Consider the following 144,179-nt stretch of genomic DNA (forward strand, 5'->3'; position numbering starts at 1 on the left):
ATTCCCAATGATATCATATAAGAAACATCAATATGTTTTCCCCTAATGAGCCATTCCTAATGACATCATATCAGAAACATCAATATGTTTTCCCCTAATGAGCCATTCCCAATGATATCATATAAGAAACATCAATATGTTTTCCCCTAATGAGCCATTCCCAATGATATCATATAAGAAACATGTTTGGGTCTGACTGCTCTATAACACACTACCTATATGTAGGAAACAATAGGAAATATGTGTTATAGTTCTCATGCAAAATTCTCATAAAATATAATTGGGAATTTCTCTGATAATATGGAAGACTTTGTGGCTATTTCATGGACTTCTCCACTTTCATATCTATCTTAACCCTGTTTTAACTGGGGGGGGGGGACAAATTGACCCCCCTGCAAATTTTGTCACTACTCCCCTGCCACCATGTGAAATTTTTTGACCACATCTGCTTACTTTCAAGTCTTGTGCATCTTTTGAGACCAAATTTGCAATGGTCCGGTAGGTAGTCCAAAATTACGCAACATTTTGTAAGTGCACATCAGACCCAAAATGTACAAAGTCAATGTAAATTGAATTTTTCAACAAAAATCATAAATGTATGATTATTTTTTACTTTTGTTGGTGTAAATGGATCTATTTTATATTATTCATGATCGCAAAAGGGTCCCCGACAAACTTCAACAGAAGAAAACAATAAAAAAATAAAGATTTAAAAAAACAAAGAAATAACAATTTAAAAAACAATAAAATACATGAGAATTAATCATATTTTGGCAATTGTTTTTGTAGATATTACGTAGCAAAGGAAAAAATTTATACTCTCACCAAAAGTTAGCATTCTACTAGCTATATAAAGTGACTTAAAGGAAAAAGCATATACAAATATTTAGGGCCAATTTTATACACTTTATTCGCCTATAAACAGTCTTGTAGTTTACATCTGGGTCTACGCGGGTGCAAATTTTCGCGGCGATCACGCAATCAACGGCCAAGATCTGAAATAGCCCAGTTAAAATAGAGTTAAGAGAAATGAATAACAATGTGAACTTCTAAGAGCACTCTAAATATGGAGGTCTTGATTCACACAAGAGTAAAACAGACTTTACTTTAAAAATCACTCTAAAGACACTGTAAATAATATAAACTGAATATTCAAAATGCATCTAAAAAATTGTATAACTCGGAGATATGAAGTACATGATTAATAATACATTCAATGTGAATAATATTTCATAGTTTTTCTTAACAATAAGAAATGAGCAAGTTGATAATTCACTTCAAAGCAATTTCTTTATGTAATATACATGTACATGTAACTGGAAGAATTGTTTCATATTTGTTCATAGAAAACAAGGATTATTGAAAACCAGATTCTATTCCACAACGATCAACAGCAATTAGGCCTAGCAATCAGGTTTATGCTTAGCTTTGGTTTATAATTTAGTGGTCTATTCCTGTATCATTTGACAATCATGGTCCCAATAATATGATATAATATTTTTCTCTTATGTACACTACATGCATGAATATTGAATAAATTCTCTAGACCCAATATTATAGGCAATATTTAACACCTACACCTTTACCCAGGGTGTGAATCCATTCAACACGGACAAATATAAAGCACATAGCCTCATTATAGCGATAGACAGTTAAGTGTAGAATTGTTACACAGCTTGATTAACACTAAATCTCTACACATAACTTTACATCAACTATTGTGTTAATCCCTTGAATACTGATTTGTGTAAAGCCCATAATCCTTGATACACAATGAGTGAGTTGCAGTAGTAAGTGGGTTAAGATCCATGTTTGATGATATCTTCCTCCAATGCAAGTACTATACAAACCCTGCTTGGGATGTACACCTGAAAAAACAAAAGAAAAATGACAAAAAGTTCAAGTCTGCTGTGACCTTTATCATTTTACATAAAATATGTTAGCATAGTTCTTCTTCAGACTAGTGCTCTAATCAAGTAAGAATCACCTTATGTACACAGACCATGTAATAAACATTTATTTAGGTGGCAACATTTTTTTTCTTCAACTTTATTCGATTTTCTTTTTTGTACCACACATAACCTTTTTTTAATTCTTTAAATCAGACCACAATTTTTGGACTTTTTATTGTATTTTCAAGTCTTACCTCAAAGAAAGAAAACCTACACATTAAGTTTGACCTACACTGGGATTTGAACCCGTAACTTTGTAATTGTAAGAACAAGGATAACACCATGATTTCATTATGATCCAATCATTGTAAATTACTCTATAGCTTTACAATATGTTTTTGTGATAGGGGGGGTGGGGTTCTTATTATTTGGCAACCAGTCAATTGAACTATTTTTGCCATGAATATTTGATGGAATAAACTTGAGTTTGAAAGGAAAGATACCTGTAGTGAGTGTCTTCTTCCAGCGTAACCATCAGTTGAGGTAAAGTGTACAGCAGAAGGGTCAAGTCTATTGTGACCTCCAAACTCTGAGCTATCAGAATTCAATACCATCTTGTATCTACACATAACATGTCAAGGTCAATGGTCGCATCTAGTATGTGTGTATGTTTATGCCACTTTAACCATATTCATTTGCAACACTGTTTTAAAAAAAAATTAATCAATTTGGTACTAGTTGCTTCATAAACAATTATAAAGATAACACAAATGATACAAAATAGATGTAGAAAAATCCTTTAACGGTTGAACCCCCTTCCCCTTCATGCAAATAAAACTAAAATTATGGAAAATACCAAAAATCTCTCCATGTCAATGCTACAGATAAATCACTCTACATTTTAGACGATTTGAGTCTTCAGAGCAAATGGAAGACTTGTCTCTACCCTACATATCATTAGCTGTCATCCAAACCGGTCGTATCACAAATATGACGGTGTAAAACCATTTCAGAGAAAATCAACTTCAAAGTTTACTGTCATTTTCACACTTAGTTCCCCTACCTTAGAACAAATTCATTGCTAGAAAATACATGGTTGGAAAGACCAAGACAATTGCTTGACATTGGTATCTTTATTTTTACTCAAATATCGCAAAACAGCTACAGGCTTGCAATTTCGGTTTAAGCGGCTTAGATTTTACCTGTACAAAAATGCCTAACCCTAGAACAACAAACGTGCGCGCGGTCAGTCAAAACGTTGTATCGCTTTTTATCCCTTTTCACATGAAGATATGACGGTTTGACTGACTGGCATTTGCATAGTAAGTGCACACAGCTGTTGTTTGCTTTGCTACAGTACACGTTTTGTATGGGATATGCATATTATATCAACAATTTGCATGGCATCGACGTGACAATCCCCACATATCTCACAAACTGCAATAAATGGCTGCCTAGAAATTTACTTATCAATAGAATAAAAATTATCTGTGTGGAAAAAACACTATTTTTACCGTTTCTGCAATCACCATGTGTATATTAAGATTTTTTGGGGAAAAAGATTTTTTCTTAAATCACGGTTATACAAATAACAATACAAACTACTTGAAAAAGGAGTATGGGTACCTCTGGTAAAATGACTGCAATTTTAAAAAAAATTTGAAAACTTTAATCTTTATCATCATTGATATGAATTATTCAAACTTGCACCAAACTGCTTACACATGATTTTCTAATCCTCTTTCATAACACCTTTCCAGTTTGAGGAAGATGGCTACATAGCAATAGTATCATAATATATACTAAGGTAATGAATGCTAAGGATACTTTCCAGGTAGATCTACACCAACCCTGTAGTCAGGTAAACTCTTAGAGCAATGAAAATTGAAGATAAATAGCAATCGAGATCGTTCAAAGACAATTACTTTATCATCTTCATGCTTCCAGCTCACATAGGCCTGTAATAAACAGAAAACTAAATCAGTGACTCACTTCTTACACTTAACAAAAGAAAATTTTCATGAAAACAATGCTATCATATCATATTTGTCGAGGGGGGGGGTCATATTGGCCCCCCCCCCCTCCATTTAGATTAGAGTTAAGACCTGCCTTTTCCATTCCTAATTTTATGTATGATGTGTTTAAGGAACTTATGTTGAATATAGAAACAGTCCAATAGGCAGTTCGTTAAACGTATTTACAACAGACATTTATTAGTTGAGATGCAACAACGATCACTACTGCGTCATCTTGACAGCAGCCATAACTTTCTCCATGCAAGTGGTCACGTGTAATAACAAAGTATAGTCTACGCTTGCAGACATTTATCAGTTATCACCACATTTAATTGATTTTTTTTCCTCTTTAGTTAATAGCTCACATAATTTCTTTACTAGATAAGATTGCAATGAGTCAGGTCCACTATACTGACTGAAGTGTAAAGTCAGTAAACTAGCTGAACTTATTACCAGCTGAGTTACTAACCTGTGGACTAGCTAACAAATTAAAACTGTTAATAACATATTAAGTTGCATATTAAGTGGCATAAGTTACTAAGCTGTGGACTAGCTCACCAATTAAAACTGTTAACTTATTGACTGGCTGAAGTTACTAACCTGTGGACTAGCTAACCAATTAAAACTGTTAATAACTTATTAACTGGCTAAAGTTACTAACCTGTGGACTAGCTAACCAATTAAACTTGTCATCAAGATGATTCATAGCTCTGTCAAAGCTATTAAGAAACCTGTATCTGAGTAGATCATCATCAATTAGATTCCATTGTCTTCTAGCGTAGTGATAACTATTATTATTACCTGGTCGAGGGAAATCAAGCCATTCAGGATGACCAAACTCATTGCCTGAAAAAAAAAGAACAATAAAAGTTTAAAACATTATACTAGGGGTCCATTGCATATTGTCATCCAATGGCAACTACCATGGCAACAATGCTCAACATCCAATCAAAATCAAGGATTCCATAAAAGTTACGTTTGGATGGCAAAGGTACCATGCAACTGGCCCCTGGGAAACTTTAGCAAAGGACTCAGGGCTAATTCTCTCCAAAGACCTGAGCCCATGATATATGGCTGGTAAGCTCAAAAAGTAGTAATAGAAAGGAGATTTTTATGTTTAAATTTTGCCGCATTTAACAGTACGTTCCAGAAAAAAATGGAAATCAAGGTTTTCAATTTATTTTTCTTAATGCGGTTTAATGACCATAAAGTTTGTTTATTCTTCTTCATTGCAGTACCTAGGATGAATATATGAATTGATGTGTAAGAAGGATTTGATATTTCAATTACATTATCAAGATCACAGAAGAGTACATCACGGCTTAAAGGTAAATGCCAGTTTTGGTAACGATATCAAAATAAGTTTGTAAAGAATCCAATGAAATGACCACCAAAGTGTCTGTTTGTATAAATAAGAAATATGTGCCAAAGGATTCTGGAAGAAATTGTGTAATTGCTGAGAAATTAGCAAATAAGCACAGGATTCGGGTCAAGCGTCGGGCACGACATTCAAAGCAATAATAATACACTGTCCCACGTGCGCTTATCTGTTTTGGTGATCTTCAGTGTGAATATTTTTCAGCGTAGATTTCAAGAGTTCACAAAGTTCAGTTTATGTGACTGTACCAGATCAGACAATTAAGCCTGGTTTTACAGACTTTCTCATGAAATCAGTGTTTACTGCAACTACTGGCATTTCTCTTTAATAGAATTTCTTTATTGTGTTCTTTGGAATGTTTCTCTATTGTAAATGAATATGAATGCAAATTTTGGTTGACAGAGATTCATAAATCTGGAAATGTAAAAACACAGTTCTTGTAAAGCGCCCATCACATTATGATATAACGTCCCTATGAGCTTCCAAAGGACTTAAATATCATTACCCCAGTTTTAGAATTTGATGGAATTTTTACTGTTAAGCTTGATTAATTATTCTTTTACATTCAAACTGCATTGATACCATGGTAATGACACCGGTCAAAAGAGCAGTAAGGAATTTGATTTGCCTGAATGACTACCAACACTGTCAAGCAGGATGGACAATTGGAAATACAGATGCAGAAAATAGGGACATCGTATATTTCTTTTATTATTATAGTACAGACAGTTTTTTTTCAAGAATGAGGACACAGTAATTGTAGTGGTCCACTCTTCAGCAAAACTGGGGACTGTCCCAAAAATATAAAACTAAAGCAGACCTACCCATGAAGTTAAGCCACGCCTCTCCTCCTAGAGCATGTGTAATAAGTCTTATACATTTATGAAGCGCCATGCCACGGTCAATCACGTCTGTCTGAGGCGACATGACAGACATGTTTGTATACATCTCTTTATCCATCAACCAGAATGCTATCGTCTTATCACCAACAAGAGCTTGATCATGACTCTCAGCATAAGCTATTGTTCGTTCACCATGGCGACGGTTGATCAATGTCCACACAATATCACCTACATTCCAGTCTTCATCTTTGCTTTCTTTCAGAAGCTGAAAAAAAATGAAAAATAGATTTACATAACTTGACTGAAAATGCATTTTCAGCACCCAAGCAAATACAAGATCATTTTCAAAACATTCAAGAACTGTTCTTATTTCTAGAAATGCTCTTATTTCTTGCAGGATCTGAAAAGAAAAGATAAACTAGTAATCCTTCACTGGCTCATTTTTACCACCTACCCAAACTACCCATTTTCCAAAGTGTTTTTACAATTTTCAAGAAATGTTTTAAAGTGAATTTTTTTCATGTTGTGGAAATGTAACAAAACATTTTCAAATATTCTAAAAATGTCTGAAAGATATAATTTCTTAAAGAATCTTAATAAAAAAAAGATGAAATTAATCATCCTGTTGTGGTTTATTATTAGCACCCACTACATTGGTGATTTAAACAGAAACTCTCTTAGTGACTTTGGGGTCACATGACTTACCTTAATCCATTTATCTGGTCACATGACTTACCTTAATCCATTTATCTGGTATAGCCATGGCTAATCTGAAATCAAAACCATTACCTCCTTCTTCAACCGGTCGACATAGCGCTGGCATTCCAGACACTTCCTATAAACAATCGATACAACTTTATATCAAACATGGTTTCTGGTCATCAATATGAATGCTTACATTAATTTAATTCATCTACCAAAAGGCAGCTTTAATTTTGCTATTGATTTTAATAACACACCATAATGAAATACCATTCCAACAGAGCAATGTGTTTTATACAAAAATAAAAAAAAATATTCTCTATCACAAATTACTGCTTGGCTTTTTGTACACTAAACATTGTGTCTAATACTTTTTGTTCTGTAAAGAATACAAGCTGTAACTCACTGAAGTCAGACAGAGAACTTTTTTCTTTATAAAGAGAAATTTGAGTGCAGCAAGCAAACCTTTGGCATTGGAACAGACAATTTTTCCATTTTAGGTATTGAATATTCAAGTATCATTCCATTTTAGAATCTCTTTTTAGACAAGAAATTCCATCTCTTTTGGGGATTTATTCATAAATTTCTCACATTTGTCTACCATCCCCATCACAAACGTTAGTTAGCTGTGAAAAAAGTCATCGAGAGCATCATTCAGATTGTCTAAATTAAAGTTGTTCTCAATATCAATGAATCAGGCCCTCAAAATCCACGAGGAAACAATTACTACACTAAAGAAAATTGGTAGAAGAAATATTGTCAAAAAAAATATCTAAAAAAACTAACCTCAGCTATTGTGACGATGCCAGGGTAGTACTTATGGAGCATGTGATTTGCTAAGGTGAGATAGGTCAATGCTTCAGTGTCCACAGCAAGACCAAAATAATCACTGTAATCACCACTGAAACCAGTACCTATACACAGAGAGATGGGTGGGGAGATTGAGGGATGAAAAGGCATTTTTGCCAAAGAGAATATTTCTAACTTTCTCTGACCTACGTATCACATAATTTTCAGGAAAAAAATGCAGTATTTTTATTTCGAATAAGTTAAACCCTAACCAGACCGGGCTTTTTTTGGTCGCTAGAAAAAACAGAGGAGGGTTGAATCACCCTCCCCCCTTGAGATCTCGGTTGCCGTAAAAAATTGGCATGACGATAGAGTGGGATGTAATGTACAAGGCTGTACGATTAATTTTTCCTCAAAATTTGATATATTTTTTTTAATGAATTAATGTTAATTTATGCATAAATCATAGTTTCTGACCTATTTGTGTAAATATTCTGAATACCATTGCCAACAATTACAAATTTAAAAAAATCCTGCTTTGAAAATGAATTTATGTATTTTATTGTTTTATGAATTTCTTAATTCGCGACATACAGGTATAGCATCCCAGAGCCTCATGACTTTTCACTACTTGTATGACTTGTAAACAGACGGTCGTGTTTTCGAATCCTACCATGCTATAGCGTCCTTTGGCAAGGCGTTAATCCACACTTTGCCACTCTCGACCCAGGTGCTAAATGGGTACCCAGTAAGATTCAACAGATATTGTATGTTTGATTTTGTCAATGCCATGAGGTTGCGAAGAATGCAAGGAATGCTCCCCAGGGAGTGGAAATTGTGCACTTTTCGTGCGAGATTAAATGAATCCAATGACCGGGGTAATAATATGCTGGAACTTTTATTATTATTACGAGACAATGTCATGCCGAAAATTGCTCATTTTTATACATGTACTTTCTTTGTTTATCGACGTCAAATTTATATTTATTTTTACTTACCGATTCCATGGTGATGATAGATCATTGAACTCACACCATCAAATCTAAAACCATCAAAATTAAACTGCTCAACCCACCAACGAAGGTTAGAGAGGAGGAATCTCAGTACTTCCCAGCTATATGAAAGAAATCAGCAATATCACACAGCGATTAGAATAATATGCAAGAAATCAACAATATTACAAAAGCGATTAAAATAATATCATAATACTAAGGAATATTGGGAACTTTGGCAATGATCCGAATTTGGTCAAACATGTGCTTTATGATTTTTTATCTCATTAGTCTGACAGACTTGCACAATGAAGAGATTGTTAGATGTACATAATTAAAGCCCACCCCAATAATAAGTTTATTTGAATAATAGGAGAAAATCTAACAAGCAAAACACTGAAAATTTTAATCAAAATTTGATTTAAAATAAGAAAGTTATGACATTTTGAAGTAAATGATGGAGCACCCAAAATATATTTTGATACTTACTTGTTATAATCAAAGAGTCTACTATCCCATAACATATGACGTCCTCTAGTCCCAGAATGAAAGTAACAGCTATCAGTACCATCAAAGTTATTCAGACCATCTAATACGTTATTAGCAGCATGACTATGAACAACATCTAAGAATACATAGATTCCCATACCATGGGCGGTATCAACCAATCGTTTCAAACCCTCTGGGTTACCATAGCGACTGTGAGAGATAAAAAATAAGTAAACTTAACATTATAAAAGTCTTACATAAAATGATCCTTATCTGTGACATGTGATATAAGGATTTAAAAAAAAAAAAAAAAAAACAAATCAAATTCCTGCAGAAACTTTCAAGATATCTGTGACTGCTAAATCATCAATTGAAATATCATATTAATTATCTTTGTTTACAGTAAGTAAAAAAATCCAGATGATGATAGATGGAATTCAATGTCACATGATGTAGAACTTTATATGACCAATCAGTATGAGGTATTGTATTTACAGTAATACAATCTATTGTAATTGTTTTTTTAACTTGACAAACAAGGCAAAAAATGTTTTCATTGCTAACAAAAAGACATGGATGCATTCTGTGAAGAACAATTGACAAGCAAACCAAAAAGAGTCATAATCCTACCACCAAACTTAAAGTCACCCAATGTAAAGAAATAGAAAAATGTACAAACCTTGAAGGAGCAAAGAAGCTAGTAACTTGATAACCAAAGCTAGCATAAAAAGCATGTTCCATAACGGCCATCAATTGAATAGCATTGTAACCTGTAAAACAAAATAATTCATAAAATTGACAACCTGTATTTTTATTTTCATTATTGTGCAATAATTACTTCCAAGGTTTATGTAGCTGAAATAGAGGTTAAAAAAGAATACAAATTTGCAAACTTTTATGGAAAAAAAAGAGATTTTGAGGTTTCAAAATGAAATGCACCTAAGTTTGTTTTTTTCAAGAAGCACATTTGAAAGAGCATTGAAATTGTACCCTCTCCAATAAGGGCAAATTCTTCTAATCTTAATCAACTTTATCATGCCATAGAACAAATTAGTGAAATGATCACATCTTCCCAAGTATATACCTTGACTTTTAATCCTTGGTAGAACATTATCAGTGAAATGATCACACCTTCCCTAGTATATACCTTGACTTTGAATCCTTGGTAGAACATTATCAGTGAAATGATCACACCTTCCCTAGTATATACCTTGACTTTTAATCCTAGGTAGAACATCATCAGTGAAATGATCACACCTTCCCTAGTATATACCTTGACTTTTAATCCTTGGTAGAACATTATCAGTGAAATGATCATATGACGACACCTTCCCTTCCCACGATGAGATACCGACATGAGCTTCATAGATTCTTAGACCCTGACCGGTCCATTTAGGTTTAGGGTTCTTTGTATGATAGACCTGGTCCTGAGGTGGATCCCAGAATACACTCTGGTACAAGAACGTCTGTGGGTCCTGGACTGCATAACTAGCCCAGGCTAGGTTCCGGTCCACAATCTCACCAGACTTTGTTTTGATTCCAAGCTATAGAGGAAATACAAAATTAATAGTAATGAAAAATCTAATGCGTTTTGATATTAACAGTTGATATAAGGCTACAGATGAACCTCTTCCAGTGAAATATTCCCTCTACCAGACTGATAATAATAACATGAGTAGAAATATTTCCTATAAATAATATTCTTAATGTAATTTTCATTTATTTTATTTATTCATTGATTCTTTTCTACATTTACAAAATTTTCATGAATAATGTCACTGTTAAAGGTCAAGTCCACCTCAGAAAATGTTGATTTTAATCAATAGAGAAAAATCAGACAAGCACAATGCTGAAAATTTCATCAAAATTGGATGTAAAATAAGAAAGTTATGACATTTCAAAGTTTCGCTTATTTTCAACAAAATAGTTATATGAACGAGCCAGTTACATCCAAATGAGAGAGTCGATGATGTCACTCACTCACTCTTTCTTTTGTTTTTTATTGTTTGAATTATACAATATTTCAATTTTTACAAATTTGACGATTAGGACCTCCTTGCCTGAAGCACAAAATGTTAAAATAATGGAATTCCACATGTTCAGGGAGGAATGAAACTTCATTTCACATGACAATGACGAGAAAATCAAAATATTTCATATTTCAAACAAGAAAAAACAAAAGAAATAGTAAGTGAGTGACATCATCAACTCTCTCATTTGGATGTACATGTAACTGGCTCGTTCATATAACTGTTTTTGTGAAATGAAGCGAAACTTTAAAATGTCATAACTTTCTTATTTTACATCCGATTTTGATGAAATTTTCAGTGTTATGCTTGTTTAATTTTTCTCTTTTTGTTCAAATCAAGTTTTTGTTGAGGTGGACTTGTCCTTTAATAATAATAATACATTTGATATCAAAGTGACTTTGTGAGTAAATGTTGACGATGGTGGGGAATGCTGAGAAGTAGAGCTTGTTGAGATAAATCTGTTTAGCTAAGATCCTCATTGGACCTTGGAGTAAAACTGAAACAATGGATACATCCAATCAATTTATCAACAATGGGTAACTGTATACTACCTTTTACACTAATCAAATGTTCGCCAGATGTTGATTAATGATTTAAGACATTTGATGATCAAAAGTACATGGTTAAAATCTTTTATTTTGAAATTATCATATTTAAAAAATATTTAATTCTAACTAAGAATAATTTTGTGTTCACATGATAGATTTCTATCACCATTCATTCTCTTACCTTGACAATTGTGTTATGAGGTATAGGAGATGAACCATCAGGTTTAATGGGTAGAGTTATTTCCCATTTACCAAAACCAGTGTTCTTAAGAGGATACTCAGTACTGGACCAACCATCTATCAAGGAAAATGAAAATTAGAATCCGATGATTAATATGCTAAACTTGCTCCCTCTTTCTCTTCTCTTTCCTCTTCAAATACAATTTTTGATCTTTTATTCCCTCCAATGAGTTCTATTTTTTTTTCTTTTCCCTCCTCCTTCTTCTCCTTATCTTTCCTCCCTCCTCTTCCCCTCCTCCTCATCCTTCTTCCTCTTCTATTTCTACTTAATAAACTACTATTTCCAAGAGACATACAATCATATATAATTCAATCAACTACTCACTGAATTCTCCTTTAAGATACACAGCTTCAGCTCCTGGTGCCCATTCCCTACATCTAACTCCTCCATCCTCCATTCTATGAAGGCCATGTGTCTTATAGCCAGCTGTGAATTCATCTAAACCACCTTCATTCTGCTCTATTGAAGCCAAGATCTGCTCAAAACAGCCATACCTGCAATAAGAATTAGGTAGTATAACAGCAGTACTTAGTGAAATGAGCTAAAAAATTTAGAGGAACCAGACATGATGCATGGGGCACAATTTCTAAAAAGCTACAAGTGAGCAAACTTGTTGACCTTTTTGAAAAAATATAGTTTTATGATAGATTTTGACATTTAAGTCTCATAAAATTATATACTGCATCCTTTTCCCTTTACTTTTTTCTCCAGCTTTTCTTGGTCGTGAAAATTTGAGGGTCCATACCCTCCCAAGTCCCCCATCTGGGCCCTTTTGAGCATTTTTGGGGAGAAAGAAATTGCCCCGAGCCCCCGTGGAATTCTTTTCCCTGACGCCAGTGTATAGCAGGAAGATAAAGTTTTAAATGATTAGGGTAGACTACCTACAGCACGTGTCATAATTTACTCATGTTCACTATACCTCTTTATCATTTCTGTTTCATATGACACTGATTTTCAACATTTGCATTTTAATGGCAATTTATACATTTGATTTTGCAATGATTCAATGACTATAGGCCTATACACTTGTTGCGGTCCAATGATAATAGCAATATTTAAACCAGGGCTCGACACTAGCGGCTTTCCGATGGTCCCAGACCGGTAAAAATCGCTGTCGGGCCAGTTGATTTTCAGAAATTGGAAGATTTACTGGTCCGACATGACCAGTAAAAAATATCATTGTCGGGCCAGTAATTTTTCCAAAAATAGCAAGATTTAAGGGTCCGACATTACCAGTAATAAAAACCATTGTTGGGCCAATAACTTTTCCAGAAATGGTCAAATTCACAGCAAACCATTTCCCCCGTGAAATTCTGGCATTCACACACAGAATACACACAGAATGAATCACACGTGTTACTAGAGTACTATACAGCATGCATACAGTGTACATGTAGTCTGCCACACAAACCACATGGTAAATTCTCCATTGGCCGCACGAACGAAGCCTGGCTAAACTCTGGCAGAAATCTCTCACATAACTGTCAAAATCCAAGGTTCATACTCATGAAAGGCTCCTATAATGTCCATATTTCCTAAAAATTGGAGCAACTCTGTCATTAGTAAGCAGTAAAAGGAGAAATTTTCACTTCTGTTTTGGTTCAAACAGATCGGGTTTCGGGTGATATCGTCTGAATACATAATAGCCCCACATATGCATTTATGTGTGTGTTGATACACTAATGGTATCTGACTTTCTTTCGTAGCTATTTTAAAGTAGACAACCAAAGAATCAAAAGTATCTTATAATGACTTTTTTTGGTCATCATTGTAAAGGGGAAGTATCACTAATCAGATATATAACTTCACCTTTTAAAATAGTGATTAGAGTTTGCAGAAATCAGCTCTCAAAAATGACTTATTTTCATGGCATATTTTTGCCTTCGTCCGTCCTCTGGCGAGCTCCAGCTGAGTGACGTCACACCATGAGCAGTGAGCAGCTGAGCTGACAGCAGCCCATTGAAGACGATCTTTCCAATCAGCGTTTTTTGCTCTTAGAATAGTTTATTCCTCTCAAGATTGGTCTTATTACATAGATAAAAGTTTGAATTTTCTGAACAGTAAAATGAAATGCACATTTAACATATTTTGGTAACCGATATTTAGCTTAGAAAAAAATATTTGTTTTCAAGAAATATACGTGAATAAACAAAGCATATTTTCACTTAGAAGTCATGCTTGCACCACATTGATATTATTACCAATATAAAGCATAGACATTCGTCTTCACAACTGAATAAAAATTATGAAATTTAATTACGTAGCAAGTTCAGGAACCACAAAAAACACGGCAATATATGATCGCGAAATGATTGGAATTGCACTTGGATTGCCGAAGCATTACGAGGCAACTGCAGCGAACGCACTTTGTTCATATATCGTTATGAACACGGTCCATATAAAGACGTAGTCTGTGGACAAATCTGTACGCACGAAGTTTTTTTTATAAGTGCGGGGATCCTGGTTCGAAACTCTTTGATTTTTTTTGGTTCTGGATTTTTTTTTAATTATGTTCCTTCCCCATTCCTATCAGCTCTTTTTTCTCTTTTTATTTTCATGTGAGATTCTATTCAGTCCTGTATTTATTAAATCTTACTTCTTAATTGCTGCTTTTGATTTTCAAGTTCTTGATTAGATTCTCTACTTATATTATTTGGGCAGCGACTCACTCACTGACTGGAGTGGAGCAACACAATGACGACTGCAGTGGACAAAATTGGTCTTTACAGTCCACAATTCAATAAAAACGGGCAAAGGAACACAGTTCTGAATCACGTTTGGTCTGAAGTTGTCGAAAACAGAAATTGAATATCACATTACATGAAGAAAACGGTAAATTCGGAAGATATTGAACAGGTCAGTAAGGTGATTCAGTGCATGATGCACAGAGAGATGATGAGCACGTCGATTGTGTGACGTCATAATTCTCGACCGTTTTCGGCTGCGTGATTGTCGGTCTGGGGGGCTGAGAAGGGTGTCTAATAATTTCATTTCTTGCATTTCCACGACATCTATAAGACTTTTTAGTGACATATTTGTGTATAAAAAGACAATACCTTTCCATCCATATATAATTTGTCTATAATCATCACTTTCGTGAAATTTTCTTTGTGTGTCTCCTTTAAATGAGAAAAGAAACTGATAAATTATTTATAATAGTTTTAGCTTTCTTCCTATCTTTCTTTCCTTCTTATAAATCTTTCTTTGTTTCTTCCCTCGATTTTTTTTGTTACTGTCTTTCTTTTTTAATTTCCCTTGTTTTCTTTAATTCATTTTTTCTTTCTATCCTTTTATAAAATATTTTCTCTATATTTCCTTTTTCTCTCTCTTTCTTTCTGATATTTACTTTCTTTAGTTTTTGAGTCCATCCATCCTATATTCATCTCTTCTCTTCTTCCTTCCTTCTTTTTACCCCTTTCTTCATTCTTTGTTACTTTCTTTGTTTCTTCCATCCATCATTTATTTACCCTTTCTCTTTTTATTTCTTTTCTCAGCCCTTTCTTTCTTACATTCGTTCCTTTCTTCTATCTGTCTTGTTCTTTCCTTTTCCCCTTTATTAATTATGTCATTTTACCTTTCCTTTCTTTTTTTTTGACTGCTTGCTTCCTTTCTCTCCTTTATTTTTTCATTCCTTCCTTTCTTTGTCTCTCGGTCTTTCTTTTTTTTCTTCCTTTCATCTATTCTTTTACCTTTTCTTTTTTTTATAATTGCTTGCTTCTTCCCTTCCTTCCTTTATTTCATTCCTTCTATCTATCATTTTACCTTTCCTTCATTTCTTCCTTAATTCCTTCCTTCTTTCACTCCTTCCTTTCTTTTGTCCATCTTTCCATCTCTCCTTTTACCCTTTCTTTTTTATTGCTTCTTTCTTTCCTTTACTACTTTCTGGATTTGTTCTTTCTTTCTATATTGCTTGCTTCATTTCCTTCCTTAATTTCTTTTTTTCTTTTCTTTCTTTCTTTCTTTCTTATATTTGTTCCTTCTTTATTCCTTTCTTTCCTTCTTTAGTTCTTACTTTTTTTTCTTCCTTCACATCTATCCTTTCTTTACCTTTTTTTTCTTCCTTCCTTTCTTTTATTCTTTCTTTCTTTCTTTTCCTTCCTTCCTTTCTTTCTTTTCCCTCCTTCCTTCCTTCCTTCCTTTCTTTCTTTCTTTCTTTCTTCGTATCTGTCTTTCTTCGTTTCTGTCTTGCTTTCTTTTTGTCCTTCATTTTCCTTCATTTTTTTTTTTGGGGGGGGGGGTAACGAAAGGCTAGAAAAATAAACTTGCGCCTTTTCTTAATGTTTTCTTTATTTTTTGGGACCAGTAGATTTTAGGTTCGGACCAGTAAAAATTTGAAAAACTGGGTATCTACTGGTCCGACATGAATAGGTTGGACCAGTAGAAAAAATGGGTTAGTGTGGAGCCCTGTCTAAACACATAGTACCTATGCGCCAGAGCCCAGGCAGGTTGGTCTACCATTTTCCCAATTGATATAATTTTACATTAAGTTCTTGCCATATACATGTACTTCAGGTTCTTCAATCAAATCTTTATACCATGAATGGATAAAGAAGAACACTGATTTGTATGCTCAAGCTGCAATAGAAAATCATGAAGAACGATCGACAAACCAGACAAAGGCTCTTTGAAATCAAAATCATTTATTATGCTGATTATATTAATAAGTAGACTATTTTATTAACACCGTTTGTTTCATCACAAGGAGGAATTAAGAAGTAATCGAGGAGGGTTAGGAAGCCTCCATCATTACGAGTCCTATGGCCTTTTTGTCATCCATTGCACGATTTTGGTACGAGATAGTGGGGGGGGGGCACTTGACCACAAAAAGTGGTAGGTATGTGCCCCAGGAGAGACAAAAAAACAGGGGCTTTGGAACTACAAATGTTCATGAAAACAGGGATCCTTGGAACGGTTCTTCTTCATGTGAGTCCATATGCATCCCTAAGAATCGGGCAGACGTGCATGCAGCTAGCCCGGGGCATGGACGCCGGATGCGCTCGCGATGAGGCGATGGTCGGACGGGCTCTGCAGGCCGCTTTTAAAACAAATGCCGCTCATCGTAGCGGATCAATGTGGCGAAAAGTCGTAACAAAAAAGCTTTGGAATGGATTTCTCGATAAGAAGAAAATGCTATGCTTTGGAACGGATTTCTTTCTTCTTTTTCTTAACAAGATAAAAATGCTATAACTTGGAACAGAAATTTGACTGTAAAAATGGGGGTCCTCTCCATGGCACATACCCCTATGCAATATATACTGAGTGCCCCCCCCCCTCCGGTTACCACATCACCAGTGATCTCATAGAGTTACTTCATGGAGTTACTTCAAGACCCTTCTCCCGTCTTGCAAGGCTGTCCATGGTTAAGCTCCAGGATATGTGACTTCCCTAATAAAACATTGTTTTATTTCAGCAGATGTATAGTAAATAGCTTAATTGGATGAGCCTGCGCCTACAGTGTATGAATGTTTTCAACAGAAATATGGCTTATTATCACCTATACAAGGCATTTTAGCAGAAAAATAAATGTCATATTTTGCTTGCTACTTTCAATCCGATACAAACTAGGTAAACATTTGCCATGTTGCCCTCCCGGGATTTGCCCATAGGAATAGTGTACAAAACAGAGGGCACTGAAAATGGCGATAAGCATCCATGTCAATGATTTCAGAAGCATGTTTGGAGGCTCATAAATCCAAAACTAAATTAGCTTAGAACCAAATATTATGCACATTTATGGACTTTCAGATACTCAACAGAATTACAAAAAATTGACCCAAGAGTATGTGTCGTTTTCCTGTAGGGCGCCCTCAAAGTTGGATTTTTTTCAAAAGATGCCAAGTTCAAGGTCACGAATCACCTCCCGTCCCATCGAGGAGGGGGACCAATTTCTGTGTTTTGATAGACATCCACCCATATTTTCAAGTGTTACTTGAGAAATTTTGCTACCGGAATGTTTACGGGCTGATTTGCGCATTCCAAAATGGTCGTAAATACCCCAAAATTGATGTTAATGACACATACATACATGCTTTTTAACACTTTTCAAATTGGGATAACTCAAAGATGAAGAGCCCAAAGACATTGCTATCTTCTGTGATGATAGTCTGTAATTAGTATTAAAAGGATATATCTTCAGAAATAGTTTTTATTGTTGGTAATGACCTTGAAAACACACCTAAAATTCAATAAAAACAGTAAATTGGCTAATTTTCCAGAATCATATGGCATTCAAATGGTATTTACATTGACTTTCAAATGGGTGTCATTTCAATACAAAGGGTAAGCTTAAAGATAAATTCCAGTTTTGGTAACGATCTCAAAATGACTTTTTAAAGAATCTAATGTAATGACCACCCAAGTGTCTGTTTGTATTAATAAAAAATATGTGCCAAAGGATTCTGGAAGAAATTGTGTAATTGCTGAGAAATAAGCAAAATAAGCGCGGATTCGGTCACTTCCGTCAGGTCTTTATTCCAGCAATAATAATACAGCGTCCCACGTGTGCCTATCTGTGTTGGTGCTCTTCAGTGTGAACGTTTTTCAGCGTAGCTTTCAAGATTTCACAAAGTTCAGTTTACGTAACTGTACCAGATCTAGATCCTGGATGATATTCTGACAATTAAGCCTGGTTTTACAGACTTTGTCATGAAATCAGTGTTATCTGCAACAACTGGCATTTCTCTTTAAGCCAAAACTTGGAAGACATGTCCAACTTTTGGTCTACTTTGAGCAACATGAAATATTTGAACTCAAAACCATATCATTTGACCTTGAAATTATTCCAAATATAGCTATTTGTTGCTTCATAAGTAGCATATTCAAATCGCGTGTACATTGTACTTTGCAACACAACACATTTCAAAATGGATTTTCTCATAGAGTGAATACCTGATCAGGCTGATATTTGCAGTATAAGTAGTCTGTGATGGGTTCTTGGAGGATCTACAGATTAAGTGCCTATTCTATCATGACAATGACCTTGAAAATACAGCTGAAAATCATTTGGTGCGAGTTTAAAGAAAATCAAAGAGGGTCGGGTGACAAATTGTCTGAAAATAGGTTGATTTGACGTGGATTGAACCATATTGCCCTCGTATAAAGACTCGGGCCAATATGGTTCGGTTGAGGGCAACATATTTGATGTTTCCCTCAAGGCCAGTCAATATTATGTAAATATAATGCATTGGATCATCAATACGGCAAACATCAATTTGGCTCCCCCATGGTCAAACACCAATTTGACACCCCCCCCCCTCCTTCAAACATCAATTCAACGCCCCTCATCAGGTCACACATAAGTACGGCACCCCCGCCAAACATCAATTCGACACTGCCCCCCCCAAAAAAAAAATTGGAGCCCCCTAGGCAGCTAGGTCGAACATCAATTTGGCACTCCCAGGTTGATTGCATCAAATTGGCACACCTGATGTTTTATAAATATATTTCCTTTTTTTCCTCTCCTTTTCCCCTCTTCTCTCCCTTTTCTGTCTTTCTTTCCCTTTACATTTTAAGAATTTAAGTTTAAAATCAATAATCTTCTCCATTCTCTCCTTATTTTTTCCTTTCCTTTCTCCCCTTTCCCAAGGGCCAAGCTTTCTTTCTCTTCTTTTTTCTCCCTGTAAATTAAAATTCAATTCTCTCTTTCTTTCCCAGTTTCCCCCTTTTCTTGTTCCTCTGATTCTTTTCTTCCTCCCCCCCCCTTAACACTTTCGCCTACCGGGCGCGGGCTGGGGTGCTGGGCCCCGCCCCTTCCCAGAATATATGTACATGCATGAATTGAATGCCATGCCTGATGACATTTTGCACACCCAATTAACTCAACACAAAATCAAAATCATCACCAACATTCTGACAAGACATGGGTGCGGAATGCAGTGCATATGATATGGTACAGTGAGGTGCTGTGTTATCTGGCCAGTCTACTAGTATCTAACTTCTTAGGCTAAGCCTAAGGCTTGCCGACGCGATGGTCGGACCGGAGGATGGCGCTGGCCTGGGGGAGTCGAGGTCTCGCTCGGTAAACACACTAAGCTCACTGGGTTAGCTCGGCCCGCGCCCGGTTGCTGCACCCGTGGCTCGTACGACATGTACGGTACGACTACGACTAGTACGAGTTTTGCAGCAACCAGTACCACGGTTAGTCTCCAAAAATTCAGAATTCTATGACATAAGAAGGCCTAAGCTCGAAGATTTAACTGATTGGTGGCAAGTTACATACCTCCTTCTTAACTCTCTCTGGTGACTTGATAAATAAGGATCTAATTCGAGTAATTTTTCAAGTTTCGGTATGACTACGTCGTCAGCTTTCACGAGCATGCCATTCACAGCCATTTTGCCAAGTGAAAACGCCCTCTAGCGACTAGCTCCGTAATTTAGCTCTGTAGCTTTTCCGAATTAAAGGCGATGGGAAGTTTTTTTTGTAAAAATAATACTACCAGAAAAATTGCCGAAGGCTTGAGAAATATAAATCAAAGTATAAAAAAGTTATTAGAATTTCAATTATTCGATTTTAGACGTCGTATGCTAGCAGCATTCATACATAGCGAATGGTAATTTATCAATGAAATGTAATTTTCTCAGAAAATACAAAAATAGACAAATCATGAAAAGAAAACAAAAATAAGTAATCAGGAACAATTATTTTCTTTGTATCAAAAAACTAAAATTCATGTTTTGTAAGGGTATTGAAGTAAATTCCAGCTAGGTTGCCACCTTAGCAACATTGGGCTGGTTTTTTTAAGGACAAGTCCACATATGCGCGGCGGAAGTCAAAAAATTTAAGAGGGGTCCACCAGGGTTGGACATGAGGTAAAAAAAATTGACAAGCAAAAAAATATGGGGGAACAGGACCCTTTTTAATAAAATGAAAAAAATCCAACAAGTATAACAGTGAAAATTTCATCAAAAGTGGATGTAAAATAAGATAGTTATGACAGATTTAAATTTCGCTAATAATTTCTCAAAAAAGCTATTTATATGCACATCCTGGTATATATTATGCAATTGATCAGACTGATGACATCAAAGGCGTAACTACGGGGGGGCATGGGGGCACGTGCCCCCCCCCCCATCGGCTGGCAAAAAACGGGGAAAAGGAGAAAAAGAGGGAGAAAGGAAGAGAAACGTAGTGGGAAAGAAAAAATTATTGTCCATTTATAATGCTATATATTATGTATATGTTATATTATTATATTACACAAGAAACATTTTTCATAACTATATGAAACATTATTTTGCTCAGGTCCTATGTCTTCATTTTTTCTGGTGCTCGCATAGAATGTTTACTAGATAAATAATTCTGTTGTACTAAAACCTCCCGTTTTCACGTCAATATACACCAAAAATATTTCCTCGCAATTTGATTTATTGATTTTTTGTAATGACATACAGCTGTATGCTTCTTTTTCATAACCCGCTTCATAACAACTTAAAGTGATTGCCCCATTTTAAGGCCTTAGTATAAAACATTTCCTGTCCGTGCTTACGTTCGCATTAGTGGATTGGTGAGATGTCTGCTCTTCATAAATTCCTAAAATCAGTCCTTAAAGTGTGTATTTTTCTGATCTGAATACCAAAATTTTCAGCTCGCGCTTCGCGCTCACATCATTTGGTTAGTGAAATGCATGCGGTCTTAGTGAATTCTTACAAACAAGCCTTAGAATGCCTCTCCTCAGGTCTGGTTTTCCTAAATGCTCTCGCTTCGCGCTCGCAGTATTTGATAAGTGAGATGCGTATACAATCATGATTACAATGACTTCAAAACGTGCTTCATGTGTTTAGATGTAATTCTAACAAAATCAGCAAGCTCTTGGCACTCGCATTAGATGACTACGGTGAGATATGTATACTCTTCAACAGGGGCGGATCCAGCCTTCGCCAATAGGGGGGGCCCGGAATTTTTTTTCAGCCATATTTTCCCCGATCGGCCACTCGAATATGATATCTGCCGGGATTTTTGGTTTCTTTAAAGGGGTAGTCCTATTAGTCACTTCTTTGCTTTATTCTTATGAATAAACATAAATATATAATACCATAATCATTATTTATATAATGCGAGCGCGAAGCGCGAGCTATTTTTTTTGGGGGAATCTTATGTACTTTTTTCTAAAAGTTTTGAACATTCTGGGCAATCCTGAAAAAAGATAAGTATGCAAGTGAATAATTATTACGAACGTGAAGCGCGAGCAGAAATGAACTGATGGAAAAGGTACTGTTAAGGACTTGCTTGCAGTTAGCCATGAAGATGTTACATATTTTTAAAAATCAAATAATGCGAGCGCGAAGCGCGAGCTGAAATTTTTTGACATGTTTACCTAAGGAATGGAAATTCTAAGCACTTTTGTAACTTAACATAATAGGTATATAACTAAACGATTGGTGCGAGCGCGAAGCGTGAGCAAAAAATTTCGTGATTTAGACCTACTGAACGAGACACTCTATTCAAGTTTTGTAAATCATGAAAAGGATGAGGAAGTGGGGATCTTCCTTACATTAATAATGCGAGCGCAGAGCGCGAGCGGAAAATTTTTATATACGTTTTGAGCTGATCGAAAAGTATTTGTTATGGACTGCTTGAACTTAACCATGAAGACGTTACATTTTATTTCAACATTCAAATATTGCGAGCGCGAAGCGCGAGCTGAAAATTTTTGACATTTCTACCTGAATAATGGAAATTTTAAGCACTTTTTGTAATCGTGGAAAGGATAAGACAAAAACTTAACATTATTGATGCGAGCGCGAAGCGCGAGCGGAAAAATTCTGGACACTCTATTCATGTTTTGTAAATCATGAAAAGGTTAAGCTATTGGAAATTTTCACACATTAATAATGCGAGCACAAAGCGCGAGCAGACAATTTTTTTATATTGTTATCTGAAACTGGATAATTATTTGAATGGAGAACAAGCTGCGTATCTGAATAAACGTGTGTTTGAGATATCGACCTAGAATTTGGGTACTCTAAATACCTTTTTTTACCATGAAAATCAATAAAGCGAGCGCAAAGCGCGAGCTAAAAATATATGATATTCAGATCTGAAAAGGGGTCACTTTAAGCTCTGTATTGCAAGCACTTTGTGGAAAAATTGTGAGGTGAAAAAGGATAATAGTTAAAACAGAGCTGATATTTTTAATTATTGTTACTTTGAGTTTTGACATAGGACCGGGATATTCTATAAGGACATTATGTCATCATAAGAAAATGATGACTATCTTCCTATTTCTCTTCCTAAGCATGAGAGCGCAAAATCTATTAATATTATGGCCTGAAAACTGGACATTTAAAGCACTTTTGTAATTATGCATAAGATGCATGAGTTTAAAATCTATCAATGCGAGCGCAAATCGCTAGCAGAAATTTATGATTAATTGTCATCAAATGGTGATTTTAAGTAGTTTGTTTTAGAATTAATATTGAGATATACATTACTCACTAATCAAAATGCAAGCGTGCAGCGCTAGCTGATACGTTTTGACAATCTGATCTAAATAGGGATATTTTGAGAACTTCATGGAATACAGGAAAATAATAGGTAACTGACAAATCAAATTTTGTGAGCGCGCAGCGCAAGCAGAAATTGGTAATATTCAGACCGTAAAACAGAAATTTTTACACTTTAAAAAAATCAATTTGTAAATAAAACAAAATAATGAAAGTTCAATTTCCCAGCTGAAATATGTTTTGTATATTGACTTCAGAATTTGATATTTTAAGGTCCATATTGAGCAAGATATCACCTAAAAGGCAATGCGAGCGCAAAGCGCGAGCGAAAATTTTATATCCCGACATGAAAGATTAAAAAAAAATTAATTTCCAAGTCTTCCCCTTATCTTATTTTATTCACTCATCTTCCTCGTCTTATGCTTGCCTTCCTTCTTTTCTCCTCTCTTTTCCCTTTTCTTTTTTCCTTTCTTTTCCCCTTTTTTTTCTTTTTTTTTGCTCCGCCAATAGGGGGGGCCCGGGCCCCTCGGGCCCCCCCCTGGATCCGCCTATGCTTCAAAAATTCCTAAAAACAGTCCTTAAAATGTCCATGTTTGGGGTCAATATATACACAAATATCAGCTCGCCTTATGCGCTCGCATCATTTGGTTAGCGAAATACGCATGGTCTTCATTAATTCCAACAAAGAAACAAGCCTCAAAATGCTGGTCTGAATTTCCTAAATTTTTAACTAGCACTCGCAATAATTGATTAGTGAGATGCGTATGTTAATCATGATTACAATGACTTCAAGACATGTACTTAGATGTAATTTTAACCAAATCAGCATGCAACGCACGACACTAGTATTACATGACTATGGTGAGATATTTATACTCTTAATGGATTCCTAAAATATAGTCCTTAAAATGTCCCTGTTTGATTCATAACAAAAATGGCCGATCGAGACGGGGGTAGAAGGAGAGAACTTTTCGTTTTTTTTAGGTTCCAGTTTGTGCCCAGATGTCAGGAAACTGCCACTCGTTAGACCTTCATCCATGAGTGAGATAAATATTCGTTTAATGGCACTGCATGTCCGTAAAATGTCTATTTTAGGTCAGTTTACCTGGCAACTGAGCGCGCTTCGCGCGCTCACTAAGTGACTCGACATTTTTGCTGGTGCCCCCAATGCCGTGACCCGCGGTACGCCACTGGATGACATCATCAACTCACTATTTATTTTGTAGTTTATTATATGAAATATTCGAATTTCCCCTTCATTTTCATGTGAAAGAAAGTTTAATTCCTCTCTGAACATGTAGAATTACCATTTTAAAAACATTTCATGATTCAGCCAAGTTAGTCCCTATATTGTCTAATTTGTAAAAATTGAAATATTGTATATTTAAAACAATAAAAAACAAAAATAGTGAGTGAGGGACATCATCGACTCTCTCATTTGCATATCACTGACTTGTTCATATAACTATTTTGTGAAAAATAAACGAAACTTTAAAATATCATAACTTTCTTATTTTACATGCAATTTTGATGACATTTTCAGCATTATACTTGTTGGATTTTTTCTGTTGATTAAAATAAAAATAAAATTCTGGGGTGGGCTTGACCTTTAATTAGCCTAATTACCGCCTAATTAGCACTTCTGACCGTGGCCCCTGCAAGGGGGGGGGGACACTTTAAAGACTCTATGAACAAGATGGGTATCCAACTAAATAAGTTGTGAGATCGCGTACGAGCTTAACATGAGCATACACCAGGATGCATAAAACAAATAATGAAATCTTGAATTACCAGAAGAAAATTTTGTTGACTTGAAAACTGGATTTTCAAGCCCCGTTTGAACAGATGAGAAAAAAGAAAGGGAAAAAGGAAGTGTAAGAGGAGGAAGACGAGTGAATAAGATGAGATAAAGCTTTAGAAAATAATACTATAAAAATCTTTCATGTGACACTAGGCCCCTACATGAAATTTTCGCTCGCATTGCCTTTTAGGTGGTACATATCTTGCTTAATATGGAGCTTAAAATATCAAATTTTGAATTCAATATACAAAACGTATTTCAGCTCGGAAATCGCGCTTTCATTATTTTGTTTGATTCACAAATTGATTTTTTAAAAGTGTTCTGTAAAATCTATGTTTTGTGGTCTGAATATTAACATTTTCTGCTCGCACTGTGCGCTCACAAAATTTGATTTGTCATGTACTTATTAATTTCCTGTATTCCATAAAGTTCAAAATATCACTATCGACTATATTTTCTTTATTTCCAAGGGGGGTTCCACACTTTAAAAGTTTTGCATTTTAGTGGACCCCCTCATTTCCATCTATGGTTAATATTATACTGTTTGTTCGTCTGTAAAATTCTACTTGATTTGTTCTTTACATTACTTTGTATTTTGTTTTGAATGGAAATGGGAAAAAAACATCTCAATATTATTTCTATAACAAACTGAAAATTCCCATTTTCATGAGAGTTTATAAAAAAAATTGCTTGCGATTTGTGCTCGCATTGCCTGTTAGAAATATATTCATGCATCTTATTCATATTAACAAGAGTGCATTAAATGTCCAGCTTTCAGGCCATAACATCAACAGATATCTGGCTCTCATTAGGCTTATATGAATAAGATATTGATTGAGTAATCAAATTGTCCTTTTTTTTGAGAATGGAATATCGACAAGTTTCATTTCGCGCTTAGGAAAAGAAATAGGAAGATAGTCATCATTTTCATATGATGGCATAATGTACTTAGAATGTCCCGGTCATATGTCAAAACCCCGGGGGGGGGGGGGGCACTCGACCAAAAAAGTGGTGGGGGTGTGCCGCGGGCGAGACAAAAAACGGGGACCTTGGAGCGGGCTTATTGTAAAAAGGAGGGTCCTCGGAACGGGCTTTGGAACTACTAATGTTTGTGAAAACGGGGGTCCTTGGAACGGATCGCCAGTGCGTATGCATATCCTCTGGAACGGTGTATGATGCAGCTAGCCGCCGGTGCGCTCGCGCAGAGGCAATGGTCGGACAGCGCCCCCCCCCCGGGTCAAAACTCAAAGTAATAATAATGAAACATAATTTATTTTCTATTTTTTAACTGTGATCCATATATCCACCTCACAATATTCCTACAAAGTGTTTTAAATACATAGCTTAATTGACTCTTTTCCAGATCGGAATATCAAATATTTTAAGATCGTGCTTCGCGCTCGCTTTATTGATTTTCAAAACAAAAAGGTATTTAGAATGCCCAGATTCTGGGTCAAAATCTGAAACATACACTCGCATGTTCAGATACGCAGCTCGTTCTATATTTATCCAGTTTCAGATCACAATATCAAAATTATTCTGCTCACGCTTTGCGCTTGCATTATAGGAAGTTTATTACTCGTCATTTTCATGATTTAAAAAAAAATGAATAGAGTGTCCCACTTTGGGTGTAAATCACGATTTTTTTTCCGCTCGCACTTCTCGCTCGCATCAGTTTTTTTTAGTTATATACTTATCCTTTTTTCACGATTGGAAAAAGCGTGCTTAGAATTTCAATTCTTCCGATAGAAATGTCAAAATTTTCAGCTCGTGCTTCGCGCTTGCATTATTTGATTTTTGAAATATTTAACAACTGCAAGCAGCCGTTAACAGATCATTTTTATCAGATCAACACGTATATAAAAATATTGCTCGCGCTTCGCGCTCGCGGTAATTATTTAGTTGGATACACATATCGTTTAGGATCACAAACATGACCCAGGATGTATAAATTTTAGGATAAAATACCTGAAATAAGAAAAATTAGCTCGCGTTTCGCGCTCGAACTATTTAAATAAGGTAAAAAAAAAATCATATTCGAGTGGCCGATCGGGGAAAATATGGCTGAACCCCCCCCCCTCCCTCCCCCAATTGGCGAAGTCTGGATCTGCGAGCGCGAAGCCACGAACGAAATTTTGAATTTTATATGATTACCTGAGGGATTTCTGTTAGTGACTAATATTGTTAAGAGGTAACAATGACAGGATGAGCAAATTTTCAATACCCGGTACTTGAAAATTGAAAAAAAATGCTGTTTGGAGTAAATTAGAGCGTAATAGGATGTTTTAACAACATTTATGATACTTTTTTTTTCTTAATTTTTTAAAATTTCTGGGGGCAAGGGGAGGGGGTGGTCACCTTTTTTTCTAGCAATCAATTTAATTCGAATTCTATACAGTATGTTCATCCATTATAAATTACGTCTGAGATTCAATTTTTTTAAAGGAAATCTTTCCTATATATGTTGCGAATCGTTTAGCAGTGAATATTTCAAGTTGATTTTGTGAATTAACATGGTCTACTCTCTAGAGTCTAGGGGGTTGACTTTTTTATTTCAACTTAAATGGAAGGAAAATATGTCTGTCCTCTAGGACTTGAGCTATAATGTTAATCAATATTTATTTATTTGTTCTTTCATTTGTAGCACCAAAAGCGATTTATCTGTCACTGCACTGGCGTAAATCCGTGTTGATGGGGGGGGGGGGGGTGACTGAAATATTTTGGCATATTTTTTGCAATCATGTCTTTAGATATGCAAGAAATTGTCCGCAGTGGCGTACATGGGGGGGGGGCACCAGCAAAATTGTTGAATCACTGAGTGAGCACGCTCGGTTGCCAGTTATACTGACCTAATAGAGATAGTTTAAGGACAATGTCATTAAACGGATATGTATCTCACTTATCAAATGATGCGACCGCGAAGCGCGAGTTGAAATGTATTTATATTCAATACCTAAAAAGGGACATTATAATCAAATTTGTGTAATCATGAAAGGTACCTGCCTCGCTAAACAATGCGAGAGCGAAGAGCGAGCTGAAGTTTTCGTATATTTTGACCCTAAACAGTGAGATTTTAAGGAATATATTTTAGGAATCCATTAAGAGTATGCATATCTCACCATAATCATTTAATGCGAGTGTCAAGCGCTTGCTGATTTTAATAGAATTACATCTGAACACATGAAAACTTTTTGTAGTCATTGCAATCATGATTATCATACGCATCTCACTATTCAAATATTGTAAGCGCGAGCTGAAAATTTAGATAATTCAGACCTGAAGTGGGGCATTCTAAGGTTTCTTTGTAGGAATTAACTAGGACCATACGTATTTCATTAACTAAATGATGCGAGCGCGAAGCGCGAGCTGAAAATTGTTGATATTCAGATCAGAAGAAGAGACATTTTAAGGACTGATTTTAGGAATTCATGAAGAGCAGACATATCTCACCAATCTCACTAATGCGAACGTAAGCACGGAAAGGAAATGTTTCATAATTATATACGAAGACCTAACATGGGGCAATCACTTTTTGTGTCATGAAAAAGAAGCATATGTCGCTACAGAAAACAATGATAACTCAAGTGCTAGGAAATATATTTGGCTTATATTGACTTGAAAACCGGATGTTTTAGTTTAACAGGATTATATATCTCGTTAAACAGACAATGCGAGCACCAAGAACAATGAAGACTAGGCCCTTGGCAAATTATGTTTCACAAAGTTAATATAAAAATGTTTATGTAACATAACATAATTATAATATAACATTATAATGAATACTATTTTCTTCTTTCCCACTACGTTTCACTTCCCTTCTTCCTCTTTTCTCCTTTTCCCCGTTGTTTTTTTTGTCAGTCGATGGGGGGGGGGGGCACTTGCCCCCCATGCCCCCCCCCATAGTTACGCCACCGTATGGCAAATACCCCTCCAATATTATCATCTTTCTGATGGTGTGGTTTTATTAGAGATTACATTAAAAATATTTTGACATTCCATCTTAATCCTTTCCCAAAGACCCCAACATTGATGAATTGGAAGAAACGGGGGTTTCTCTTCAATGTTATGATAAGGACATAAGTATTTCGTTTGGAAATGGTGAACTGGCTCTTTATTTGCATTTTATGATTCAATAATACTGTTTTATTTGTTAAGCGGTATTTTAGGAAGAATTTTCACTAATAAAACAATTATCTCTTGTGATTTTTTTTCATTTCTTTCGTAAAAAGTGGGGGGGAGGAGGTGGTTGTACAGGCCATCCCCACTCCTCGAAAAATGGGGAGGGGGGGTATATCCCCCTCACCCCCCCCCCCCCTTGGTTTACACCAGTGTGTCACTGTAATCATGGACTTAAAAGTTGGTAGGTGCATGCTGTAATTTCGTCAAAATTTATGTTCAGACACGAATTCCGAAGTCTTTTAGGTGGGACTGGAATACATGGCAGGGATGGGTAATTTCATTTCAAGTTATCAATAATATGTGCCAACTATTTGTCCAACTCTGATAATCGTGTTATTTAATTGTTTTTAATTTACTATTATACAGTGCGTTTCAGAAAAAAGGGAATTCAAATCTAGAAAGCCGATATTCGGATCATTAATTATTTTGCAAGCGTATGAAAGAAACTCATCAGCTTTTCATTGATACCCTATTTGTAGGCCTACCATATGCGCCACGCATGACCGAATTAATTGATGTTGAGGACAACAGGTGCATGTACCGTACCACTTTTTCCAAGTTTTTGGTAAAGTTATGGGAATGTGTGCTTGTAGAATAAAATGTTTTTCAAAGCAATTTTTTTAATGAAGGGTCAAGACATTCCTCTGAAATGAGGATTGAAAGGTGTCTTATTCACCCACATCTTAAACATGAGCTCCTCTCCCTTGCACACAAAATCAGTAGCAAAATAGCTCGTCTCGATCACCATTGCCAGATCATTGCGCAAGTTGAAGCATCCATCTCGTGTCGAATTCTGCCCTGCAAATCATCAAAATCTTGGGAGTATGTTCCGGGGGCCACTTCCATTCACGAGTGGATACCATGCGCGACCATGGGGTCTCGAAAAGCACCCTAAACACGTAATTTCCATATTCTGAAATGCACCCCTTAACAAGTATTGGCGTGTGAAACCCTACCCTTAACAAGTATTGGAAACAAACGATACTCGTGGCAAATATTCCCTGAAATGAACCCCTAAACAAGTACAGGAATGTTTTATTGTTACGGGTCCTTCGGTCGTCGGCTTTACCTTATTTGGTTTAGTACGACCCCACCTTCTACACCTCGCGCAAATCGGACTCTAAACACGAAGTGTTGGGGCAAAAATGACATCCTTTATAAAACATTTTAATTTTGTTTTATCATCCCCGCAAATTCGACCCTAAACACGTAATTTTCCTAGCGAAATATTTTTTCATTATTTTTGTGTTTTTGACACCCTTATCACGTTACGTACGTAACGTGCCCTATCGTGAAAAAGACATCCTTTTTACATGTTTTTTTGGTCGCGCATGGTATCCACTCGTCAATGTAAGTGGCCCCTCCGGGGAGTTTTTAAGGGTCCTAAAAACTGATTTCTTATATTCACAATTAGGGCATAAGGTCTGGGGATGATATTGGCGGCCATTCTACGACATGGTTGAGGGCAACAACTTGATGTCAGAGTTAATATTCTGACTCTTTCGCGACTGTGATGTTGGAACGATGGGCAGGAGCGCTGTCCTGAATCCACCAAAGATGCAGGTACACTCCCGAACTTTTCTCTTTTTGGTTCAGCTGTGGTACGACCCCGGGGTAAGATCTTCTCGTAGATCATTTGTAAGTACATTCGCCCATTATTTCCTCTCCTTGGAGGAAAATGGTCCAATCTAAAGATTTTTGCCAACTCAGGCATTGATGAAAGTATTTGCATCAGCATCTGCCCTTGCATCAAGTTTTCAAAAACTAGGAAAAATGTGGGGAAATGTGGTATCTGCACTTGTTGTCTTTATAAACATCAAATTAATTAAGTCATGCTTCCTAGTACAGATATGGTATCAATGGAAAACTATTGGTTTTTCTTTCACATCCATGCAGTATAATTTTACAAAATTAAGTATGATTCGAATAATAGCCCTCTAGATTTTGATTTCCTTTTCTGAAACGCACATTTTGCCCACACTTGCGAAATATTGGCGTAGCTAGATTATGTGAAAAAAACTAAAATTATAAGAGCGCCATCTTGCGGTACGGTACGGTAGAAGCATATCAGTTCTAACAAGTGGTCTGCGCCGTTGGTCTGCGCTAGCTAGCTGGCAAGTCGTTGCAAGGAAACGGGAAATTTGGTTTATTCTTATTACCGTTCACTCCGTGTATGGGAGCTGTGACTCATAGGCAAAACGCTTGGCTGCTGTCGGGCAATCTGTATTCTCTTGCCTTTCCGTATTTTATGCAAGTCAGCCTTCAAAACGTTTCGATCAAAGAGTTTTTATGCTCATCAGCGGAGCACCATTGTTGGACCTGCTGGACGTAGGCTCCCGCCCCCGCACTCCGCAGTCAACCTACCTGCCGCAAGATTCAAGAAGCGTAACGTTATGTCAGTGTTCACAATCGAACAAGTGCGAAGAGATTGAATCGAATTGAGTCAATCTATTATCTGGAGTCATTCCTGTAACGAGCAGTTAACATGCCAGAGAAACAAGATGATACAAGTGTACGAGTGGCTGTTCGGTGAGTAGGCAATGCAATAGTAACACCGTACAGCCAAGGGGGGGGGGCACTCGACCAAAAAAGTGGTGGGGGTGTGCCGCGGGCGAGACAAAAAACGGGGGCCTTGGAGCGGGCTTACTGTAAAATGGACATTGGACAAACGTTGAAATCTCTGCCTCAGAAAAATGTAGCCAGTGCTTTTCACCGACTAATTTGCTTTCAGCCAATCAGTTGCAAGATAACAATGCAATAGAGGCGCACGGCCAGTTTGGGAGACTGTCTCCCATCTGGGAGATTATCTCCAAAAAGAGTCCAATATCAGACTCAGAGACATTTTGTAAAGAATTTGGGTACTGTATCCACTTTCTTTCAGAGACAGTCTCTCCAAGTCCAAGACTCCAGTTTGGGAGACCAATTTCCTTTGTTTACATTTGCTGTAAAAGGATTACCTAGATGGCAAATGGAAATGTGACTGATAAGCAGAATCCTCATTAAAAATTACCCCTTTTCAGTTTCACCGTCTACTTTTAAAATTTCCCTTCTATAGTTTTGATAAGGGTTTTTGTTGTCATCCACATGCAAAACAAATGGGCTTCTGACGTCTGAGACAAAATTTTGGATGGAAAAAATTATGTTCTTGTTGGTGTTTCTTTTCTCCTTTTGACTTTGCAATCAAGTCTGATATGGGAGATTGTTTCCCATATTGGAGAGAGTCTCTCCCATATTGGCATTGCGCCTCGACTGATAGTAGTTGTACATGTTGTTGTTTGTATTTATTATTATTAATAATACATTTATCATCAGTAGAGGCGCTGGTCAGAAAATTGGGATCGTCCCAGTTTAACAGAGACTGTCTCAGTTTTCAAAGATTTCTCCACACAAGAAATCAAGGAAAGTTCATTCACCTGTCAAGTGGCGACATCAGTCGAGCAGGCTAGTCAATGTAAACATATCAGCTTTCATAACAAGATTATTCGGCAAGTCATGAAAAAATAGATGGTGAAATGGGGGAATTAAAGTAACTGTCATTGAATCTATTTTTAGCACACCCAATCCTGGTAATTGCAGGCTATGTCCCGCAGCGGCAGGGGTAAGTGAAAAAAGCTGTCCCCATAAACAAGGATGTTTTGAATTTATGAAGACATGGTTACTTTGTTTTGAATTATGATGATATCCTTGTTTTCTGGGACGAGCCCATGTATTTTACCAGCGCCTCTATTGAATATGAAGCAACTTTGAAATTTAACGAGTGGTACGATTTTATGTCTCAATTTATGGTGACAATATTTTCTCTGGTAACAAGTGCTCCGGGCTTTATTTTGTGTATTAAAGATATAGGGTTAACTTAGGATGCCATAGGGTTTTATGTTAGGGTTTTTAAACCCTTTTTAAGGGTTTAGTTTTAGTGTTAAATCCAGGGTTAAGTTCATTATTCCTTTCATAAATTAAAGCACACTTCCTAGGGAGCATTAATAATAATAAGAATATTAATGATAATAATATACAGGTAGGTTTATTTACCCAGGGAAGCCACTTCAGTTCTGAAAACTGTTCTCCCAGCGGGCCCTGTTATTATTATTACCCCAGGTTTAGCTGGGCTGCATTAAAGCACATTTCCTAGGGGAGCGTTAAAGCATACCTCCTGGGGGAGCATTAAAGCACACTTCCTTGGGAGCATTCCACCACACTTCCTAGGAAGCATTAAAGCACACTTCCTTAGGAAGCATTCCAGCACACTTCCTAGGAAGTATTCCAGCACACTTCCTTGGAAGCATTCCAGCACACTTCCTAGGGAGCATTCCAGCACACTTCCTAGGGAGCATTCCAGCACACTTCCTAGGGAGCATTCCAGCACACTTCCTAGGGAGCATTCCAGCACACTTCCTAGGGAGCATTCCAGCACACTTCCTACAGAGCATCAAAGCACACTTCCTTGGGAGCATTCCAGCACACTTCCTAGGGAGCATTCCAGCACACTTTCTAGGGAGCATTCCAGCACACTTTCTAGGGAACATTCCATCACACTTTCTAGGGAGCATTCCAGCACACTTCCTAGGGAGCATTCCAGCACACTTCCTACAGAGCATCAAAGCACACTTCCTTGGGAGCATTCCAGCACACTTCCTAGGGAGCATTCCAGCACACTTCCTAGGGAGCATTCCAGCAGACTTCCTAGGGAGCATTCCAGCACACTCCCTTAGAAAGCACTCCAGCACACTTCCTAGGGAGCATTCCAGCACACTTCCTAGGGAGCATTCCAGCACACTTCCTAGGGAGCATTCCAGCACACTTCCTAGGGAGCATTCCAGCACACTTCCTAGGGAGCATTCCAGCACACTTCCTACAGAGCATCAAAGCACACTTCCTTGGGAGCATTCCAGCACACTTCCTAGGGAGCATTCCAGCACACTTCCTAGGGAGCATTCCAGCACACTTCCTAGGGAGCATTCCAGCACACTTCCTAGGGAGCATTCCAGCACACTTCCTAGGGAGCATTCCAGCACACTTCCTAGGAAGCATTCCAGCACACTTCCTAGGGAGCATTCCAGCACACTTCCTAGGGAGCATTCCAGCACACTTCCTAGGGAGCATTCCAGCACACTTCCTAGGGAGCATTCCAGCACACTTCCTAGGGAGCATTCCAGCACACTTCCTAGGGAGCATTCCAGCACACTTCCTTAGAAAGCACTCCAGCACACTTCCTATGGAGCATTCCAGCACACTTTCTAGGGAGCATTCCAGCACACTTTCTAGGAAGCATTCCAGCACACTTCCTAGGGAGCATTTCAGCACACTTCCTATAGAGCATTCCAGCACACTTCCTAGGGAGCATTCCAGCACACTACCTAGGGAGCATTCCAGCACACTTCCTAGGGAGCATTCCAGCACACTTCCTAGGGAGCATTCCAGCACACTCCCTTAGAAAGCACTCCAGCACACTTCCTAGGGAGCATTCCAGCACACTTTCTAGGGAGCATTCCAGCACACTTTCTAGGGAGCATTCCAGCACACTTCCTCGGAAGCATTCCAGCACACTTCCTAGGGAGCATTTCAGCACACTTCCTATGGAGCATTCCAGCACACTTCCTAGGGAGCATTTCAGCACACTTCCTATGGAGCATTCCAGCACACTTCCTACGGAGCATTCCAGCACACTTCCTAGGGAGCATTTCAGCACACTTCCTAGGGAGCATTCCAGCACACTTCCTAGGGAGCATTCCAGCACACTTCCTAGGGAGCATTCCAGCACACTTCCTAGGGAGCATTCCAGCACACTTCCTAGGGAGCATTCCAGCACACTTCCTAGGGAGCATTCCAGCACACTTCCTAGGGAGAATTTCAGCACACTTCCTAGGGAGCATTCCAGCACACTTCCTACGGAGCATTCCAGCACACTTCCTAGGGAGCATTACAGCACACTTCCTAGGGAGCACTCCAGCACACTTCCTAGGGAGCATTCCAGCACACTTCCTAGGGAGCATTCCAGCACACTTCCTATGGAGAATCCTATGACTTTGGTAATTGATAGTTGTTCTGATCAAGCCAGGAGTTATAAACAGATGGAGTGACAACAGTTGATGAAATAGGGAACCATCAGGCATTTTCTTCAATGATGGGTTTTTCAGAGATCTGAATTTGCCTGACATAAAGGTGTTTTATGCTTTGAATAAAGGTGATATAAAAAAACCTCAGAAAATTGAAAATGGTTTTTACTGTTTTTTTTTCATATCAGTTGACAAATCATTTCACACATGATCATGAAAAGAAAAGAAAAATTAGTCAACAGGAACCATTAAAAAAATGAAATTCATGCATTGATGATGTCACAAATCCAAAACTTTAATTACTTTCATAATCTTTATAAACCTTCACCAATATTTCTTATTTTTTCTGCTTTTTTTTACAGCAAATTTTTCTTCAGGGTGAACTACCCCTTTAATCGTGACTCTCTAATGAAATCATTGTTTGCTCCAACTACTTTCCTATCTTAGACAACTCTTTGAGTACACAGACTGATTCTCATTTACACAAGGGATACAATCACCATACCCACAACCACAACAAATCAATCATTTCCTCCATGTATTAAAGATCATAGTGCACCCTGGAATACATTATAGATAGCGTTATAATGGGAAACGATCAGTCGCACAGTGTCCACTTCTGTATCGAGAATATGTTTCCCTGAGTCTTCCTATTGGTTACTAGGGCTACCAATCAGAACTAATTGTGATTTTTATTGGTTTGTCTGTAAAAAGATGTGCAGGAATTCACAGAGATACATTTATGATAGGAAAAGATCTTTAGAATACCGATTAGTGACAATCATAGTGGTGGACTCATCTAAGAGAAATTACAAAATTGATGACAGAAAGCCACCCCTGGGCCCTGTCTTCCCTGCTTGTGATGTCAGTGTGGGACCCCTCTCTAATAATGTAACATTTATTCATCAAAAACATTTTTTCTTTTACCTACACAAACTTACTCACGTAGGCCTACTGTAAAATTTGAACCCCCTTGCTGCGAAGTATGTAATTTCCAATTTCTTTTAACATTTCTCCATTCTGTTTTTCATACCCATTATTATATGGGAATGGTTAGACAATTCTTTGATTCTAGAACAACATTTAACTTGTACTAAAATGTACAGTTGGGCACATCCAAGAAAATTTGACATTGACTGTTTTCAAAGGTATTCTGATTCACTATCATGTAGAAGTGCAATGAGAAGGAAAGGAGACCAAATTAACATTAATTTCATGAATGAGAAGAGCTTCAACCCTGTTTATTTTCAGTCTCAAGTCGTTTTCACTATGACTCATAATGTGTCCTCACACACTCACTGCTTAAGGCATAATCAGGCATGTTCTCACTGCATAGGCATGTTCTCACTGCTGTAAGAACTAAGTACATGTATGTGCTGTACCCGCACATGTACATGTAGATTTCAGATCCTGTGCAAATGATTATACAGTGAAAAAACCCATCCAATGAAAGCAGCCATTTGCAGACCTTTGTTTGATCCTAAACATGTCCTTTTTTTACGTCTTCATTGAATTGAATTAAATTGAATTGAATGGAGTCCACAGTCCCAACAAAAAGTTAATTTGAATAAAAGGAGAAAAATCCAACAAGCATAACACTGAAAATTTTATCAAAATTGGATATGAAATTAGAAGTTATGATAAATATTTTAAAGTTTCGCTTAATTTCACAGAACATTTATACACCTGTAAGTACATCCTGAACGGTATTTAATTATATATGAAAAATAAAATATTATTTCTCCTCATTGACAAGTGGACTAATTCCTCCCTGAACATGTGGAATTAGCATTGTTTGATACTTCATCATTCAGTCAAATTTTCAGCATTATGCTACTTTGATTTTCTCTATTCAAATCAAAATTTTTGTGGGTTGGACTTGACCTTTAACATCAAACAGGCAGCTTACAGGCTGAAAAACACATTGCCAGGTTGTGTGCAATTTGCATGTATACTATGGCTGACTGTACAAAAACCAATTAAAGATAAAAGTATGAACATGCCCTATTGCCCTTGCAGCTGTGTGTGAGTGAAATAGAATGGGAAATCAATCACTTCTAACCAGTAAAATACCACATGTTTAAAATAGGCACACAATGATAGAAGTCTTCCCATTCAATTTATGACTAGAATGGATGAGTTACTGGACATTGCTTGTTGGGTGCTATGCTGTATTATATCTTGATTTACAGAGTGAATCTCATACCCTTTTCATAAACCTATCCTCCAATTAGCCGCCTAAGAGTAATGTGGATAATTCAATAAAAATTGCGTTCATAAACTCCGAAAATAAGCCGCATTATTTTTACGAGCGCCCGTCCTGAAAAAGGCGGATAATCGCCATGACAACTGGACACGCCCCCTCCGATGCGGTTGTGTTGGAAAAGGGTGACCTTGTGACCGCACCATGGCAATTATCCGCATTATTTGGAAATGCGTTCATAAACTCAAAATCTTATCCCGATGTCGCTATTATGCGGACAATAGCAGCATCAGAGTAATGCGGATAACTCTTGTCCTCCTCCAATTTTACGACCAAATTATGCTGCTATTAGCCGCCTAATTCATAGTAATTGGGTTTATGAAAGGGGTATGAATGGCTTTACAATTGTTGTAGTAGGAGGAGGCCCTATAGAATTTATATTTCCCAGCCTCCATGAAATAGCAATTTAACTCTAATGATGATGATGATATAATGATAATAAAGTAATAATAATAATGATAATAATAAATACCTATACTGATAGAAATTATTTAATAATAGTTACACTTATAGGGCTTCATACTTTGGTTTTTAAGCATTTTACATTGAAATTATTATTACCCCGGTCATAGGATCCGTCACTGTTCCACACATAAAGTGCACCATCTCCACTTCCTGGGGAGTATCCTGGCCAGGCCACTGTTTATTGGTGCGCACTGCCAATCTAATCGCATTGACTTTCACATCCTACCGGGTTACCATTTCATTTAACATCTTGGTTTAAGTGACTGAACCACAACACCTCCACATATGTAGGAGAGACTTAAAATGATGATACAAAATACAAAGTAATGTGAAAAATTTATGTTTGTTTGTTGAGTTGAGTTAAAACTTGGTGGATAATTGGTCACAAGAGAGTTTGGTAAAAATCACCTGAGGAATGCATCCATGTAATGATATGAGGATGAGTGTATTGGCACCACTCCAATCATGTCTTGTTATTCAGGAAGTGATTATCCCTATATAGACATGCCATTCAATTAAAACTGAGACATGTTAACAGTCTCTCAAACCTTCATACTGTTTCCAATGGAGGGGTGGTTTTTAATAAAGCACTTGTATACCATATACAATGTACGCTAGGCAGAGCTACAGTAGTAAGAGACACTGAATAGGTCTTTTTCCATTTGAAATGGGATTTTTTAAAATATATTTACTGGCCCTCTATACTCACCTGATCCTGGTACACGTATTCAGGGGAGTGTTAACTAATTGACAAAATTGCCCTGAGCCAATCAGAGGCAAGGATTTCAGTAGCTTATAACTAAGTTAGTTCAAACTCACTTTGATTCATGAAATGATCCCCTTGATGTAGCTTTATATTTTGAATTTAATAAGGTGTGTTTATACAGACTCTAGGCGGTGCTGCACCATCCCGAGCTTGCTCAATCTCGAGATTTTAGCCCGATCAGCCCTCTTCGCGATTAATCTCGAGATTCAAGAAACCCCGTCTCCACCATCGCACGAAGAGCGATTCTTGCTCGAGCGAGGCAACAAGCCCGATATTCCGAGCATGCGCACTTTCGATCTTGGAGTTTCAACGGCCCGCGCTTTTGAATAACTTCCCGCGATATGCAATCAAGTACATGTACTCTTTCGCCGAATTCGACCGTTGTTATGCAACAATCCTCTCAGCTCAGCCGCGCTATAATTATAAGCGAGTGAAGTATTCTTCGTTTAATATGATGGCGGACTCCGAGGCAACGACAGAGGGGGGAGGAAAGAAATGCTATTTGCTCACATTTTGCGAAGGAATAAGACGACAATGCTGTCAGTATTGTTATTGACTATGACCATCGTCGATAATGAGCGCCTCCCCCATCGGTCTGGTCTCTCCCAAAATCCATTCACGGGGGCTTGACACCATCGTTGCTGATTGGGGAATTGATGAACGCTATGATAAAGTTGACTTTCGCATGCGTTCGGTATAATCGCTGTTTATGTTTTTACCAAGGCGGAAATGGAACGCGAATTGCATTATGGACTGAAGGTCATGAATAAATTAACCCGAGTCCAAACCCGAGTGCGTCTGCACCTACGAATTAGCGCGATAATTCGTAAATAGCGCGCTATTTTGCAAATAAACCCGAGTTGACTTGGGATTGCAATCTCGAGATTAATCCTACGAACTAGCGCGATAATTGCGTCTGCATTACAAACAATCTCGAGATTTTTCAGATCGGGATAAATTGCCGGATTAGAAATAGCGCGCTAATTTGAAAACTCGGGATGGTGCAGACGGCCCTAGAATGATGAAACGGTCTATGAGTGAATAGAAAGCAACCCAGGAAGTGATTTATCACCGACATTCAACCCCCCCACCACCACTATCCCCACACAGTCTAGTACTTTCAGTTTCCTTTAATATTAATTTATAGCAACAAGCTCAATCCAGCTCACTTCAAAAGGATCTGTGGACTAAAGCAAAATGTTAATCTAGGCTCCATCTTACACAGAGTTGCAATTGATCTGGGCCCATCTTACAAAGAGTTTAACTTTATTGAAATCCATCAGTGCCATAATTTTTTTTCTATAGGAAATTTGCAAAATGTCCTTTGTAAACAAAGAACTCACCAAATTGCCAAGAAAGCAATGAATTCATGGATATACAGTGTAAATATATGATCTAGAAAATCTTTTGAACAAACATGCATTTTATATGTTGACTTTGCTGGCTTTCCATAGTTGCGATTGATCGGATCAATTGCAACTCTTTGTAAGACAGGGCCCAGATCAACCGCAACTATGGAAAGCCAGCAATGCCAATTAACATTGATCTACACGTATGTAAAATGCATATTGTTCTAAAACCTCATCATTGTAATCTTGACAGTTCAGTGTAATTCCTCTTTGCTTTACATTGTGCAGATTTCTGGTAGGAAAATGATGGCGATGATATAGTTTATGTTGATTGGATTAATCACAACTAAAGACCAGTACAGAGGATTAGTCTAGTGTGAATTGATCCTTAGTGTGAATGGGGTCATTCCACTTGATACAAGTACTGGTACATGTTACATAAGATCACTCATTAAATTGCTCCAATCACCACTATCTGAAAGTTATGGACTTGGAAGTTACATGTACAGTATGTAATTATGTATAGTCTGCTGTGCAAACCCTTCAATAAGGGTCTGAATGTGTAGCCTACAAATCCTTGTGTACTGAATTCCCTCAAACAGCAACACATACATTTATGTGCTTGTCTGTCGACCACTTGTTGATCAAAGTTTTAATCAGGGACACTGTTCCCACTACCTTCCTAAAACTAGTTAACTGGAAACTAGTTTAGTGGAAATCTTGGAAGCGATCTTCCGAACCAGTTCATAAAACCACCTCGCGATGTAGTTTTCAAGATCGCTTTGCCCCGTTAAACTGGTTTTAGCGTAAGTGTGGATGGAACCATTCTTTGGGAAGCCATCTTCGCACATTTTGAGTGCGCTACTCCACACACTGTGTAGAATGCTTACACTACGGTTTCAATAACCCGCAAAATGTGTCACCCCACTGAGAGCGTTCCCGTAGCAACAAGATTGCTTTACGTGAAGTTATTTTAAAAAACGCTTTTGGAAGATCAAAGGGAATGCTAGCAAAGCGATTTTCCAAACTGGTTTCCTGAACTGGTTTCCAGTAAACTACAGAGTGTAATGAGAACGGGGTCAGGGTCTGTACCTGCAGACTAGTTGTGTTGTGTTGTACATATATGTAATCTAAAATGTAGAAACTCTGTTCTGAGGCATTCTAAAAAAAAAAGAGGATGATTTAGTCATGTACATGGATATCTTAGTCGTTGCTATGCGATCTTTATTACTCTTGAGAGAATAGACCTGTACACATGTGTATGCAGAGTTGTTGATTCACAAGTTGCTTTTTGTATTAAAAAAATAAACCTGCTTGGTTTTTAGAAGACTGTCACACTACATGAGCATGAGCTACATGGAAAACAGCATCCATCCTATAGACCTAGTCATCTAGGCTAGATATGCACACAAGTACTCTTCATGCTGTATAATACACCATATATTCAATTCCCTGACTGATCATGATTTATTGTACTTGCCTAGAGAGGGTCATATTGTGTGAATAGAGTTATTGGGTTGTTCAGAGTATTTAATGAAGTGTGTTGTTGTGAAGAGTCTCATATTGTCAATATACTAGTACTAATCTCTAATGTACACAATCAAATGACACTGATTGTCAATGTGTTAAGAGTACAGATAATGGAGTGTTCAAAGGGAGACATCAGTAATTGAATGAAAAAAATATAAATATGGGTTGAAATAAAAGGAAAATTCACAAAACTAGCTGTTTAATTACAATTAAAAACCAGACAGGGAAGGGGTATTAAGCTCTGATATATTCATGTACATGTAATGGGTTGGATCCCATCAGGTCTCTCCCCAACAAATACATGCAATTATGATAAATGTAGAAATCAAGTAAAATAAGAAATTTATAATGATAAAAAAATTAAGGGAGGCGCGATGGGGAATTTGTATTCCGGTGACCCGGGTTCGATTCCCATTTGGTGCGCTAGTGCCCTTTGGTAAGGCATTAATCCTCAGTACCAGGTCCTTCGGAGAGGACCTTAAGCCGTCGGTCCTCTGGTTGCTTGCTTACAAGCATTCTTGTTTTCTTAGCAATCAGGTAAAAAATCACCACCAACCACCACCAATAAGAAATTAAAAGTTAATATAAGTATAAAAAAAAAAAATTATGATTATAATAATGAGATATGTAAATAGGCTTTTTGTTCCAGTTTATGGTGCATATCATTCAGCTGTGAATATTGGTACCTGCAGTTTGCAGTAAATTTGAGATAATTATTCTGAATATATATCAATTCAATTCTGAGTATAGCGCTGCATTATCACAACAGACTGTCATCATCACAGATCACTTTACTTTCATATTACATCTACCTCTATTATCAGCAAATTGTATTGAATTCCGTATGAAAGCTGAATACTGTCTTTGAATTATTTATTTATTTTTTTTTAGGATCCGTCCTCAGCTAGCAAGAGAGAAGATAGATGCTTGTCGTGTGTGTACAGCAGTCAGTCCAGATCAACCACAGGTTATTCTTGGACCTGATCGTATGTTTACATATGATCATGTATTTGATATGGACAGTCAACAAGATTCCATCTATCAAAGAACGGTACATGATCTCATCGAAGGGTAAGTCCCATATTTTTCTGTCAGTTCAGTCCCACATATGTTCTTGATGTAAATTGGGTCCCACATGTTGTCCTTTCAATTAACTGGAAGGACCAGGAAAAACATATTTATTTTTTTCAATTTTGATTTTTTTTCATTGTTGGATATTTTTGAGAACCTCGCAAACTATGATCCATTGTGTATTTGTGTTATTACCGCTTTTTTAACTGTTACCCAATATTAAAATTTTAAAACCCAAATTTCAAAAAAATTACATCCGGTATTAAGATTAGTTTTTGGTAAATATAAAATTAAAGCACTGATCCCTCTAAACAATATCAATATTATTCATCTAAAAATTACATATTTTGTGGATAAACGTTTCCTTTGCCCCCCAGGTTCTATAAGGGCTTCACTGGTAAAACAGTTGTATATTGGTGTGGGCTGGGTTTGAGTTTATTAATAACATTATTTGTCTTTTCCCCCAGGTGTTTCGAGGGCTACAATGCAACTGTCTTTGCTTACGGCCAGACAGGAGCTGGTAAAACGTATAGTATGGGGACTGGGTTTGAGCCTGGACTTACTGAAGATCAGAAAGGAATCATACCCCGAGCTGTAAGGCATCTATTCACAGGAATTGAAGAAAGGCAAAGAAACGCTGCTGATAAAAGTGAACCTCCTCCTGAGTTTAAGATCTATGCAGAATTCATGGAGGTAAACAAGGGGACTTTCTCACTTTAAGTTGTGATCAATTGAGTGAACCTCCTGGCCCGTATTCAGGTTTACCTTAAAACTTAGGTTTAAAGTTGTGGTTAAAGTATGGGAAGCCAAAGTATCAAAATTTTTTATTAAGTTGGACGTTTCTTATGTTTACTGTGCTCTTTCCTGATTCATGGATGGTGAAGACAATCATCTATTTATACATCCTAGACAACTATGAATGATTTGAGAGCTAAATGAGCTGAAATATGATATCTCTACTGTAAGTGATTTATGTAACAATTGGCTATCCGTACTTAAACCACAACTTTAAACCCGAGTTTAAGCTAAACCTGCTATCAGAATACGGGCCCCGAGTTTAAGATCTATGCAGAATTCATGGAGGAACAAGGGGACTTTGTGATCAATTGATTAAAATAAAAATGAAATTGAGACTGATAATATTCTTGAATAGCTAAGATGTACACACTTCATTTCATTTGTCACATGTATTTATTATGATTGGTGGGGGTTTCATAAAGTGTTAACTGTGATATTATAATTTGTTCCAGTAGAATTTTATTCATTTTAGAGCTACCAATTACTTATGAAAGAATATAGACATTCCTTTACATCATGATAAGATTTTAATACTCAACACAAAAACATTCAACTCACACTCTACTGTTTATGAAGCACCTTTGTTTGTTTACTGATGTAAATTCTTCTCGTTCATCTAGTCTTATTCAGTATGAAGAAAAAAAAAACAACTGAAAAATTACAACTGTCTGTGAAGTTTGGCAAATCACCAATTGTTTTTTTTTTTTTTTGGGGGGGGGCGAATAACATTCCCGTTGAAGGAGAGGGCCTTATAATGTTTGAGATTCAGATGATATTATATATTGTGCACACTGAACTACATGTCCAGTTTCTTCTTGTTTTCTGTTTTATTAAGTTAATCTTATTTTGACTTTCTTTGTTCTCATTTAGTTATACAATGAAGAGATCCTAGACCTGTTTGATTCTGCAAGGGATATGGAATCTAGTAGGGTAAGAAAACATTTATTGATGCTCTTCAACCAGGAGACCGTTTCATAAAGCTGCTCGTAAAGAGCAACTTATAGAACGACTGGTGAACCTTATGCGCTTTACCATCGCCAATGAATATAGCCTACCATTTACCACAAGAAAGGATAACCAATTCTTAAAATCGCTCTTAAGTTACGAACAGCTTTATGAAACACCCATCCGGGCTGTTCTTTCTCTAAATGCCATTTTAAACCTTTTCTTACAATCCTCCCTGGATTACTTTCACACTTCAATTCCCTGGCTTTCCCCTTCTTTTTATTTGCATGGTCAGATAGTCTATAGGTGTGGTAAGATTACTTAAAGTATAGTATATTTTGTGAGAACAAAATGGACTATACTTTAACCGTGGACTGTAAGTGGGACTAACTTGCCATTTAGCCCCACATAAGGAAAATTCACTGTGTGTTCGAAGTTCCTTTTAGCCCAATCCTAGAGAGTTCTCACGCGTCCAGACAACATTGATCATTTTATACTGTGTTACTCACTTTCTAGCAAGCTGATTAAATATTTTTTGTGTTTTTCTTATTTCAATGGCAAAATGAATGATAATGAGAAAAGTAGATTTTTTTTTGTTACAAATGTATTTTAATGTCACTACTCTTTTTTTTGTATTTGTGTGGAGAGTAAGAAATGTATTTTAATGTGACTATTGTCTGTTTGTATTTGTGTATAGAGTAAGAAATCTCACATCAAGATTCATGAAGATGCTGGGGGTGGGATCTATGTGGTTGGCGTGACAACACGGACTGTGACATCAGAACAGGAGGTAAACTGCTGCTGAGCATACTGTGCCAAGTTTCAGACAATAATAGGATATTGTGCAATTTCCCAACATTTTTTCAGCTCCATTTCCTTTTATTGAACCTATAGTGCTGAGAAATATGGCGCATGAATATATCAATCCTAGTCAGAATGCAATTCTTATATCCCAATTAATTGAAGATCTACTCATAATGCTCAGTTATTTTCTTCTTAACTTTTCTTTTTATGAAATTAGTTTTATTTACATTTGTTTGACTATATTGAATAATGATTTAATTATTTTCTTGGGTTCCATCACAATAAAAGATAGTGTTAAGCCTTGACTGCCATATCATTATATACTTACATTAGTCCATGTATTTACTTGATTTGGCAGAACATACTTGTAGTCAATTTGATAATATGAAGTTCTAGGTGTTTTATCAATAAAATACTAAATAACAATAATAATAGGCATTTATATAGCGCCATCTATCCTATTCTGAGGTTTGTTATAATTAGCTTGAGATGGTTTTAGCTTGAGCTTCCTTTCAGCGTTCAGTGCATCCAAGGAATTAATCCTGCCTGGTACCCATTCACCTTACCTGGGTTGAGTGCAGCACAATGTGGATAAATTACTCGCTGAAGAAAAACACGCCATAGCTAGGATTCTAACCCACATCCCTCTGATTGATTGTGGTTAACAATTTTATCTTGTAATCTTATTTTTATTTTGCCAGACATTGCAAGCTTTACAAGGCGGGGCATTATCAAGGACAACAGCCAGTACAAAGATGAATTCACAGAGTTCTCGATCTCATGCAATCTTTACATTACATATTAAACAACAGAGGCTTATTAAAGTGGTAAGAAAAAAAAAACATTGTCACAAATGCTTTTTAACTGAAAAGTTAAACTAGAAATGTGTTGCCTTGGTAATGACATATGGCAATAAGTCTAAGACAAATCTTGAGTGCACTACTTCCTCAGTTTTTGTCCAATGCATGTTATACTTGGTTCACACAGTGGCCATAGAGTGAAGAGTCCAAGGCACAAAAATGAGTCAGAAAGTAACATTTCTATTTCAATGTATTATTAGTTGGTTATATATATCTGTTTTCAAATTTTGAATGTAAAGTGGTATGCTACAAACTTGATGTGTTTTATATTTGATTTGTTCTATTTATAGACAGCTGAAATAGAAGGTGAAGATGAGAAAGAAACAGAGAAGACTGAGGGCGATGGAATGAATGAGTTTGAAATGCTTACGGCTAAATTCCATTTTGTTGATCTGGCTGGCTCCGAGAGATTGAAGAGAACAGGTGCAACAGGGGATAGAGCGAAAGAAGGAATATCAATTAATTGTGGATTGGTGAGTTCATTTTAGATATTATGTAAGAGCTAAAGAAGGAATATCAATTAATTGTGGATTGGTGAGTTCATTTTAGATATTATGTAAGAGCGAAAGAAGGAATATCAATAAATTGTGGATTGGTGAGTTCATTTTAGATATTATGTAAGAGCGAAAGAAGGAATATCAATTAATTGTGGATTGGTGAGTTCATTTTAGATATTATGTAAGAGCTAAAGAAGGAATATCAATCAATTGTGGATTGGTGAGTACATTTTAGATATTATGTAAGAGCTAAAGAAGGAATATCAATGAATTGTGGATTGGTGAGTTCATTTTAGATATTATGTAAGAGCGAAAGAAGGAATATCAATTAATTGTGGATTGGTGAGTTCATTTTAGATATTATGTAAGAGTGAAAGAAGGAATATCAATTAATTGTGGATTGGTGAGTTCATTTTAGATATTATGTAAGAGCTAAAGAAGGAATATCAATCAATTGTGGATTGGTGAGTTCATTTTAGATATTAAGTAAGAGCTAAAGAAGGAATATCAATCAATTGTGGATTGGTGAGTTCATTTTAGATATTAAGTAAGAGCTAAAGAAGGAATATCAATCAATTGTGGATTGGTAAGTTCATTTTAGATATTATGTAAGAGCTAAAGAAGGAATATCAATCAATTGTGGATTGGTGAGTTTATTTTAGATATTAAATAAGAGCTAAAGAAGGAATATCAATCAATTGTGGATTGGTGAGTTCATTTTAGATATTATGTAAGAGCTAAAGAAGGAATATCAATCAATCGTGGATTGGTGAGTTTATTTTAGATATTATGTAAGAGCTAAAGAAGGAATATCAATCAATTGTGGATTGGTGAGTTTATTTTAGATATTATGTAAGAGCTAAAGAATGAATATCAATCAATTGTGGATTGGTGAGTTCATTTTAGATATTAAGTAAGAGCTAAAGAAGGAATATCTATCAATTGTGGATTGGTGAGTTCATTTTAGATATTAAGTAAGAGCTAAAGAAGGAATATCAATCAATTGTGGATTGGTGAGTTCATTTTAGATATTATGTAAGAGCTAAAGAAGGAATATCAATCAATTGTGGATTGGTGAGTACATTTTAGATATTAAGTAAGAGCTAAAGAAGGAATATCTATCAATTGTGGATTGGTGAGTTTATTTTAGATATTATGTAAGAGCTAAAGAATGAATATCAATCAATTGTGGATTGGTGAGTTCATTTTAGATATTAAGTAAGAGCTAAAGAAGGAATATCAATCAATTGTGGATTGATGAGTTCATTTTAGATATTAAGTAAGAGCTAAAGAAGGAATATCAATCAATTGTGGATTGATGAGTTCATTTTAGATATTATGTAAGAGCTAAGAAAGGAATATCAATATTGGATTGGTATTTTTTAGATAAAGATTTCATTTAAAGCTAAAGAATGAACCTCAAACATTGCATTGATAGGTAGAACTAAGGTTATATATGAGGTAGAAGTAAGGAAACATGCATTCTCCCTTCCCTTGTACTAACTGGTAAGCTGAGTGTATACACGTGCAGAAAATATTTTTTGTTAAATGACCCCATTAATGTTTTATCACCCTTAAAATAACTCTCCCTGTTTATATTACACAATAGTCAGATCAAACATATGAAAATTATGAATTCAGTTCATTCAGTTGTCAGACCTTCTTTTTTTTTCGTATAGGGTTCAAATCTGTGATTATGGGTCATATAATCAAACTATATGATGATATGATAGCCCACAATAGATAACAGTGGTGGTCTTGTAATTGAACTGATTTTTAGAACATGTTCATGTCCTTGGGCACACTTTATGATACAAATATTTCAATCCATATGATCAATTTACATCTTGACATTGTAAATTTTGTTGTAGAAAGCTTTGTAGTTTTTCTCAATTGATATAAAATATATATATTAAATAGTTTTGCTGCCTAATTTAATGTGAATTATTGAAAAATCTGTCATCTTCTTCTTGATCTAAATCAGAAAACAAGTATTTGTACTATGCAGCTTGATTTAGTTTGGTAAATACTTGTGAATAGAGCACTAATTAATGTATGTTTTATTTGCAGCTTGCTCTAGGTAATGTGATCAGTGCTCTTGGTGATCCATTAAAGAAGTCATCTCATGTTCCATATAGGGATTCTAAATTGACCAGATTACTTCAAGATTCTCTAGGTGGTAACAGGTAAGAAAATGATTCATTGCTCCTGTGGGGTGATTCATCATCAAGTTCTTTAATTTCAACATTTTAATCCAGTTTGATATTTTTCATAATCTAATTGTTATTGGATATTCAATTGCCTTTATGAAAACAGAGAACAATTTGGTTATCTCATTTAGTGTAAGAACTCATTAGTCATTTATGAGGTCAAGACTTGTTTACCGGGTATATGCATTTAGTTTCAAGTAAAAAAAGGGGGGGGAGCAAAATCTCATATACATACCACTAGATATGATAATAATAGTAGCTGGATTTATACAGTGCTTTTTGGCTGAGGATACAAAGTGTTGCTATTATTACCCCGTCTAGCTCGAGCGACCATCACTGTTTATAGGTATGTCTATGTTATCTCCCAGTGATGATGACTTGTATTTTTCATTCTACATAAATGTAGACATTTAATATACCAGCTGATAATGATTCATTTCGTAAGAGAGTCCTGAGATCTATTGTATATTTAACATGATATTGATGATGTGTGTTTGTTTCTTAGCCGTACATTGATGATATTGATGTGTGTTTGTTTCTTAGCTGTACATTGATGTGTGTTTGTTTCTTAGCTGTACATTGATGATATTAATGATGTGTGTTTGTTTCTTAGCCGTACATTGATGATATTGATGTGTGTTTGTTTCTTAGCTGTACATTGATGATATTGATGTGTGTTTGTTTCTTAGCCATACATTAATGATATTGATGATGTGTGTTTGTTTCTTAGCCGTACATTGATGATAGCCTGTGTGAGTCCATCTGATCCTGACTTCATGGAGACCTTGAACACGTTGCGATACGCCAACAGAGCAAGAAATATCAAGAATGCAGTCATTGCTAACCAAGACAAGACAAGCCGTCAGTTAGCTCTACTCAGAACAGAGATAAAACGACTACAAGATGAACTCAATGAATACAAACAGGTAACACTGTAGAGTGTGCATTTCTTTCTCATTGTATCCAGTAATCTTCATTGTAATTTATATTTTTTTTGTTTAAACTTGTGTAATGTATTGTGTAGTTCATGTAGAATTATTTTATTGCAAGCCACACTTACACAAACGAATGAGAGTTGTATGAGTTATATTGTGCATGGCGGTTCTATTGAAAGGTCATTGAACTCATAATAGATATTGTTCAACGCTAACTATGAGGTTTTCTTGTGTAAATGGGTCACATACATGTAGCTGGTCGTCAGATGCTTTGTGATAAGTTTATCATACAGAAGAAGTATCCTTTCAAACAACAAGGAGCACAAATAAGATGATAATTAGGGTGCTATATGCACGTACAACCTTCTACCAGAAATCATTTTTTGTCACAGGCTCATTGCTTTAGAATGAATTACCCGAACACCTCCGATTCATAGAAGACATTAAACAGTTTAAACGGGAAGTGGCTAAATGGGAAAAAACATTTGATATGTAATAGGGACTAATGGTGGAATCTATTCTTTCTCCTCACTTTGTACATATCTTATCTCTTTTCATGTGTATATACAATTTTTGTTTACTTTTAGGTAACATTTGTGCAGTATCATATTTCATTTATTTTGTTATTTTCCATAGTTAACTATGATTATCATCTATATACAACGTTTTAGCCATACATTAAGAATGCGTATTTGGTCTGCATCAAATGGTTGTGTAGTATTAGAGCGTATCCCTAGAATGACCAAAATTCAGAAGAGTATCCCATAGGCTCCTGTACAAAATTTGTTATTGAGAGCATATTCAACAGTATAGTGCGCATGCGCGAACGTGTGAAATATACAACGTGTACAACAATGAAAGCAATGCGATGCGCAACATAGAACACAATTATGCTCGATGACCTCATAATGAACTACATGCAAGTTGCATGTCAACAACCAAATTTTTGTCTTAAGAATTGATGATACCATTTTTTTGATAAGTGATTATGACTTGTTTAATCAAATTCTCCCAGTTTTTTATTGCCAGGGGTGGGATAGATGATAATAATTATATTGGATGGCTTTCTTTCATGGAATACCAGAAATATTCCACTTATTAAGGCCAATATTCCACTCATCTGCGATTCGTGGAACATTTGCCCAAAACTCTTGGAATACTTCTGGTATTCCATTTTGCACCATCCTATTTTGTTATTTGATATTTAATATTTGCATTTATTCTATATTCTTTGTTTATATTTGAATATGTTACCATGTTTGATATTAATGTTCGTTTACGAAGGGCTCCAACGAAAACCAGCTTGATGTTGACTGGGCTACCCTTCTTTTAAATATTTCAAATAAATAGTAAACATATATCTTAAATTGATTTTATTAGGGTAAGAGGTCAGTGAACTCAGATGGAGTTGAGGAGATCAATGATCTATTTCATGAGAACACAATGCTTCAGATGGAGAATAGTAATCTACGTCAACGAATTAAAGCTTTACAAGAAACCATTGATGGTCTGACGGCTAGGATTGCTTTATTGGTTGCAGAACAAGCTAGATATGGCATGTCTGCTTCAACAGGTCAGTTACATTAACCCTTCAAAGTTTTTATTCCTTCAAATTCTTCAAAGAATTTATTCCTTCAAATTCCAGCGTGCTGTAAAAAGGCTGCGGGGCTTAAGCCAGGGTAATATCCAAGTTCTTTTGAAGCGCATAGGGACGTTATATACACACTATACAAGAATTGCGTTATTATTATTCCTTTTATGTATTAAAGATAAAAAACAAATCAGCCATATTTTTTTGTATATGAGTGTAAGAGTAATATAGATTTTCTCACTGATTAATTAACAATAAAAAAGAAATGCCCCAAACATGTCTGAATTAAAAAAAAAAGTTGAGCAGAAACATTCAAGCCACACAATTTAAGACTCTTCATTTTCAAATGTTGGCAGGCCTGCAATTTCTATTGCATGGAATATCATTTCTAAATCTCAATCTCCTCTCTTGTTCGCATGTCATAAAAAATTATATTTCTCTTTAAGATCTACTTTACACTTTCGCAATCATGTCTTTTCACCTCAAATCTAACAATAAGCAGCTCAGAATTGATTTTGCGACGGTTTTTGTCTCACCTGCATAGCAGAGTGAGACTATAGGCACCGATTTCCGACGGCGGCGTCAACATCAAATCTTAACCTGAGGTTAAGATTTTGAAATGACATCATAACTTAGAAAGTATATGGACCTAGTTCATGAAACTTGGCCATAAGGTTAATCAAGTATTACTGAACATCCTATTAGAGTTTTATGTCACATGACCAAGGTCAAAGGTCATTTAGGGTCAATGAACTTAGACCATGTTGGAGGAATCAACATCGAAATCTTAACCTGAGGTTAAGTTTTTGAAATGTCATCATAACTTAGAAAATATATGGACCTAGTTCATGAAACTTGGACATAAGTTTAATCAATTATCACTGAACATCCTGCGTGAGTTTTATGTCACATGACCAAGGTCAAAGGTCATTTAGGGTCAATGAACTTTGGCCGAATTGGGGGTATCTGTTGAATTCCCATCATAACTTTGAAAGTTTATGGATCTAATTCATGAAACATGGACATAATAGTAATCAAGCATCACTGAACATTTTGTGCAAGTTTCAGGTCTCATGATTAAGGTCAAAGGTCATTTAGGGTCAATGAACTTTGGCCGATTTGGGGGTATCTGTTGAATTACCATCATAACTTTGAAAGTTTATTGGTCTAGTTCGTTAAACTTGGACATCAGAGTAATCAAGTATCACTGAACATCCTGTGTGCATTTCAGGTCACATGACCAAGGTCAAAGGTCATTTAGGGTCAATGAACTTTGGCCGAATTGGGTGTATCTGTTGAATTACCATCATAACTTTGAAAGTTTATGGATCTGATTCATGAATCTTGGACATGAGAGTAATCAATTATCACTGAACATCCTGTGCGAGTTTCAAGTCACATGATCAAGGTCAAAGGTCATGTAAGGCCAATGAACTTTGGCCATGTTGGGTTTTTTTGTTGAATAACTATCATATCTCTGTAAGTTTATTGGTCTAGTTCATAAAAAGTGGACATAAGAGTAACCATGTATCATTGAACATCTTGTGCGAGTTAGAGTAGTTTTCAAAGTCAGCACTGCTGCTATATTGAACCGCGTGATGCAGGTGAGACGGCCAGAGGCATTCCACTTGTATAGTTTAACAAGCAGATTTTAAACTTCAAAATGATATATACTTTGTTAAAATTAATCTACATTCAACCCACGTAAGAACTTGATTTAATGAAGAAGAATTTTAATTCATTGGATTCTGTTTGAACTGACTACTATATCTACATGTAGCATTTTTGTTTGAGCTGCTAGCAGTTGAGAAAAAAAATTGATTTCAAGGAAACTTTTTTTTTGTTAACATTTTACTGGTAAATACTTTATACTTTATCAAATAACGTGAACTTTGAATGATTGTATTTTTTAAAGACAAATCTGCTTTTCTCTGTTAATTACAAAGAACCGATACTTGTCAATTCATTTTTGTTTTTGAGATGAAATGTCACAATTGTTTCTGCTATTATGATCGATATTATTAAACTATGTTTTTTGTTTTGATGATTTCACACCCAATGTACCTTCTGTGATTATTTCCTTTTATCTCTTTCTCTCTCATTCTGTTTCCATACTGAATTGTATTCTTTTGTCTTGTGGGTTGGTCCTTTTCAGATCGGTCTCGTTACACCATGTCTACAGACTTAGGTGAATGTTTCTCTCTGCATGTTCCTTTCTTTCTATAGCTAGCATTCTTAGACTCAAATTTGTAATGTATCTCTGCATGTTTCTTCCTTTGCCTATGTTGCTGACAGTCTTAGATTATCTTTTTTCTGTATCTCTGCTTGTTTATTTCTTTACCGAGCTTGCATTCTTAACACTTACTTAAAGGAGAATGAAACCATTGGAACAAGATAGCATGTGTGAAAACAGAAAAATCAAAGAAACATATCAACCAAAGTTTGAGAAAAATCGGACAAATAATGAGAAAGTTATGAGCATTTGAATATTGCTATCACTAGTGCTATGGAGATAGCAAATTGGCAATGCGACAAAGATGTGTGATGTCACTTGTGAACAACTCTCCCCATTACTTAAGTGTATATTTCACTTGAATTGCCTCTTTTATCACATCTATCCATAGATCATGTGTTCTTTCTACATGAGGGTATGTAATACATATTTTTTTGAATACATCATGGATAGAGAGTTTGTATCATCATAAGAAAAAGCAAAAAGAGACATTTTGAGGGTATTTTATAGTCCACCAAAGGGAAAGTTGTTCATCAGTGACATCACACATCCTTGTCGCATTGCCAATGGGAGGATCTCCATAGCATTAGTGATTGCAATATTCAAATGCTCATAACTTTCTCATTATTTGTCCGATTTTCTCAAACTTTCTTTATTCTTATTTTTTTATTTTTCTGTTTTTACACAAGCCTATTTGTTCCAAAGGTTTCATTCCCCTTTAATATATCTCTGCATGTTTCTTTCTTTAATTACATAGCTGGCATAACATGATTGACGATAAACATGGGGGTGAATTCAGCCATCCTGTTTACAAATGGGTGCAAAACCTGATATAAAACTCTTTTCAACTGGGCAAATCATCTTAATGCTGCGTCAAAGCCAAGTTGGTATATTACATAGGAAACGTTTTTCGTCTAAGTTAATCGGTCAAACTCAAATTGGCTGCTCTTATAGATGACAGAACCTTCCAATCATGAGTCTAATGTTATAATCCCTAGATTACATGACTTATGACTAGACTATTTTTTTTATGTTTGATTGTAGGTGGTACAGATGGAGATGATGAAACAATGTTAATGATGACAGGATACATCAAAGAGGTAGAAGAATTGAGGTAAGATTTATTCATTTTTAACAAAGAAATGTTTCTATTCTATTTCCATTTGTATTTCAATATTTTTATTATCAATATTTTTTCCTTCATGTGGGCAATTCAATCATTACAGGCATGCCAAATTAAGATAGTTTAAAACACCAATTTATTAAAATTTACAGTATTAAAGAAGTTATTGCTATTATTATGATCGTCTCCTGCACAAGCGTATTTTCTGTGCAATTTTTGTTCACTATGTCTGATGAACTTAAAAAGCTTTGCGGACCGGAATCGGTAGACTTGCTTCGCCGGGGTAATATAGGATCGCCTTGAGCACCTAGCAAGGTGGATACGTGAGCTGTATAAATCCTATATTATTATTATTATTAACTCAGCAAGACTGTCTAATACTGTGTGTTGCTTTGAGACTGCAATGTATGTTAATTCATCTAGTTTGTTTCCATTACTGTTTCCAAGCTTATTTCACTTTTCATATTGATTTAAAGTTCCTGTATGTAGCTCATGCTGTTTACTTGTGTAATAAAGTGATTTCCTGTAGCTTGAAGTTAAGAACAGCAAGAGGGATAACATAAGTAGCAAGTTTTATGCTGATTCCTTCTCAATATGTGAGAAGCGATTGAGAATACAGTGTGTAAGCAGATGTGAATGGATTAGCTCCCCATCGGTACGAACAGACCGGAAGTTGTTTGGTCACACATCACTGAAGAAAAAGTAGAATTTCTAGTTCAGTGCATAAAGTGAATGGTTAATTCATCCTGCACTACATCCAGGTTATTTTCTATGGGGAGAATTCAGTCAGAGAGAGGAGGAGCATGTGACACAGGTACCAATTTCATTTGTCTAAAAAGACAAAGAAGAAATGTTAAGTACATCAGAAAATAATGTGATTAACAATCAAGAGTTGCCATGAATGTTAGAATGACTTCTTTGCTAGTCTTGATGTCTGACATTAATTGATAAGAGGGAGGGAGGACTTGTACATATGCCCTTGGTTTTGTTTTCATAGCTATACCATTTAACTAGTTTTTCATTCATTTAATGATACCACTGTATCTATTTCTTGACAGGGCCAAGTTGGTTGAGAGTGAGAGTATGAACTCTGCTTTAAGAAGGAAGAATGTTGATTCACCAGTCAGGGTTAATTCTAGAGGATCAGTAATGAGTCCTTCTCATGTATCACTTAGACCAAGCTCTGCCATCTTTACTGCACCAATGTGAGTATGTCATTATAGGAGGATCAATACATGTTCGAGGAGTACTTCATTGGGTGAAACAACATTTGCTCCTGCGGCAATTGCTCCGGGCTTAATTTTGTGTAAGACGTGGGGTTAGGGTTGCAATAGGGTTTTATGTTATGTTTAGGGTAGGGTATAGTGTTAAACTCAAGTTTGAAGTTAGTCATTTGATTAGTGTGTGGAATTTAGAGCAGAGCAATTGTCTCTGGAACCTATTATTGCCTTGGAATTATTCAGTGGAAGAGAAATAAAGAAGAAAGAAAGGAAGGAAGAAAGAAAGAAAGAAAGAAAGAAAGAGAGAAAGAAAGAAAGAGAGAGAATGGCAGAAAAGGACATACATGCCAGGGAGGGGGGAGGGAGGGAGAAGGAAACTGGTAACTACCATGGATAAGTCTTCCATTATCATCTACTGGTTTAGGCATGTATTGTATATTACAAGAAACCTTTGTGCTTCATGGTGCTGATCTTCATTACTGTAGAAGGCAGTAAAATAGGTTGAGGTAAGCTGGGCTATCAGATAGTAAAAGGCCTTGCGATTGAGTAATTTCATAGTTTAAGGAATAACTCTGGATCAATCAAAATATATTAGAAATATGAGTAATAGAAGTTATTTTTAATCTTCCCTACAGATTTGAGAATGAATTTCATGGTGATGATGATGTGAGAGTTTCTTCTGTTCTCTCTGATGCTAAGAAACAAATAGAAGTTGATCAAGAAAAGATAAGACAAGTTGAAAAGAGGAGACATTCACATGGGTAAGTTAATTAGGTTTATTCCTAATCTAGTATTGATTTGATTTATTGTCCAATAAATGAAACTCTGTTCTTACTGGTGATTAATGAATTTAGGTTTACAAATTACCCTCTCAGTCCCGCTTAAATATAGACAATTCTATTCTTTACTATTGAATTGTGTTCAATCTTGCAGATTGTGGTTAGGCAAGTAAAAGGGCATTATGATACTATCGATTGCAAAAATGATACCAGTTTAAATTTCACATTCTACAGCATATATTTGTAGGCTGTTTTTCGGGATGGAATAAGGGCATGTTTGATATTGCCGTTCCTGTAACCAAATTTGGAGTTTGGGGCAATTTGCCCTTCATTATCAAATTTCTACAAAATCCTGAATTTTTGTTTGGTGATTTTGGAGACATCACTTGAAAGTGCTTTCAATACTCTCCTAGAAAATATATAAAAAAACCTAAAAAATTATTTTTCAATAATATTGGCCATATTGCTCTTTTACTTGCCAACCGATGAGATACGATTGTTTCATTTTCATTTCCACCGAAGCATAAGCTATAAACCTTTGTTGATTATGACCTGATTGTTCAAATTTTCGTAGTTGAAATAATAATAATAATACATAAGATTTATATAGCGCACTTTCCATCTTGATTAGATGCTCAAGGCGCTTCAGAGCAGAACAACAAAAACTATTTACACATGTCTGAACAATAAGTCAATGTCTATCAAAAAACGCTTTTATACAGGTAAGTTTTCAGGTTGCCCTTGAAGGTGGTCGCTGAAGTCTGGGTTTTCAAACTGTGTTGGAGAGAATTCCACAGGCTAGGTCCTGCATGAGCAATTTCTTATCAACTGGATTTTGTAAGAGATTAGATGATGAGGATCGTAAATTTCTTGAGGGTTGGTAATGATGCATCAAAGACTTATTGTAACTGGGGGAAGTTCCATTGACTGTATGAAAAATCAAAAGAAGGATTTTAAAGACTATGCGTTCCTTCAGGGGCAACCAGTGAAGAGTTTTTAATATAGGGGTGAAATCATATCCTTTTATTGATTGAACTTTATTTGGTGACAGGGGTAGTGAAAAAGACATGGAGTCATGTGAAGAGATTACAGACGAAAGCCATGAATCAGTTCAGGATCATGAGATGGAAGGAACAAAAGATGAAGATGAAGAAAAAGAAGAAGAGGATTCAGATGATGAAGATGACGATGAGAAAGATAGTAGTAGTAGTAGTGATTCAGAATCAGATGAAGAAGGTTAGTATTACAAAACCCATTGAACCAGGTGGGTATTTCATAAAACTGTTTGTTAGATACAAAGGACTTAAGGCACAACTGGTAACCCTTTCTCATGCCAAGTGATATATCTCTTTGTAATTGAGTTAGGACCTAAGATCATGTTCCAGTTGTGCGTAAAGTTGTGCGTAACTTTACGTACATGAAACACTCACTAGGAGTGGAAGTATGTCTTCATGTGAAACAAATCCAAGAAAAACTAAGCTTTTTCAAAGTTGATATCAATGAAGAGCAGAGAAATTTTCATTATTGCCAGTTCTTCATAATAATAATGGCATGTTTACTCAGGGCAGCCACTTCAGTTCCAAAAATTGTTCTCCCAGAAGGCCCTGTTATTATTATTACCCCGGCCTTAGCTGGACTACCTAGACCCTCAAGCATTCAAGGAGTTTTTTGAGTGCAGTACAATGTGGGTAAATTTCTTGTTGGAGGAAAACATATGTCTTGGAATCAAACCTGTGTCCCTCATATTGAAAGATGAGTGTAAAAACCACTAGACCATTGCTTTGATACACACAACTAGTATGTCTAAAGCATCTTACAAATATCCAGATTGTTATAACCACTTTCTTTTGTTTATCTTTTCTTACCAGAGAATGCACAACTACAGGAGAATCTTGCCGAGATTGCGTGTGAAATCACCATCAAACAAAGACTAATAGAAGAACTGGAGTTAAGTCAAAAGAGACTTCACACTATGAAGATGCAATATGAAGAGAAACTAGGCTCTTTACTTAATAAGATCAAAGAAACAGAAAGTGAAAGAGATAAAGTCTTGGAAAACCTGGGTGAGTTCTCATAGAACAAGGTGGTCTCTTCACTTAAAGCAATATCTTTCTTTCAGTTAATAATGTAAACAAATGGCATTCTTGGATACAGATTGAGAAATATGATTGTTAGTTATTTCATTGAATGACATGTGTAAACAGAGAGAGAGAGAGAGAGAGAAGAGAGAGTGATTTTTAGAACGAAGGTTGCAAGACATCCATCAAGTTTATGTACTAGGGACAGTATTATTTACTGACCAAGACTTTTAACACTTACAAGATGTAGAGAACAAATAGACAGAGACATATCAGAGAACTGTAAACAAAAGATAGATAGCATTTATAAAATGTACCATGATTTCTAATTTTCATTTCTATTTATACTGCTGAAACCCACTGCGTACCTCCCATGTATGTCTAAATTTCAAGTTATTTAGCTTTATTATTGTTTATATTTGACCTTTGACCTTAGGATCAATGGCTGAATCAAGGACAAAAGACAAAGCTGAAAAGATCCGCAAGGAATATGAGATAAAACTGAAGAAACTTTCAGAGGAGAAAGATAGACTCACTAAGGCTCAGAAGGAACATAACAAGATTTTAAAGAGCAAGTCACAGTTTGAAAGGCAGATGAGAGGACTCAAAGATGAGGTCTCTAAAATGAAAGAAACAAAGGTAAGGGATTCCACAAGGTTATATATTAGGGACAGTATTGTTTTACCAGCCAAGGCATGGTAGGAATATAAAATACATGAAACTCACATGTTACATGTTTTAGCGAGACGGAAAGCACCTAAAACCTAAAATATCATCAAGACTGATCAAACCTATTACAATGACCTATCAGTCGGTTTAAAGTCAATTTTATGTGCATGATTATATCATTGCACAGGAGAGTCAAGTATAGGATCTAGTTTAAAAACAAAATTTAAGAGTGTTAATCAACCATGATCTTTGTCTTTTAATAGGTGAAGCTGATGAAACAAATCCGAGAAGAACAACAGAAGAGTCGTAATAAAGATCAGCTATCAAGCAGAGAGATACAAAGATTAAAGAAAGAATCTAGGAAGAAAGAAACGCAGATTAAAACATTGGAAGCTTCAGCTAAACAGAGGGAACTTGTGCTTAAGAGAAAACATGAACAGGTGAGTCAGACAGAGAGAGAAAGAAAGAAACTTGTATCAATCATTCACTTCAGAAATAGATACAATATATACATGAAAACTGTAGTAAACATGGAAATGATTGTTATGAGCAATTACATTCTACAAGATATTTAGAAAGACAATCATGAAATATGACTACATGCAAAGAACTGTTCTTTCAGTGCTCTTACATTCAACATACGATGGCTGAAACCATTGGGCTGACAATCTTGTATAGTCCCATACATTCATAGTTGTTTTTGCAGTATACGTAGCCTTTAGAAGAATAAAATCAACTTGTTGCTGATTATATTGTATTTCCTCAAACACTGTTTCTTAGTTACATTATGAAACACCTTTCACAATCAATTTAGTGAGACAATTTCCTCTATTATTTAAAGTTAAACCCAGAAATGAATTGTAATATAAACAACAAAGGCAAAAGGGACTGGTTGTTTCTTGCAAATTGTATTCAGTTGTATTAGTAAAAGTTTAACTTAAACATTTTTAGAATTCAGAAAAAAATAAGATGCTCTGAAATATTTGATAAACAACACCATTAACTTTTCAGACTTCATTGATTAAACCAGTACAGAGTTTAAATGAATACTAGGTCATGGGAATACATGGAATGCTCTATTGACTGCATTGCCTCAATGCATTGGCCTTGGGGAATTCTGGTGCCCAACATCCTATGTCCTTTCTGTGGTGTAATTCTGGTGCCCTACATCCTATGTCCTTTCTGTGGTATAATTCTGGTGCCCTACATCCTATGTCCTTTCTGTGGTGTAATTCTGGTGCCCTACATCCTATGTCCTTTCTTTGGTGTAATTCTGGTGCCCTACATCCTATGTCCTTTCTGTGGTGTAATTCTGGTGCCCTACATCCTATGTCCTTTCTGTGGTGTAATTCTGGTGCCCTACATCCTATGTCCTTTCTGTGGTGTAATTCTGGTGCCCTACATCCTATGTCCTTTCTGTGGTGTAATTCTGGTGCCCTACATCCTATGTCCTTTCTGTGGTGTAATTCTGGTGCCCTACATCCTATGTCCTTTCTGTGGTGTAATTCTGGTGCCCTACATTCTATGTCCTTTCTGTGGTATAATTCTGGTGCCCTACATTCTATGTACTTTCTGTGGTGTAATTCTGGTGCAGTACAACGTTTGTCCTTTCTGTGATGTAATTTAGAAACTTGCTATCAAGGAGAATGGACATGCCCTTATTATTACCCTCTATAATTTCAGCTTGAGATGCTGCGTAAGAATCAGAAACCAATGTCAGACAAGGTCGCTGGAAGAGTCTCTAGACCTGTGAAGAAGCCCTCTACAGTCCAAACAGAGACAGGTACAGGAGGTCAAAGGTCACTTAGCAGGAGAGGAAAGGCGAAGGTTGACACCGGCCGACCTACCAAACATGAGAGGAAAGGAACAAGTGAATACTCATCAAAAACAGCCAAACAGAAATGGAATGTTATGGAGAGAAAGGTATTTATTTCAGTTACCATGTCTATTTTTATGGCTCACTCTCATACCATAATCATACTCATCTGGTTATTCTCACAAATTTCTAGGTATTTGTTATTTGCCCCCTCTTTTTAGTAGATTTTCTGTCTTCCTTCCTTACTTTTTTCCTTTTCCTTTTCTTTATTGCGCCATGAGCATCTTCTTATGATGAATACTGGCACATTACAAATGTTCATATTATTATCATCATTATTTTTGTCTTGACCATCCTTCTCATTCAGACCTACTGTATTAGTTTCCTTGTAATCTTTGGTCTTGCCATACCTCTAATGCCTTCCACTTCTTGATCCTATGCTCTTTTAAAAGGTTCATCATCTTCCCTCCTCAACACATGGTCAATCCATCTCAAAGTACTTCTCTTTAACACTTCCACAACACTTTCTTCCAAGTCAAACCTTCCTCTGACCTTTCTTGTTTTTATCAGATCATGTTAATACTACATATTTTGTATGTTCTCCTGAAGATTCCTTCTCACATTCTATGATAGAGAATAAAGTTACATGTCAAAGAGGTACCATGCTCAATGAGCTCCAGAAGACTGTCAATCTTCTACCCATCTTCTACCCATCACACAAAACTGGCACTGGTCTGACAGTCCCAGACCAGTAAAGATTCCTGTCGGGCCAGTAACTGCTCAGAATTAGCCAGAAAAACTGGAATGACACGACCAGTAAAAATCTATTAAACTGATACGAATATTTTCTCCGCTTTTGGTAAATTATGAAATGGATCTGGCATCTTAAAAAATGTCTCTCTGTTTCATTGGGTATCTACTGGTCCGATGTGAACAGGTTGGGCAGGTGGAAAAAAAGGGGCAGTGTGGAGCCTTGACCTACCCTACCACACTAGGTCCATAGGAAAATGTTGATGCATAGTTGTATATATAAAATATATATTTTGGTTGAATTTATAATGGTCATTCAATCTGTATTGGAAAAAAACAAGAGTGCTTGGAAACATATATGGGGAATTTTGGTCTTGAGCTGCTGCTGTAATATGGCTGTGACATATTATTTGTAAAACTCAAACACAAATTAATTGAAGATCAAATCTAAAAACAGATATCAAAAGAGCATGTGAATTTTTAAATCAAACTATGAATACATATTGCCATTTTAAAGATTTGCTTTATTTCACAAAACAGTAACTAGGGGCCCGTAACACCAAGTTTAGCAATGATCGTAGAATGTATTTTAATAATTGATTTCATTGACTACATTGTACAATCAATCGTGAAACTCAAGCAGGCGATTAATTACTATACTTTGTGTTACGGGACCCAGGTAACCATCCCAATATTGAATCTTTTGGAACAGAAGAAATCTGCTAATAAGTGAAATTCAGCATAAAAGAAGTTAATAATTCTATGTTTTAGATCGAAAATATAAGGTGAGAGTGGGTGTTGTGATAAAGTTTGTGATTCAGAATCACTTTTAAGGATTATGATTAAGGTTAATCTAAGATTTGAAGCTCAGATGTATTTTTTACTGAAAATGTCATGGAAACAACTGTACATGCACAAGAAAGGTGATATGGAAATTGAATTATAAGTTGTGTTTTCTTTGCAGATCACAGATATCATAGCAAGACGGCAAACACTGTCCTTCATGGAACGAGATATGGAAAGGTTTATCCATCATAGACACAAACTAAGCAAGAAGGTTGAGAAGTACCTGACTAAGAGAGATGAAGCTTTGAAGACAGGCAACAATGATCCTAGTATCCTAAAAGATTTAGATGAACAGATAGATGGATTAAATGATAACATAGAGTATGTACAGGAACAGATTACAGAATGTCAGAGTGGGATTATGGAAGTCATGGAGGGAAAGGTAAGATACACAGACAGAAAGGAAAGAGAGAGAGAGAGAGAGGGGGGGGGGGGGGGTGACAGAATGGCTCATGTGATATGATCTTCAGTCCAAATTTGTTATGTGATTTTAGTTTTTCATGACAGTTTGAAGGTTATTTTCTATAAATAAGCACAATTCCATGTCATATGGGGAAAATCCCCTTGGCTACAGTGTAGTTCCAGTCTATTTTTTCTACTGAACATCCAGATATAGTAGGTATTGATTGAATCATGGCAGAACCATGGATGAAGGAATGAATGGATGGATGAATTGATAAATACATGTAGACTGATAGTTATCATGATACATTTACTGAGTTCCCCATTTCATAGAATGGTGAACCGTTGAATGACAATGAAAGACCACGAATTGGCAAGGTCTGAAGTTCAGAGCTCTCCAAGGTCACTGAAATTTGTGGTCTCTGTCGAATGGCTCCAAAAAATTGCCTGAAAGAACTCTGAAATACGAACGGATACTTTGCCTAAAGATGAGACCTTTGATAGTCATTGAATGAATAAATGCTGAAAGACCACTGAAAGACTATATCCTGCAAGTCAGCTGAAAGACTATTTTGAACTATTTCAAAAAGTTTTGGAGCTCATGGAGACCATGAAGACCATTGAAATATTGGTTAGGAATCATGTAAGACCTCAGAGATTATTGAAAGTTCATTAAGAAAGATCATGCAAGTTGAATGGTCTTACAGCAGTTTTACTCATTGTGGAATGGAGGTCATGATTTAACAAGCCGTTACCATTTATCATGTTACACCTTCATATGTAGCAGCTTTTCAATTGCCCAATAATAAAGTTCTGACATTATCATAAAGTTATTTACTCATTGTTCTTGCTTCTTAACAAAGGATGGTTCTTGGGTATGTAAACATTCGTCAACAGATTCATTGTCTTTGTTGTATATTATTGTACATTTCTTTTCTCTGTTAAATTGAAATGAGTTGTCCCAGCTTTTCTTTAAACTCCCGAGACTTGTTATCATTTAGTCAGTTTTATTATGTGTGTCAGTGGATAAACCACATAGCTCTTAATATTGTTATTAATTCAGCAAAGAAGGAAAATGATCTTCTGTTTGAATTGATATCACCTAGAGCTCATAGTCCTTATTTTTAGATGTACATAATAAGTATATATTGTAAATATTGTATGTATGTTTTACACTCTACAAGCATAGTGTACCTTGTCACTAGTCTTGAGAACAATAGTGAGACTTGGTCTTAGGCCCTGGCCTAGGCCTTGGAGGAAGCTCCTTGAATAAGACCAGGAAATATTTCAAAAAACAACAATATGTCAATAGATATGACTATATTTTTATATGTAAAAGTATTTATAGTGTTGTAATCATTGAGCCTGGTCTTGTCCTTGGCTTTCAGTCCTGTACATTGAACTCTATGTATTGATAAAATGTCCCTTGTAAATTTTGCTTACTGCATTATTTTGCTGTTTAATCGTATTAAATATTCTTGTATTTATTGTTTTCCTTATTATCTAAATGTTCATGCTTAATCACTGCTCGGTCAATATATGCATTATATACCATTGACCACTTATTGTACATCTTTATTGGAGAATATTATGGCATACACTGTACTAATTTCATATTGGTCAGAAAAATTTCCATTTTCATTATGATGATTTGACAAGTCCAAATCTAGATACAAAAAGAGTACCGAAGTGTGACATCATTAATTTTCACTTTTTGTGTTTCATCATTTTGATACCATATTCTGGTAGAGCATGATGAAACACTCCCACAACCCAAATTTGGTGGGAATCGGTCCGTGGGGCCCCAAGATATGACCTCATGAATACATGATTAGCCTCATTGAAGTCGATGTATTATTGGCCTGGTTCTGAAAGATAGGAACCAGGTCATTGACTTCAATGGGCTAATTATGCATTCATGATGCCATATCTCAGGCCCCCTTGAATCGTTTCTCACCAAATTTTGGAAGTGGGGGCTTGTCATCATGTTCTACCAGAATAAGGTATCAAATATGCGGAAATGCCAAAAAAGTGTTTTGTGACGTCATCACTTTCGTACTCTGTGGCATGTTACATACATGTATATGCAGCATTTCTAGCTAGTTAGCCTGGCGGAGACATTGTGTAGCATCTGCACATAGTGATATGTAAAAATGTAAAAATGGACTAGTATCATTATTGATTAAAGTCAGAAGTAGCATTTCACTGTATTACAAAGAGTTGTATATGAATGATCTGTTTAACCTCAACTATGGCAGTCCATTAATGTCAATTTTTTTTCTCTTTTGCTCAATGTCCTTATGTAACCAAAGATGAGCACACTGGATTGTCAAGACAAACACCATAAGGTCTTAACAGGTTGTCATGGGCCTTGTAACAGGTTTTATAATTGATTGAATTCTTCAGTGAAATTAGCTCTCTGATTGATTTGTTCTTTGCTGTTTTTAACTTATACGGCGCGTATCATTCAGTAGTGAATATTTTCGTCTGATTTGTATTTGTGTATTTCACAATACTAGACTCAATCCCAGGCTTATAATTCCTTTTTCCTTATAGGAGGAGATAGATGCTGTTGATGCAGCTGCTGTAGTTGAACAATGCTCCTTGAGAGAGGCTAAATACATGCTGGAGCATTTCATTAACCTAGCTATCAGTAAGGTGAGTATGCCTATTTTACAATCATCATACTTTTTTTTCCATTTCAAATAGATTTGGTTGCCATTCAGGCGTGGTTCCCATTTATCTCTCCTTTGCTCTCATGAAGTCAGTTAAAAATTCACAGTGATCATATTCCTGGAAATATCTCTTTCTTGCGATAATTGAAAAAAAAACCTTTAAGTGATAAATCATTCAAACTTAGCTCATTTATTAGGGGATATGATCTGAGTAGATCTGGGGTCACAAGGTCAAAGAGGTCTTTATTTGAATATTATTGATGTTATAACTCTCTCACCTGCTTGGTACCATTGTATGAAAGTTATGGTATCTTTACTATCAATGGTAAATGTGCATAACATGCAACCATTATGAAGGATTGAATGATTGATTTGATTACAGGGTTTGAGTGCTGCACAGAAAGAATCTCAAGTCAAAGAGTTGACAGCAAAACTACATCAAGAAGAACAGAATAGCTTTGTACAACAGACATTATTACAACATATGATGAAAGACAGAGAGGGAGAAGATCTTGAATTAGATGGCCTTTTTAATCATCCTAATAGAGGTGAGAAAAACAAATGATTAAAGTTTAACTTTGTAAGCAGCCGATTTAAAAAATCTCAAACCAAGATGAAACATGTGTACAAGTACATGTATTAGCACTAAAATACCCTGAAAACAACAATAAATGAGAATGAAAAGCTAAAAATACAAGACAAAATAAAACACATAAAAAAAAATACAAGGCAACACCCGATTTTGTAATTAGGTGTCTCAAAGACGCTTAAATAGAACACATAAGTGTATGGGATGAAATTAAGGTGGTGTTTCCGGTCACTTTATATTTCACTTTTTGAAGCAACAATAATGATTTACGGATGCGATTTTTTTTCTGGGCTACATTTTTGTAACATATCACACACACAGGTGACAAGTGTGACCTTCTAGCTCAATTTTTTAAAAAGTCAAATCAATGTAAGCCAATCACTTTAAAAATGATGAGTAAATGATAATACCTGTTGTCATCATATTAATGTTGAAAATACATGTATTATTAATCAATGATAACTATGATAATTATGATAATTATAGCTGTAATAAAGAATTTGCATCAGTCCAAAGTAATTAAAAGATTGTGCATATTTCAAGATTACATTGTAACTAATATTGAATCACTTTAATATCAATACTCACTTTTTTATAGATAGCGAGAGTAGCAGCAATAGTTCAAGGGCTCCCTCACCTGATATCAGGTAAGTCTTGTATACTACTGGAAATCAAATTAGGGAAACCAGCTTATTGATGAAAGCAAAGGAAAAGTGACTGGGCATTATTAATATGAAAATAAAATATAACTTCAAACTAATGGTATTTTGATTTTGTCTTTTTAGGAGTTACTCTTCTATTTATCCTACATGTGTGCCTCGTAACTGTCACTATTCTTCTCTGTATTCTCCTTCTTATCCTTCTTCTTTTGATCTTTATCCTTCACATTTCCTCATTCCTCCTACAGAGGTACATTCTTAGTTTCTTACCTCAATAATACAAGGGCCAGTTGAATGCATATTTATATATTTTGTGTGATAAATTAGTTGTTGTGCATTATCAAAATTTCTTGTACGGTGAAATAATGTGATAATGGTACCTGACTTTGATTTGTTCTTTTTTTTTAAATTTGGTCAATATGATCTTAAAGTAAGGTTGATAAGGACATTTTGAAAACCATTATTTGGTGCTTATTATAATTCTCAATCTTGTTTATATTCATAAGCTGAAATTGATATTTGATCTTATTAGATTGGAATTCTTGCTATTGAAATTGAAATGGAATAATTTTATAAACTTTGATAGTGGTTTATTCATTCCCATTATAGATCATCAGTCCTATGTAATATGAACAACTCACAAACACCCACATGGAAAATACTTTCTACTTATTCTTTGCTACATTTTAATGTAGTTATGATAGTGTAATAAAAACAGTAAGAAGTTTGCAGTGATCCATTAACTGATTGTACAAAGTCCTTATCATATTGAGGTGAATAAAAGTGTTTTTTAATGCATAGGTACTCAAAACTATTCCATAATTTTACTGTATATTTACGAAACACGAGGTTGGTCTCAATAGAAAGGTTTTAGTTATTTTCAATGACTTTAGTTACCCTTATGATTGGTGACTGTTGTGCTTAGTAATATATCCCTATCTAGCTTATTTAAGAACATGTTCCTGTCATTAAGAGCTTTATGAAAACCTACCTACCTGGGAAGTATAAACTGGTTATATTTCACTGTATGTCTACACATGGCATGAACATGTTATTAATGGCTATTCATCTACATTTCTTAGCATACTGTAGGTCACTGATAATAAGTAACTTACAGACAGCTTTATTAAATGGCCCTGAGACCTCAGTTCATCAACTTGATTTATCTTAACACTGAATCATACATTTATTCCTTGTGTGTATCGTAAGTTTTTGGATCTGATTCATGAAACTTGGACATAATAGTAATCAAGTATCACTGAACATCCTGTGCAAGTTTCAGGTCACATGATCAAGGTCAAAGGTCATTTAGGGTCAATGAACTTTGGCCGAATTGGGGGTATTTGTTGAATTACCATCATAACTTTGCAAGTTTATTGATCTGACTTTTGAAATTTGGACATAAGAGTAATCAAGTATCACTGAATATCCTGTGCAAGTTTCAGGTCACATGATGAAGGTCAAAGGTCATGTGAGATCAATGAACTTTGGCAGCATTGGGGGTATTTGTTGAATTACCATCCTATCTCTGTAAGTGTATTGGTCTAATTCATAAAACTTGGAAATAAGAGTAACCAAGTATCACTGAACATCTTGTGTGAGTTATAGTAGCTTTCAAAGTCAGCACTGCTGCTATGTTGAATCGCGTGATGCAGGTGAGACGGCCAGAGGCATTCCACTTGTTCAGTGTTATGAAAAAAGTGTAGTAAATGGGTACCCGGTAGGAAGAACTTCCTTGAATGCTCGATGTGCCCGATCAGGGTAGCCGTGCTAAAGCCGGGGTAATAGTGTGCAGCGCTTAGAAACATTTGTATTAAGCACTATATAAATGTTGCATATTATTATTATTATTATTATGAATGATTAAAGAGTCCCATTGAGTTGAAAAGTTGACCTTGTTAGATTTTATTGGTCACAATTTGCTTTCCATAGTTAAAGCACAACTTTATTCTTGATTTGAAATCTAACCTAGGTTCAGGTTACATGTTATGGTTTTTCTTTTGGACTTTTGAAACACTCTTGATTCTGTATCCTGTTTGGTTTCTCTCCCCCCTTTCACTTGATGAATAATTTCATTATACTCACTGGATCGGTTTATTTTATTTGGACCACACCCATCTCATGAATATTCATATTAAGTAGACCAATTTTATTTGGCATTGCATGTTTTATTGCTCTCATAGTATTTGTGATTCAAATCTGTGGGGATATTATAAAGAAGGCAAAACGGAGTAATAAGAAGAAATGAAAAGACTGTATATCTCACTTGGATGCATAGGAATTCTTTTCACCAATCTGTGTATTTCAAGCAAGAAACTATTTGTTTGAGTGAATTATCAATTAGTAGCTAGTTCTTTATAATTAGGCTTATGACTCAAAGCCACGGTTGTCAAGGCCAGGTGCTCTGTTTCTAGCCTAACTAGTAATGTTCTCTCCCCTCAAATTACACATATTTGTTTATTTTGGGGCTTGTTCATGAATATTAAACTATGGTAACTTTGCCATTATGGCAACTACCATGGAAAAAAGGCTCAGCAGCCATTTACAATCAATGTTTCAATGGTAGTTGCAATAAGTTACCATCATAGTCTTTAATGAAGCAGACCCCAGAAGTAGTAACTCTTCACTCTACTCTCATAAATTTAAACCCCAAAAGGAGATACAAGAATTTCTTTGAGACCATTTCTTTCCAGAGTTTTGGAAGTTTCATGCATATGTACATAGTATGCATATATTGTGCTTCATTGAACCACAAACTTTAAATATTCTTGAAGTTCAAACTGAAATTTATGCTTTTAAAATAAATCCACTACCTGGGTAAATTTTGATTAATTTTGACTAGTTTTCTAAATATCCTTTTAAAGCTTAAGATCTACTTGAAACTTGATAAAAATTTCAAAATCAATATTGGCCAACTTATTGTGGCTTTTTAGCCATGCTTTCACTACATGATTAGTTGGGATTAGCTTTTCAAAGAAATTAAAATAAAACTCGACATGAACATTCCAACCATTAAAAGCAAGCAAAGTTCTGAATAGTGGAATGAATATTGAAAGTGTAATGATGTAATCTTCTGGTGCAACTTGAAGCTTTAATATTTGGACTTAAAACCAACCACAAGTCTTGAATGAAGTGCAATGATACTGTATGAGAAGCCTGTATAGCCCATGCTTTTGTACCATAGTACAATTGAAATCACATTTGTAAATTTGAGCTTATTTTCCTCTCAGTGGACTATTTAAAACTTTTTTTTTAAATTCTCTATTGTTTTCTTCTGTGCCATGGCATTAGTGGAATATGGACAGTCACAAAACTGTAGATGCATAACCAGTGATTATGACTGGTTGTGCTTGTAATACTAGAATTATCAATAATTCTACAATTTACTTATGCTAATGATTTATTACCGTACTCTATGTTGGGTATTTACTCATATAACTTTATGTACATGAGCAGATGATTGTTAGATCAGATTTATACTGTATTACACACATGCATGTTCGATGAAAGAAAAATTTATTCATTGCAGGCAGATTTTGATATATGTGTATATCAAGTAAAAAAATTACAATCTCTATTTCGATAAGAGATTGACAAATTTGTTATATACATGTATGGGCCCTGTCAACAAAGAGATACAATTGATCTGGTCATCTTAAGCTATATGAAAATCCAACAATGTCATAATTTTTTCTCCAGGAAATTTGCATGATGTTTTTTGTAAACAAAGAGAAGCACATTGAATTTTATAGAAAACATGAATGTATTATTATACATGTACATTACATCTATAAAATAAATATTTTGAACAAACATGCATTTTAGATGTTGGCTTTCCATATTTGTGATTGATTGGATCAATCACATCTCTTTGTAAGATGGGGATTTGGATGTGTATTATAAAACAAATAATGTATAATCATTTTAAACATTCACATGACACTTACAGATACAGACTCTTGGTACATCATATTTAAAGATGTTTTTCCAAATATCTTTATGATCGGTACCACAACTTGAAGTTGTGTATTAAATCCTTGATATATACTTTATCAAGACTAGCCAACATTATAGTAGTTTATTAAAGGCCTCTCATTGTGTAATTGATCAAATTCATTTAATGCTTCAGCATTGCTTTGATATAAAACTAATCATTGTATAGAAAATTGTATGTAATAAGGAAACCAGAGAATACAGAACATATATACAATAAAGAGAGAGGAGAGAGAGTTATGAGCGTTGACTTGAATACATAAAAGAGAGGGGGTGTTTCATAAAGTGTGTTGACTTAACATGATGCTTAAATGACGATGTGTATGCAACTCACAATCTTAATGATTAATAAGCAGTAGTCTGCATCCTCTTGATCTTACCAATGCTGTCATGCCTTTTATATCGTATGCAATTCAGCATTTAAGTGCAATTCTAAGTCATACTTAAATATTTGTGAAACACCCCAGGCCTACATAACGTTAATGTCTGTGATGAATTACTAAGAACTGCTGTGATTGGTGCATGAAACAATGATCTTGATTTTTTAGCAAATGACATTTAACAATTTATTACAGACCTTTCAATTACAAAACATGGAAGAATCTAGAAAGAGAGAAAGGGAATATGAGGGGGGGGGGTGGTAGTAATATAGTTGTCATCTATGGATAAATATGTCATAATTTAATGGTCTTTCTTGTGATCAGTCTCATATTACTCTGTAATGCAGTAACATAAAAATATGAATACATCAAAAATACTTATATGTTTTTTTTAAATAGAAAACACAAGTACATGTATGGTAGATGATTATTGCTGCACATGAACTGAATCTATTTATTTTGCCTGTAGTAGTAATAGCTTAATCAGTTTGCTTCATAGTATATCATTAATCTTATTTCTATCCAATTTTTCTTTTTTTCTTTATTTTTTTTTTATATATTTCATATTGGCGGCGTGCATGGCATCACACTTGACTGCCCTCCATACTATCCATGGTTATAACTCTATGGGATTTGGCTGCTCCCTGTTCAGTGCCTTGAATGCATTAGCAGTGAATGTGCCTGATCACACCACACTACCACATACAGGACCAGCGAATTCTGTATCATCTATTCCCGTACCCACCCAAACCAAGGCTAAAGACAAGGTATGTCTCATTTCCACTATTCAAAGACACTCTGCCTTTTAATATGTTTAATAGAGAACAATTATTTGCTGACCACATGATTGTGAAAGGTAATAGAAATGAATTGGGAGATTCCAGTGAGAAATTCTTTGGCTAAGCCTATTTAGCTTTGGGCAAGTGCCAGGCCAGGGAAAGGTAAGATAAATGTATTATCTCTTGGGGGCCATATTTCTCGTGAATTCTGTAATCTGATTGGTCGATTTGTTTGTGAGACAAACCGTATTACTTATTTTACTGCGTCATAAAGGACAATGAAACCAGTTGAATTCATATAAAAGAAGAATAATAACGGATCGAAGAAAGTTTGAAGAAGATTGAATAAATAATATAGGAAAGTTATGAACATTTGAATATTGAGATCACTAATTCTATGTAGATCCTCCCTTTGGTAATGCAACCAAGATTTTTGATGTGACACATGTACAACTCATATTTCACCTCAATTTTCTCTCTCTTTGTTAGTCATATCATTAAAATAAACAAAAAGAAAGAGAAGTTTTGCGATTCAGGTCAAAATGTCAAGAGAGTTGTGACATCATAAATCTTAGTCATATTGCCATTGGGAGGATCTCCATAGTGATCTCAATATTAAAATTCTATTAACTTTCTTTTTTCTTAACCAATTAAAATCCAACTCTCGTTGATCGTTTTCTTTGGCAAAAATAAGCTGCTGAAAACTGCTTATCTAAAACAGCCAATGGAGTAAATTAGAGAGTCAAAAGGGGCCTAAGCTTTCGATACTAGCAGAATCTTCGTCGGAGGCAAAATGACCATTCGTCATTTTGCCTCCGACGAAGATTCAGCTAGGCTCAAAAGCTTAGGCCCCTTTTGACTCTCTGATCGTATTCTTTGAATTATTGCTTTCACAAAAGCTTACGCTCTTGAAGAGTTACATTCTCCTTTACTCTTTGTAAAACGCCTCTAGGCAAGAAGACGAACAGCTACATCAGAGGAACTATTAGGATTCAAAGGTTCATCTGACTTCACTCCTGACCCTGCTGTAGGTGTGGTCATTGAATCTGATGAAACATCATCATCAACAGATACCGCTTCAATAGATTCATCTCAGGTTCTACCATCAAGTCATATACCAATCAGAAAAGATGGCAGGTAAAAATAGCTTATCAAGTTAATACTCAGTTTATTAGTGATGGTCCTCAATATAAACCATGCTATATTGAGGGTCTACCATCAAGTCATACCAATCAGAAAAGATGGCAGGTAAAAATAGTTTATCAACTAATACTCAGTTTATTAGTGATGGTCCTCAATATAAACCATGCTATGGTGAGGGTCTACCATCAAGTCATATACCAATCAGAAAAGATGGCAGGTAAAAATAGTTTATCAACTAATACTCAGTTTATTAGTGATGGTCCTCAATATAAACCATGCTATGGTGAGGGTCTACCATCAAGTCATATACCAATCAGAAAAGATGGCAGGTAAAAATAGTTTATCAAGTTAATACTCAGTTTATTAGTGATGGTCCTCAATATAAACCATGCTATGGTGAGGGTCTACCATCAAGTCATATACCAATCAGAAAAGATGGCAGGTAAAAATAGTTTATCAAGTTAATACTCAGTTTATTAGTGATGGTCCTCAATATAAACCATGCTATGTCTACTATCAATTAAAAAAAATGGCAGGTAGAAAAAGCTTATCAACTTAATCAGTTTTTTAGTTGTTAGCATGGTGAGGGTCTACTCTTTAGTCATACACCGATTAGATAATACGAACTAATTAGGATAAATCTTTTTTTTTTAAGAAGAGAGAGTGAAAAAAAAAATCAGTTTTAGGTGTAGTCTTTGACGCACATAAAATGTCAAACAAAGCCGTGTATATCAGTCGTTGGAAAACTTTGGAGATAAAGACAAATTTGTCAGACAAGTGTAAGCCCCTTCCCCTGCAAAACAATTGTGGTATTGCATTATTGGGTCAATGAAAAAATGATACACCAATCAAAACATGATGGATAAAACTATGTATTTAAAGCCTGAAGTAAAACCAATAGTTGGTTTACAAATTCTTCTCCCTATAGCCTACTAGTCAGAAATATGTCAACCTTGGCTGCATTGAATCATATATTGTGAACTCTGTTCAAACTCTGGTCTAGAATTGTGGTTTAATATGGATAGCCAATTTGCTAACAGTACAGGTTCCATTTATAAGCTCATCTCTTACTCAGATTAATTATTGAATTAATTTTCTTTGCCACTGTTAGAGCTCACTGAACATAAAGGAACACAAAATGTTAACAAAATTCTATCATTTGCTTCTCATAATTTTAGCACAGAGTTAGACAATGGGCTAAGTTGAACTTGACTTGAGAATACAGACATTTATGTTTGAAAAGCCCAGTAGAAAACACTATTCTATTTCAAAAAATGAAGTGTAATATTGTTTTATGTATATTACAATTGAATTTTCCCCACAAGTATTCATGTACCAATTTAATTGTTCTTCCCCTCTTACAAGTTACAGTAATCATCTTTAGATTTCCAAAATGTTCAGGTAGCAATAAGAAATAATCTGATTATAATTCTCTTTGCCAAAGTTAGGGATAGCAATGATCATGATTGATATGAATGTATTTATCATTGGTATAGATGGGACTTTTAACACACTCCTTTTTATATTTCTATTTAGAATAGAGAAGCTTTCTCCTGCTCTTAGAAGGAAGAATATAACACAACTTCAAGCTTTATCTAACCCTAGCTCTGTGTAAGTAACAATGAAAGTATTCCTCTCATATACATCCAAATATCTTGCTGACAATTAGTGAGGAAACTTTTTTTTTATTGCAATCATGAAATTTAATTTGGTGCCTACAGATATTGGTTCACAATAAGATCAGATTTATCTGACAGGACTGAAAATAATTGGGCTTCTGATTTTAGAACATATCACCATTAATTAAATTATATACCGCTTTAGCACAACTCAACTACAAGTACATGTATGTAAGTGTATGCAATTATGAATGTTACATTTATCTTTTGACAGGATAACGGTGAAAACAAGACTAGAGAGATTAAAACAGTAATGTAATTCTCTTCTCATCATGGTTGACTTCATGGATTGATTCACTCAATGTTGTAACATAAAGCATGATGCCTTATTTATTTTCCTGAAAATCAGCCAGTTTCTTAGATTATTTATTCATTATTAGTGTTTTAGGGTACCCTGGTTTCCTCACAAAGTCTGAAATCATTTTAATGTGTGTTGTGTTATTGTTTACAATACTTTTATTGTGATAGATTGATAATAACATGGCGCTGCGGCACGGCATATGACAGCTATTTTCACTGGCGCTGAATATATGTATGTACACTCGCTCAAATCATTGCATACATAGTGTACTAGTAGCAGTAATGTCCATGATTGTTGAACGGTTTTACTTCAGGTGAATGAGAGATAGCGTTTCACAATGTTTTACCTTGGTGTAGAATAGTAGTATCAGCACAGGTTTAGTTTTTAGAGAGAAAAAGAGGAAAAAAAGGTAGAAAATTCTTAAATTCATCAAGTTTATATTGACCAGTCCCTAACCCAGTGCAAAATAGCTTTTCATACCCTGAAATTTTAAAGGAAACAGCTTTAGAAGTCAGTCGTTAATCATGTACCAGAGCTGGCGATGGAAGTACTGAGACAATCAACCATCGTGATGACATCATTGATCTTGCTTGGAAGAGTCTTTTGCCAGCATGATAAGAATCCACCGTAAAATCAGTGTATGGCAGGTGCTCAGTCCTAAATAAAGGGTGCAAATTAGCAAATTTGATATTGTCGCATTCGTTGGTTGCCGATATCTATGTGCATAGCATCTGGGTCGTCACTCTAAATGGGATTCTGATCTGCTCCATTCTCTGCACAAATGAGATGAAAACTTGGTAAAACGGATAGATAATTTCACAGATAGGATGCTTAGAAGATTAGGTGGTTGATAAGGGATAGGTCCAACCATATACCATTATCCTAAAGTTTTCCGAGAGGCCAAAAACAATTGAAAATCAAATTGTTCCAAAAAAAGAATATTATAAATGTACTGTTGAAAGTCTATAATGTCATATTGCTCTATGCCTAGTTAGCTTGTTATTCATAGTGCAAATAATGTATTAAAACTGAGATATGACAATACCCTTGGCTCAGTTGTTATCTATAGCTGTGGTTTTCCTTTTAATTGTAGACACCATATTGGTATCATATAATAGGGGATCCATGGACATTAAATTATTTCATGCCTTTATCCCATCCACCTTCATTAAATATCTTTTGTCATATGATATATTCCAGGGAGTTCATTCATCATGTTAATATTGAAAACCATTGGCCACTTTCAGGTATGTTTGGGGGAGCCACATTATTCCTTCTCCAGTCCCAAATTGCCCATTACATTTTCTGTGAACTCCCTTTTTGTTTCCTTTTATATCCCCTTTCGGTTCAGCTGATTCTCTTTGTAATTTGTGAATGACTTGACATATGACTTGGTAACTCACGTGGGGACCTTTTTTGTAGATGATTTAGCACCTAAGAATACGTTCCAGTCGTGTGTAAAGTTGTGCTGAACTTTATGAATTACATTTATGAAAGACCCATCTGATTGTGGTTTATATTTCAGTGTAAAATTTGTTTGTTTCAGAGATCATACTCCAGACCATACACCTCCTGGATCACCTCCTCCTTCTAGAACTGGTAATGTCTTCTCAAGGCTGGCTCAAACCAATTCACCAGCTCAGTCTCAGAAAGATAGGTAAGCACTCCAACGATCTCAAACAAATTCACCTGCTCAGACTCAGAAAGATAAGTAAGCACTCCAACTATCTCAAACCAATTCACCTGCTCAGACTCAGAAAGATAAGTAAGCTCTCCAACGATCTCAAACAAATTCACCTGCTCAGACTCAGAAGAAAGATAAATAAGCGCTCCAGCTATCTCAAACCAATTCACCTGCTCAGACTCAGAAAGATAGGTAAGCACTCCAACTATCTCAAACAAATTCACCTGCTCAGACTCAGAAAGATAAGTACGCACTCCAACGATCTCAAACAAATTCACCTGCTCAGTCTCAAAAAGATAAGTAAGCACTCCAACGATCTCAGACAAATTCACCTGCTCAGACTCAGAAGAAAGATAAGTAAGCTCTCCAACGATCTCAAACCAATTCACCTGCTCAGTCTCAAAAAGATAAGTAAAGCACTCCAACGATCTCAAACCAATTCACCTGCTCAGTCTCAGAAAGATAAGTAAGCACTCCAACGATCTCAAACAAATTCACCTGCTCAGACTCAGAAAGATAAGTAAGCACTCCAACTATCTCAAACCAATTCACCTGCTCAGACTCAGAAAGATAAGTAAGCACTCCAACGATCTCAAACAAATTCACCTGCTCAGTCTCAGAAAGATAAGTAAGCACTCCAACGATCTCAAACAAATTCACCTGCTCAGACTCAGAAAGATAAGTAAGCACTCCAACTATCTCAAACCAATTCACCTGCTCAGACTCAGAAAGATAAGTAAGCACTCCAACGATCTCAAACAAATTCACCTGCTCAGTCTCAGAAAGATAAGTAAGCACTCCAACGATCTCAAACAAATTCACCTGCTCAGACTCAGAAAGATAAGTAAGCACTCCAACGATCTCAAACCAATTCACCTGCTCAGTCTCAGAAAGATAGGTAAGCACTCCTGTCTCAAACTTGAGCATAGACTTAGGAACATAAATGAAGGTTGACAGAAAAACTTTCTCAAGCACTTTGTTCAATAAAATGCAATTGTTTTTATAATTTCTTGATGTTTTGTAATTTTGTCTATTTTTTATGGATGTGTGTTTTGTTTTGTGAAGAATCTGTCATTTCATTTCAGTGAATTCTCACTATGTGGTGTGCCATCTAGCGATCTGGCCAAATGTTTAACTTCGCAGTCTTCACCGTGCAGGAAGTGCACAGTGCTAGTGTACTGTAATGTGAATGTGACGTTTCAAAATGAAATCGATTTGGTAAAAGCAGAGAAAGTATTCACCGAAAACAGTCACTATTTCGCAAAGAAATATGCGAAAAATTGAGCTGCATCAGCCAGAGCAGCGTCATTACATCCATGACTAGTGCACAGATGATGCCTTTTTCCAATGAGCCATTGCAAAATTTGGCCTGTCCACTGTAACCGCTAGATGGCGCACTGAATCCACTGAATTGTACGATGGTACGATTGTACGATGGCTTAATGAATGTAATATTGAATGTTTTATTAAACAGAGGTTCAATCATTCCTGTGATTAATAAACCTACTACTCCACGTGCTCCATTAGTGTGTTCATACACAGCTGAAGGTCATAATAAAGCAGTCTTATCAGTTCAAGCCACAGAAGAACTACTATTCAGTGGATCTAAAGGTAATTCTTTCAACTACATTGCTTTAATCCATACAGCTACATAGCTTTCATTCAGAGTCCAATTTTTTATTGCTCCTCAAAATAGCAACAACCATTAACCATATGGTTCAGGAAGCAACCTCAATAGGTCTTTGACCTCTGTTGCTTTCCCCTCATTCTAGATATATTTTATTAATTTCTCTTTTATTCTTTATTGTATTTTGTATATTTTTTTTCTGATATTTTGTGATTATCTACTGTAATTATGTTTTTGACATCTTTCATGTACGAATGTGGAAATCTTTTGCTCTGTACCTTTGTTAGATCGGAGTGTGAAGATCTGGAAGCTGGAGACTGGGAAAGAGATTGCTACTCTTGGTGGTCATACTAATAATGTAGGTGTTGTGAGGTATTGTGAGAAACTCAAGCTTGTATTTAGTGTATCTACTGCATTCATACGAATATGGGATATCAGAGATACAACTAAATGTGTTACTACACTAAGGTGAGTTATCTCTTTATTCATCTCTTCCTTCCTCTTTTTTATCCTCATTCCTCCTCATCCTTTTCTTTCTCTCTTGTCTCTTCTTCTCACTCCTCATTCTTCTCATCTCTTTTTCTTCATCCTCTTCTGATTTTTTTTTCTCCTTTTCTGCTTTCCCCTGTACTTCTTAGTATCCTCCTCCTCTTCCAACCCTTTTTCATTTTTTTCCCTCTATCTTTTTTTCTTCCTTTCAATCATTTAAAGATTTGCTTGGATTGAATAGATTGTCTACAATTATTGTTTTGGATTGAATAGATTGTCTACAATCATTGTTTTGGATTGAATAGATTGTCTACAATCATTGTTTTGATTGAATCTCTTTTTGTTTTGAATAGATTGTCTACAATTATTGTTCTGATTGAATCTCTTTTTGTATTGAATAGATTGTCTACAATCATTGTTTTGATTGAATCTCTTTTTGTATTGAATAGATTGTCTACAATTATTGTTCTGATTGAATCTCTTTTTGTATTGAATAGATTGTCTACAATCATTGTTCTGATTGAATCTCTTTTTGTATTGAATAGATTGTCTACAATCATTGTTCTGATTGAATCTATTTTTGGATTGAATAGATTGTCTACAATCATTGTTCTGATTGAATCTCTTTTTGTATTGAATAGATTGTCTACAATCATTGTTCTGACTGAATCTCTTTTTGGATTGAATAGATTCTCTACAATCATTGTTTTGATTGAATCTCGTTTTGTATTGAATAGATTGTCTACAATCATTGTTCTGAATGAATCTCTTTTTGTATTGAATAGATTGTCTACAATCATTGTTCTGATTGAATCTCTTTTTTGTATTGAATAGATTGTCTACAATCAATTATTGTTTTGATCTCTTTGTTTCAGTTCATCTGGAATGCAGCTTGATAAGACTGCTGGTAGTAGCTCATCTAGAACAGTTACACTACCACAAGGAGAGACACAGATCAATGATATAGCTATCAATCAAAATGGAACTAGACTATATTCAGCTGCTGGTAATATAGTAAGAGTATGGGATCTTAACAGGTAAGTTTTCCTCAGATAGGATGTATAATCATAGTATAAAATGATCAAGCAGCCTTAGATCAAGGATAATTTTCAATAGGAAACATGTTTATATGACAGTACTAATAAATATTAAAATTGACCTAATAAAGGCCAGTTGAAGGGGCATTTAGGCATATTACTTTGAATGAATACAAGCAGGAGGATGGAGCTTTGAAGGGATTTAACCCTAAATAGACTGGGCTATTTCGACGCCTAATAAGACTGGGGGGGGCTGATTCAGCCCCCCCCTTATGATCTCGGCCGTTGATCGCGCGATCGCGACGAAAATTGGCACACGCATTACCCATGGCATTATCTACAAAACTATAACATCAAATTCGGCAAAAAATCTCATATCTCATTAATTATGCTAATTTATGCGTAAAATCATAAGTTTGCTCTAATTAATAAAACAATGCCCCTGAAATGCTAATTTTTGTTTCACATACTCTAGATAGGCATCTGATCAAATTGATTTTAAAAAAATTTCAAAATCAAATTTATTTTCTTATGTATTCTATTGTTTTCTAAATTTCTTATGTATTTCTTTGTTTTTCGACTTTTTGTTTTTTATTGTTTTTTCAATGGAAATTGTCGGGGACTTTATTTTGACCATAAACAAGATAAAATCAATTGATTTTAAGCAGTAAAAGGAAAAATAATGAAACATTTATGAATTTTGGCTAAGAACACTATTTGCATTGGATTTGTACACAAATTCACGTTTTTGAGTAATTTTGGGTCTGCATGCACTTACGAAATGTTGCGTAATTTTGGAACCGCGTACCCGGGCGTCACAATTTTGGTCTCAAAAGTTGCGCGAGACTTGAAAGTAAAAAGTCAGCGAGCGACGCGGTCAAAAAATTTTGCGCAGCGGATTTATCGCGAAAAATGTCGAGGGGGGGGCTGAATCAGCCCCCCCCCCAGTCTTTTTAGGGTTAAAGGAAAGAGAAATGGGAAAGCAGAGTTAATGTGATGTAAGTCTGTATATCAATTGACAGACTTCATATACCAAGAGAGATACATGTATGGTGTTTCATTCAAACAATCTTCAGTCAATATGTAGGATATTATGAGTTCTGTTTTCCATACTTTTTAATGTACCCAATATGCATTGAAGAATGAAAGCTTGCTGATATATTAGTCTGTATTCTCAAGTTAAATTTGAGTTACACATGGTCTAACTCTGTGCTGAAAAATAGTAAAGAAAATGATTTAAATGATTCCCAGACAGTTATTAATGAATTGAATATCTACCAGATTGGTAACACAGTCATACCATAACTTAAGCCTATCTAGGCCGGGGGGGGGGGGCCCTCAACCAATCACGCAATGTTTTCGCCACTCGAAATTTTTTGTCCGCGCAACTCGCTGACTTTTTACTTTCAAGTCTTGCGCAACTTTTGAGACCAACTTTGCATCACCCGGGTACGTGGTTCCGAAATTACGCAACATTATGTAAGTGCATGTCAGACCGAAAATTGCTCAAAAACGTTATTTTGTGTTTGAAGTCAATGCAAATTGTGCTTTCAACCAAAATTCATAAATGTATCATTATTTTTAGTTTTGCTGGTCTAAATGTATTTATTTCATGCTTTTTAATGATCACAGAAGAGTCCCCAACAAATTTCATTGAAAAAGCAATGAAAAACAAAAGGTCAAAAAACAGAGAAATACATAAGAAATTGCAAAAACAATATAATACATAACAAAATAATTTGATATCAAAATTTTTTTCATGTAAACTTGCTAAGAACACCACAAAGAGTTTCTATACCAAAAGTTAGTACATTTAGATCTTTATTTAGGGAGTTAGAGGAAAAAGTATGATTTCACATACTGATTGCGCATAAATTAGCATAATCACTTAATAGAGATTCGCATGAAATAAATTACTATATAATCTTGTAGATTATGTCCCTGGGAGCCCCCCCCCTGGCCATATGAACTCCCAAAATACCCCAGCCTAGATAGGGTTAAGACAAGAGTTCAAATGAAACCTGAAGTCAGAATCTTGGCCATTGTGATTTATATATCTTTACTATATATCTTTCATGTCGGCTGCATTGTGAGCCTTATTCAAACCTTGTATTATCTATTCAAACATATTCTTGAATGCACAGGCCTGCTGTATTATATGTTCATTGATACATTTTGATTTTATCATCATTCTTTTGTAGCTTTCAGTCAATGTGTAAGTTATTTGGTGGACCTTCTGCAGCAGTAATGTGTCTGGATGTAAAGACTACACCTGAGTATGATCAAGTCTTTGCTGGATCCAAAGATCATTATGTCAAGGTATGGACTCTTCACAGATGAACTCGGCTTTCATACTGTCAACATTTATTTTATGTTGATTGTCAAATTGGAAAAAATCATTTTCTTATTAATGTTCATACATAAAACAATAGTTATTGATATGATATTACTCAAATTTATTTCAATTGTGTACAAATCCAATGCAAATACAGTTTTTTAGCCAAAATTCATAAATGTATCATTATTTGTCCTTTTACTGATTGAAATCAATTATTTCCATCCTATTTATGGTCCAAATAATGCAAACATTTGTGGTTGTTTTCTGAGCTGTATCAAGCTATAGAATGTGCCTCAAAAGACTTTGATGTGTTAGAGCTTCTCAAAAAGAGTTTGATGTGTTGTTTATTTTAGATGTTTGAGGTGGAGCCAGCTGCATCTGGTTGTCTGACATCATCATTCAACTTTGATCCTCCTCATTATGATGGTATCCAATCAATGGCTATCAAGGGGAATTCACTATTCAGTGGTTCAAGGGATGCATGTATTAAGAAATGGGACTTGGAACAAAAACAACTTACAAAGGTACGTATCATATAATAGTTAGCTAACTTACAAAGGTACGTATCATATAATGTTAGCTAACTTACAAAGGTACGTATCATTTCATGTTAGGGTATACACTTTGATTGGCTATCAGGCTTTTGAAATGTAATGTAAAATCAAATGATAAATCCGTCCATGTAAAGTTCTGTTGACTGATTGGTAGGCAATTGATTTGGCTGCTATATGGATTAATGGGGAGGCAAATCTTGAAAGAAATAAATGTATTAACAACATTAGATCTTATCTTCAACTGCAAGGTCTAATGTATTTAAAACATAAGATCTTATCTTCAACAGGCAATGTCTAATGTATTTACAACATTAAATCTTATCTTCAACAGGCAATGTCTAATGTATTTACAACATTAAATCTTATCTTTAACAGGCAATGTCTAATGTATTTACAACATTAAATCTTATCTTCAACAGGCAATGTCTAATGTATTTACAACATTAGATCTTATCTTCAACAGGCAATGTCTCATGTATTTACAACATTAGATCTTATCTTCAACAGACAATGTCTCATGTATTTACAACATAAGATCTTATCTTCAACAGGCAATGTCTAATGTATTTACAACATTAAATCTTATCTTCAACAGGCAATGTCTAATGCATTTAAAACATTAAATCTTATCTTCATCAGGCAATGTCTAATGCATTTAAAACATAAGATCTTATCTTCAACAGGCAATGTCTAATGTATTTACAACATTAAATCTTATCTTCAACAGGCAATGTCTAATGCATTTAAAACATTAAATCTTATCTTCAACAGGCAATGTCTAATGCATTTAAAACATTAAATCTTATCTTCAACAGGCAATGTCTAATGTATTTACAACATTAGATCTTATCTTCAACAGGCAATGTCTAATGCATTTAAAACATTAAATCTTATCTTCAACAGGCAATGTCTAATGCATTTAAAACATAAGATCTTATCTTCAACAGGCAATGTCTAATGTATTTAAAACATTAAATCTTATCTTCAACAGGCAAGGTCTAATGCATTTACAACATTAAATCTTATCTTCAACAGGCAATGTCTAATGTATTTACAACATTAAATCTTATCTTCAACAGGCAATGTCTAATGTATTTACAACATTAAATCTTATCTTCAACAGGCAATGTCTAATGCATTTACAACATTAAATCTTATCTTCAACAGGCAATGTCTAATGTATTTACAACATTAAATCTTATCTTCAACAGGCAATGTCTAATGTATTTAAAACATTAAATCTTATCTTCAACAGGCAATGTCTAATGTATTTACAACATTAAATCTTATCTTCAACAGGCAATGTCTAATGTATTTACAACATTAAATCTTATCTTCAACAGGCAATGTCTAATGTATTTACAACATTAAATCTTATCTTCAACAGGCAATGTCTAACATATTTACAACATTAGATCTTATCTTCAACAGGCAATGTCTAATGTATTTACAACATTAAATCTTATCTTCAACAGGCAATGTCTAACATATTTACAACATTAGATCTTATCTTCAACAGGCAATGTCTAATGTATTTACAACATTAAATCTTATCTTCAACAGGCAATGTCTAATGTATTTACAACATTAGATCTTATCTTCAACAGGCAATGTCTCATGTATTTACAACATTAGATCTTATCTTCAACAGACAATGTCTCATGTATTTAAAACATAAGATCTTATCTTCAACAGGCAATGTCTAATGTATATACAACATTAAATCTTATCTTCAACAGGCAATGTCTAATGCATTTAAAACATAAGATCTTATCTTCAACAGGCAATGTCTAATGTATTTACAACATTAAATCTTATCTTTAACAGGCAATGTCTAATGCATTTAAAACATTAAATCTTATCTTCAACAGGCAATGTCTAATGCATTTAAAACATTAAATCTTATCTTCAACAGGCAAGGTCTAATGCATTTACAACATTAAATCTTATCTTCAACAGGCAATGTCTAATGCATTTACAACATTAAATCTTATCAACAGGCAATGTCTAATGCATTTAAAACATTAAATCTTATCTTTAACAGGCAATGTCTAATGTATTTAAAACATTAAATCTTATCTTCAACAGGCAAGGTCTAATGCATTTACAACATTAAATCTTATCTTCAACAGGCAATGTCTAATGCATTTAAAACATAAGATCTTATCTTCAACAGGCAATGTCTAATGTATTTAAAACATTAAATCTTACCTTCAACAGGCAAGGTCTAATGCATTTACAACATTAAATCTTATCTTCAACAGGCAATGTCTAATGCATTTAAAACATAAGATCTTATCTTCAACAGGCAATGTCTAATGCATTTACAACATTAAATCTTATCTTCAACAGGCAATGTCTAATGTATTTAAAACATTAAATCTTATCAACAGGCAATGTCTAATGCATTTAAAACATTAAATCTTATCTTCAACAGGCAATGTCTAATGTATTTAAAACATAAGATCTTATCTTCAACAGGCAATGTCTCATGTATTTACAACATTAAATCTTATCTTCAACAGGCAATGTCTAATGCATTTACAACATTAAATCTTATCAACAGGCAATGTCTAATGCATTTAAAACATTAAATCTTATCTTTAACAGGCAATGTCTAATGTATTTAAAACATTAAATCTTATCTTCAACAGGCAATGTCTCATGTATTTACAACATTAAATCTTATCTTCAACAGGCAATGTCTAATGTATTTACAACATTAAATCTTATCTTCAACAGGCAATGTCTAATGTATTTACAACATTAAATCTTATCTTCAACAGGCAATGTCTAACATATTTACAACATTAGATCTTATCTTCAACAGGCAATGTCTAATGTATTTACAACATTAAATCTTATCTTCAACAGGCAATGTCTAACATATTTACAACATTAGATCTTATCTTCAACAGGCAATGTCTAATGTATTTACAACATTAAATCTTATCTTCAACAGGCAATGTCTAATGTATTTACAACATTAGATCTTATCTTCAACAGGCAATGTCTCATGTATTTACAACATTAGATCTTATCTTCAACAGACAATGTCTCATGTATTTAAAACATAAGATCTTATCTTCAACAGGCAATGTCTAATGTATATACAACATTAAATCTTATCTTCAACAGGCAATGTCTCATGTATTTACAACTTTAAATCTTATCTTCAACAGGCAATGTCTAATGCTCATAAAGACTGGATATGTGCCTTAGACTTCTTACCAAGTTACAACTGTCTGTTAAGTGGCTGTAGAGGGGGCTATTTAAAGCTGTGGAATATCGAGACGTGTACCCCTGTGGGAGAGATGAAAGCTCATACTAGTCCTATCAACTCCATAGCAACCAACTCAACACATGTCTTCACTGCTTCAAGGTGATTTTGTTTGTCCAATCAAATGATTACCCCTGGTCATGTGACCACTACTGAATCCTCCATATTACAAACGATTAAAGATTTCAGATTTCCAGTAACAATATGAACGTCTGACTCAAGCCACAATTTAAAATCTTTAAAAGCCACTTGGGTAGTGTTTTTCGTCAATTTTTTTTCCTGATAAGTTTTCAGATCTGACAACTTCTCTTGATTTTAATTAACTAAAAAGCACTGTCACTGTGGCAATTGTTTGATAAAACAGATTTTGCCAGATCAAATTTCTGACAATTCCTTTCATGAAACACTCTAATTGTTATGTACCTCTGTCAAAGCTTTCAAAAATCTTCTAAAAACTTTGCTATTTAACTCTTAGCTCTTTATGCACCTTGAGCACTCTACAGAGTGGATTTGGCGCTTTACAAGTCTCATTATTATTATTATTATTGTTATTATGTGTCCGACTTTGTTTGGATTTTACAGCCCCCGAAATGTTCTCAAACCTTCAAATCATATCAGTTAAACATAGATTCAGCTTATGTTTGGGCCTTGATGAATTTACTTAAAATTGCATATTGATTTCTTTAACATGGAACAGAATAAACTTGGCATTCAGGATCACAATAGCAATAGTGTTAACATGATGCATGCCATAATTGTATCATGATTTTAATCAATAGTATCTCTCCAGAGAAATCAAATGGACATCACCCAAATCCTGCCAAGTTTTGTTATCTGTATTGTAGATACTGTATAGTGCTAATATGAGTGATGTATAACATATTTGTACATTTGATGTGCATATTTTATGCGTTTGGTATGCTATAAGGCTTGTGTTTAAGAAAAAGTTGCATAAATGTCTTTACTTTCTGTTTTGTGTATACTGTTTTAGATTACTGCTTGTTATCCATTATAATAGTTGTCATTCCTCTTTTTATATTATCTTCTTTTTGTCAACTCCCATATCATAATTCATTTTTACATGATGTGTATTCAAGTATTAACCCTGATAAGACTGGGGGGGGGGGCCTTTGACGTTTTTTACAATAAATCCACTGCGCAAGTCTTGTGCAACTTTTGAGATAAAAATTGCTACTCCCGGATATGTGGTTACAAGATTACGCAACATTTCGTAAGTGCATGCATACGCCAAATTGCTCAAAAATGTGAATTTGTGTATAAATGCAATGCAAATACTGTTTTTAGCCAAAATTCATAAATGTATTATTTTCTTTTTACTGATTGAAATCAATTAATTTCATCATGTTTAAGGTCAAAATAAAGTCCCCGAAAATTTCCATTGAAAAAAAAACAACAATTGAAAAATAGAGATATACATAAGAAATTTAGAAAAGAATAAAATGCATAAGAAAATAAATGTGATTTTGAATTTTTTTTAAAAGTAAATTTGATAAGATTCCTATTAAGAGTCTGTGAACCAAAATCACAATTTTAGAGGCATTCTTTAGTTAGAGCAAACATTTGAATTTATCCATAAAATAGCATGACTAATTAGCAGTGAGACTTTTCGCAGAATTTTGATCTTATTGTTTTGTAGAATATGCCATGGGAAATACACTGTCAATTTTCATGGTGAATGCATGATCGAAGGCCGAGATCATAAGGGGCACTTCTTGCATCTTCTTAGGTGTCAAAATAGCCCAGTCTATTTAGGGTTAAAGTTGTGTACTGTCTGTTTACTAGGCTTTTTCTATGTATTTCTTTGTGCGCTTAATACTTGTCTGTATACGTATTGTTATCACATTTCTTTGTACTTGTCTGTATGTATATGTATTATATCATTTCATTTGTGTTTTTTCTCTCCCTCCTATCTTTATTTAATTGTTCATGCTTTGCATAAATTCCATCATCTGACTACTCACTTTGTCACCTGACTACTCACTTTGTCACCTGACTTCTCCCTTTGTCACCAGACTTCTCACTTTGTCACCTGACTTCTCACTTTGTCACCTGACTTCTCATTTTGTCACCTGACTTCTCACTTTGTCACCTGACTTCTCACTTTGTCACCTGACTACTCACTTTGTCACCTGACTTCTCACTTTGTCACCTGACTTCTCACTTTGTCACCTGACTACTCACTTTGTCACCTGACTTCTCACTTTGTCACCTCACTTAACACTTTGTCTTCTGACTACTCATTTTGTCACCTAACTACTCGCTTTGTCACCTGACTAATCTCTTTGTCACTTCCCTACTCACTTTGTCACCTGACTACTCATTTTGTCATCCGATAACTCACTTTGTCATTTGACTACTCACTTTGTCACCTGACTACTCATTTTGTCATCTGATAACTCACTTTGTCACCTGACTACTCTCTTTGTCACCTGACTACTCATTTTGTCACTTCACTACTCAATTTGTCACCTGACTACTCATTTTGTCATCCGATAACTCACTTTGTCACCTGACTACTCACTTTGTCACCTGACTACTCCCTTTGTCACCTGACTTCTCACTTTGTCATTTGACTACTCACTTTGTCACCTGACTACTCACTTTGTCATCCGATAACTTACTTTGTCACCTGACTACTCATTTTATAACTTGACTACTCACCTTTTCACCTGACTATTCACTTTGTCACCTGACTACTCATTTTGTCATCCGATAACTCACTTTGTCACCTGACTACTCACTTTGTCATCCGATAACTCACTTTGTCACCTGACTACTCACTTTGTCATCCGATAACTCACTTTGTCACCTGACTACTCACTTTGCAACTTGACTACTCACCTTTTCACCTGACTATTCACTTTGTCACCTGACTTAATACTTTGTCTTCTGACTACTCATTTTGTCACCTTACTACTCGCTTTGTTACCTGACTAATCACTTTGTCACTTCACTACTCACTTTGTCACCTGATTACTCATTTTATCATCCGATAACTCACTTTGTCATTTGACTACTCACTTTGTTACCTGACTTATCTCTGTCACCTGACATCTCATCATTATCATCTTATTAACATATCATGAAATCAAATTCCTGAGTCTAATTTCATTGCTCCATTATTCTGTTCACTTATTGAATGATTTCGTCCACGTTAACATCTGCTATGTGAAATCAAGAGAAATGTTTTTTTGATGTCTGCACTTCTTAAATCTTTTTTATTGCATAATGCATGTTGAAATACATAAATCTGCACTTCTTAAATATGTAATTCTTGCTTGCTTGCTTTATGATTCATCAATATGTTTGCTTTATCTCTCTCTCTCTATTGCTTTGAAAATTCCCATATCCCATCTATCCCTGCATGCTTTGCACTGTCTACTGCTCTCGTGTGTTCACCTGATCTATGTTGGCTGGCTGGCATGCCTCCCGTTGTTATGGAAACAGTGACATGATCAAATTATGGAGAAAGTCTGAAAACACAAGACTATCAAGTTTATAGCACGCTGAACTGGTTTATAGTGTGGTCTCAATAGTTAGATCTCTGCATATATTTTGGGTAAGAATGCTGTAATGTCTTATTAATACTGGTACAAATAGTTAGCAAATAATCACCATTTATGAAGGTGATGGTCAAACTATCATTTATACACAAGCTGAATATAACCATCTTTACAATGCAAATGGATCAATATCAATCTCTTCCCAATAGTGTTTGTTTGTTTTACTTCCCCCCAAATGATAGTTTAGATAGTGACCTCTGTAACCCAAAATTTAACTCGGGTCATTCCTGCTCAAATACATACAATGAGCTAAGTTCATTTATCACAGGAACTTTGAACTTGGGCTACATGTTTTTCATTCCTACATGATTTGCAGAATACCTATTATATTAACTAACACCTTTTTGTGCTAACACGGTTTTAGGAATACCACCCCAGGTCATAAAAAATTGTAGTAATATCAAGTATGAAAACTAAATGTCATTGCAGTATTGTCAATTTTCTGCTCTACACTTGTATGAAATACAGTTTTGGAGTGCAAAACCGTTTGATGAAAACCTGTAGTATTTATTAGAAATGATATGTATGAAATATTGCAAAACAAGAAACATATTTCTCTGTAATAACCAATGATTGTTTTTGTCTTTTATAGTGATAGGACCGTGAGTGTGTGGAAGAAAAATGGGGAAGCAGATCGGACATGACCTTTGACCTGATGATGACATAACATCATGATGTATAACTGCAAGCTTGATGAGTCACATCCAACTGGTTGCATCCAGTTTTCACCAGTTTCCAGCACTTTGATTTTCAGTGGTTCTTCTCAGTGCTACATTCATACAGTGTGGATATGGAATTGTGAAATTCATGCTGAATTGTTAGTATGAAACTAATAACTATATGATTTCTGAATTGCCGCAGTTAAATGCAAGAATTATAGGTATGAATATCACTGTAATGCGCAAGTGCACCATTATACGCTGTTTCACTCTACATGACACATATACAACAACATATAATCTAAATTAAGTCATTTATTCTTTCATGTGAAATGTATGCCTACAAAGATGTACAGAACAGGACGAAAATAATACATTTCCTCTTTAATACATTAAAGAGGAAATGTGACCCAAGTAGACAAAATTATGAAATGGAAATGAGAAAATTTGGAAAGCTAATTGGTGAATATTTTAACAAAACTTGCATATAATAAGTAATTTATGCAATTTTTACCTGTAAGAAGTTTTGATTCCTGTAAGGTAAGGATTACTGAGGATATACATGTATATTAATCTTATTCAACACTGGGGAAAAAGTGCTTAGGAGAAAACCACACAAATTACTGTCAATTAAATTAGACAAATAGATGTAAAAAAAACAATCCGTAGGGTGTATGCTATATTGCCACGACACCAAGATTACCAGCACCAGATTTTTTTGGTCCAGAGTTAATATGGTGTTCATACAGTATGGTGTCTTAGCTTTTTGATGGTAGTATACTCCTCAAGCAGTGGATAATGTGTTAATAGGCAATCCAGAATGTGAGGACCAGGATAATACTATATCTGGGGATGTCCTGATGATCTGACAGTTACTATAAAAGTTACACCTTACTTGTCAGATGTGCTGCAATCTGGCTTGGTGTAAACAGCCCAGCTTGGCATACTGGTGAGATGTGCATAACTGATTTTTCGTGATGTGTACACTCTTAATGCAACAATCTTTATACCACTTAAGACCAATACCACCTAGCTTTGAACACAAAACCCAGTTCAGAAGTATGCAATCAATGTTTGTAGCTTGACAAATAGGAAATAGCACCCTCAATTGTTTGTAAATATGAATATTATATTATTTTTGTTGAAAAACCATTGTTTAATTCAAAATTCTAAGAAATCATGACAGAATAGATGTTAAACAGTGTAATATATGCATGCTGTAGAAAAAGTTTATATTTATTTTCTATGTGTATATGTAAGTATATGTTAGTGCACATAATATTGCTTGACAATGGCATATATTGGCATAAAATTGAAATATCTCCCCCCTCTTTTTCAGTATTCCTCTCCTTGTCGAGAGAAGGAGTGAGATGATTATGTTTTATCATGTATTGAACCACAGAGACTATTATTGCGCAATTATTTCAATCTTCTTGCAATTTGAAGACATTGAAATTTGTGAAATATGTCCCATTTTGAGCAAGCGCCATGAGTGCCCAGCTGAGGCAGATACCGGCACTATACAAGAACCCATCATCATCATTTGTCAGTTATTGCGCAATATATCAGATAGTAATTATACTTGCTTCAATAAATGCAGTATAATTAAAATGACTTTTGCTGAGCTACTATTGCATTTCAAGTTTTAAATGTAACTCCTGCCAGGTTCCCATTTACGTCAAGCGGATTGAGTGCAATTGACTTCAGGGGCCCGTTGCAGAAAGAGTTGCAATCAATCGCAACTCTTAAATCATGCACAACTTGATTTTCAACCAATCAACAGCATGCATTTGGGACTTGATTGATTTTTTTACTTGCGTTTAAACGCAACTCTTTCTGCAACTGACCCCTGAACAAATGTTGAGCTCTGTTGACCCATGTGTAAACAAGTCTTTGTTTATTGGCTACACAAGTATTAATACAATCATTCCATGCAAACAATCAACATACTAGATACATGATAGCTTTTATATGAATCCTCTTCAGCATATATAATATGGATTATTGTCTGATCCCAAGTGATGTTATTAATGAAGCTTCAAGCATATTCCAAATTATTTTTGTATAGATTATAGTAGAGAAATATAATGTATTTATTATTCTGTTTGAATGAGTGTGTTGGCTTATTCTGTTATTTGATTTGCAAAAGCTGAGAGAGATAGATTGCAGCTGTATTGTTATGATAGTTCCATATTAATAAGTGATATGCCTTAACCTGTGGACCTGTGAGTTGACAATCAATGAAGATTGGATATAAATAGTGTGTGATTCTACCACATAATACACATTGCCTGATTTTACATCATTGTTTTATTATCATTTTCAATTCAGAATGTATTTCATTATGCAATATGATAACTATCGTTTTGTAGATCATTATATTGTCATGTTTTATAGCTTTGCTTTTCTGTGATACAGACAAGCAAATAAATTGCACAGGGTTTTTGGAAAGGGATGCTCTGGGCTGAGAATATATATCTACATAAAATGTTATAAATGTTATAGAATTTCATAAATAAATTTCATTCTTTAAAAGTAGTAAAATAGTAGAGACCCAAGTTTTCTAAACAGTTCTTAACATCATATTCTAATTTCTTTTGTGACATGTATAAAGCAATTGTAAATAGTGAAAAAAATATATTTATATTTCAATAAATAGAGTAAAATTTACAGAGCAAAATGCTGAAAATCTGATCAAAGTCAGATGACAAATATCCCCACTTGTTCTCATGTATTTTATTATGAAATCAGATTTATTAAAAAAAAAAAAACCAAGACCTAAAAACAATTGGATTGACAACTGATTAAGTGTAGTAGTTATTTCTTGCTGCAACTTATTTCATCATAATGGAGACACATCATTTACATATGTATGGAAAAAAATTAAGATATTATGATTTCATGTAATAACATAAGAAAAAGGAATGTGGGGATGTGACATCATCAGCCCACCTAATGAATATTTTTGATGACATGCATATGTTTTCACAAAAATTGCTTAATTTTGTTATTGGTTATCGGATTTTGAAGAAATTTTCAGCATTTTGTCTTGTCTTTCCGTTAATGCCCACAATCATTGTATTGATTATTATAGCATATGAACATCAAGATTGACCTGAATTTTGTCGGGACCGGCAGGTGCAATACACCGGGTGAACACCCTACTCTTTGACGAACAGTGTATTGGTTTTAACGTGCATAGGTTGTGACTCTCCTATACATGGGACCAACATTTGCGTCCTTTCCGATAGACGGAGTGTTTTCCAAAGGTGTTCACACCTGCACTGAATACAGTGTTGACGCACGCTAACACACAATGCTATGGCATCATATTTTGTGTTAGACTTGTTTCATCATGAGCGGGGCTCGAACACCTCACCTTGAGATCTACGATCTAACCAAATGAGCTACATGGCCTCCATGCTCTGTGAATTTTACTATATTTATTGAAATATATTCAGCCTGGAGCATCCTTTTAATGTTTTTCTTAGATTTCACTATTAACAATTGCTTTATACATGTTAAAAAAAGAAATTAGAATAGAGAAATCTTGGGTGTCATTTATTTTAACACTTAATGAATGAAATTTATTTATGAAATTCTATAACATAACATTTATTTAGATATAAATATTCTCAGCTCGGAGCATCCCATTAATTTCAATGCTGATAAAGCTTAGAAAATAAATAGAAAATTATTAACCAATAGATCATCATTAAACTTAAAATTATTCACACAGGACAAAATACATTTAATTGCCAGTCATCAACATACATTCCTTTATTTAGATGTTGTTTATTGGGGAAAAATTATATTAGAAGATTTAGGGCTCTACTTTATAGAGGTTGTTATGGCAAAAATATAACTATGTACATGTATATATATATATATATTGTCCGACAGGTACCATAGTAACAGTGACAAACCAGTTGGTATCCATTATTTTACCAAGAGTTTGTCAGTTTATTAAAAATGTAAGCTCCAACAGCTGTTTTAAAATAGTTGCCAATATTTTGAATCAGCATACTTAGTTGGACTCAATGAATTGGACAAATAAATTTGCCAAAATTTTGAATTTAAGAACCAGTAAAGAAGTAATTTGATACGTTGACAATGATATATTAAAGCAATATCGAACAATCAATGCATTGGCCATTTTTGCATGTACATGTTTTGTTTCATTGCAATGTATTTAATAGCGGTGTGATTGAAACCCCTTCGGTGATATACACATCTGTATCTGTGGGTAATTATTGGACATTCAAATTTAGTATTGCTCTTTCCTCTTCTCAACTCCCTTCTGAAATACAAGTAACTTTCCCTCTAAGTCAAATCTCTAGTGACCAAATAAAATCTGATTTGGGCAGAATTTGACTTAGAAGATATATAAGACATATCCTGGTCTGAAATAATACTTTGAGTAAGGTGATTATTTGACTTTATGTAGAGTACTGTATCATGATAATTACCATTCTTTGTGTATATCTTTATATCATATTGACTGGACCCTTTAGGGTAACTTGCAATATATTGTCTGCACAAGAATGGTATTGACCAGAGTCTTTATAAAAAGGAAATATGGTTCTTTTAACTGCAATATATTTGATGTCCCAAAAAAGTAGCAAGTCAATATCTTTATTATACCTATATCAGACATCAAAATTGAGATAAGTGTGATTGAGCAGGGCATTGTGGTGTAATGTCCTGTCCCTGGCAGGCTTCGGGCGCAGTATCTATATTATTTCTTATTAAAACATATTATTACACTTTGCGTCGTCTCTGTATGAAAAGTCAATATGCGCATAGAGACCGAGCAAAATACAAATAATGTACCTAACCTTTCCCGATGTTCATGAAATCTTGGGCAGTACCGTTTTGTAAATGACCGCCTCAGATGTCTGATACAGGTAATAATTTAAGTATATTTTGTTGCTGGAAACATCTGTCTACTACATGGTTTAGCTCTTTATATAATGGGAATGAATGGTACATCATTATACGATCACATAACCGATGTGTGTGTGATGGTATCAAATGCCATTGACCAATGTTTTAATACATCTATTGGCATTTGTCTACATTCAAGAGCAAAGAAACCTACACAATATCTTCTCAGATTGAATCAATAGATAGATGGGATCGTCTGACTAGTTTGTTTGTTCAGTCCTCTTTATTATCCCCACATTGAACCAAGTGTGACATTAATTTCATTTTCTGTAAACCTTCAAATAATTATGTACAATGAGATCAATAGATCCAACATTTGCTTGTTTTGTTCTTTGTATTTCCAGTTAATGATTTACCTGTTCTATTACCTTCATTCATTCCAACTGTGTTCTTTCAACAGCTTTGAATGACCAGAAACTGTTGCCAAATGTTACCAAATTGAAAGAAAAAACAAACAAACATAGTTTATAACCTTAATAGGAAATGTGTACTGCAAAATCTTTGGTGTTAAAACTGCAATACCAGAGGAACTCAATAAATACCAGTGTTTCGTATGCTCCTGTTATGAGCTCAAGTTTAACTCGAGCCTGAGTGATAAAATTATGGGAAGCCAATAATATCAACATTGTGTTATCCTATTTTTTTAATGTTTTCTCTAATGGCAAAAGATGGTATTTTATAAACCTCACAGTTTGAATGAATTAAGCAAATTCACTGACAAAGTGAACCCCCTCCTGTTAGAGACTGGTGTCATAATTAGCTACCTATAATCAAACCACAACATTAGAGTGTTATAATACACCCTTTGTGTTTATATTATAACACTTTAGTGTTCCATTCAAGCTCTTTTTTGTTTTTTTTGTAAAGTTTTCTTTTATTTCATGAATTGTTCTATTGAGGATCATTATATGTAATGAGTTTATTGTGGAATGGGGCCTTGCCTGAGCTAGCAACATGAATTTTATCTTCAGGAAAAAAGTATGAAGTTATCAAACAAATTTGATATCACTTGCTTCCATTTGTCATGTGTGGTGTAATCAAATGGTGTTACCATTTGTGGTGTAATCAAACGGTGTTACCAATTGTGGTGTAATCAAATGGTGTTACCATGTGTGGTGTAATCAAATGGTGTTACCATGTGTGGTGTAATCAAATGATGTTACCATGTGTGGTGTAATCAAATGGTGTTACCATGTGTGGTGTAATCAAATGGTGTTACCATGTGTGGTGTAATCAAATGGTGTTACAATTTGTGGTGTAATCAGATGGTGTTACCATGTGTGGTGTAATCAAATGGTGTTACCATGTGTGGTGTAATCAAATGGTGTTACCATGTGTGGTGTAATCAAATGGTGTTACCATGTGTGGTGTAATCAAATGGTGTTACCATATTTGGTGTAATCAAATGGTGTTACCATTTGTGGTGTAATCAGATGGTGTTACCATGTGTGGTGTAATCAGATGGTGTTACCTTATATGGTGTAATCATATGGTGTTACCATGTGTGGTGTAATCATATGGTGTTACCATGTGTGGTGTAATCAGATTGTGTTACCATATGTGATGTCGGTAACCATTGGCTGCACCATTGGGTGTCATTATTTGGTGTATATTCTGTTTCTTCCATATTTTTTCAATCTACATTTTGTCTATTTATTTCAGATAATGAATGCACAAAACGACAAAGAAAATGACAAACCCATTCCTGATTTATTTCCATGTATATGTATGTCCTGAAAAAGAAGATAAATTGTAAAACATAATGTCCTATTGAACTTGAATCACACAATCATATACATGTGCAGTCAAACATGTAGTATATCAAATATATCACAAAGCATGTCAGTCTTAATATTATCTTATATATAAGAGGCCTTATCTCCAAAAAGTTTCTCATTGACTCACAAATATCTTTGATGTGAAAATTGTTTTATATTCATTTTTTCTTGTTATTACCAACTTTTTGCAATGTAAAGAATGTTTACAAATATTTTTTATTCATGTCAGCTGCAGAATATTTTTTTTCATGCATGAATATTCATGTTGGAGAATTCTACCTTTTCATGAATATTCTTGAAGGTGAATATTTTCCATTCATGAATATTCATGAGCTGAAGAAAATTTTCTTTTCATAGATTTACCGTTCAACAGCTAAATATATCTTGTTTTCATGTGATGGTGAAGATATTACATAAAGCTGCCCCGTGTCATGAAACTTAAAGTTTATATAAATAGTTAAAAGTTAATGACGAATATGCTCTGTCAGTTGAATTATTTCCACTTTTAACAGATGCATATTATTTTATTCTAAAAATTTCCATGCAGTAAACTTCAATGGAATTTAAAAAAATATCTCATTTAATAACATGTCTTAAACAAAGTGAATGTTTAATTAAAATTTGCCCAATATAGGTTGGAAATTACTTTAAGCCTTTTCAGGGGTTGACAAAATAATGCATGAAGTTTCACCCCGCAAAAAATAGCCAATATAAAAAGGTCTTGGCTATGTAAGTACCTTGTATTATGTTTGCATTCTTTAATAAGAATGAAATATACAAGATATAAAATCAACAATTTTGGATTTCTTTAGTATTTCTTTGTGTGTTTGTCTGTAGTCTTGGCATTCTCAAGTACGTACCAAAAAAATGGAAAGTAGATTTTCAATTATGGTATAAGAGATTCAGCTCCTCTTTGTAATCAATGTATACAAAGAATAAACAAATGATTTTGGTTTTCTACATTCGTATACCCCCCCCCCCTTGAAATTCTTTTGCTGCCTTTTCATGTCTAGTTGCCACACTATTTTTGAAAATTAGAATACAAATAATTTGTTTATAGAGTAAAAGAGCAGTCATCAAAACTTTTCCTGGCATACTTCATGGCCCTGTGAAGCGGGTTTACTGGGGTGTACCAGCACCTCTTGCATGGAATTCAGTTTGATAAGCAAATGGAAAATAGAAATGTCACTAAAGGCAACCCATTTTCCAACACAATTGGAAAGTGAATATTGCATATTCTTTCCCAAGATGAATGTTTGTGTCAGACTTCTGGAGCCCCCCCCAAAAAAAAAAAACAAACAAACAATAACATACTGTTACCATGGCAGCACAATATGAAAGATTAAAAAAAAGAAAAAAGAATCGCATGTTCACCCCAAGACCAATGTCGGTGCCAACTAGTTCAAGTTTTATTTTCCATTTCCATTATCAACATAAGCAAATACAAATAAAACATAGTTTATGAATATAAACAAATACAAATGAAATATGATAACAATGATTACAAATCAATTACAAGTTCCAAAATATTTCAGTTAAGAATTTGATATGGAAATGAGGGGATCCACTAAAAAGCATTGCTTGTGGAGCGTGGATCCCCTAAGAAAGTATATTAAACATTTGAGAAATGGGACTCATTCGCAGGTGTAAATACAATAAGTTAAAATAGAATATTGGAAATACTAATAAGATGGTGAGTGATAGCGAGAAATGATAAAAAGATGACAGAGATACTGGGCGATAGTAAAAACTAAAAAGAAAACAAAGACATGATGAAGAATAGAGGGGAGAGAGAAGGAATAAAGTACTGAAAGGGGAGCGAGAGAGGGAGAGGGCAAAGATAAGTGGGGAGAGAGAGACAGACAGAGAGGGAGGCACACACACAGACAGACGGACACAGATTATGTGGAGAGAAAGGGTCAGAAAGAGGGGGGGGGGGGGGACAAGAACGAGAGTAAAAAAACTTTCATGAGTACCGGCCAAAAACGGGGGGGGGGGGGGATTTTAATCCACGATGAATTTTTCTGGGTTTTAACCATAATGTACAGTTGCGATGGCAACCGACAAAATTTCTGACAAAAGCGGAAATTGTTTTTTGCACTCCTTAACTCAAGACCTATGTGTGTGCCAGATATAATGATAATTGGTTTAAAGATTAGGAAGTAGTACGACATGCAAGATTGTAGCAAATTTTTGGCATATAATACATTTTACCATAGAACACAATTTCCAAAACATGCCAAATACATATCTTGCACATCTTTACCCCAAGTCCAATGTGTGTGCAAAAATTTATGAGAATTTGTTAAAAACTGAGGAAGTAGTTCAAAACGCAAGATTTTTATATAATTTTTGTTATAATACTGTTAACACGGCAACACAATTTTAAAAATATAAAAAAAATATATCTTGCACATCTTTACCCGAAGAACAATGTGTGCGCCAAATTTTCATTAGAATTGGTTAAAAACTGAAGAAGCTTTCGAAATGCAAGATTTTTACCCAATTTTTGCTATAAAATATTGCTACCATGGCAACACAATTTAAAAAAACATGCTAAAAATATATCTTGCACGTCTTTACCCCAAGTCCAATGTGTGTGCAAAAATTTATGAGAATTGGTTAAAAACTGAGGATGTAGTTCAAAACGCAAGATTTTTTATATAATTTTTGTTATAATATACTGTGAACACGGCAACACAATTCCAAAAACCTACAAAAAATATATCTTGCACATCTTTACCCCAAGATCAATGTGTGTGCCAAATTTCATAAGAATTGGTTAAAAACTGAGGAAATTAATTTTTTCCCCTATGTTTTCTTGATTTTATCCTCCTCCAATTCAATTTTTGCCATTTGGATCTGAGCATCATCTGAAACATTGATAAAAGTTTCGAATTTCTCTACAAGCTTCATGCGACTAGCTACCCCTCGGTAGACCAGCAGCACCATGATTGATGCTGCTGAGTAGAGCCATCCTCCCGTTTTCCATTTATCAATTCACGTGTATCATTTTATACGTATTGTTATTCGTTTATTTAACGGAAATAAGTTCAACTAAAAAAAGTAAATATATCCCTGCCTTCTTTAAACCTGGGGCTAGAGATACACTCAAGTGATCAAAAACTTATCAAATCGTCTTTTTTCGGTGATTTCAAATGCACACATGACATTCCAGTTGGAAATAAACTATGCTTTGACATAAAGTCTAATATGAAACTCTGAGTTCTGATCTTATTTGATGAAGAAACTGCCAGCTTATTCATATGAATTTCCACTATTCTGGAAGCTTCTGATATTGTTTTTTAAAAAGGACATTCACTTTCTTTTCTAGAGCAGTTCAATTCTAGAAGACTCTTGAATGTCCTCAGTGAAATTAGCAATGTAAACAAAATAGCTAATCCTATTGTGATTTTCCACTGTTGGCAGGTTCTATTGTTAAGGAGTTTATCTTTGTACATTCCAGAAATAACAGAGATTACTCCATCTCATTAAATAGGCATGCCCAACAAAGCTTTACTGATACATTCTGGAATATTTTAAATCATTATATGCTAAAAGAGGAAATAACTAAATAAATGAATGTATATAGCTCTTACAATTCTTATATATAACAATATTGACAACCCCCCAAAAAAATCGTTATTTCCTTGAAACTGAAATGATATGAAATTCATTGTCAAATCATATGATGAAAAAAAGATTTTTTAATACTTTTTTTGTCAATCTGAGACACTAGACCCAAAACGAAAGATATAAAATTCTGAAAAGATGTACTGCCTATCAACATATTAACTGATTATGCAGCATATTCTGCCTAACCAGCCAAATGTGTCACCCCCATCTTTCTTACACCCTCACATGCCTGTTTCTGTCCCTTCCCTTTCTCTTCCCGATCCTCTTTCCCGCCCGTTTAAAAATATCAGACCCCCCCCACAAAAAAGACAAGAAAAAGGAGAGGAGTAATCGTGATATTTCAGATTCATTTATTTCACACCTCTTTAAAATAAAAAAATACATAAATACAAATAAAATTCTTATACGACAGAACAGATATTGACAAGTATAAAGTATAAGTAGTTATAAACAGATACTAGAACACAGTAAATAAGAATGATTTCCGCTGTACGGCGGATGTGGGGGAAAGACAGAAAGCCATTGGCCTATCAAGGTCTATCCCCCTGATTACCGTACAACAGGAAAAACAAAACAAACAAACATAATGCAAGAAAGGGGATAACAGAGGAATTAAAATCCTAACTAGCGGGGGAGGGGGAGGGGGGTTGGGTGGCAGGCAAAGGAGGGGACATAAGTGATAATTATTTGATATTGTATAACATTGTATTGTAATAAGTCATTATAGCGTATATACACATAAATATACTGATACAGATGTATATATAACATTTAGAATTTCACTTAATTATTCTATATTTTATGATTAATATGAATTAAAAGAAGAAAAAAAAAATATTTCCACCAACATGCTGTATGACATAAGAAGCAGATTAAGCTATAGTACAGTATGTAAGAGAGCATGTTTGTATTTTCTCTTGAATATGTTTAATGTTTGACTATCTTTTAAATGATTTGGAAGGCTGTTCCAAATCTGGGGCACTTGATAGCATATACTTGCTCTGGAAACATAATATTTAAGAAGTGGAATATATAGGTCTGTAGAATTTCTGCAGTTATATTTATTTACGTTATAGTTCATTAATTGAGAGAGGAAGTAGATTATGTATAATAGAATACATAAAGACTGCAACGTGAAACTTATAAAGGTCATTCAAAAGGATAATTTGTGGTTTTTTGAATAATGGTTCGGAGTGAGCATAATAATTTGAGTTTGTTATAATGCGGATAGACTGTTTTTGAAGTTGAAATAATCTTTGGAAAAGGTATCATTGACACTGTCCCCATACAGTTATACCATAAGTAAGATGGGAGAAAATCATCGAATAATATAGATTTACAAGGACCCTCAGTGGGAGGAGGTCCCTTAGTCTGTATAATGCTCCAGTAAATCTTGATATTTTCCCTGAAATATAGCCGACATGATCTTTCCAAGTTAATTGTGAGTCTATCCATATGCCAAGAAATTTCACAGTATTTTCTCGTTTTATTTCGATGTTATTTATCATTAATTGCATATCCCAGTTGATGGATCTGCCTTTCATGTAGAATATAACATATGAAGTTTTTTTAGCATTGATTTAATTTGTTACATAAAAACCATTGCTCATAGATTCTCAACTCATTTTGTAAGTTATTTTTTATCAATTCAATATTATTGCCTGACAGGAAGAAACTAGTGTCATCAGCAAATTATATCACTGATGTATTAGGACTAATAATTTGAAGGTCGTTGATGTATATTAGGAATAACACTGGCCCTAGAATTGAACCCTGAGGGATCCCGGTAGAAATAATTTTCGGTGACGATTTAATATTTCTAATTGCAACATATTGTTTTCGGTTTGATAAATAACTTTTAAACCAGTTAAGAACTAACCCTCTAATGCCATAAAAATATAATTTGTCAAATAGAATACGATGGTCCATGCAATCGAAAGCCTTCGACAGATCAAGGAATATCCCAACATTTATCTTCTGTTCAAAAGATTTAACTAATTTGTCAACAAGCTCAATGAAAGCTCAATTTGTATCAAAGCCCTGGCTGAATCCATATTGTTTTGGAGATAAAATATCAGCTTTTCTTAAATACGACATTAATTTTTCACAAGCAATTTTTTCAAATATTTTGCTAAATACACCCAATACCGAAATGGGGCGATAATATTATTATTCAAAATATCCGTATCACCACTTTTATAAACGGTAGTAACTCTTGCGGTTTTAAGGCTATCAGGGAAGACACCAGATTCTAACGAATTTTTTATAATGACATGCAGGGGGCGAATAATAAAATGGATAGTTGACTTTATAAGTTTAGTAGTGAAGCCGTCATATCCGTGACTCTTCTTTAACTGTAGTTTTAATACAATCTTTAGAATATCATTTTCTGTAATATCAGTAGTTTATCAGTAAAAAACATTGAGTTTACGGTATTGCTTGTGGTCATGTATACAATCGGTATTTTCAGCAATTTTATTGTGTATGGTACTGCCAATTGAAGTGAAAAACATATCAAAGGATTCAGCAATTGTACGAGCATCACTGGTATAATTTCCGTCACAGTTTATGTTCTTAATATTCTGACATTTTGGTTTTCTGTTTAGTATTTCATTGATGACTTTCCAAGTGGCTCTAGGATTATTTTTCAACTGCTGAAATTTTTCATCGAAGTATTTACGTTTTGCATATCTTATTTCACTGTTCACCTTATTTCTATGTGCTTTGTAATTCATATGGTTAGTAACGGTAGGATTTATAACATATTTTTAAAAAAAAGTAAATGCTTCTTTTTGCACATTTTTTCAATGATTTCGTAAGCCAAGGTTTATCTCTTTTAAAGTATTGTTTCTTTTTTTTACTTTTATAGGGAATCTATCATCATGGAGTTTTGAATACATGTGTATAAACATTTCAGATTGCTTATTTACATCTTTTTCATTTTCTAGAAATGACCAGTTAGTGGATATAATTTTCTAAACATAATTATTGTCACAATCTATCACAATATTGGCTTTTCTTAGAGTAAGAGGGTGAAAACGAATTCTCTCTCGCTTGTTTAATCGCTTTCAAAAAAATATTAGCTCTATATGTTTGGCCCTTTAACATTTTTGGTTCATCAAGCCATAGGCGTAGCCCATTTGGATATGACAAAATTTCAAGATTATGTTCAGTTTTACCAAATCTTTTCAGAATATCATTAAGAGTAAAAACATTCTATTTGGACAGAGAGAATAATACAAGGAAAATGGAAAAGAAATCAACCTTGTTATCATTTTTTAGATTTAGCTATTTTTTAAAGTATGAAAGTTGTTTAATAGCAAAAGTGCAGTAAGATCTGTCAGAATTATTCCTGTCATCAAATCACTATAAACTTAATCAAAATCATTATTACCATCAATATCATATTTTATTCATGATTACAACATATTACCAATAAATAATGTTATTTTCATCACTGCTGTTTTCTTTGTTACATAATATGTGATGATAATTCTTGATAATGGTGATAATTACAATTGATGGCACTGGTAGTACACTCACTGCTGCTGCTCATGCTATGTTTGCAAGATTTTGCATTTCCCACGTCTGTGAAAACTAATATTATAAAGGAATATTGCAGAAATGCGATTCTAAGTGGTCAGTTTGGCAGCCCTTGCGTGTATGCAAAGTAGATGGTCAGTACATTTGAATATCGTAAAATAAACCTGTTCTCCGATTTGACCTCTAGGATTCACACTTTCCAATATATCTCTTGTCTAATACGCAATCTGTGTCAAAGAAGAAGGCGATCAAACGAAATCACTTCGCTGTACAATTTTCACAATTTATTTTTCGTTTTATATTCCATACAAATTCAATTGTGTCATTTTTTAAACAATTTTGTTGGCACAATGAACATTTTAACACTAAACATTTCTTCTAGGTTGTTTGTGCCCGCTCGATCATGGGACACAAAAGTGACAAATCAAAATAATAACACGTTTATTTCAGACATCTCCAGAATTTCAAGTTTTGTTCTGTGATAAGGAATTAGTGTTTTATACTTTATTTCAAAGGAGTAAAGAATGAATTTTTTTAGAACATTTAATTCTCAGTTACGTGCTGATACTGCTTCATCTAATGGTTCAAATTTCTTGATAAAGCATATCAAACATCTACACCACTAAGGATTGGTCAGAATAATGATAGTCTTGCTGAATGTGTCCGACCAAGAGTAATGGAAAACAAAAACTTGATACAAATCTACCAGAATTTCAGCTAGTATTATCCATTTTATGTGTAGGACACATACAAAAAAACAATGGTTATTGCGACCAATACATTGGAAAACTTCTTCGCTCCAGTCACTATTTCATTTTGTAGTGCTTATAGTGAGAGGAGGGGAGACAGAGAAAGAAAAAGCAAACAAACAACAAATCCCAAAATAGTCGTGGAGAGATAGGATTCCCATGCACCCTATTGATATTTCTAATTTATACTTTTGTATTCATTCACTTGACACCTTGAGGAAGAAACAAAATGTAACTTACAATAATATATCAAGAGAGTACATGGGAACCCTATCTCCCAACCAAACTTAAAGTCGCAAGATTATGATGATTAAGCCAGATAAAAATAATTACATGCACGAATATATAATATTTATATACAAAAAATTCGGTGACGCCAACGCAAGGGCTTAAATTGATAAAATTCAAATATTTCCAAACGTTCATCGTAAATAAATCTTATGCACATGAATTATTAACAAGGCTGTGATCACTCAATAACTTGCAAGTAGGATCCATTGCAGACTTTGCACCTTATCCGATAGTTACCATAGTAACAGTGCCTCTCAGCCAATCAGAACCAGGGAAAGATGTCAGATCTGAAAACTTGTTTGATGAAAATTTTGATGAAACGCTCACCAGATGCACCTTTAAGGTTTAATTTTGTACCTTTCTTGATGCACCTATGGGTTGAAATTCTGCACCTTATTGGTGCTAATTTGGAACTTTCCAAAAAGGTACAAAGTTGCACCTTAAAGTTTTGCCATCTGGGCTGCACCTTAAACATGTTAAAGGTGCAAAGTTTAACCTATTTTTCTTTGTGTAATGATATAACATTATTTAAACAATGTCAGCAAAATGACTCCCTTTATTTGTATTTGTCTCCTTGTTCTCTTCCTCAGGTATATCAACAGTTTCTCCGGTAAATCCACTTCTCATTTGTACCAAGATATGATCAAGTTTCTCTGTTATTTCTACGGTATCGTAGCCTCCAATTGCTTTCAATTTATGATTACCTCTATATGGCGCTGTACCCTCTGACATGCTGCGTAGAAGCTTTGGGTCTGATTTCTCTGTTCTATTTTGGCTTTTATTTTCGTGAATAGTTTCTTTTGTTGCCTTTCTGCTTCCATCGTTATCCAGACTTTTAGATTTCTTCACTTTAGCGTAAATTGGCATGGTGCATGACCGTTGTAAAGGCGACTCTTGGACCTGGTTTGGTCGGGATAACCGATCGTATCCTGATTCCGTCGTTAAATCCTTTCCGATTTTAGGTTGGTTTTGCATATGAGCTTTTGATAAGGAATATGCTGAGACATCTTGATAGTTATTTCCTGTGGCAATACGCTCTGGAATACTGTCCAATCTCTCACAAGCTATGGAATGCCTTTTGTTTGGGTTTTGGTCGATATCTTTATCAACGCTAATAATCTCCGCGTAGTCCCCACTGCCGCCACTTACAAGAGACAGCCGTCGGTTTTCGTTTTCACTTGTATTGGCTTCCGGTATTTCGAGAGCAATTTCAGAATCGATAGAGCACTCCGGTGTTTCTGCACCATGTTTGTTGTTTTTAAACGACCAGGGCCACCGATTTCCAAAACTGCTCTTAGATTTGCCCTTCAAGTTTTCCTTAGTGGTCCCAGAGTCCGATTGGCCAACATCACTAGGAGTCTGATCATTGACTGAAACTGTTCGGGGAAGTGTCCTAGCAGGAAGCGGTGGGGCAGTTTGATTTCTCGTAGGTGCTCGAGACATTGTGGCCGAGCGTTCTCCTGACGGGAGACGACAAACACCCATATGAGCCTCATCACGACCAGACATGCCTTTGAAAATAAAACGACCCTCATGTGACACTACATCAGTCACTGCATATGCACTTGCAGACATAGTCCTCTGGTGGATAGGCAACCCTTGGATCTCATCTTGAAACTGATCTGAAATTACCATTGGTTTCGACTGAGGTCTTGCGTATTCATTAGGCGTACAAGGTGGCCCAAATGCTGATAACTCATCAGCCTCAATACTTTCCTTTTCCACTTTCTTAGACTCATCTACATCTTTCGCCACTTCGTTTTCATCTGGTTCAAGTGTGACATAAAACCGATCCAAATTACCTACGGTGTCTGAGCATGTCGAAAGTCGCTGCGGATCCGTTCCGTTATGTTCTCCTTCTATACATCTTTCCATTTTCTTCGTTTCAACGAAGCCCATTTCAAATTGGCCACGGTTACCATTAATCTGCGTGGCCTCAGAATGTTGCATGTTCATATTATGCTTTCGCCTTTTTCGAACAAAAAGAATCATGACCAATCCAATAGCACAAAGGAGCATAGTTACAAGGGCTCCAGCAATGGCGGACACAACAACTAGAATTGAGAGATTGGTTGGGGGAGTATCGTGGTCACTTATCTCTCCTATAGGCTGAATAGAAAGGTGACCTCCCTCATTCGATGGTGATATTGTAGTGTATTTCACGACGGTTTGAGATTTGCTAGAAACTATTCGTGTCTTGGTTGGTCTCGTGGTACCTTGGTCAAGAGGAGGCGATGAAGAGCCCTCAACGTCAGGAAATAATTCACTAGGATCAAAAGGTTCAATCCTAGCTTGTGCCATACCACGGAAAGACCCATCAAGGGATGAAATCACACATGATACCGTGGAGCCAGCGTCATCTCGACTGATCATTAGATTTAAAAACGAATGACCAGTCCCATTAGGTATGAGCTCAGAATTGTGATACCACTCAAATAATAAGTTATTTGGATCATAGTTTACAGGCAAGCAGACAAACCCTTGCCGAATACCAGGTGGGTGCTGGAACAAAGGTGGATCTACTACAACTTCGACCTGATGTTTTAGCGGTGTATAAGTGCATTCAACCTGATTCAAGATCGAATCACGCAACTCGCATACAAATGTTCTGTTGACGTCATCGACAGACATCAACCGATTATGAATACATGGGGACTCTGGACATCCTACTAGAAGAGTTCGTATTCCATTTTCCATGAAAATCCAGGTCAGTGTTTGTGGTGGAGAACCTGCTGGTGTTGCGCATGTGAAGCGTACTAACGACCCAACGTTGAATATGTTTGGAGGTGATATTGCTCTAGCCGAACATGCGTGTAAGGGATCTTCAGGACGGGTCCTTGGTTGAATGGTGAGCCTGGCTTTTCTGGAATCAAAAGAAACAGAATCTTGTGTGATGGCAGAGCAAAAATATTGTTTCTGATCCGACATGGTAACATTCTTAATAAAGAGGTTGTAGACACCATGCTTAAAGTCTCCTTTTATTGAGATCCTTTGAGTTAATTCACCGTGTAGGGGAGCATAGGTCTGTGTGTTTTCGTTCTCGGATAAAGTTCCGTAGAAACCTTCACCGTCAACATAACGCCAGTACAGATTGGCATCTCCATGGTCAGCTACAGTACACCAGAATGTGGCAAGCCCGCCCTCTACGACATCAACATCCCTAGGTTCTACATCGAAGCTAGGGACTGCAGTTGCAGGCAGAACTGAGTTTGAAATCACGGTAAAAATTAACAAAAGCATCATGTTCAGTTTCATTTTTTCCATCGTTAATTTTTTTTTCTTATCAAACCAAAGTCATCCTCATTTGTTGATATCCTTCAGAGTTGTACGAATTTCAGTTTTCCGCAGAAATCTATTAATCACCAATTAGAAGGCATTCCCCAAGAGGTCTGAATTAGGTGAAGTGAGCATCAATGATTTACAAAACACAGGGTGAAAGAAGCGACAACCATGTCAAGAATCCCGGAAGGTGACCTGAAGAGAAGAAGATAAAGAGAGAGAGAACAGGATAAAACAAGAGACAAAACATGGATATAAGACATCAATTATAAACTACATCATTATGGTGTAAGGGGGAAGGCCTTGGAGTGGTTCAAAAGTTATCTTACAAACAGAAAACAATTTGTCTCATTGAATGGAGTAGAATCTAAACGCCAACCAATTACTTGCGGTATTCCTCAAGGGAGTATCCTTGGCCCCCTGATTTATATCATATATGTAAATGATTTTCAATATTCATCTCCACTTTTGTCTTTTATTCTATATGCAGATGATTCTAGTATATTTTTCTCACATAAAAACCCTCAAATGCTCGTAGATATTTTTAACACCGAGTTGAAAAGTATTTGTGAATGGATATTTGCCAATAGGCTCTCTCTAAATCTTGATAAAACAAATTTTATGTTATTTAGTAACTCTCTTACAAGTTTACCTGACAATATTTTATTGAATGATGTCCAGATCAGTAGGGTAAAATCAACTAAGTTCTTGGGACTTTTTATTGATGACAAAATGACCTGGAAAATTCATACAAACCACATTTGCTCAATTTTATCTAGAAATACTGGTATAATGTATAAACTTAAATCATTGTTTCCACTCAATATTATGCAAATGTTATATTCCACTTTATTACTTCCGTATGTAAACTATGGTATTCTTGCCTGGGGAAATTCTAGTAAGCTTCAACTTGATAAAATTTTGGTTATTCAAAAGAGAGCAATTCGTATAATCTCCAATGCCCATATACGGGCTCATACAGGTCCTCTCTTTTTAGAAAAGGGTGTTTTAAAATTTTCTGATATTTTCCTTCTGCAGTTGGGTTCTTTTATGTTTCAACTGAATAATAATGACTTGCCTCCGGCACTTAATTATATGTTCATAAAAAACAACCAGTTGCATGACTATCCAACACGCCAAGCATTTTCATTTCATCTTCCAAAAACCAGAACAAAATTTGCCCACAATACTATTATTTATTCAGGTCCCAAATATTGGAATTCACTCAATATCGATATAAAAAGATCTGTTAGCTTGACTGCATTTAAAAGAAAATTGAAAACGTCTCTTTTGAGAAAAGATTACTCCTCGTAGAACCCAACTGTAAGCTTTAAATACACAATATATATTTATCTATTTGTACTCAATTGCGTATTACTTTTAAGACGGTCAGAGAGTGGATTGGGCACCTGGTAGCCAGGGAAACTCTTTAAAACCACATAGCTCTTCTAAGTTTTGCTTCGGTCCTTTGATACTTTTTCTCTCCTAGCAACTATCAAGTTTTTTTTTCTTTTCCTCGTCTGCCAGGTGCTCTATCCTCTCACTATGCCCGTATGTTTACCATTGTAATGAATTGCATGTATTCATATTTACAGCTGCAGATACCCTTATAGAGGACCCGTCTACTATTCCACTGGCATACGATCAATTCTGTCAAAATATTTTACGTCATGCGTTAACGACGCAATCATGAACAGCAATATAATAGACGGGTCTTCTTTCCGTCTTTCTTTCTTTTATGTCTTGTTTTGTCCTCCTTGTCTTGTCTAGTAACCTGTGTGCCCCTGTTCTTTGTAACGTTCTCTGTTTTCGTCCTTGTCCAGTTTCTGTAACTTTCTCCGAGCTCAGCTCTATTTTTTCTATAATTATTTGTAGCTATCAATGATTACACATAAATTATTTGTTAAGGGCCTATCCACAACAAGCTTTTGCTTTACTTTAGGTCCATCCACTTAGAATCTGCTTTTATATTGTAATTATGCATACTATTTCGGAATGAGTTTTATGTTTTTCTTTGTATTTTGATTGATTTGTGGAAAATTAATGAAATGAAAAAATGAAAATATTTATTACAAAATATTATCATTATCACAATCACAAAGCCCAGAATAGCCTCAATCTCCCCACAGTACATATCAGAACTCATAGAACCATATAAACCAAGACGTAAACCTTCGATCATCCTCACAACATCTTCTCACTGATCCCTCCATATATACAAATACATATGGTTAACGAGCCCTTTCCTTATCTGACCCTGTACTCTGGAATTCTCTACCGTTTAATATTAAAACTGCACCAGCCTTCCCCATATTTAAATCTATGTACTTAAAACTCACTTAACATTTTCAAAAATAATGTTTATAATATTCAATTTATTATTTTGTTTAATATTGTAGGTTTTCATTTCGTTAATTATATAACTTTTATGTACTGATTTACTTTGTTATAAATGTATGTATATAAGGTTTAGATTTACTGGATAATTTAGATAAGGTTATTGCATAATTTAGTTATTTAATACATTTTGTAAAGTGCATAGAAGGTCTTTTTACTATTATGCGCTATATAAATGTCAAATATTATTGTTATTATTATTAAACAAATACGAGTTGATTTGGATGATAATTATAGAAGCATTATATTATAATTGAAATAATATGAGAATAATATGACAATAATATATGGATCTGGCGTTATCTGTTAAAGGTTGAAATTGTGATCGAGCTTGTCTTGTTGGATGTAATAATCCGTTCGTTTTTTTCTGAAGAAGTTCATGAAGATTTTACAAATATTCAATCAAACCACACTGTTTGACATTGCAAGCCCCTGACCAACAGAAACTGCCATCAAAAGGATATTTAAATAACTGAATAAAAAAAAAATGAATTAAAGAATTTAGAAAAGTTTAAAAAAAAAGTAATAAACACAAAAAAATGAGATACACAAATAATGAATGAATAAAAAGAAGTGAATATGATGCTGACTGTATATAAAGAAAATATTACACAAAATGAAACCAAAAATGATAATTAGATTGACTTTAAGAACTACCCTCATATCCCCCCAAATAAATCAAACCTGCACAATTTAATTTTGAATGCAGATGAGTGGTATGAATAAGTCTCCGAATTCTGAATCGAAGTAGGTAGGAAGCGAAATCAGATCGTAGACTAGTCGTATTGGGTGTGTGGTGACCTTAAATTTTACTGAACTGCTATAATTTCACTTCATGAAAACATTGCAGGGGGGGGGGCTCCTCGCATTCAGATCTCCGGCCCGAACGGAATTAAAGTATTGTAGAAGCCTTAAAGCGTAGAAAAATATCTGACATCAACTTTATTGTTATGTATTTTATTGTTTGATTAATTTTTTATGACCGTATCCTATAGCTTTAGATTTTTAAATAAATTTTATTGGTTCTTTTCTTTCGTTTTTGTTTGAGTATTTTGTTCTCATCAATATTATGGAAATAAAATAATAAACAAAGCCAAAATCATCGTATAAAATCCGCAAAGTGCATGAGACTTGGTTGAATTATAACAGGTATCATTTCCCAGACATCCGTCTTTTCTTTGTCTTCCTGTTTCCTGGGTTTGTTCTTAACTAGTGACCTTAAAAGGTCAGCTTCGTCGAAATCAGTAACCTCGTCAATGGGTCAAAAGTAGATATTGTTTTTGCTTGACACCGTATGCATAAAAGTGAGTAAGCCAATGCTGCTGCTAGTAAGTTCAAGCAATCGCTATCTGACTGCTAGCATTTCCTTGACGATTAAGCTATTGCTAAGAAGCGTATGCATGAAGCGAACATTTCGATTGTGCGTTTAAGTACTTGCTTAGGTTTTTTCAAACTTCGTCAGAACAGCTTGAGCTTTTGCTTGATCAGGGCGTGTGCGTTTTTTAGTCATCTGAGAGAGAAGCCCAAGGTGTACCGTAGCCTGCATGTACATGTTTTCTTCCTAAGTATTTGAATTTATAAAAAATAAGGTTGTTTGACACCACGTCTGAGCATTGGCGGCGGAAGCCAGAAAATTTAGGGGGTGTCCACCTGAAATTTTTGGATGGACACTGGTAAAAAATTTGACAAGCGCCCCCCAAAAAGGTTTTGAACCTAAATTGCATGAGTTGTTAACCAAAAATTTTTTGACAAGCAAAAAAAAAAAAAAAAAGGTCCTCAACCTAAATTTTAGGGGGGGGGGACAACACACGTTTCAGGGGGGGGGGGGTCCACGTGAATTTAGGGGGGGAAGCAGGAAAAAAAAGTTGACAAGCAAAAAAAAAAGGTTATCAAGACATTATTTAGGGAGGGACCGTCCCCCCCAAGTAAAATTTAGGGGGGGGGACACGTCCCCCCGCTTCCGCCGCCTATGCGTCAGAGAAATAGAAGAGGTAATTTCATTGGCTGCTGAAGGCCAAACGTTTAAGGAGAGTCCACATGAAATTTTGGTTATCAACCATAATTTTTAGACAAGCAAAAAAAAAAAGGTTTTCAACAAAAAATGTAGGGGGAGGGGGACCATCCCCTACCTCAAATTTAGGGGGGGGGGACATTTCCCCCGTCCCCCCTGCTTTCGCCGCCTATGGATAATTTTCACTGCTGCTTAGTTCTTTGTGGTTCTTTGCGTTCGAGTCACGCCTTTTCCGTGAGTCGCGTTCGCACTGTCCGTCCAGCGCGCTGCAGCGTGACGTCGATATTGTTCAAACCGTTAGCTTTCTGAAGGCAAGGAAAGGGTTCAAGCACTGTAAAGCCTTAAGCAATATGAAATAAAGATATTGCTTAAGCATGACATTTTGCTTGGCTAGCTAGCTATTGCTTGTGCTTGAAGCAGTTGCTACTTTTTATGCATCTGACCCAGTGAAACAGTAGATCTACACGGGGAGCAACGCCCCTCCGTTCATAGATTGGGTCATATACCAAGGCTGGCAAGCAATTGCTTCAAGCCCCGGGGGGGGGGGAGCACTTACATTGACAAGTGGATACCATGCGCGACCAACAAAAAACACGTAAAAGGGATGTCTTTTTCAAGATAGGGCACGTTACATACGTAACGTGATAAGGGTGTCAAAAAACACAAAAATAATGATAAAAAGGGTATCTATTTCGCTAGGAAAGCTACGTGTTTAGGGTCAAATTTGCCGGAATGATAAAACAAAATTAAATGTTTTATTAAGGATGTCCTTTTTGCTCCAACACTACGCGCTTAGAGTCCGATTTGCGCGAGATGTGGATGGTGGGGCCGTACTTAACCAAATGATGTATAAAGGTAAAACCGACGACCGAAGGGCCCGTGACATAACAATAAAATATTGCTATACTTGTTTAGGGGTTCATTCCAGGGAATACTTGCCAAGAGTATCGTTTCGTTTCCAATACCTGTTAAGGGGGTGCATTTTCAGAATATGGAAATTACGTGTTTAGGGTGCTTTTCGAGACCCCACGGTCGCGCATGGTATCCACTCGTCAATGAAAGTGCCTCCCGGACTTCAAGCACAAGCAGAGCAAAAGATCGCGCTTCAGCAATTGTTTTCTTTTTATATGCATAACTATTTTATTGCCTTCAGAAAGCAATTGCTAACGGTTCGAACAATAGCAACGTTACGCTGCTGCACCGCACGACTCACAGAAAAGGCAGGACTCGTACGCAAAGACGGTGGTAGTGCAAATTGCCGCTTTTTTCATAATTATAACATCTTTTCCTCAGACGTGGTGGTGTGAAACTAACTTATTTTATTTTTGATAAATTCATATATTTGGCATCTGATTTTGAAATTATCAGAAAGAAAACATCATACATGTAGGCTACGTTACACCTTGTGATTCTCTCTGAGGACGTGCATAAACATGATTAAAAGGAATGGTTCGCTTTATGCATACGCTTTTTCTTTAGCAACGGGAAAATGCTAGCAGTTTAAGCGATTGCTTGAATGTTCTCGCAAAGCATTTTGTTTCGTTCATTATAATGCATACGGAATCAAGCAAAAGCCTAGAAAAAGCAATTGCTACTTTTTAGGCATATGGCCCAATATTAGAACAGATGCTAAGTTATGCATGCAAAGTATCATCATAACCATTTTCGAAGCACCAGTTTCATGATCAAGACACTCCCAATTACCTTAAAAGTACATGTAGAATCATTCATCTGTAGAGATCGAGACAAAAACTCTTGATCGTGCTTTCCTCAAATCCTTATCAGCACACGTCCGACGTATAGGCTAATACCCCCACACATCTTTAGCATAACTTACGCTTGAAGTGTCCTGATACACATTTATAGGTCCAACACAAAATGAAATTAAATGTCATACAGGGGACGCGGAAGGGGGGGGGGGGGGGGGCTTAGCCCCCTACTTTTTTTCCATAACTGTGTACAAAAACGTAAAAATGACCATAAGATTGTGATTGTTTGCATGGACAGCCCCCCACTTTTGGCTCAGCCCCCCCACTTTGAAAACCGTTCCGCTTTAACCTATATAATATTTAAATATATGTATATTTTAAATTGAACAGTGTATTTCTTGAGTGAAATATATATATATTTAAGGTACATATATTTCATTTTACAGTGAAATATGTATTTCAGAAAAGTGATATATACATGTTTTTAAGTGAAATATATTTCATTTCAAAGTGAAATATTTCTTTGAACAGTGAAATATATATATATTTTTTAGAGTGAGATATACATATATTTTTGGAGAAGTGAAATATTTTGTACAGTGAAATAGATTTTTGTGAGAAGCGAAATATAATTTTGTGTAAAAGTGAAATACATTTCGGCAAAAGAAATGCCATATTTTTGATAGAGTGGACTGAATTATGTGAAAAGTGGAATGAAGCTGTGTGTGCTATGAACGCCTAGCTAAGCAGTGTAATAAGCGCCTTGAGCACCTAACAAGGTAGATATGTGCGCAATATAAATACCCTATATTATTATTATTATCATCATTAATGTATTTTTGAAAGTGAAATATAAATTTCTTTGAATTAAATGGTCTAGTGGAAGAGAAACATATATTCATTCAAGTGAAATGTATCTTAAACTGATTCCCTATGGGGGTGCCATAAACAAATGAAGTAAGTTGACAAATAAAAACGTACATGTATTATTAATGGCTACTCCCCAGGTTGCCCCCTCATACGCATGCGCGCACACACAAACTCCTCTTTGCTCCGTACCCAACTCCCATTACTGTCATTTCGTCACGTTTAGGCATAGGCTAGACCTGTTTCTCAACAAAACAATATACCGTTATCTATTTCCGCTAGAGCATCCTGTCTATTTCCTCTTTCTAAACCATCTGAATGAGATAAAGATTGCTAAATGTACTCTCATTTTACTACTTCCCCGTAAGCATGGCAAGTTCATTTCTAGGTAATCAAGAAATAATTCCAGAACAGTTTAATCGCATTTTATTTATATTTCACAATCGTCCACTCCGTACTGAATATTGGAATTACTGGTATCTTTTATCGATAAGGGTAAGCAGGGATGGCTGAGCGAGGTTAAGGGGGGAAGGAAAAAAGGCATTTCGTCTTTTGAAAAAAGGCATACCACACCCTTAATGACAGAACACAGGTGTTTTACACATACGATCACGGGCAGCAAAAAAAAACCGTACATATTAAAGGTAATTGGGCACAAACAGATATACACACCTTCAGAGTACCTTTTCGGCAGGAAGTTTGGTAATGTAAGTTGAGCAAAACCTTTCCGAAAAAGTTTCTGACTATTTGAAGAAGTTTGTAAAAGTCGTAAAACTTTATTCCTCTCTGTGGTCTCTTCTGGCACAAATTACAACTCTGTTTCTGTACTTTAAAGGGGGAAATGTTTGTTGAAGAAACAGTTACAGTCGTCTCGGAAAAATCCCTCACGAAAGACCCTTTATATCGCTTAAAGAGAACATAAACGGAGGACCATATAAGATGTAGAGGGGCTCCTTTTTGCCTCATGTAGGTATTGTAAGGTAAAATACCAAATAGCCCCGACAAGCTCGTTAAATATAATTCCCCCCCCCCCAATTACATTAGGTTGTCTTTGGACTGTATACGTGTCTATTCAGAGACGAAAACAGAAAAAGGATAAAACGGATATATTTCACAAGAATAACAAATGAGAAAGAATCAATTTCAGAAACTAAAATGCGGAGATTTAATGTAATCTCACAAAGGGCACATTTTATTTGAAAAGGGGGGTTAAAAAATACATGGGGGCAAGTGCCCCTACCCCTTACGGTTCCACTACCCCAACAAAAAGAAGCGGTGCAGATTGCAATTACCTTACATTAACTGACTAAACATTTCGAATACACTAGAAAAGAAAGGGAGCATTCATCATATAAGAATATGGATATATTCAAATGGGACGTCAAAGGTGAAAATATAAGAATAGGTATTCATTATTAAAAATAACCTAATACGGTAAGAAACACATTTAACAAGGGGGCACTTCCAGAAGGAAACAGCAAGCTAAATAAGGAAAAGGGGTGCTGATCGGGCCCGAAAATATCAATACAAAAACAACTTATCTGTAACGAGAATGGGCACTTACATGTAAGAAGGCGAAATTACATTGAACACGTATAAACGTATTTAGTGTAATTTCGGGAGCATTTTCTTGGGGAAAGGGGCACTTTTTATCGGTTCAAAAAGTGTGAAACTGTGCCCCCCAAGGATAGCCGCCCCTTGGTATAAACTCATACATTCAATCTAAAGTTATCACCCATCACTATTTCTTAAAAAAAACTCCATCATTCAAGTAAATTCTAACATAATAGCGATCCCTTCCCAATATTTTTAAATTAATATCTTAATTCTAACTTAATCAATTAAAACAAACGAATTAATAAAGAAGATATACCTGTAAAGACAAATTGTAAGCTGTCCATTCTAGAACAGAGAGACAGTCTAAATAGTTTGAACACGTGTATTCTGTTAGTATTTCTTTAATACAGGTATGTCCTTTTCATGTATCCGTTATATTGATTTCCTTTAATTTATTCTTTCATTTACTTGAAAGTTTGGGTATTTGTCGTAGCATTATTTGACTTGATACTGTATTTTGAAAATGATTATGTTATGATGTTCTTTATTTGCCATATTGAGATACTAGTATATGATATTCTCTTTTGCAATCAAAACAACTTTTACATTGTGTTTTATGACGTAGAGCTTTTTTAATCTTTGTTTATTTTTTCTTTTATTTTCAATACATTTTATAAAAAACATTAAGTTTCTTTAAAGTTTCTTTTAAGTTTCTTTATAAAAAACATTAAGTTTCTTTAAAAAAATGATATTACATCTTTTTTTCACCTAGTTTCTTTCACGTTTATCATTGATATTGATTTGTATGTTGAAAATTAAAAAGGTGATGAAGTGAGTTCCCTATCTTGACTTGTCATGATGTGATATAGCCAAATCCACTTTGTCCATACATTTTAATGAATTTACAGAAATAGACCAGTTCGTAATTACTTCATGGGCAATTTTGGTCAAATGACCTCTCATTTCTTTCATCATGATAGGCAGATTTCAAAGCAAGATATTACGTAAGCTTGCCTTACATAGCAGGATGAAGAAATTGAATAGACCAGGTGACTAGAATATAGCACACCAATGAACACTTAATGAAGGTATTTGTTGCATTCCTACTTTGAATGCATATCTAGCATGTTGCACAATGTACTTGACAAACTGTGAAATACCAGTCGTTCGTGGAAGCATTGTTGTTTTTTGTGGATGTAAATGAAAACGACAATTCAAAAGATTATATGAGTAATCAAGACATCAAAGTTGGTGCTTATCTCATTAGATTTTAAAGCATCATGTCACTTTAGTACAAATGACCTTCTTCTGATCATGCGTAGAATCGTTTGATCATGCGCAGAAAGGAACTACGAACTGGCTTATTCAAAAAATAGCCTGAAAAAAAATAGTTCCGATGTGTACGATTGAAAATAATGCAACTTGTTGCAATAATACGGGATTTAGACAAATGCTTTGATATAAACGTGATATATGGAAGGTCTTAAACTAAAAGCCAAGCTTATAAGTCCCGATGAGATATATTAAGCTAATAATATATTACTATACAACGTAAGAATTATACATGTAGATTGTATTGAATACATCTCCAGCGAACACACCCCGAAAATTTATGAACATTGATAAAAATATAGAGACATGTGGCCCAACAGGATATCAATGCTGTATTTAGCTATTGCCTGTATATTCAGAAGATGTTTAAATACATGCACAGCATTTGTATCTGTCAAAGACATTCAAAGGCGCATTTTGTTGGAGCCATCCACAGCCAAGCTGGGTCGCCGAGAAGGGGGCGCACAAAGAACTGTGACCAGCAGGTCTCTCCTCTCGATATAACTTGTTGGGGAATGCAGATGGACCACTACCCCGGCGTTTCCCCCTACTCTTATACGAATAGTGTAGTGGGTTCTTAACGTGCAAAGGTGTTGACTCTACACAGGACATCCATTTAACGTCCTATCTGAGGGACAGAGTGTTTTCCACTGTAACATAGCTTGCGTCTATGAAACATGGGAGAGACCTTTACACACAATGCACTGATTTCAGTCATCATCCTGCAGCCTGTTGCATAAAACTTTTTACCTGACAAAACTCCGGTAAAAACTTAAAACTAAGGTTAGTCTGATTTCTGCCATTGACTTTAACACAGGGAGAAAACTCATGTAAAAAATACCTGAGTTTTCTCAGGTAAAAAGTTTTATGCAACAGGCTGCCGGAGTGGACTCGAACCTACGATCTTTGGTTCGACGGGCAGACACTTTACCGACTGAGCCAGGCTTTGCCCTCACTCATGTGCTCTTGTATTGTATGCTCTGACTACTCTCACCCGCTTGTATTCTCAAAGGTTATTTCGTTTAACGATTTGGTTTCTAGCATATATCATTTGGAAGTCCATTTTCCGTACTTAAATCGAAAAAAGAAAAAAAAAAAAATTTTAAATAAAAGTGGTTTGAGCCAGTGGTAAATACATGAACGATGTACCTAAAGAAGTTGGCTATTTAAGACACATATTCTAAAAGAAATAATACTCAATTGCATGTGCATTTAACCAAATTGTTAAACAAAATAAACATACCTTTGAGAATACACGATGGTGAGAGTGGTTAATGCAAACAAAACAAGAGCACATGAGTAAATGAATTCTTTTCGCAAGTAATTCGATAAAGATTATATACAAAACAATTTAAAAACATTAAATGGATAGGAATTATTCATTAAAACTGAAAATGAATGCAATGCAACGTACCACAATTTCTTGATTGAAACGCAAGATTGGAAAGACAGTTATTGATCGAGCATAGCATAGCTTGTTAGAATTCCACATAAACACAGATCCAGTATAAGCACACATTCAGAGACGTAGTCAGAAATGCATATGATATAGTTGCTGCATGGAGCTAGCAGAGATAGCTCTATGGTTGCTGTTTCTATGAAATGCATTTGATGCGCGCTGTGTTACTAGACAACATTGGTCTCAGAGGTAAGAGAGGCTATCAGATTTTCATGGTGATTAGACAGCATGACCAAAGTTCATTGACCCCAAATTGCAATTTACCTCATCTCGGGCGCCGGGGGCTCGGGCCTCAGGCTGATAATCGTTTTAAATGATCACGTGATACTTCTACCCTTATGTGTGAGTTGCATAAAATAGGATGTTACATTTTCAACCTCATGGTGACATTTCAAACAATTAACGTTTGGCATGGGTAGGGATGGCAACGCTGCAGTCAGCGCCCATATCTCGCTTCTGCTTTGCAGAAACCCATCAAGAGCTGAAATCTAAACAATTATAATAATAAAGATAGGCATATACCGCCATATCTAGATATTATCTATTCAAAGGCACTATTACCCCGGCTTTGGCTCGAGCTACCTTTCAGCGCTCAATGTATTCAAGGAATCAATCCTACCAGGTACCCATTCACCTCACCGAGGTTGAGTGCAGCACAAGGTTGGTAAATTTCTTGCTGAAGGAAAACACGCAATGGCTGGGATTCGAACCCACGTCCCTCTAGTTTAATTGAACGACGGGATTCGTAACCACTAGACCGCAGCACCCCCAACAATCTAAATCATATTTTGAATGCACTGATTTTATGTGATTTGTTAATAGAAGAGGAATCATTTTCGCAGGTTCGACGGTTGCAACAATGTTTCTTTGAATCATGTGGAAACGAGTTTTGTTTATTATCTTACTGACTCATATATGTATAGATTCACCTGACTCGTTAGACTAGACCTTGATCGTAGTCTTTCTACCATACCTTGGTGATATTTAGCTTACCACCAGACCACATCATTCTAACTGACTGATGTCTTATTGATCAGAATTCAACATAAGTCTCTCCTGTTGGTTATAATTATGTACAATTCATTATTATGCGATTGCATTTAATCATTTGGTACTATTGTTGTTGATTGGACTTTTAACATGAACATAGATATTATCGATAGCTTTTAATATGGTAAAAGGTCTGGGAACGATTTTTTTTGTTTCTACAAGGGTTGCTGATGGAACTTTGACAGGCAAAAAAGGGGTTACACTAGTAAAGAAGGTAATTTTACTCCCGGGAAATTTGACAAGCAAAATATTAAAAAAAAGGTGATTCACTACAAAATGAATGTTTTTTTGGGGTCCCAAGAAATTTGAAAAGAAAAAAGAAGAAGTTCGCTACAAAATGATTTTTTTTACATTCTAGAGGTGCTGCCTACGGAAAATAACACACGCATGGTTTGTCCCTTGTCGGGAATACGCAGTGCCCTAAACAAATTAGAAACATGGTCTCTTTTTTAACCACAGAAATGGTATTCGATATTGTGATACCTGATTATTCTACGAACCGAGGCGTCTTCCTATCCTAAAGAGGAAAATGTCAGATGAAAATGGGAGAGGAGAAATAGAAGGTGAGGGGGGGGGGGTGTTCTGCTGTGCAACCCCTTCACTCGAGGATAGTGTTCTGAATGACTTGAGTGTAGAAGGGTCTGTGTTTGAGAAGGGAGAGGGAGAGAGAGGGGGGGGGGGGGAGAGTTGAGTTGAGGGAGACAGGGTACAATTAATCTGTGATAATCTCCTGTTTTAGCATCTTTTCTCTCAGTGTGTATGACCTTCATAGATGGTTGATCATGGCAATGATTAGATGCCCATACAAGTCTATCATCAGACACGTATAATGTCATACTACCTTCTATTCAAGATTAGGTTTTGCATGTTTCATGTCAATTTATATTTCTGCTCACACGCCTGGTGTAATATTACTATACCTTTCAAACGCCATGCCAAAATGCAAGCTTCTCAGGAGGGAAAATCTATACCCCCAAAATACCTTGATTTGATTTTTTTCAAAGAGTAGAATCGAACAGGCTTTACGCTAGAAATATCATCCATTTCGGATGTAAAATACGAAAGATAAGATTTCAAAATTTCGCTTGATATGTTACAAAACAATTCGGTATGCAAATGAGGGAAACGAAGGCGTCAACCACTCATTTTGTATTCTTTTATAATACTTAAATGCGTTTAATTTCTCATCACGTTTAATGTTGAACATATTTCGAATCATCAAAATACAGAAACATGTGAGCGTACACATCATACTGATACCCGGACTGATACTCATCCAACAACGCAGGTACAGTGAACAACAAAGGTAAAGCGAAACAAAAAACCTATTTGTAACATCATAAGGCCACATTCTTTGCCAAAACATGTAAAACTCTACATTATCAAATTAAAGAAATGCAGTACTGACGCACGGGAAAACGTCAAAGAAGAGCCATTATGACTGAATTACGTGCATCGTGCTTGATTAAAATAAATGAAAATGAAATGAAAGAATTACATCATCGCATCCTCAGCATCCCAACATACACCACATCAGCATTCCCAAAAGAAACAATTGAACGGAAATAGGAGTGGCCTTGGTAGGCTAACCTTGGAAGGAACTCGCCTTTGTTCTCCATTTATAATGATTTGCTTTGCAATTATGTTGTCTCCATGTTTTCTGATGAATGATCTGATTTATTGCTATCGATCTATCTCCCTTATTGTTGTACTAAGTGTTATTGTGTGGAGGTGCCGTGGCCGAGTGGTATAAGGCGCCTGGCTATACACATAAAGTCAGGGGTTCGATCCCCGGCCGCGGCACTTATGCTCGTGAGCAAGACATTTAATCTAACAATGCTCTTTTATCCTGCTTTCAAATAAATGGAAATGCTATATGCATTATTGGTAACTGGGTGTGCGTCTATACGAAACAGGGGAGAGACGTTTACACACAACGCACTGGATTCAGTCATCCGTCCGGAGTGGACTCGAACCCATGATCGTTGGTTCGACGGGCAGACGCGTAATGCCGACTGAGCCTACAACGCTCTTGAAAGGGAGGTTTTAAGCACTCTAACGTCAATATGAATGGAAATTGTGGGGAAAATATTGATTTCGCTAAACATGCTAAATGCGAGCGCAAAGTACGAGCTGATTTTTTTGTTTTTGTTTAGACTTTAAACCGGGACATTCTTATCACTGTCGGTACAGGAGCTGAGAACTTTTAATGTTTTGACTTGAAAACTATTAACATTTCCACACGTTTTTTTTATATAAAGTACAAGCTCAGATATGCATATGCAATTTAATAATCTGTGTATCTTAATGTTCTGAGGGAAATTTTAGCAAAATTTTCACCAAATATATGATGCGAGAACGCAGTGCGAGCTGATTGTTTTTTACCTGATTGATTTAGACCTTGAACTGAGACTTTTTAATCATTGTCGGTAGCCTACAGAGAGTTCCCCACGATCACATTACGAAAGAAATATGATTACAATTTAACGAAAATAGCATGCAGTTTGACATTACTTTACCGACAAAGATAATGGAACTTAAAGACCGAGTAACAACAAGGTACATATGGAGCAGTTGAAACAGCCATGAGTGACCCGACACTTTTTCATTTTTCGGGTCATTTTCCCAACAAGCGTCAGCCCTGCGCTTGCGGACGAAAGACAATTTTCCAACATCTCAGACTCCGCATCTTTAATTACACCGAAAGAGGCCCCAATATGTGTCTTTTTTACAAAGATCCAAACGACAGAACGATCACTTCGTGTTAATTTCAATAGACATCACATAAATAACAATAACAACATAACAATAATTATAATGATCCATTGATTAGGCAACTAGATAATTGGCGCCTCATAAACGATATGTATGTATATTTATTAATCGATATTATTGAATCCTTATATAAGCCATAAAATACTAGCTTTAATCGAGAGTAGATTGTTGCCATGGGAACGAAACTTGAATAATCTTTGGATTTGGGGATAGAAACTAAGGCTTTGGCCCCGGATACTAAAATAGGTGTAGGCTTGGAATCTTCCTAAGGTCAATGTCACTATCGGTTGAGGAGTGGTCCCTTGACGTCATTCTCCGTCGTAGTCTAGAATCCAGTCTTAATTAACAGGTCAGAATTTCACAAAGATTATTTGAAACCGTGTTTAAATCAATGACGTAAAACATCTAGGTGACCAATACAAACACCCTTCCCCAATCAACACACCCTCACCCATCTCAAACACACCATGACACAGATAGAATGGTGTGGCCAAATCGGTAAAACGATGCGCTATTGTGAGTGCAGTCAAGATCATTGACGCAGCTTCGAGGTTCACCTTCAACGGTTTTTCAACATACTTTAAAGAAAGAAAAATGTTATTTCTATGTCAGTATTATTGGTATAATAATCGGTCATAAGTAACATGATTGTCTAAAGTTCATATTCTGTAATAGCTCTCAGTCATTCCATACACTCCTGTCCTATTACATCCCACTGCTGCCACCATGTAAGTGTGGTGGCATCGTTATACAATGTTAAATGATTCGATGATGAGTCTGATGATGATGTGTCAGTCAAGTCAATTGTATAAGTCGACGTGAAAAGATAGCGATGCAGTTATCGTATTACACCGACTGAAATCGCTTTGGCTTTTGGTATATTTAATGCAAACATTATTTATTTCTGTTTTTTAGACAGGGTGGTCTCTTCAGTATATAAAAACTGTTTTTCAAGAGAGCCCTGTACGTATAATAATTTATATATATATATATATAAAAATACATATAAATCATAATACAATGGTGAACAATTACAGAATTAATTAAAAAGAAAAACTACATGCAATATAAAAGAAAAGAAATTCAAAAGCATACATATCAAATTAGAAATACACAATAGATGCAAAGAGTGATCGAAATGTAACAATGAAAAAAAATGGCAAAATACGTGAACATTAAAATAAAAGGAAATAGCGATAATGACCATGCTACTGGCATGAAAATAAAAAAAACATTAAAACTGAGAAACAAACAATCAAATAATAGTACAATTTATTAATACAGATAAAACAACAATTAAAAACGAGACAATATTGAACTAACTCCTTTAGTTTGTATCCTAATATACTCTCCTACTACTACCCAAAGATGTGTATCCTAATATAATCTCCTACTACTACTATATTAGGATGTGTATCCTAATATACTCCCCTTCTACTACTCAAAGATGTGTATTCTAATAATTTTTGATAAAAAAATATGACTTAATCATTGTCATATAAAAATATGGGAGAATATGCTATTGAACATTTAAAGACCTTCAATGTAATAGATAATAATCAGTGTAGCCTGGTTTAATTGATCTGATATTTTTGTAAACTGACACCATTGTCTCTGATGACTGATGTGACAACAACAATGTGATTTATCATGTCACCCTAAAAAGGGAGTAGACAAAATAAAAAAAAGTTTTCACTGGCAAAAGCGTGCATTCATTTCTGGACTATTTCCATATTCGGAAGGCAATTGGGATCTTGTCCCGAGGATACTTGAATAAGAAGGCATTTTATACTTAATTCATTTTATTGGTATATTGTGTACGTTAAAAAAAGGACAATTGCAGAAATTTTGGAAATAAAAGACTAAAAGAATATAGAACTGAAGATCTCAAGTTACCCATCTCGCAGATTAATATCATCAAGAAGAAGGAAAATATCACAAATATGCTGATGAGCTATATTTATGAAGAATAAAAATTCTCTTTCTACGTATATTTAATGGAAGAATTAATACTATTTGATTCAAATGCTGGGCCAGGGATTAATTTGCGGAAAAAAAGTTGTCGAAGTTTATATTGATATTCTCCCCGGACAAATAGATGTACTGAACAACCGATAAAATATTTAGGCACGTATGTGTGGGAAAAATTAGAAAAAGTTTAAGATTATAATTGGCAAAATAAACAAGATAAAATACAAAATATTAAAGTCTGGAAATTCTGACATCTAATATTTGTTTGAAAAATCATTATCCTCAAAACTTTGTTGGTGTCTCAAATTTTTTACCCTGCATGAGTAAGTATAGAGTTCCTCCTAAAATTATCAAATCTCTAAATAAAATCATACATACTTTTATTTGGAATTCTAAAAAAGAAAAGGTTAAAAGAAATGTCTGTGTATATAAAACAAATGAAGGTATGGCCAACTTGGAATAAAAAAAAACATCGCTAAAGATTTCATGGGTAAGCAAGTTATTAGAACACAGTGATCGCAGTTGGAATGTCTTTTTTTTAGTTATTGGTTATTTAAAAATCAATGATTTTTTATGTTTTGAATAATAAAAATAATAATCCGCTTTTTATATATCGCTTAATACATCGGAACGACGTGTCGAAGCGCTGTACAGATATATTATTGCGCCGGTCGGTCATCGGATTCAATCAGTCATTCCCGCACACAATGTGTGCACATCCTCCACTCCCTGGGGAGTATTCCAGTCAGTCGCCTGTGAGGCGCACACAGTACTAGACAAGCTACAATGACTTTCACATCCTACCGGGTACCCATTTAGCACCTGGGTCAAGAGTGGCAAAGTGTGGATTAACGCCTTGCCAAAGGCGTTAGACCGTGGGATTCGAACACACGACCCTCTGTTTACAAGGCGAGAGTCAGAACCACTACACCACGACTCCTCCACAATATAATACAATATATCTACAATATATATATATATAACAGAATACAATACATATAACAGAATACAATATATCTACAAAAGATATTAATTGTCTTTGTGAAAAAAGTGGGACAGTCTTCCTAGTCTTTACCATGATATTTTATGTAACTCGTCTCAGATAAGATATTAGTTTAGTTGAAGTAAAAAACAATGAAAATGAAATTATTTGGAATAATAGTAACATAACATTTATTAAACGTTTATTAATATATGGGAAATGGAAGCATGCAGGTATACTCAGAGCATATTAATCGTCAATGTTAGCATCAATCTCTCTATCCTTCTCAGATTTTATTTTACTTAGAATATGCTAAATTAGAAAGTCTTTTCCTGTCTATCGGGTAAATAATATGTTTAAGTAAAATGATATACTCAATCTAAATGAAAACTTTTATTTTTTTAAATGTAAAAAAGTAGAAAACGTAAACCTAAGATTTTTTACCTACAAGAAAGATATATTCATTAGTATGTACAGAGGTATCTGAAGAACCAGTAATTTTATCTGTTTGGTCTAATCTTTTATCATTACCACATTCCATTAATCGGAACCTTGTATTCTTGCATTATTGTAGTTAACAAGATTTGACAATTTCGTTTAAATTTCTGAAAAAGATTGTAAAATAATTGTATTCATTTATTTATTTATTTCGTTTCTGCATGTCATGACAATATACACAGTGTGATCATAACAAAAGTAAATACATTACTTTTTACACAAAAAAGATGTATAATTATGAACATTTACATAACTGATTATACCAAGCTTACAGACATGTAGTGGTATGACAATATAAGCTTGAGCCGTTATCACACATTTGGATATATAAAATCCATACATAAATATAGAAAAAATGCTAGTTTCAAAATGAAACTAGCTAACGATAAAACAAAGAAAAAAACAAAACAAATCATTATGTGCCACAACGTTTTACAAATATTCACAAAGAGTGTGTGGCGTAAATATTAATCTTTAAGTTGAAAATATCCGGTACAACAAATATTAGTCTTGCTAGAGAATTACATCTTGAAGATAAGTATGCGTTTAACAAGACTTTTAAAGGAATGCACTGATAATATATTCCTAGTACTAGTAGGCAGGCAATTCCAATCATCTGGACCATAATATCTAATAGATTTATGAGCCAACAGCGTATGAGGGTTATACAAATGTATATTAGATGCTTGTCTTGTGTGGTAGGTATGGATAGTATTATTTTGTTGAAACATAATGGAAAAGCAGGTAGGTAACATTTTGGCATTAAATCGATTCATAAAAAGGGAAGTTCGAAGAAACTGGACATCATCAACAGTCTCCAGCTTAATAAAGTGAGAGACTGTTGATGATGTCCTGTATAAGTTAAGTACCTTGTACCTAATACTGTATCAGTTATATACTTTACATTTTGTACAATACTCTTATTCTATACTGCAATATTATTTGGGCAACATCAACGAGTGTCACAAACCCCAATTCTTCACGGTAACCATCTCCAGCACAAATACGAAATGCTTTCTTTTACAACAAAAGAATTGGGTTTGTGACACTCGTTGATGTTGCCCAAATAATATTGCAGTATAGAATAAGAGTATTGTACAAAATGTAAAGTATATAACTTATACAGTATTATAGTACAAGGTACTTAACTTATATAGTATACCTATTTTTCGAAGAAAAAAATTGGTTTACTGATGTGTTTCAAGTGATAATCCCAGTTGATCATTAATGTAGACCCAGGATCCTATAGTAGACGTCTTTTTTCCCCAACAAAGCATTGTCAAGATTCAATGTTAAATCATGGTCAGCACATGAATTTCTGTCTAATTCATAATAATTCAATTCAGTGGCGTGTAGTGAATAACAACACATGTAACATATCCCTTCATTAGCGAACATCGGGCAGATTAAAACGTTTGGGGCAAACGCCCCAAAACTCTTTTCTGGTTCTGCTCACGTAAAAAGGAAGGGCGCTAATTGAACCTCACATTAGCAAAGAGAACATGCATGCTGAATGTTTTGAACAACTAAGAAAAGGGGCATTTATCAGAAGTAAATAAGGGTATACTCAAACGAAGGACAGGGTACTTGATCAAAAATTGAAAAGGGACACACTTCAGAAGAGGAATTCGATATAAAGAGAGGAGCTAAAGGGAGCAATAAAACCATTTGAAATGGATTATCGAATTAAAAGATGAACTTACAGAACGGAATTTAACAGGTAATAAGAAAAACGGGCGCTGATCTTACATCAAAATAAGAATGGGCACTTATAAAATGACAAAGGGGCACTGTAAGGGGACATTTTTTCTGTTACGAAAATTCGGAACACTATGTCCCCCTGCCCAACCCAGGCCCCTGTAATGCCGTATTCATAATAGTCTTAATAGGGGAAATTACTTTTAAGTAAATTTGATTATTCTAGTTTTATAACTGAAAACAAACTCTAAACTACCACAGACTTTGAAAGAAATGTGAAAGTAATCAGGATAGATTTACTGAGGAAGTTTATCCGACTGTTTCCGTGACCGTCTGCCTGTGGAATTACTTCAAGATAAATTTCCGCACAGATCTTTTATTTTTCTATTTACAATATTTACAAATTAAAACACCTTGCTAGAAGCTTATTAGATCACGTGGTTTCCTATATTCCATCCGGTATGTCCTGACAAATCAGTCGTCGGTGTAATAAGCCAAAAACTTTTAGAGGGCCAAATATGGTAGATAGAAAAAAAATGACCCTTTTCAATAGTATACAATAACCTAATTCTGTAATTTCACTCTTTCTCTTCCCTTTCTTTCTTTTATTCTTTCTTTCTTTCTTTTTTTTCTTTTTTCTTTCTTTCTTTCTTTCTTTTATTCTTTCTTTCTTTTATTCTTTTATTCTTTCTTTCTCTTTCTTGGTCGAGAAACTTTTTTAGGGGGAGGGCATGACCCACTCAGCTCCCCCTCCATCTGTACGCCATTGGGAGAAATCACGCAAGCGTATAATTTCCTGGATTATGTATGAAAATAGCGTATTTTAGCATCTCCTTCGCAAACGCTTTTCGCAACGTTTAGAACCTATTGAAGTGCCCGAGATTAGAGGTCATTCCTGCAAATCTTTTAAGATTGGAATGGAATAAACTATTGTAAATATGTCGTTAGTCCAGACTCCAGGACGACACTGCTGTTTTGATTCTCGACAAAGACTGATTTGTTATGAAGGATTTTTGATAAAAAGATTGTCAGTGTTATAGAAATCGTCTGTGAAGTGATTATCACTCACTATAGATTAGATGGAGTGAGAACAATGGGGAATTGCTAAACAGTAACTGGGAAGGGACCTCGTCTTACAAAGAGTTACGATTGATCTAATCAATCACAACTATGGAAAGCCAGCAAAGTCAACATATAAAATGCATGTTTATTTATTTTTTAATCTTAGATATGAATGTATATCCATAAATTCATTGATTTCTTGGCAATTTGGTGTGATCTCCATTGTTTACAAACAACATTTTGCAAATTTCCTGTAGAAAAATTATGGCAGTGAGGGGTTTCTATATAATTACGAATGGTTGGATCAATCGTAACTCTTTGTAAGACATGGCCCTGATCTGTACAGTAGTAGTGGAAAGGATAGTAAAAACTGTGCAAGAAACTAATTCTTTGCACGTAGAGGAGGAGTGCAGGACAGAGTACACCCATCCCCTCAAGTTCAAATAACGAGTAAACATAAAAGGAGGAAAAGAAGGCCACTTGAAACACCTCTGACCTAAATTCCTGCTATTATTATTTTTTTTTTAGAACATTGAATTTCCTCTTCCTATTCATTTCTGCATAAAAATGAAGCCAACAGAAAATAACTTTCAATTATTTCATTGTGTTTTTTCTTGTTATTAAAATGCTCAAATTGAAGATTGGAAATACACAGAACAAACTGGAAAAGTACATCATGATAGTAATAACTATCATCACGTAAAAAACAAGTTGAGTTTGAAAGGAAATGACTCAGAATAAAAGCCTTGTTACTAATCGTGCATTGTTTTCTCGCCCTTTTCTTTCTTCACATATTTGATTTGCTTTCTCCCAGAGATGTTACCATAATTCGTTTATATTGCACTTAACCTCCTTATATATTTTCATTATTTTTTCCTAATGTTTTCTTTCTCCTTCTTGTTGTTGTTTGTTTGAGAGCATGGAATTCTCCTGCAGAACATGATGTATATACCTTCTGTATTTTTTTTCTCTTTCAAACTCAGTCTCAAGTTTCTCTTTAACTTTATTTTTATTTATTTTTTAAAAATATCTTTTAACTTTGCCTTCTATTGTACTTTCATGCTTCATAATGATAGCAAAAAAATTGTTTTCACTAATGTTTCCTCTATGTTTTTTCTTCATTTCCCACATGTGCTCGAGAAAATTACTGGAAGTAAAAAGAACAAGGTTAAACGTTTCACACATCCCGTGATTTTAATAATAATATCCCTGTAATCATGGAGCTATTACAGAGATAGCTCTATGCTGTAATGAAATAAATAAAGTAAATGATTTAAGAGGAAATGACTAAAAAATAAAGCCTTGTTTATAATTGACACTGACTCTATTTTGTCGCCCGTTTCTTTCTATCCGTGTTATGCAGTCTGTTTTCAAATCAGTCTGATCCTGTAAATATGTGATACGATTGATCAGACTATTCCCCAAAAGAAATATTTCGTTTGCTTCTTTTATCATACTTCATTAATCTTCCACTTTATATTTATTCATATCCGTATTATTCCTTATTAATTTCCTCTTTCAAATTTTCTTTCTACTTATACGGATTAAGATACATTTCCTCCTTCTCTTAAATCTAAAGGGATGCCCCGGGCTGAAGATACTTATATCTAACTAAACAGAGTAAAATAAAAATAAAAATGCTGAAAATTTCATCAAAATCATATGACAAATAACGAAATTATTGAACAGTTATATGCACGTCGTCATGAATATTCATTAAGGGGGCTGATTATGTCACATTCCCACATTCCATTTTCTTATACGTTATTACATGAAACCATAATTGTTTAAATTTTTCATACATAAGTTAAGTTTTTCATACATAAGTAAACGAATTGTCTCCAATATGATGAAATAAGTTGCAGTAATAAATAAATAATGCGCTTAATCAGTCGCATCGGGTGTTAAAACTGAAACACCAAACACTGTAGCGACTGCATGGAGTGTTAAAACTGATACACCAAACACTGTTGCGACTACATAGGGTGTTAACACTGATACACCAAACACTGCAACGACCGCAGCTGTTAAAGCTGACCCACCCTGTATTATTCAAATAAGAGATTAATTATAACACAAAAAACTTTACACTTTATGGTGTTATTATCAAACAAAGGTGTTGTAACAACATTCGTCTCGGCCTAGAGGCCTACTGTTTCTAGAGGCCTACAATTTCTACAGCAGTCTTGAGAACACATGTAATCTCAACGCACTGTGTAATTTTACATGTACTGTGCATTTTGTAATTTTGTGTAAAATTACAGAAAATTGGCATTTGGTGTATGTAACCTCACAAATTTATTGTAATAAAACTTTTGCCCCCTTTTTTAAAACGGACATGTTCTGTGAAATTCTAGAAAAAATGTCTAAAACAAATCTTTCCTGTTGTAACAATTTACAGAATGGTTTCGTTAATTTCTTTCAGTAAAATCTGTTTTTTATTATTTTGTTCCATTGTAAAGTCTTCTATTTATCTAACAGTGTAAATAACAACATTTTAACAACGGAGTGATATGTACACCAATCAACACCACTTATTTTGACAGTGTTATGGGAGAGCGAGTCGGTAAAGTCTGTCTCCCTGTCCCACTGTCCCATAAATACGAAACGTAAACGACACAGCGGACGAGCACGATTACGCCTGTAGCTCGCTCCGTCTTAATCCGGTCCATAAATGGACAAAATTTGCGAAAAGAATTGGCGTTTATGCTAACGGACATGGGACTCTTTTGTTGCTCTTACACGTGGCGGATTTATATACATCGCATACGGTGGAAAGTTCATCCGTTCTGAAAGTTTTGCGCGGATGAAATCCAAGTGGACGGACGCTCGGTGGACAGAGCATATGAAATATAGGTCTATGTAATGAGTACACAACGGATGCATAGCGACGGACGGCAAGATTTTCTTCCCCGTTTTACATCCTCTCTGTAAGCGCAGTGTGACCGGGCATTATATGGTCGTGGGTTCAAGTCTACCCTGGGAGGATGACTAAAGCCTGTATTCTATTTGTAAACGTGTCCCTCTCCTGTTCCATAGATGCATGTTATGTTACAGTTGAAAACACTCTGTCCCTCGGATAGGCCGTTAAATTGACGCTCTGTGTGAAGGAGCACGTTAAGAACCCACTGCACTATTCGTATAAGAGTTGGGGACACTAGCGTACCTATCGGGGGAGGGGGAGGGAGACTGCCCCCCCTGACGAGTCACAAACCATGCAAGGGACGTATCCCTACCCCCCCCCCCCGACGAGTCACAACTGATCCCTGACGAGCCCCAAGTGGTACCCTCCTATGAACTTGAATTTCTTTTTTTTTTTTGCTTGTATTTTTTTTTTGATGGTGCGAAATGTCCTTTATATGCGGTTGAAGACCCTTTTTTTTGCTTGTCAAATTTTTGGCGAACGAATTTGCCCCCTCCCCTCTGAAAAATCCTCGGTACGCCACTGGTTGGGGAAAACTCCGGTGTAGTGGTCCACCTGCACCCCTCCAATCAGTTAGTATTATCGGGTCATAGTGATTCAGTTCGCTCTTTGCAGGCACAGGTGATGCCAGACAAAATAATAATAATAATAATAGTAATAGTAATACAAAGGAATATGGTATTTATAAAACTTAGAGCAAAGACTAATAACTGATTGGAAGTAAACCCATCCTGAGATCGGAAATGACTCACAATACAATCGAATCTTTCCTTTATTGTACCGTGTAAATCAAACGTAAACTCAAGGTTTAGTCAAGAATGTAAATTTAATTCAAACCGAATCCAACCACAAAAAGGATCCCAGAATGTTTTCATTTATACATTGCGTATCAAAAAAGGGTTACACTCAGAAAGAATCCTGTAAAATTATACATTTGTAATATCCTGAAGATTTTTCCACAGTTACAGATCCATTTAAGTAAATGACGATATAATTGTCGAAAAACATTTCCACTTAAGTGAGCACCACTTACTTTTGAAAAGTTAGTGAAAAATTATTTGCGCAGAACTTTGAAATAGTTATGGGAATAAAAGTATTCCTTAATCACGAATTACACTTGGAATTTACCTGGTAAAATTGATTTGAAGATATCCTTTACCTTTTTTAACTGGTTTCCTTGCCGAAACCACTTCGAGGAGTGCATTGCGCCCCACCCCATTCCCCCACACACCGACCGAGGCCATTGTGACGATGTTTGCTTTACACTGAACTGTAATATACATAAAATGGCTTAGGCTTGATTTTCGTTGTGTTAATCATTTTCAAGCTTGGGAAAGGTGTAAAGAAACAAGTATTAAATAAAAAAATGAAAAGTTAACCCACTTTATATCTTAATAATTCACTGAGCAAAATGCCGAAAATTTCATCAAAATTGGACAACAAATAACAAAGATATTGAATTTTAAAGTTTAGCAATATTTTGTAAAAACAGTCGTCATGAATATTCATTAGGTGGGCTGATGATGTCACTTCTCCACTTGTTCTTTTGTGTTTTATTATATGAAATTAGGTTTATTCAAATTTTTCCCTCCAAGAACTAGAAAAATTGGATTGACAACTGATTTAGTGCATTAGATATATATAGCTGCAACTTATTTCATTATAAGGGAGCCATATTATTCACACAAGTATGAAAAAAATTTGAATAAACCTAATTTCATATAATAAAATACAAAAGAACAAGTGGAGATGTGACATCATCAGCCCACCTAATGAATATTCATGACGACTCTTTTCACAAAATATTGCTAAACTTTAAAGTTCAATAACTTTATCATTTGTTATCTGATTTTGATGAAATTTTCGGCATTTTGCTCGGTGAATTCTACTCTATGTATTAAGATATAAATATTTTCAGCCCGGACCATCCCTATCAATGATAAAAAAAATTAGTGAAAAAATGCTAGAGAATAGATGTCTGGTATAAACTTTTATTCAGATTCAGTTATGTCCTCAGATCCAGCTGGCACAAAAAGGGTAAAGGTTGTGTTTACTAAGTGTTGAAAATTCAATTTGGGTGAAAAAAAATTGTTAGAAAATGCTTAAATGTATCCGTTTTATTTCAATTGAGTAAAAGTGCAAGGGAAATGTATGAGAAATGTTTCGCAGGGTAAGTTTGATTTCGCCCTTTCCCCTTGACACAGCGTACAAACGAGCATTTCTGCGCAAACAGATTTCTGCGAGCTTTTCAAAAATGGACAGTGCCCGCTCAAGTGCAACATTCTATCAAAACTTTTACTTTCATTGGATAGATGAGACCCAAACCCAAGATTATATGCGAAAAAATTACCAACATGTTGTATATTTCTTAATTCCCAGGGCCTTTTCAAAGTGTAAACTTAACTTTTTTTATACGAACTGTATGAAGAATGAGTAATTATGGAGTATATAACTATTAGATCTGTGTGGGGTTGATTAGTCCTTTTATAAAAACTGATCCTTCTAGGGCATCTACTTTTCCGATTTTCGGTGCGAGTGGGTTTCCATTATTCCATTGAAAGAGGGTGAGGGCAAAAATTATTTAATTAATTCAACTTAACACTTTCTAAACACAATATTTCTTCACATAAAAATGTATACACTGCTGTATTCTGAGTGGTTACTGTTTGGTTTCTGGAAATCGCCATAACAACGGAAATCGCAAATATTTTCTGCTTTAATCCCGGGGGGCCACTTACATTGACGAGTGGATACCATGCGCGACCAAAAAAACACGTAAAAAGGATGTCTTTTTCACGATAAGGGTGTCAAAAACACAAAAATAATGAAAAAAGCTATCTATTTCGCTAGGAAAATTACGTGTTTAGGGTCGAATATGCGGGGATGATAAAACAAAGATAAAATGTTTTATAAAGGATGTCTTTTTTGCCCCAACACTTCGTGTTTAGGGTCCGATTTGCGAGAGGTGTAGAAGGTGGGGTCGTACTAATATATAAACCAAATAACGTAAAGCCGACGACAGAAGGACCCGTAACAATAAAACATTCCTAATAATTTACTTGTTTAGGGGTTCATTTCAGGAACATTTGCCAAGAGTATCGTTTTGTTTCCAATACTTGTTAAGGGTAGGGTTTCAAACGCCAATACTTGTTAAGGGGTGCATTTTCAGAAAATGGAAATTACGTGTTAAGGGTGCTTTTCGAGACCCCATGGTCGCGCATGGTATCCACTCGTGAATGGAAGTGGCCCCCCCCCCCCGGGGCTTTAATTAATAAACACGTGGGCTGATCTTTCTGTACAATCAATATCAAAGTGTGTGTTTATGTATCAAACCTCTCGTATCAGCGAGCACATGAAGTATGGTATATCCGTACTCCTGTCATAGACACAGATCGTGTTTGAAAGTTGTTTTCATTTTTTTGGCAGGGCTAAAAACTACAAGTGCTCCTTAAAAAAACATGTTTTAACACAGATTCAATTAAAAGCTGATACGTATTCACGGTACGCTCTATATCCTCATGTATCTTCTCATTCCAATCCTCCGGTATACGCGCAAGAATGAGATAGCTCTTCATTGTCGACATATAGGCCCGTATTCTGAAGTCGGGTTTAAGTTAAACTCAGGTTTAAAGTTTGGGTTTAAGTATGGGTGGCCAATTGTTACATAAATCACTACCAGTAGAGATATCATATTTCAGCTCATTTGGCTCTTAAATCATTCATAATTATCTAGGAAGTATAAATAAATGATTGTTTTCACCATCGATGAATCAGGAAAGAGCAGAGTCAACATAAGAAACGTACAACTTAATAAAAATGTTGATACTTTTGGCTTCCCATACTTAAACCACAACTTTAAACCTGAGTTGAAGTTAAGCCCGACTTCAGAATACGGGCCATTATCAGCTTGGACTATTGGGTTTGAATTGGAAATAAAACTCTGGTCCGAAATTATGGATGGACAATTGTGTCACAAATCTAGAAGTTCAATTCGACAGCATATAGTTTTTACTTAATTCACAATAGTGTTCTTTTAAGCGTGGAAAAGCGCAAGATAAAATTAAAACTTACAATATTCCTAATAATGTTAACCAAATTTTATTCATTTATTTTGTTTATCTTGTAATTTTAGACGCAGTGACGTAGACAATAGTCTCTATACAGGTCTATATTATAAGATCAACAGATAAAGACTTCATACGCAGACTACAACAAACAGATGGGAAAATAATGAAAACAGTTTAAATGTATTAGTAAATGGTAATGATAGTTGGGTGGTTAGTGTGGTATGTGCGTTATAGTATTACCACATGTACGCTATCGCCTGCTCTTGAAGGGGGGAGGGGGGGGGGGGGGGTTGAGGGGGCACAAAAAAGGTGACGGTATTGTTCTCAGCATAAATAATCTCGATGACTGCAATGCCAATAAAAAATCAATTCACGAATTCACGCAGCTGAAAAAATGCATTAAACAACACGGTTAAGTGAAAGTGTAGATGGTTTCACTCAATATTTATTTTGTATTTCATTCTTGAATCAGCCGTTGGAGTTACACGGTACTTAAGAGCATTGGATTAACACTTATTTCAGCTCGTACTTTTCCCTTAACCCTAAAAAGGACTGGGCTATTTGAGATATATTGAGGACTAGCTGGGGGCCATGATGCCCCCCTTCTGATCTTGGCCGCCTTTCTCGCGATCGCCCCGAAATTTGGCACGCACATTCTTTACCACATAAACTACAAGCTCTCATACAAAAACAAAAAAATAATAATAATTTCTTATTCATTATGAATAAAATATGCCAATTTATTTATGAAAAACATTATTTGCAAATTTAACACCCAATTTCACAAATTTTCTTCTTTTTGGCAGATGTCATCTTTGTAATCTAATTGAAAGGTTTCCACAAAGAAAAATTGCGAAAGCCAATCTTTTGACTTATGTATTTCTTTGTTTTTCATTTTTTTATAATGGAAATTATTACAGACCATTTAACAACTAAATTAATTAAGCAGACCAATTAGAACAAAAATAATCGCCCTTTTATTTCCTCTCCCATAGACTTTGTACACAAAGTATAAAAATGAGCCATTTTCGGCATGACATTGTCTCGTAAAAAATTAAGTGATGTCGCGATGCTATACCCGTATGTCGTGAATTTGGACTAGTTGCCCTGAGATATCCTGGCCTTCGAAAATTCTCATTGAACTAAAAGAGGACGCACATCTCAGTAAATAAATAGTGGGAGCGAGCAGCGCGAGGGAAAGACTAAAGTTTCTCTTTTTTGCTTTAACTTGTAAATGTGGGTTTCTCATCTATCCTCAATTTATTTTCAATAATACTAGAGGCATGAGAAGGAAGCGTGAGGAAAATTTTTTTTCATGGGGGGGGGCAGGGGGCAGTCGCCAGCTGAAATTTTTAAAACTAACATTTGGTACTTAAAAATTTCAAAAAATTCACCACAGTGAACAAGAAATTCTTCAATATCACAAAATACAATAGTACCTGATTGAAAAGCTCGGTTGCTTAATCGCTCCCTCGCTTTCGAGTTTCTTCGAAAATAAAAATCTGCCCCTCCAACCCCCCCCCTGAAAAAAATTGTGCGGGGTTGATAAAAGAAAGGATACATTCTGAGCATCGCCAGAGTTCATGAGGAGTATACAAATAATGCGAGTGAGAAGCAAAAACTCAAAGGTGCACGGGGGGGGGGGTCGTTTTATGGAAAAAAAAATTGGTAGGTGGTAGATCCATCCAATAGGTGGATCCAGGGGGCCAAGCCCCCCCCCCCCCCTATTGGCGGAGCAAAAAAAAGGGGGAAAGGAAGAAAAAAGAAGGGAAAAGAGAGGGGGAATGAAGGGGGAAGGCGAGGGAATAAGATGAGGGGAAGAATTGGGAAAATAATTTTAATAATCTTTCATGTCACTATACAGAATAAAATTTTTGCTCGCACTTCGCGCTCGCATTGCCTTTTACGTGATTTAGCTTAAATATCAAATTTTGAAGTCAATATGCATAACATGTTTCAGCTCGGAAATCGAACTTTCATTATTAATTCTTCAAGTTTGATTTACAAATTGATTCTCAAAAAGTGCTCTGTAAAAATTTATGTTTTATCTTCTGAATATTAACTTTTTCTGCTCGGGTTGTCAGGTACTAATTTTTTCCCTGTATTCCATAAAGTTCACAAATATCCCTATTCATGTCAAATTGTCAAAACGTATCCGCTATTACAATACGCTCGCATTTTGATTAGTGATTTGATATGTATATCTCAATATTAATTCTATCCCCATTTCATAAGAGCTTATCGAAAATTTTGGCTCGCGATTTGCGCTCGCATTGATTGTTGAAAATACATTAACTCATGTTATTGTATCTTATTCATAATTACAAAAGTGCTTTAAATGTCCAGTTTTTAGGCCATAATAAATTAACTACATTTCGCGCTCTCACTAGGCTTATTAGATTGATGAATAAGATTGTCCCTTTTTCAGAATGGAATATCGATAAGTCTTATCTCCCGCTTAGGAAAAGAAATAGGGAGATAGTCATCATTTTCGTATGATTACATAATGTTCTTAGAATGTCCCTGTCCTATGTCAAAACTCAAAGTAATCATTATGAATCATATCAGATTTTTTTTTTAACTGTGATTCATATCCACCTCACGATTTCTTACAAAGTAGGAAGAACTATAGAGCTTAAATACAGAACTTAAATTGACCCCTTTTTCAGATCGGAATATCAAATATTTTTAAACTCGCGCTTCGCGCTCGTTTTATTGATTTTCATGATGAAAAAAGGTGTTTAGAATGCCCAGATTCTAGGTCGAAATCTGAAACACGTGCACGCATGTTCATTCAGATACGCAGCTTGTTCTCTATTTCAATCATTATGAGCCTATATAACCAGTGTCACATCAGAATATCAACAAAAATTCTGCTCACGCTTTGCGCTCGCATTATTAATGTAGGAAGATACCAAATCGAACCCAATATTTTTTTCATCATTTACAAATTATGAAGAGAGTTTCCCGTTTTTAGGTTTGAAATCTAAATTTTTTCCGCTCGCGCTTCGCGCTCCCATCAATTGTTTGGTTACATACTTATACCGTTCATGCTTACAAAAAGTGCATAGAACATTAATTTTTTAGGCCAGAACGTCAAAAAAAAAAAAATCAGCTCGCGCTTCGCATTATTTGAAATATGTATCGTCTTCATGGCTAACTGCAAAACGTCCTTAACAGGTCTCTTTTAAACAAGGCAAGAACGCATTATAATTATCTAGTTACATACGCATCTTGTTTAGGTTCACAAACATTGCCAAGAATGTTCAATTTTCAGGACAAAATACATAAAATTTCAAAATTGTTCAGCTCGCACTTCGCGCTCACACTATTCAAATAGGGCTTATGAAATTGCACATTTATGTTGTTTATAAGAATAAAGCTAAGAAATTACTGTTAAGATAAGGCCGTTTTGCCTCCCCCCAAAAAAAAAGAAAAAAGAAAAGGGATAAGGGTGAAGTAAAATATTATGTCAAAATCTATCACGAATTTGGATTTTTGTAATAAAAATGTCAAAATATCTGCTCGCTCGCTCGTAACATCTTATTTATTTTACACAATACGCCACATCGAGCCCCCATGTTTTTTTGTTTTTTTTTGCTCATTACGCCACTCGGACAACCAATTCAAAGAAACAAACAAAAAATCAACTCTGAGCGGCCGATCGGGGAAAATATGGGTAAAAAATCCCCCCCCCCCTATTGGCGGAGGCTGGATCCGCCCCTGCATCCCTCTTTTTTTCTTCAAATACTCAAGTATCTAGGATAATCTTAAGATTCGCATTGGAATGGTTAATTTTTGTATACTGTATCTTTATCATGTTTATATTCAGAAAATAAAATAAAACCACACCAAACAAATAAACCTTGTTATACATGTTATATGTCCGTTTTCAAAATCCATGCATGGACGAGTGTATCGATATCGTGTACAACATTGGTCGCATTGATCTCCCATTATTACTCATCAATTGTTTTATCAGAATGTCTACAAACAACACAATTTAAAGACAAAATAGCGATTATTTACCTTTTTAAATGTAAAGATTTAGTTGCAGGCTTGAATTCCCCCTCTGCAGGACAAGTGATGTTTGGCTTTGGGCAGCTGTTTCAGGCAGAGATTGCTACTCCATCTGTCTTTCTTGCCTGGACAATGTTCACGTTGAAGTAGCTGTGGTAGAGTATGACTGGCTTGTCTTTTAATCTGATGAAGTTCAGATGGAAGTGTTTCGCAAGGTAGGCCCCCTAGCCTGGCTACCTGATTGTACGTCCCTTGGATATTGTCGCGAATCTTATTGAGATATGGAAAAGTAATTTTATGTCGTTTCGCTGTAACGAATAAAACGTCGCCACAACATTTTCCCAGTCGCGAAGGTTGAATGATTAAACCAATGAGGCCGACTCCTCTGTCAACGGGATATGTGTGAATCGAATTTAATGCCCAGATGCATTAACCAAACGAATTCCAGATCGGATCAACAGAGCAAAGCTATTGCGTTATTCTGTTTTTTTTTATCAACATGTTAACTACAGTAGCTATCATACAATAAATACCTTTGATTCATTTAATTTATTTGTACACTGTAAAAAATATTGGGCAAAATTTTAACCAGCACGAGGGTAATTATGTATCCAACCAATTTTGGGCAGTATTTTACACAATGCGGGAAGCATATTGTCCAGTATGGTTAAAAAATAAGCAGAAATTACTTTAGAATGAGCAAATTTTCATCACACTGGATAAATAATAATGCCCAAAAGAAATGCCCAATGTTGGTTGGATACATAATTACCATCATGGAGCATTTTTACCCAATATTTTTTAGAGTGTACGCTAAAACGGATAATTGTATAACTTGACAATTCTTGCAACAAACATAAAATTCACAGAATAACATAACAATGAACATACCAGAATAACATGAACATAATCATCGTGATTGTACTGAGTTATAAAATACATGTAATGTATACATGAATTAAAATCGATGACTTTGCTAGCATAGCTATTGAGCATTTATTTATTTCTTCAGCTATTTATTCATTCATTTATTGGTTGATTATATTTTTAATGTATTTTTTTAATGTATTATATTTTTCCCCATCCCTCTTTTATTTTTATGTCCCTTTCCTCCTTTTTAAGAGGGAAGGAGGATGCAGAGAGGGGCGGTCTCTCCCCCTTGATCCCCCTATATGCATTAGTACAGGGGAGGATCCAGCTTTCGCCAATAAGGGGGGGGGGGAAACAAAATTCACCCATATTTTCAGCTGCTCAAAGTTGATTTTGCTTGTTTCTTTGAAGGGGTAGTCCTACCAGTCCCCCCCCGGGGGGGGGCACTTCCATTGACGAGTGGATACCATGCGGGACCACGGGGTCTCGACTGAAAAGCACCATAAACACGTATTTTCCATATTTTGAAAATGCACCCCTTAAAAAAGTATTGGCGTGTGAAACCCTATCCTTAACAAGTATTGGAAACAAAACGATACCCTTGGCATTAAGTTTCCTGAATTGACCCCTAAACAAGCCATGGTACCAGTCACAATAGCTTTATTATTTTAACACAACGTGATTGTATAATAATCACATAAGCCCTAGAACGTGCGAGCGTAAAGCGCGAGCTGAAATTTTTGGAAATTATTTGTCCTGAAAAATTGAAAATTCTGGGCAATGTTTGTGATCCTGAACAAGATTCAAATTTCATATAGGCATACGTTCTATATCATTATCATGTCAAAATACATATTGGCCCAACGTTGTGTTTTCTACCCATTAGCCAACATTTCGCGACTGGCGATATTGTTGCTTGTATCTATGTTGGCGCAACAGGCCAACTCTACTTCTGCGATATCCTAAAGAAATAGAAGTTATGGTGTTGGTCGAATGTTTATATGTAGACACTTGCAGAACTTTTCCTATTGTCAATATTGTGATATTTGGCATGACGTTGGACGGATATCAATTTTGCGATATCATAATCACCAAGTATTTGCTGTGGCCCAAAGTTCCGGGCCAAAATTTATGTTTTTGAGCCTTTGTCAACATTTTGCAACTGACGAAGTCGATGACGTTTTGCAACATTCTAAAGAAGTAGACGTTAAAACGATAGAGCTATTAACATGTTAAAACGTTAGCCCAATATTATACGTTGACTGCTAACCTTTCCCCTATTTTCAATATTGTGATGTTGGCAAGACGTTGGACGGATATCAATTTTTGCGACATCATAATCAGGTTAAATATTACATTGGCCCAATCAATGTTATATTTTTTACGAAATGCCAACATTTCGAGATTGACGACATTCTTGACGTTGCATTGATGTTTTCCCAACACTACTTCTGCGACATCATAAAAAAGTCGAGATTAAAAGTTGGCTTAACATTCTAGCACAAGAAAGGATCTTCAGTCATGCGTATGCCGTCATTGGAAACACTCACCTTGGTTGATCGAGTGCAGCAAAATGTGAGTAAATTTGGCTGGGAATCGAACACACGTCCCTCAAATTGATAGACGAGAGTTATTGATTACCACTACGCCACGATCGACGCCTCGATCGATTCACCTGTCCACTAAGACTTAACACATGGAGGAGGGGGGGGGGGGGGGGGGTAAAGTCGACTAATCAAATTTTCCATCATCAACTGGAATAGTACTTGACATGTATGTACGGATGTGTGTGTGTATGTGTGTGTGTGTGTGTGTGTGTGTATGTATATGTATGTGTGTATGTATGTATATGTATGTATGTATGT

At 35.3% G+C, this 144,179-nt stretch overlaps 3 protein-coding genes and 1 long non-coding RNA gene across 9 annotated transcripts; 1 reads left to right on the forward strand and 3 right to left on the reverse strand.

Moving 5' to 3' along the window:
• Positions 1–550: 550 nt before the first annotated feature.
• LOC121417537 (1,4-alpha-glucan-branching enzyme-like) lies at positions 551–20,263 on the reverse strand. The gene is made up of 14 exons (XM_041611263.1): positions 20,137–20,263; positions 12,243–12,412; positions 11,859–11,974; positions 10,373–10,643; positions 9,779–9,869; positions 9,100–9,309; positions 8,617–8,732; positions 7,616–7,743; positions 6,864–6,962; positions 6,110–6,392; positions 4,569–4,753; positions 3,720–3,850; positions 2,396–2,513; positions 551–1,868 (listed from the first exon to the last, which is right to left on the reverse strand). Exons 1-14 carry the CDS (start codon positions 20,247–20,249, stop codon positions 1,800–1,802), a joined length of 2,100 nt encoding a protein of 699 aa, XP_041467197.1. The 5' UTR covers positions 20,250–20,263; the 3' UTR covers positions 551–1,799.
• Positions 20,264–31,449: 11,186 nt separating this feature from the next.
• LOC121417538 (kinesin-like protein KIF21A) lies at positions 31,450–93,000 on the forward strand. Of its 6 annotated transcripts, XR_005970375.1 has the most exons (36): positions 31,450–31,869; positions 42,658–42,837; positions 43,305–43,530; positions 44,506–44,565; positions 45,278–45,370; positions 46,086–46,211; positions 46,535–46,717; positions 48,812–48,927; positions 49,682–49,877; positions 51,267–51,459; positions 53,633–53,665; positions 54,755–54,824; positions 55,892–56,038; positions 56,689–56,814; positions 57,884–58,068; positions 58,701–58,895; positions 59,347–59,549; positions 59,843–60,019; positions 61,263–61,502; positions 63,110–63,373; positions 65,950–66,051; positions 66,451–66,616; positions 67,256–67,304; positions 72,342–72,456; positions 73,421–73,605; positions 75,148–75,222; positions 75,505–75,540; positions 77,138–77,248; positions 78,750–78,886; positions 79,190–79,370; positions 80,267–80,428; positions 82,630–82,747; positions 83,120–83,290; positions 86,503–86,702; positions 90,069–90,180; positions 90,777–93,000. XR_005970375.1 is itself a non-coding variant. In XM_041611264.1 (35 exons), the coding sequence occupies exons 1-35, from the start codon at positions 31,826–31,828 to the stop codon at positions 90,826–90,828; spliced, it is 4,917 nt and encodes a 1,638-aa protein (XP_041467198.1). In that variant the 5' UTR covers positions 31,450–31,825; the 3' UTR covers positions 90,829–93,000. The 6 variants fall into 6 exon arrangements, 1 of the variants encoding a protein (XP_041467198.1); XR_005970377.1 differs by lacking the exon at positions 75,505–75,540; XR_005970376.1 differs by lacking the exon at positions 53,633–53,665.
• Positions 93,001–94,865: 1,865 nt separating this feature from the next.
• LOC121417539 lies at positions 94,866–97,820 on the reverse strand. The gene is made up of 2 exons (XR_005970380.1): positions 97,346–97,820; positions 94,866–97,261 (listed from the first exon to the last, which is right to left on the reverse strand). It is a non-coding gene; the product is annotated as an uncharacterized LOC121417539 (long non-coding RNA).
• A 7,851-nt stretch (positions 97,821–105,671) lies between these two features.
• On the reverse strand, positions 105,672–109,250 carry LOC121417540. Its single transcript, XM_041611265.1, has one exon. It carries the CDS (start codon positions 109,049–109,051, stop codon positions 106,316–106,318), a length of 2,736 nt encoding a protein of 911 aa, XP_041467199.1. The 5' UTR covers positions 109,052–109,250; the 3' UTR covers positions 105,672–106,315.
• Positions 109,251–144,179: the final 34,929 nt, after the last annotated feature.

This window comes from Lytechinus variegatus, chromosome 6 (genome assembly GCF_018143015.1).
Source record: "Lytechinus variegatus isolate NC3 chromosome 6, Lvar_3.0, whole genome shotgun sequence".
Lineage (NCBI taxonomy): Eukaryota > Metazoa > Echinodermata > Echinoidea > Temnopleuroida > Toxopneustidae > Lytechinus > Lytechinus variegatus.

Bases quoted from the DNA above. Each gene is read 5' to 3' on its own strand.
- LOC121417537 (XM_041611263.1), bottom strand. From the start codon at position 20,249: ATGGCTGTGAATGGCATGCTCGTGAAAGCTGACGACGTAGTCATACCG. The intron at 8,733-9,099 runs GTAAGTATCAAA...TCTTTCATATAG, and splicing joins AGACTCTTTGATTATAACAA to CTGGGAAGTACTGAGATTCC. The intron at 1,869-2,395 runs GTATCTTTCCTT...TTGTTTTTTCAG, and splicing joins GAAGAAGACACTCACTACAG to GTGTACATCCCAAGCAGGGT.
- LOC121417538 (XM_041611264.1), top strand. From the start codon at position 31,826: ATGCCAGAGAAACAAGATGATACAAGTGTACGAGTGGCTGTTCG. The intron at 53,666-54,754 runs GTGAATGTTTCT...GTTTGATTGTAG, and splicing joins CACCATGTCTACAGACTTAG to GTGGTACAGATGGAGATGAT. The intron at 60,020-61,262 runs GTGAGTCAGACA...CTATAATTTCAG, and splicing joins TTAAGAGAAAACATGAACAG to CTTGAGATGCTGCGTAAGAA.
- LOC121417540 (XM_041611265.1), bottom strand. From the start codon at position 109,051: ATGGAAAAAATGAAACTGAACATGATGCTTTTGTTAATTTTTACCGTG.